The sequence below is a fragment of the Chenopodium quinoa genome, unplaced genomic scaffold, assembly GCF_001683475.1.
Source record: "Chenopodium quinoa cultivar QQ74 unplaced genomic scaffold, ASM168347v1, whole genome shotgun sequence".
Lineage (NCBI taxonomy): Eukaryota > Viridiplantae > Streptophyta > Magnoliopsida > Caryophyllales > Amaranthaceae > Chenopodium > Chenopodium quinoa.
This window is the reverse complement of record NW_018742393.1, coordinates 1,971,439-2,076,181: the sequence shown is the minus strand read 5'-3', so window position 1 is coordinate 2,076,181 and position 104,743 is coordinate 1,971,439. Positions and strand designations below refer to the sequence as shown.

At 37.5% G+C, this 104,743-nt stretch overlaps 10 protein-coding genes and 3 long non-coding RNA genes across 13 annotated transcripts; 8 read left to right on the top strand and 5 right to left on the bottom strand.

Annotated features, from left to right (window-relative positions):
* Positions 1–10,148: 10,148 nt before the first annotated feature.
* LOC110701941 lies at positions 10,149–21,059 on the bottom strand. The gene is made up of 3 exons (XM_021879561.1): positions 20,754–21,059; positions 10,503–10,726; positions 10,149–10,410 (listed from the first exon to the last, which is right to left on the bottom strand). The coding sequence occupies exons 1-3, from the start codon at positions 21,057–21,059 to the stop codon at positions 10,149–10,151; spliced, it is 792 nt and encodes a 263-aa protein (XP_021735253.1).
* A 4,342-nt stretch (positions 21,060–25,401) lies between these two features.
* Positions 25,402–26,500, bottom strand: LOC110701635. The gene is made up of 2 exons (XR_002507369.1): positions 26,241–26,500; positions 25,402–25,773 (listed from the first exon to the last, which is right to left on the bottom strand). It is a non-coding gene; the product is annotated as an uncharacterized LOC110701635 (long non-coding RNA).
* Positions 26,501–29,589: 3,089 nt separating this feature from the next.
* Positions 29,590–30,190, top strand: LOC110701629. Its single transcript, XR_002507366.1, has 3 exons — positions 29,590–29,627; positions 29,780–29,822; positions 29,917–30,190. It is a non-coding gene; the product is annotated as an uncharacterized LOC110701629 (long non-coding RNA).
* A 2,043-nt stretch (positions 30,191–32,233) lies between these two features.
* LOC110703591 (solute carrier family 25 member 44-like) lies at positions 32,234–38,443 on the bottom strand. Its single transcript, XM_021881375.1, has 6 exons — positions 37,969–38,443; positions 35,728–36,109; positions 35,040–35,236; positions 34,554–34,695; positions 32,885–33,038; positions 32,234–32,791 (listed from the first exon to the last, which is right to left on the bottom strand). Exons 1-6 carry the CDS (start codon positions 38,025–38,027, stop codon positions 32,766–32,768), a joined length of 960 nt encoding a protein of 319 aa, XP_021737067.1. The 5' UTR covers positions 38,028–38,443; the 3' UTR covers positions 32,234–32,765.
* Positions 38,444–39,040: 597 nt separating this feature from the next.
* Positions 39,041–40,581, top strand: LOC110701617 (COBRA-like protein 2). Its single transcript, XM_021879242.1, has 4 exons — positions 39,041–39,182; positions 39,353–39,429; positions 39,605–40,064; positions 40,158–40,581. The coding sequence occupies exons 1-4, from the start codon at positions 39,116–39,118 to the stop codon at positions 40,220–40,222; spliced, it is 669 nt and encodes a 222-aa protein (XP_021734934.1). The 5' UTR covers positions 39,041–39,115; the 3' UTR covers positions 40,223–40,581.
* A 9,539-nt stretch (positions 40,582–50,120) lies between these two features.
* LOC110701933 lies at positions 50,121–52,577 on the bottom strand. The gene has a single exon (XM_021879548.1). It carries the CDS (start codon positions 52,575–52,577, stop codon positions 50,121–50,123), a length of 2,457 nt encoding a protein of 818 aa, XP_021735240.1.
* Positions 52,578–55,911: 3,334 nt separating this feature from the next.
* On the top strand, positions 55,912–56,599 carry LOC110701608. The gene is made up of 2 exons (XR_002507362.1): positions 55,912–56,234; positions 56,318–56,599. It is a non-coding gene; the product is annotated as an uncharacterized LOC110701608 (long non-coding RNA).
* Positions 56,600–61,713: 5,114 nt separating this feature from the next.
* LOC110701928 (uncharacterized mitochondrial protein AtMg00820-like) lies at positions 61,714–62,220 on the top strand. The gene is made up of 2 exons (XM_021879539.1): positions 61,714–61,819; positions 61,892–62,220. The coding sequence occupies exons 1-2, from the start codon at positions 61,714–61,716 to the stop codon at positions 62,218–62,220; spliced, it is 435 nt and encodes a 144-aa protein (XP_021735231.1).
* Positions 62,221–64,789: 2,569 nt separating this feature from the next.
* LOC110703572 (COBRA-like protein 1) lies at positions 64,790–69,269 on the top strand. The gene is made up of 6 exons (XM_021881354.1): positions 64,790–65,410; positions 66,825–66,904; positions 67,287–67,743; positions 67,974–68,133; positions 68,219–68,505; positions 68,656–69,269. The coding sequence occupies exons 1-6, from the start codon at positions 65,341–65,343 to the stop codon at positions 68,946–68,948; spliced, it is 1,347 nt and encodes a 448-aa protein (XP_021737046.1). The 5' UTR covers positions 64,790–65,340; the 3' UTR covers positions 68,949–69,269.
* LOC110703581 (COBRA-like protein 4) lies at positions 69,254–73,199 on the bottom strand. Its single transcript, XM_021881365.1, has 6 exons — positions 72,362–73,199; positions 72,188–72,267; positions 71,309–71,765; positions 70,352–70,499; positions 69,834–70,111; positions 69,254–69,745 (listed from the first exon to the last, which is right to left on the bottom strand). The coding sequence occupies exons 1-6, from the start codon at positions 72,411–72,413 to the stop codon at positions 69,447–69,449; spliced, it is 1,314 nt and encodes a 437-aa protein (XP_021737057.1). The 5' UTR covers positions 72,414–73,199; the 3' UTR covers positions 69,254–69,446.
* Positions 73,200–75,080: 1,881 nt separating this feature from the next.
* On the top strand, positions 75,081–76,212 carry LOC110701600. The gene is made up of 3 exons (XM_021879232.1): positions 75,081–75,299; positions 75,734–75,822; positions 75,943–76,212. Exons 1-3 carry the CDS (start codon positions 75,276–75,278, stop codon positions 76,094–76,096), a joined length of 267 nt encoding a protein of 88 aa, XP_021734924.1. The 5' UTR covers positions 75,081–75,275; the 3' UTR covers positions 76,097–76,212.
* A 1,781-nt stretch (positions 76,213–77,993) lies between these two features.
* Positions 77,994–81,166, top strand: LOC110701588 (PI-PLC X domain-containing protein At5g67130-like). Its single transcript, XM_021879223.1, has 8 exons — positions 77,994–78,111; positions 78,211–78,342; positions 79,018–79,155; positions 79,274–79,372; positions 79,705–80,008; positions 80,212–80,435; positions 80,624–80,710; positions 80,869–81,166. Exons 1-8 carry the CDS (start codon positions 78,019–78,021, stop codon positions 80,875–80,877), a joined length of 1,086 nt encoding a protein of 361 aa, XP_021734915.1. The 5' UTR covers positions 77,994–78,018; the 3' UTR covers positions 80,878–81,166.
* A 19,036-nt stretch (positions 81,167–100,202) lies between these two features.
* LOC110703563 (cytochrome P450 85A-like) lies at positions 100,203–103,390 on the top strand. Its single transcript, XM_021881348.1, has 9 exons — positions 100,203–100,473; positions 100,728–101,049; positions 101,229–101,378; positions 101,499–101,744; positions 101,845–101,931; positions 102,022–102,100; positions 102,704–102,810; positions 102,917–103,041; positions 103,160–103,390. The coding sequence occupies exons 1-9, from the start codon at positions 100,283–100,285 to the stop codon at positions 103,245–103,247; spliced, it is 1,395 nt and encodes a 464-aa protein (XP_021737040.1). The 5' UTR covers positions 100,203–100,282; the 3' UTR covers positions 103,248–103,390.
* The last annotated feature ends 1,353 nt before the right edge of the window (positions 103,391–104,743 follow it).

The following is a 104,743-nucleotide window of genomic DNA, read 5'->3' as shown; positions in this document are numbered from 1 at the left end:
GATGCTGAACCATCAAAAGCTAAAGAAGCTCCGTCATCATCCTTTCCTTCCTTCCAGACTCTGCAATCTGGAGAAATGGGTTTCTCGGCCCCCCGAATTCCAATCCCAGATCACATCTGGGACCTCATATGGGGTCAGAACCGAGAAGGTGCTGCAGCCTACTTCGGCGATTTTGCTGGCATGTCCGAAGTAGATAGGGCAAGAATCTGGTCGCTGAAGGCCACTGTTGGGATGGGCGAATCCAGAAGATCAGTTCCTGACCCAGCCAGGTCTAACCAACTGCTGATGATGCAGGTGATTTTCCTTGCATTTATTTCCTCTAAAAATCAGCTCTATTTTTATTATTTTTTTTTTAACTTGTGCTCCTGTTTTCAGTTCGTGCACAATCAGACTCTCACTGTAGAGCTGATAGATACCCTACAAGATAGGATAGACGCTGCCGAGCACGACAAGAAGGTAGCCGAAGAGGAGTTAAAGCTTGCTAAGCTGAAGCAAGCAGCAGCTGAAGAGAAGCAGCAGAAGGGTGAGGAATACGAGAAAAAAGCTGCTGAAGCCCTCAAAACCTTCTGCGACGCTATGGAGAAGGAAGTTTTTCCCCCATTGATGGAAGGGGAAAAATTCCTCCAGGAGCACATGGGAGTGGACGTCCCCAAATTCAAGGCTGCCATTGAGAGCCGAATCCAGGAAGGGGCTGCTGCACAAGCTGAAGTGCAGCAACAGCTAGAAGCTCTTGAAGCCAGCAGAATGGCTGCTGAAGAGCTGCTCCAAGCCAAGGATGTCCAACTCTCAGAGGCTGCTGCTGCTGCTGAAGCTCAGAGAGCTAAGCTCCAAGAGGCTGAGGATCTGCTGATGGCCAAAAAAGAAGAAGTGGCCCAGGCTCAGACAGAGGCTTCCCAAGTTCAGCAGGAGCTGAATGAGTTGAAAGGTTCCTCCTCCAAGCTCGCCGATGAGCTGAAGAAATCCAAGGAAGACTTGGAGGAGACCCAGAAAAAGTTGGCTGATGCTGAGGCTCTACTCAAAGTCCGTGTCTATACCCAGGAAGAATATGAAATGGGTTTCAGAAACGGGTTCAGAGTATGCCGAAGAGTCTGCCTTCATGCTGAGCCGAAGCTGGACTGGTCCAAATGTGCTGAATGGGTCCAGAATCCCGAAGACCCTCATATGAAGTATGCAACTCCAGTCGAAGATGAAATTCTTAAGGCTGAGGAAGCCGAAGAAGAAGCTGAGAGAATGGAGTTGGAGGCTGAACAGAGGGAAAGGGAGGCTCGACAGAGTGCAAAGCCTGCTTCTTCTGCTGCTGGGATTGAGGCCACCATGGGACTCAACAATGCTGATCAGTCTGATCCTCGGGCTGAAGCATAGGAACTCGGGCAGTCGTCTTCAGAATCTTGCGGTTCATCATGCACTTAACTTTAGACTTGCTGCTTTCTGAATTTTTTTGCCTTGTTTTTTGCTTCAGCTTGCCTTGTCGTACAACAATTTATTTTTTTGCTTATGTACGTATTTCGGCAGCTGTTATTTTCCGCTTGTGGGCGGCTGCCGATACAGTTTAATTGAACTTGTAGCTCAATTTCTGAGCATAAATTATTAATTTGATGCTCTTTTCTTCAGTTGCTTTGTTTTTGATTGCTTTACTGTTTCTTCAATTCTGCTGAACATAAACTTGTACTAATAGTGCTTCTTGCCCCCCCAGAAATTGAAGTATGGCTTCAGCTGAATAAACAATTTCTTTATTTCTTCAAAATGGGTATTCGAAACACAGGGCCAACTGAAGGCAATGCTTCGGATAACACCTTTGGAGAACAAATCTTACTGAAGCTTGACTTCAGCTGAAAGACTAGAGTTCTTTAAAAAATGGATATTCGAAACACAGGGCCAACTGAAGGCAATGCTTTGGATAATAGCTTTCTGGGATACAGGGCTCAGTTAAGGCAATATCCCAGAATTGTCCATGGACTCATGTCTTTGGAGAACAAATCTTACTGAAGTTGGACTTCAGCTGAAAGACCAGTGTTCTTTAAAAGACGCATATCCGAAACACAGGGCCAACTGAAGGCAATGTTTCGGATAATGGCTTTCTGGGATACAAGGCTCAGTTAAGGCAATATCCCAGAATTGTCCATGGACTCATGTCTTTGGAGAACAAGTCTTACTGAAGTTGGACTTCAGCTGAAAGACCAGTGTTCTTTAAAAAGACGAGTTTTGTCAGCAATCTGAAACCCAGTTACCCGAAGGCGAAGGTTTCAGACGAGGCTGATTAAACAACTTTCAACTGTTGCTGTTATCCTTGATTTTCTGTCTATCTTTGAAAAATGGATACCCGAAACACAGGGCCAACTTAAGGCAATGTTTCGGATAATGGCTCTCTGGGATACAAGGCTCAGTTAAGGCAATATCCCAGAATTGTCCATGGACTCATGTCTTTGGAGAACAAGTCTTACTGAAGTTTGACTTCAGCTGAAAGACCAGTGTTCTTTAAAAAGACGAGTTTTGTCAGCAATCTGAAACCCAGTTACCTGAAGGCGAAGGTTTCAGACGAGGCTGAATAAAAAACCCTTAAAGAGTAGATAGAACGAAGAAAACTTTGAAAGGATAAAAAGTTGTAAACATTTATATAAATGGCGGCTCCAAGGCCTTTCATTAATTCAAAATGTACTTACAAAGATTGTTCTGCCCCGAAGGGTTTACACATGATATTTTTTTCAGTACATCAGCGTTCCAGTGATTTTTCAACTCAGTTCCATCCAACTGCCGAAGTCGGTATGTCCCTGGCTGAAGCTCATCATAGATTTCATAAGGTCCTTCCCATGCAGCTGAGAGTTTCCCATGGATTTGGCCTTTTTGAACTGCAGCAGCATTCCGAAGGACAAGGTCTCCAATTTTGAGAGGCCTTGCATGGACCCTTCGGTTATAAAATTTGCTGATTCTCTGCTTATAAGCGACCATTTTGTCTCGGGCTGAGTCTCTTACTTCGTCGAGGAAATCGAGAGATTCCCTCATCAGTCGCTCATTCTCAGCCGAGAAGTGGTGCACTCGAAGGCTCTCAGAGCCAATTTCCACTGGAAGGACGGCTTCGGCACCATACACCAGTTCAAAAGGTGAATGGCCCGTTGCCTCTTTTTCAGTTGTCCGAAGGGACCAAAGGGTTCCAGGGAGCTCCTCCATCCACTTGGACTTTTGATCTTCCACCCTCTTCTTGAGGGCATTTAAGATCTGTTTATTTGCAGCTTCGGCTTGTCCGTTACTTTGCGGGTGGCATACCGCTGAATATGCCAGTTTGATGCCGAACTGATCTGTATACCGCTTCAGCGGTAAGTTATCAAATTTCCTCCCATGATCGAAGACAAATACTCTCGAGATGCCAAAGCGAGTGATGATATTCTGCCAGATAAATTTTTTGACAGTTTGCTCTGTAATGTTCGAGGCTGCTTCGGCCTCGATCCATTTACTGAAGTAGTCAACTCCAACTATCAGCCATTTTTTTTGGTACACAGCCTCTGGAAATGGTCCCAGTATATCCAGTCCCCATTGGGCAAACGGGAGTGGATTAAGGATCGGCTGAAGATCCCTTGCTGGCTGATGGATAACTGGAGCGTATTTTTGACATTTTTCGCATTTCCGAACCAGCTCTTTAGCATCTGCGATCATGGTGGGCCAGTAATATCCAGCCCTCAATGCCTTGTGGGCTAAGGTTCTTCCCCCAATGTGGTTCCCACAGATGCCGAGGTGAATCTCCCGTAGGATATAATCTGCATCTGTTGGTCCCACGCATTTCAGCAATGGGGCTGAGAAGGACTTTTTCAGAAGTTCCCCCCTGAAGACAATGAACCTAGAGCTGGTTCTCTTCATATTGGAGGCCAAAGCTTTATCTTCGGGAGTTTCTCCCCGAAGCTTGAAAGCTAGGATGGGGTCCATCCAACTAGGCTCTGGGTCAGCGCAGCACACTTCAGGTGCTTCGTCGACACTTCTCTCTCGACGCACTTCTTCATATACAGATCTGTTCAGCTCGGTAAGAGATGAACTGGCAAGTTTGGAGAGTGCATCGGCTTGAGTATTCTGACCCCTTGGGATCAGCTGAACCTCAAAAGTTTTCAGCTCTGCAATGACTGACTTGATCTTGGCAAGATAAGCTATCATGGAGGGCTCTTTGGCCTCGTAGCTGCCGCTAATCTGATATGCAACTAGCTGAGAGTCTGTTTTCAGGCAGACATGATCGGCTTCCAGGGAGATGCACAATTCTAGGCCGGCGATTGCTGCCTCATATTCGGCTTCATTGTTCGAGGCCTTAAAAGAAAATTTTAGTGCATACTCAAAGGATTTGCCTTCGGGAGAAGTTATCACTACTCCTGCCCCCGAACCGTTTTCGGTGGAAGATCCATCTGTAAACACGGTCCAGACTTTCTTTTCACTGTCTAGCGCTTCTTGGTATGAGCATTCGGCCAAGAAATCCGCTAGAGCTTGAGCCTTAATGGCAGCCCTCGGACGGTAGCTGATGCTGAATTCGGTGAGCTCAAAAGTCCACTTGGCTAGCCTACCAGATTTTTCAACCTTGCCGAGAACTTTTTCCAACGGCTGATCAGTTAAGACCACTATCTGATGGCAATCAAAATAGGGCCTCAGCTTCTGAGCAGCTACTACTACCGCGAAAGCGACTTTCTCGAGTAGAGGGTAGCGAGTCTCGGCATCCGTCAGTGTATGACTGACAAAGTAGATCGGTTGCTGACTTTTACTTTCTTCCTTCAGCAGTACTGCGCTGATGGTGGCTGGGCTAACGGCCACATACAGGTACAAAGTTTCTCCTTCAGCTGGGCTAGCCAGCGTTGGGAGTTGAGCCAGATGCTCCCGAAGCTGCTTAAAGGCGTCTTTCTGCTCTTCCTCCCAAACGAGCTCTTTTGTTTTTGGGAGTTTCAGGGCTTTGAAGAAAGGTAACCCCTTATCCAAAGCTCTGGAAATGAACCTCGAGAGGGCTGCCATTCTTCCGGTGAGCCGCTGAACATCCCGCTTTGTTTTCGGCTCAGGAAGGTCGAGCGCCCTTTGACTTTGGAGGGATTGGCATCAATCCCCCTTTTGCTGACTATGAACCCAAGGAATTTCCCTGACTTCACGCCGAAGACACACTTCTTCGGATTCAGCTTCATTTGATGCTTTCTTAAGGTGGCGAAAGTTTCAGCCAGGTCCTTAACATAGTCCTCAGGTTTTTTTGCTTTTGACGATCGAATCGTCGACATAGACTTCCATGTTTCGACCCTTTTGATCGGCAAAAACTTGATCCACCAGCCTTTGATAGGTTGCCCCCGCATTTTTCAATCCGAAGGGCATCATTTTGTAATTGTACACCCCAGCGTTCGTGACGAATGCTGTCTTTGCCCGATCGTCGGGGTGCATGAAGATCTGATGATACCCCGAGAATGCGTCCATGAAACTAAGCAAGGCATGGCCACTTGTCGAATCGACTAGCTGATCGATCCTCGGCAAGGGATAGAAATCCTTCGGACAAGCCTTATTTAGGTCCGTGAAGTCAATGCACATCCTCCAGGTACCATTGGGCTTCTGAACCATCACCACATTTGCCAGCCATTCTGGATATTGGCAAGGTTCGATGAATCCTGCCTCCAGCAATTTTTTGACCTCGGCTGCGATGTCTCGGTTCTTATTAGCGGAGTAATTCCGCTTCTTTTGCTTAACTGGTCGACACGTTGGGTCAACATTAAGCTTATGGGAGATGAGGTCTGAACTTATCCCGGGCATATCAGCTGCCGAGAAAGCAACCACATCTCTGTTGTTCCGAAGGAGTTGAATAAGTTCACAACGGGTGTTCGGATCAAGGTCCATCCCGATTGTTACACATTTCTCAACATCTCCTTCGGCCAACTGAACTGTTTCAGTCTGTTGGTCCATATCCATTGCTGATGGACTGGACTCTTCAGAATCTGGCCTGCTGCCTATGTCAGCAGGTGTCCCAGTCTTTTTGTTCTTCGGCTGGCTCTCTGAATCTTTCGGTTCAGCTGAAGAGCTAGCCTTTTCCCTTTCGGGCCCTTTACCTCTGGATTCAGATCCTTGAGCCGAAGCACTTAGGCATTTCGGCTTTTTGGTGCTTGGCTCTCTTTCTTTTTCTTTCTCCCCCCCCATCCTTGTCGTCATCTGGGCGACTAGTGGATGGCTTGAGGTAGTTGCACCTTCGGGCGTCCTTTTGGTTGCCCTGTATCCTTTCGGGGAAGCCGGCGTCTGAGACGTAAATCATCAGCTGATGATAAGTTGAGACGACCCCTTGGATCTCATGAATTATGGGTCTCCCAAAAATCACGTTGTACACTGAAGGAGCGTCAATGACCAAAAATTCAATCATGACGTTCCTGGCTGCCTCATCGCAGCCGATGGTGACAGGAAGTGTCACCTTCCCATCTGGATAAGTTGAAGCCCCGTTGAACCTGGATACCGGGTAGGGTACCGGCGTATGGTGCTTGGGCTTCAGCTTGATTTGATTGTAGGCCTTTCAGAACAGAATGTTTGCTCCGCTGCCACCGTCAACAAGGACCTTACTGACGTCGTGGTTGGCCACCGTGGCGATGATCACCAACGGATCCTCGTGAGGGAACGTTATCCCCCGGCAGTCGGCGGCTGTGAACGTCATGTTCGGCACCGGCGACTGGGGAGATTGAATGTCAGCGTTGTTCACCTGGTGAGTCAAAGCTCTAAGGTGTCGCTTGTGCTCCCTCCGAGAGTATATTCCTCCCGAGATAACATTGATCGGAGGGAATTTCCCCTCCGGCTTTTTACTGTTTTTCCGGGGGAAGTCGAGGTCTTGCCGAGATTCCTTTGCTGACTTCTCGGATTCTTTTTTCTCGCGGTGATCCGCGATGTATTTTTTCAAGTATCCCTTCCGGACCATGTCCTCTATCTGGTCGTTCAATTGGATACACTCCTCAGTGTTGTGTCCCGAAGACTCGTGGAACTCGCACCACTGATTTTTATTTCTTCGCTGATACCACTCTGGGAGTGGTCTCGGCTTTTGGTAACTCTGCTCCTCCTTCGTCACGCCGTAAATTTTGGCGCGTGGAAGAGAGAGCGGGGTGTAGGATTCGTATCTGCCTGTGTATGAGGCAGATTTTTCCTTCTTTGGGTCGCTGGCCGAAGATTGCTCCGAGGCCTTTGACTTTCCCTTTGCCTTATGGCCTTGGCCTTCAGACAAGGGTATTTGTTTTTGTTTCCCTCCCCCAAATTGAGGTTGGGTTTTCGCTTTGTTCCATTCTTCGGCTCGGATGAACTTATCCGAGGCATTCAGAGCTTCCTCCAAGGTCTGCGGGGTATGCATGACCATGAAGTCTAGGAACTTTCCGGGCTGAAGGCCATTCTGCATCGCAAAAACGACTAGCCCCTGGTCTAGCTGAGAGACGCTGGATGACTCGTTACTGAAACGGGTCAGATAGTCTCGGAGGCTTTCGGTTTCCCCCTGTTGTAGACTCATGAGTTCTGCAGTAGTCTTCTCTCGGCGGTTTGCCGTGGAAAACTTGCTCCTAAATTTGGAGGACAGATCATCCCACCCTGTTATGGAGCCTTGCTTTACTCCCTTGGAGATCCACGCTTGCGCGACCCCCTTGAGAGTGGTTGGGAAATATTTGCACCAAGTCGCTTCGGATCTGGGGCAAAGATGCATATGAGTCTCATACGAGGCCACGTGATCCTTCTGATCCGAGGTCCCGTCATACGTGATGTGCGACGGTATTTTAACCGTGGGCACGCGCTCTTCCAGTATCCATTGCTCGAATGGTGAACTGGCGGGTAGCATAACGGCCTTGCCCTTGTTCCCGGCCGAAGGGACCGCGCTCCGCCCTCTTAGAGAGGTAGGAGTGGTTTTTGTCCCTGGCTGGGAAGTCTGGGCCTCGGCTGCAGGGAACGAGAGGCGACTGCGCACGCTCGGTTCCTTGCCGCCGAGTCGGTCGAGGACGCTTCGGCGAACAGTCTCAGGTTCTCGGTGAGTAGATTCTGGCCGAGAAACTGAGCTGCTGCTCTTATGCGTTTCTGGTCGGGAGGATGAGGATCCTCTTAAAAATTGAGGGTTCTTTTTCCTCTCTTTTTCATTTTTCCAGGTATCCTCTTCCCACTCTTCCAGTTCCCGGAAGGAAGGAAGCTTCCCACCATCATGGTCTAGCTTCCTCCGCTGATGCCGGGTATGCGGTGGAGTTCGATCACGAGGTGGAGGCATATTTTGTGCCCTCATCGCCTCCATGAGCACTGCCAGCGCTCTTGCCACCTCTTCCGAGCTGGGCCCCGTCAAAGGGGTCCTCGGCCGAGTTTGGGAATGAGGGCGCACAGTCGATGGTTGGCTTTGGGGCACTGAATGTGTCCTATGATCGGACTCACCCCTGCTAGACCGAGAGTGACTCGGCCTATAATGAGAGTCATGAATTACGGGAGAAAGGGAATCCTCCTTGTATGATCCTCCCCCCGAGCTGGCACCCTTGGGAGAGTTCCGGTCCGGCGAGGGTGACGGTGTAGGGGTTTTAGGCTTTTCGCCCGCTCCTTGACGGAGGCCTTTGCTCTTGCGGTTCTTAGCCATTGCTACTAAGATAATTGCAAGATAATCTTGGTTAGAAATTTGGCTTAAATTTTTTTTGAAAGTCTTCCCCACAGACGGCGCCAAATTGTTTCGGGTGAAAACAATGGGACCTTGCCGAAGGTCCGCTGAAACGGAGAAGACTAGATTCGGTCCAAGTTATGTTGGGCCGAAGGTTTCCTGCACAGTAAACACACGTAAACTAGCCTCGGAGGTGTTGCCGAGGAAGGCCCCTCCGATGCTAAAGTCAGTACAATGTGTAGAAAGAGAACACTATGCAAGAGAATTTGTTGCTTGAGGCTTTTCTTGAATATATCAGAATATATGAGAATATATGAGAATATATGAATGAATGTGTATGTGAATATTGATGGCTTTTATACCTCTTCATACATGGAGAAGTTGGGCCTTAGCCCAATTGGCTTGCTTTGAGGGCTGACCTTTGACTTTAGCACAATTGGAGAGTTGAACCTTGACCTTGGGCTTTTAATTGGATCATTTAATGCCTAGGCCCAATTGGACTAAATTGGACCCAAACAGTTGATAACTCCAAATTATGATGAAATTAAAATGTAATAGAATGCAAGTCCGTACGTAGTAGTATGTGATATAATTATGTTCAAATGTATGTCAATGGATTCTAGTTAGTTATTTTAATAAATTTATATATATATGTTTTTATTTTTATTTTTATTTATTTTTATTTTTTTGTGTTTAGAGAGCCACAAGAGCGAGTGATAAGAATCGATTCCAAGATCACCTAAAATCGAAAGGAGAGCTCTAACCGCTTGAGCTATCCCTCACACACACACACACACACACACACACACACACACACACACATATAGAGGAAGAGGCTCATGTGAGAATTACCTCCCCTATGTGAGAACAATTTATATGTGAGAATAGCTTACAACCATTGGATCAAATAAGATCCAACGCACCACATCTACCCTGGTCAAAGTAATAATACTATAGTAAATTTCAGATTGTATATCTTTACAACAATGTAAAAATTTAAAGTAAACTAACTGATTGTTTGTTGACCTAATACAACAATTTACAGCAGATACGACAAAATTTAATAAAAAATCATCAGAAACTTCAGCCTCTCTTGTTTGGTCTTGTATTCTTTTCACTAGACTGACATTTGAAGGACTTCCAGACCTTAATCCGAATTGGGCTCTACATTTCTGAATACACACAGTATAACACAGCACAAAACTTAAAGTGTATAACAACAAATTACAGTTTATAACAAATAAAATAAAAGTTTATAACAATAATACTGAAGTTTATAACATTAGTAGTACTCAGTCCTCAATACCTGAAAGAGAGCTTGATTTTCTGCATCTGCAGCTTTGGAGACATAAATCTTAGCTCCTCTGGCGGGAACTCCATAGACCAGATGTACATCCTTAGGCTTTATCTTTTTCCGCTCCTTGGAAGGAAATACTAATGATGATCTAGCAACGTCAAAGCTCTTTACCAAAAGTTTATAACAATCTATTATCTGTTTATAACAGTTTGTAACAATATATATATATATATATGTATATATATATATTTTTTATAACAATATGTATTTAGTTAATCACAACATGTTAATAGTTAATAAGAACTTTATTGAACTATAATACAAAGAGAATAAGTTTGGAACAATGTTTACCGAGGGAACTGTGCTGAAGAAAAATCTCTCTTTCTTTTCCTTTGAATGAGGGTTTTTTTTCCTGTTTACTTCATTGAGAATGTGTTCCCAAGTATCAATCATCTCGTTTACAATATGAGTGCCCTCCTTCAATGATGAAAATTCGTTTCTGGTGATATAGTTCAAGTCGTCATAAAATAACTCTTCCCTTCATATTCATCAACGTAAAGTAACATTAGTATGTTGTACACAAAAATAAGGCTAGAATTAAAGTTTAATTGTAAAGTTTGGAACACTTACGTTTTGTCTTCAAGCAACAAAGCATAATCAACAACTCTCCTTAATTCAACATCTGATAATGGTTTTTCATTCTGAACCATAAATGGAGATCTTTGGTTCAGTGGAAGGTTTTGGACTACTCTTCTCAGTCTCTTACGTTGAACTACTGTTCTCGGTCTCTTACGTTGAACTACTGTTCTCGGTCTCTTACGTTGAACTTTCTTTTGTTTCATACTGTAAAAAATCTTTAGAACATTAAAGTTTATAACATTATTGTAACAACAATATCAACGTTTGTAATAGTAATTTATAACAACAATTCACAAGTAAATAACAGCAATTCAAAAATTTATAACAGCAATTCACCAGTTTATAACAGCAATTCACAAGTTTATAACAACAATACAGTTTGTAACAACAATACAGTATATAACAACAATATTAAATTTGTAATAGTAATTTATAACAACAATTCACAAGTAAATAACAGGAATTTACCAGTTTATAATAACAATTCACAAGTTTATAACAACAATATTAAATTTGTAATAGTAATTTATAACAACAATTCACAAGTAAATAACAGCAATACAGAAATTTATAACAACAATTCACCAGTTTATAACAACAATTCACAAGTTTATAACAACAATACAATATATAACAACAATATTAAATTTGTAACAACAATTCAGAAGTTTATAACAACAATTCACAAGTTTATAACAACAATTCACATGTTTATAACAGCAATTCAAAAGTTTATGACAGCAATTCACAAGTTAGTAACAACAATATTAAAGTTTATAACAACAATTCACCAGTTTATAACAGCAATTCACCAGTTTATAACAACATTTCACAAGTTATTAAAGTTTGTAACAACAATACAGTATATAACAACAATATTAAATTTGTAACAACAATTTCAAAGTTTTTAACAGCAACTCAGAAATTTATAACAGCAATTCAGAAATTTATAACAGCAATTCACCAGTTTATAACAATAATTCACAAATTAAAAATTTTGGTTCCGCTTTTACTTTCTCTCTCCTCCTTCAATTTCATGCATTATTTTGGGTCTTCTGATTCCTCATTTCTTCTTCAAAATTTCGGCTACTTCTTCAAATCACAATGTAATTCCTTCCATTCTTCATCAAATTCGTTGTCATTGTTGTTTACAATCTATCAAGTGAGTAAATCGTTTTTAATTTCGCTTTATTAAATCATTTTTACCTCATTTGAGTTATTATTTTAGCTCTAAATCAGTGAATTTATATTTAAAATCAAGTTAATTTATTTGTTGTTTTTGAGCTATAATGTTATTTTTAGGTTCTAAATCGATGTTTAATTTTGTATTTTCGATGTTTTTGTAAATCAAATTGATTTTTCGATTTGAACTTTCTGAGTTTCGATTTAAATTTCAATTTGTGGCTTTGTTTGATTAAGTTTCACGATTTTTGTGTTTGTTTTCATTATTATTATGATCTTAAGAGGCAATGAGAAAATAAAGGTTTTGTGGAGGGGATATGAATTTCAATGTATTTTTTATAAGGTTTGTGTTCATGTTGAGCATAGAAAGAGAAGAGAAGATTAGCAGGCCTAGGTTTGGGTAATAATGTTCAAATTCAACTAAATTTCTTCATATAACATTCTTTGAGATTCATTTGTGTAATTTTAATAATTTGTGTAAATTAGGTTTTATGTGTGATTTTAACTTCATTTTATCATTTATTGTTGACAGTTGTTAGTGAGATTCCATGTGCAAGTAACTTTTAGATTACCATAGATATAAAAATAGCAACAATTCTTTGCTCATTTGTAAAATGAGAAAACACATTTCTGCTCATTTGTCAAATGAGCAAACATGAATCTGCTCATTTGTCAAATTAGCAAACACGAATATGCTCATTTGTCAAATGATCAAACACGTTTCTACTCATTTGTCAAATAATTTTTAGATGATCATAGTTTCAAAAAATAGCAACAATTCTTTGCACATCTACCAAGTGAGCAAAAATGAGCAAATAATTATTTACTCATTTGTCAAATGAGCAAATAATTTTTTTCTCATTTGTCAAATGAACAAATAATTTTTTGTTAATTTATCAAATGAGCAAATAATTTTTTTGCTCATTTATCAAATGAGCAAATAATTTTTTGCTTATTTCTCAAATGAGCAAACAATTATTTGTTCATTTGTCAAATGAGCAAACAATTATTTGTTCATTTGTCAAATGAGCAAACAATTATTTGTTCACTTGTCAAATGAGCAAATAATTTTTTGTCCATTTGACTATTTTCTGAGACTATTTTTTTTTGATGTCAAAGAGGAAGTTTCATGTAAAATTAAAGTTAATCTTTTTTTTTATTGATATTTACAACAAATCACAATTTATGGAAGCGCATAACAATTCTTATTCATTCTTTGCTTATTTGTCAAATGAACAAACAATACTTTAAGAAATATCAATTCAAAAATTTTAGATGAAATATGTCCCTGTGGGAAGGTTGGTATAAGAGGGATCATAAAAACAATTAGATTTTATTTCTTCTTCTTTGATGACTTCATCCCAAAGCTTATATACTAGCTAGGTATAGCTCTAATGGATGTTGCAGGGCCTTTTCTTGAGACTACCTTTGTTAGGGGTAAAATTACCCATGCCACGTGGCCCAATGGGGTGTTGACACGTGTCAGCCCCTAGAGAGGCCCAATGGGATCCACGCTACTGCTAACATGTGGCCCCGTAACCCTAATAGGGGAACTGATCTCCTTCCACTATAAATAGAGGAAAGTTCTCATTTATTGCGCATTCATGTACAATCATAAATACAAATACAACTACCGAGCAATATTAATTGCAGAATCTCCCGGAATTCGAGAGACAATTTACTTTCCGCATTCTTACTCACTCAGACGTATTCTAACTTGATCGTCGGAGCCGGAACTCCAACCAACCGGAGTCTCCGTGCTTTTGCGGGTACAGGTGGTCGGCTACTAGTTCTGGTGTTGTAACTCTCCCGCAGGACACATAAAAAAATACCGAAACATTTGGCGTCGTCTGTGGGGAGAGTACTTCCAGAATGGCATCCCATGAGTCTGTACTTCCTAACAACGAGAAACGTCCTTGGCCGAACTTGAGGTCAAGACGGACCAAGATAGTGGCGACGACCAAGAGGTCGAAGCCTATATGGCCCCAGACGGGTCATTCAGATCCAGACGTCCCCGTCCCAGGGAAATAAGGGAACGGGACCACGACAAAGCAGGCCCCAACCACCCAACCGGCCAGCCGGCTGGGCAACCCTAGACGGCTGAGGGTGCTGCCCCTGTAACCAGAGACGAACTCATGAAATTCATGAGTAGCTTCAAAGGGGAAATCAGGGACCTGATAAGCAAAAAGGCAGGCTCCCACAAGGGTCAGTCGACCAAAAAACCATCTCCTTCTGGGAAGAAACCTACTCCGTTAAGGAGGAATCCTTCTTCCTCTGGGAAGAAGCCGGTGAAAGACTGAGTTCCAATTCCGAATCCAAAACCACATGGACCGGATTGGCCCATGGTGGATCTCTCAAAATTTCGCATCCCCGAAGCAGGCTAGAGGAAGGCCATCCGGCAAGTACAGCCGGATGGGTAAAAAAAGACGTTCTCCGATGCCCGGATGTTCCTCCAGCAAAAGAGAAGTCAACAAATGTCTGAGTTGGCTTCAACGTCGACATTATCAGACAGTCTCCCTAATACCTCAATGAGGTGTTCGGAGACAAACCGAGAGAGTCAGTCGGGCGGCATGTCCGCACAAACTGGCCCTCAGATTATCCATCCGGCTCCGTATGTGCCCCAACAACCATACATGTCGTATGGATCTCCTTACATGCAGCCGACCCTCTTCGGAGGACCGATGGCACAAAATGTCCAGCCTATGGACTGGCAACTTCGATTGTTGAACCTTGGAGAACAGCCTTCGGCTTTCTCTAGGGAGATAACCGAAGCGGCTTACCCGGCCAAGGTTAAGAACGTGTTGGTTGGTGCCTACGACGGTACCGCCAACCCGGAAGACCACCTTATGGCATACACCAACCTCATGTATTTGCAGGGGTTGGATGACGCCGTTTGGTGTAGATGCTTTTCGGAAACGTTGAAGGGCATAGCCTAACGATGGTTTGGCAACCTGGCAGCTGGTTGCATCAACATCTTCAAGACACTGACATACTTGTTCATGTCTAACTTCTCTATGAACATCCCGGCTAAGAGGACTAGTCTCGATTTGGGGGCTATACAGCAAGGAGATAGAGAAGGATTGAGATCCTATATCAGGTGGTTTAATCTAATGAGAATTCAGATCGAGTGACTGTCTGACGAGGTTGCCTACACAGACTTCTTCAAGGGTCAGAAAGACGGGTCGACTTTCAAATTCGACCTAGTCAGAAAGAGGGTGGCAACCCTCCAAGAAGCTCTGATGGAAGCCGAAGCCTACATACAGGCAACGGAGCTATGTGCCATCAAGCAGCCGTCAGATCCTAAAAAATCTGAGAAAAAGGATAACCGGCCCGCTCAATCGGCTAAAAAAGAAGAGGGCAAGAAAAGAAAAGAAGTCTGGTTGGCTGACCGCCCTGTCTAGTCATCCCAGAAGAAGTACGAGTTCAACAAGGATTGCTCCTCCATCCTCATGGAGGTCAAAGACCGGTTGTCTATAGAGAAACCGGCTGCAATGAAAAGTCCTATTAAAAGCTGGGACAAGTCCAAGTTCTGCCATTTTCACAAGGACATAGGCCATGACACCAATGGTTTCTATAGCCTTAGGCAGCTGCTAGACAGCCAGGTTGATGAGGGGGCTTTGAAGACCTACCTTGTGAAGTCCAAGGGCAACCCCCGGGAAAATAATGGACAACCGTCCAAGAAGCCAGATAATCTTTCTATAAGCTCTGACACTGATGAGGAGCAAATCATGACTATAGCAGGCGGCTTCGCCGGAGGTGGTCCAACCATCCGGGGCACAAAAGACAACCTCTGGAAGTTGGAGGTCAACTTAGTGGATGAGGGCTGGACGTCAAAAGACACCTTCCCTGAGGTTATCATCTCTGAGAAAGACTAGGGCAAGGTCAGGCGGCCTCATGATGATCCCATAGTCATCGAGTGCAAAGTCACCAATCAGCGAGTAGGCCGGATCCTCATTAATACCGGGAGCTCGTATGACCTTATCAGCTGTAGGTGCTTGGTAAAGCTCAAATACAAACCTAGCAGCATGCACAAGGCCTCTCACCCCTTAGTCGGTTTTGGGGGAGGAGTAGTGCATCCGGTGGGAAGGATTGACCTACCCATCCGGCTCGGTGAGAAGGGGGAAGGACGACACATGGTCGTCAAATTGTTGGTGGTCGAAGAATTAACCGCCTACAACCTGATCCTGGGAACCCTCAACGAGTCCAAAGCAGTCATCATCCAGTCTCTCATGTTGCTGAAATTCGAGAGGGATGATGGGTCGGTAGGCTCCCTGAATGGGGACCAGAAGGCGGCGAGATAGTGTTATCTCTCAGACGTCAAACCCACTGTGGTTGCAGCCGGCCAAAGTGGGAGGTTTATCGATCTTAATGAATGTCAAGAAGCCGCGTTTGCTCCCAAAGAAGCCGGCAAAAAGAGAAAGACGGATCACTTGGTGGCCGTTAAAAAAGAAAAACATTAGCAATCACTGGTCGGGGAACGGTCAGATGATCTTCGTCCCCAGCCGGCTGGTGATAGCATTAATATCGTTCTGGAAGACAGCCGGCCAGAGCGAACTGTGAAGTTGGGGACGGTAGCTTTTGCAACGTTGGGTGCACACTTGCACTAGCTATTGAAAGAATTCAAAGACATCTTTGCCTTTGAAGTGGAAGAGATGCCAGGCGTAAGCCCGGATCTTGCTGTTCACAAACTTGTCGTGGACCCTAAAAAGAAGCCGGTTAGGCAGAAGAAAATAAATCACAGCGAGGAAAGGTCTCAGGCGGCTGCCGCCGAGGTCAAGAAGCTGATAGATGCTTGGTTCATTCGACAATGCTACTACCCGGATTGGGTAGCCAATGTCGTTCTGGTAAAGAAGCCGAATGGTACCTCGCAGATGTGAGTTGCCTACACAAATATGAACTAGGCATGTCCGAAGGATAGTTATCCACTTCCAAAGATCGACAGTCTGGTTGACTCTACAGCCGGTCATGATTTGATGAGCTTCATGGACGCCTATTCAGGCTTCCATCAAATACCCTTGTGGAAAAAAGATAAAGAAAAGACGACATTCGTCACTGATCAAGGGCTATTCTGTTATACGGTGATTGCGTTTGGGTTAAAGAATGCGCCTGCTACCTTCCAGCATATGATTAATACCGTCTTCATTAATCAAATTGGAAAGAACGTAGAGGCGTACATTGATGACATGATAGTCAAATCTAAGCAGCAGACGGATCACCTTGCTGACCTCCGAGAAACCTTCACCACCCTCAGGCGGCATAAGGACATGCTTAATCCCAAGAAGTGCATCTCGGATTTTTGATTGATAAAAGGGGAATAGAGGCTAATCCGAAAAAAGTACAGGTGGTTATCGACATGAAGTCACCCCGCATTGTCAAGGAAGTACAAAAATTAACTGGTTGCCTGGCGGCGTTGGGGAGATTCCTCAGCCGGTCAGGTGACAAATGCCTCTACTTCTTCTAAGAAATCAAAAAGAAGACAAGATTTTAATGGGGGGGGGGGGGAAATGCTAAGGAGGCATTCCGAAAGCTGAAAGAGCACCTTCACTCCTTACCTTGGCTGGTCAGTCCTTTAGCTGGGGAGGTTCTCTACATGTATTTGGCCGTCTCAGATCATGTCCTCAGTGTCGTTCTCTTAGTTGAAAGAGATGACAATCAGCTCCTAGTGTACTTCATTAGCCATGCGCTTAGAAATGCTGAACTACGGTACCCCTTGGTTGAAAAATTCGGCCTTGCCCTTTTTATGGCCATAAAGAAGTTGAAACCATACTTTTTGGCATATCCGGTTGTAGTCTACACAGACCAACCCCCTCAAGCACCCAATGACAACCCTAGAGTCATCCGGTAGAATACTCAAATGGGCTATTGAGATGCAAAACTTGGAAATAATCTTCGAACCGAGAAAAGCAGTGAAGGGTCAAGCGTTTGCTGACTTCATTGTTGAAATGACCAGGCTGGATCAGCCGAAAAACATTTGATCAGGTTTGGAAGGTATATGTAGACGGGAGCTCTACTATGAACGGTTGTGGTGCAGGCGTAATTCGCAAGTCTTCGGAAGGGGATACATATGAATATGCACTACGGTTCAAGTTTCAAGCCTCAAACAATGAGGCGGAGTATGAGGCCCTGCTAGCCGGAATTCGCATGTGTAAGGCAGCAGAGGCAAGGAAAGTTGATGCCTGTTCAGATTCTCAGTTGATCGTCAGCCAATACCATGGTGACTATGAGGCCACCCATCCGGCAATGATCAAATACCTTCAGGCGGTCAAAAATGAGGTCGGGACACTTGACGAATTTAACTTGAGTCAAGTGTCCACGTCAGAAAACAACCAGGCGGATGCTCTATCAAAATTGGCATCATCCGCCTCCTGTGATGCGCCTCGGTCTATCTCCTGGGAAGTCATGGAAAAGAGGAGCATTGAGAATGATCCCATTGGAGTTCTTGACCGAAGCTCAACCTGGATGGATGCCATCCGGGCTTATTTGGCAAACGGCATCCTACCGAATGCCCCTTCAGAAGCGGCTGCCTTGAAGAAGTGGGTCTCAAGTTTTGAGATCCATCGAGGAGAACTCTTCAGGAAGGGTTACCTCTAGCCATGGTTGAACTGTGTAACCCCAAAGAAGGGGAAAGAGGTGCTAGAGGATCTGCACGCGGGTTTTTATGCTTCACATATAGTCGGCAGAACTCTAGCAAAGAGGGCCAGGCGGCAGGGATACTTCTGGCCTACCCTTGAGGCAGACACCATGGAAATGGTGAAGAAGTGTGACAAGTGCCAAAGATTTGGCTGGCTCATACACCGCGTTCGGCTACTGACCTGACGGCTATTTACAACCCGGTTCCATTTGCAAAGTGGGGCATGGACATCTTAGGTCCCTACTACAGGCGAGCGGAGGTACATTCTGGTGGTTGTAGATTACTTCACCAAATGGGTAGAGGTAAAGGCAGTCAAAGGCATTAAGACAAAGGACGTTATCTCCTTCATTTGGAGAAACATCATCACCCGGTTTGGGGATCCTATGTCTATGGTTTTTGACAATGGCCCTCAGTTTGAGACGCCTACCCTCAAGAACTGGTTGGGAGATCAAGGGATCTCACATTGTTTCGCATCGGTCGGCCGTCCCCAAGCAAACGGTCAAGTTGAAGCTTTCAACAAAATGATCTCAGACGGTATAAAAAAGAAAACTGAAAGGGCTGGCGCCCTTTGGGCGGATGAGTTACCTCACGTCCTGTGGGCCATCAAAACAACTGAAAAAGGGGCAACTGGTGAAACCCCGTTCCTCATGACATACGGCACTGAGGCCGTCCTGCCTATTGAACTTCATGAGCCAACACTCCGCATCATGCTTTATGATGAAGAGGCAAATTGGGAGGCCATGCATTTGGCATTGGATTCACTCCCGGAGCGTAGGGGCAATGTCTCTTTGCGTCATGAAATATACTGCCCGAGAATGACTAGAGCCTACAACAAAAGAGTGCACAAACGACCTCTGAAAGTGGGGAACTTTGTGCTACGAAAAATGGAGGCAACCGGCAGGGCCAATGAGCAAAGGAAGCTAACTCCAAATTGGGAAGGTCCCTACCGGATTTTTGAAGAAGTTAGAGGCGACACCTATTGCCTGGAAACTCCAGACGGCAGACAGCTAGCCAGAACTTGGAATGTAGATAACTTGAAAAAATACTACTTATGAGATTTGTAATTTTTTGTAAATAAAGTATTAATGAAAAAGTGCTTTATTAATTTCTGTTCTGTACAAAGCCCCGTTTGTGTACTACACAACCGGGCAAATTTTGAGGCCAAAGGCCAGATTTTCGTAATTATTGTATATTGTAGTCTTGTTTGTGTAATGCACGACCGGACAAATTTTGAGGCCAAAGGCCAGATTTTATCTTAAACCAACCGCCTGCTTCAACATGAGCAGGCATCCGGCGACGCCTCTTTGGGTGAAATCGTCGAAGAGAACATCTCCCATTTGGGTGGTACATTGTTCTATCAAAACGTACAAGCGGCTAAAAACTAACTTTCCAGGTTAAAACTGTCGCTTGAATATGGAATTGAAATCGAGATACCTCATGTTGTTCCCAAGTGACATAGACGGTTCCCGGAATCTCGATCAGAGATACACGACTTTTACTCAAAAGCATCACAACCGGTCTCTCGCCAACCAGTTAAGAAGAAAGTGAAGGTTGAGATGCAGTCGCATGACGCTCCAAAGTAGCGCAAGCGGCCGCTCAAAGGCACTCAACCGGTTATTGACACAACCGCATGTTGCCCCAAAGTGGCACAATCGGTATTTATGGTCCTCACTCAAAGGTATTACAGCCGGCCAAAGGCCGCTTGTTTCCAATCGAGCGCTTAAGAATGATTACCCGAAGGGTAACAAACAATCAGATAAGCGATGGACATAAGCAAGTACCATCTGCTATCCCTACTTAGCCAATTCATCAACTCTCAAAATGGTTAAGGGACTGCCTGCTTATTCTCCGAATGCTCGTTTGGACAGCTACGTGCTTAGCGTAGGGTAGCTACCACGCACACAACCGTCCAGGGGAAAGGAAGCTCATACATCCGGGATATTGCATACAAACCAGAAATGCGAAAACTGAAGCTACAAAAAATTGAAGCAAAGCGGCAAAAATTGAAATTGAAACATTATAGAAATAAAGCCGACTCAGTCGGCAAATGTATAAATTGGCTTATAGCCAAAAGAAATTGTTAATAGGACCCATGTCCGGGAAAGAAAGAGATAAAAAAAGATACATTCAAATGCACGACACGCAGGCCGGAGAGTTAAATCAACAAAGCTTAGGATTGAGCCGAATCTCTGGCGGCGACTTCAGGAGCAGAAGGGGCAAGGGGTCTCTTCAGCCCGGACCTCTTCATTTTCAGCTCGGGCATCTTCCTCCCCGTCTGCACCCATATCCGCATGCATGGCCTCAATCTCTTTTCTGGCCCATACTTCATAAGGCTCCGGGGCCGGCTGGTTCGTTTCCTTGGCTTAAATGGCAAGATCTGCGTATTTGTAGGCTAGTTCCCAGACGACATATTCCGCATCCGAATGTACCTGGGACCAAGCCATTTGTATGCGGTTTTCACAGTCTTGCTCATTCTCCTCGATGAGCCGGCTTTGTTCAGCTTCCAAGGTGGCTTGGAAGTTCTGACTGGCGGAAGCTGTATCCTTCTTTAGGTGGCAGTTCTCAGTCAACAGCAAGGAGTTCTCCTTTTTGGTCGCCTCAAAGAGTTTGAGGGACCCCGCCGCCTTCTTCACTTCCTCTTCAACATTCTCTTTATCCGCCTGGAGGTTATGAATTTTTGTCCAGGCTTCATCGAGGGATTTTTGAAGCTTTTTGATGGAGTCTGCCTGTTGCATGATTATGCTTTTAGTTTCTAAGTCATGCACAATCATGGAATATTGAGCAACGTTATGGGCCTCAAACGCGTCTCGTCCTGCTTCCTGGTGTAGGCCCTCTTCAGCCCTTCCATGCGTAGCATGGACTGCAATAGCACAGCCGACGTTAGAAGGTCAAACAGTTTAATACCTTTGAAATATTCAGTTGGAGGAACATACCTCAGCCAGGCTGACCATGACCCGGTCAGCATTGAAGGTGTTGATCTCTGGGATCGCCTCCTTCTCTTCTTTTGGAATGGCCTTCAGCATGGCCCTGGCGTATTGTTGTACATCCGGCCAGCGAGGGGAGAGATCTGCACCAGAAAGAGACGGTGAGAAAGCTACATACGTCCCTTCTATTGACTGCTGGCTGCCAGAAGAGTCTTCTGGCTGGAGCTGGGAGTATGACTTGACCCGCATGGGCTTGCCAAGCAAAGGGGTTTTTCCCCCAACCGTCAGACGACTGGGAACCCCCTGAGAGGAGTTTTTTCCGGACTTGTTTGAAATGGCTCCCTCCTCTCCCGGCCGGGGCTGGATCAACCTGGTCAGAAAGCGAGGCGCCTTGCTCCCCTCCTAAGTCAAAAAGACAAGTATATTGGTTAGCCGGTATATACTTCAAAAAATACGTAAGAACTAGGGGGCAGACGCATGTACCTTGTTTTTTTGCTGCCTGGGCAACTTTTTTCTTCTCCACATTCCCCTTGCGGATTTCGGCGGCTGATTTTGCGGGCGTCTTGTGTGGAGGCAACATTGTTAAAGCGTTTACTGCAGAAAAGAAACCGTCTGATTAGACAAAGATAATAAAAATTTCAAAAGCATAAAATAGCTAAGGCGGTATAATAGGGCCAGGTGCTCATGCAACCTACATTTTTTAAACTAGGTGCTGGATAAGAACGCCTCATCTCGCAAGAACTCATGTTTGGGTACCCAATTCTTGGGCACGCTTATTAGTTCATCGGTTGAGAGGGCGGTTGTGGTGAGTTCAAAGAACCCCGTCCCTATTATCCTTTCATAGTCCTCATCCGGGACTCGGGGCATCTTACATTTTTGCCCAAGGAGCTCAGGCTTCCGGTTGTAAGTCCTGAACTCGCGGTTCTCCTCTTTGGTGGGAGCTGGAACCAGATAAAACTGGCTCTTCCAGTCTGACCACTTAGACGGTTTATCTAACGTCATCAAGTACTGGGGATAAGTGGTAAGAGTATACCAAGCTCTCCACCAGCCTGAGTTTGGCTTAAATAGTGCATGTGGGCGAAGGCCTCCCAGCCGGCGTTTAGGCCCTGCATCTCGCAGGCGGCAATATAGCACAAAATGTTAACCCAAGAATTGGGGGTTAACTGCCATATGCCTAGACCGTATCCTCTTAGGATGGCCTTAGTGGTATCATGAAGAGGGAAGCGGAGATCGGCTAGAAAGGTCGCCTCATAGCAGCCAAATTACCCGTTTGCATTGCACTGGTTATCTTCCCAGGCAATTTTTCCCATCTCAGGCGGTACTGAGGCCACATGAGGACAAAATTCCCTAAGTTCCTCTCCATGCTAGCCCGGTCCTTAGCTGAGACAGTGATGAGGAGAGGATCACCCCTATTATTCCAAGTGGGTCTCTCTTCCTCCTCGCTATCTACAACCGGTATAAGATAGCTACTGCTACTGCCTTCAGAGCCTGATGTAGAGGCGGTTTCTCCGCTACTCTCATCTCCAGAGGATTTTTTCTCTTCCTCAACTCCAGAGATAGAGGTGGCATCTTCACCGCCTCCATTATCGGACCCCAGGCCAGGATTCCATCACTGGGGGTGCTTGGGGTACCTCTTGGGGATTCCCTTGTCATCTCAGTCTGGTTTGTTTGAGGCGGCAGCTCTTCGGAGCTCTCTCCTCTATACTCCGGATCTACAACTATTTTTCTAGCACGAGCCATTGTGTCCTGCACAGAGACAGAGACGGTCGGATTAGAAGATGAACAAGGTGAATCCCAGTACCCAGAGGTGACTTCCCCAGTCTTAGACTCAGCCGTATCAGGGGACCGGCTGAGCTCTAAATCGTGGTGTGCCGGGTGTGTGGTTGGCGAGTCCATTTAATTTTAAAGCCAAAGAAAGAAAAAAGAGAAACACAAATGCATGAAAGAGCTGAAGGGGTAGAGACGGTACCTCAAAGTAAGCTGAAAGGTTAAAGAGAGTTGACCGGCTGATGAAGCAAGAGGAATTCAATGGATGGCTTGCTAGAGGTACAGGCGGTTGACCGACTGTATGTACCCTCTAAGAAGAGCAAGTGTTAGAGCACAAACGGTAAATCCGTGTGTGCCTTTGGAAATGATGGTGATTGCTTGCAAACCCCTCAAGTGGTGCTAACTGGCTATCTCAGACGAAAAACCGGATGAGTAGGGAGAAGACAGACGATTGTATAAGTAACGACAGCCGGGATCCGAGCTCTATTTTTCTCTGAAGAAAATTCTCTTAAAATTTGCAACAGTGTGGAATGAGAGGATGGGGGTTCCTATTTATAAGGAAACTCAAAAGGTGAACCATCGCCTCCTTTTTTCAAATTTGAATTAAAAAAAATAGAGGGAAGGAGACGAACCGTCACCTTCCCAGAGCTTGACACGTGTCACAGGTGCCACGTGGCAAGCCACGTCACACCTGTGAGGGGAAAATGTTTGGGGTAAAATTACCCATGCCACGTGGCCCAATATGGTGCTAACACGTGTCAGCCCCCCCCCCCCCATAGAGGCCCAATGGGATCCACTCTCCTGCTGACATGTGGCCCCGTAACCCTAATAGGGGAACTAATCTCCTTCTACTATAAATAGAGGAAAGTCCTCATTTATTGCACATTCATGTACAATTATAAATACAAATACAACTACCGAGCAATAATAATTGCAGAATCTCCCGGAATTCGAGAGATAATTCACTTTCCGTATTCTTACTCACTCAGACATACTCTAACTTGATCGTCGGAGGCGGAACACCAACCAACCGGAGTCTCCGTGCTTTTACAGGTACAAGTGGTCGGCTACCAGTTCTGGTGTGGTAACTCTCCCGCAGGACACATAAAAAAAAACCCCGAAACAACCTTGAATAAGAAATGTTTAAAATCTCATCAGATAATGAGACTAGTATTGCTTCTGCTTGGATCAAAGTTTATATCCAAGTATTTACTAGTTTAAATTGTAAGCTTATTAGCTCAATTGGTCTAGCACTGTGTTTCTACATTGCACTGAAGATGAGGTTCAAATCCTACATAGGCTACTAGTTTAAAACATGTATAATTGTACCCAATTGAATGAACATCATCACCCTTGTTACATAATAGGAAGTTAACACATTCATTTCATTTAAGTTATGATTACCCTTTTCTTAAAATGGGATTTTCTAGGATGCTTGCAAGAGAAATATCCCGAAGACATAGCTGAAGACAAGGCTACAGAGTTCTGTCTTTGTGGGGTGAATATCCCTAAGATCCTGAATAGCATTCATTCAAGGTGGTTCAGCTTAATGGTGAGCATCAAGTATGTGTTTAATGGTTCTGTCTTCTTGTTATACACAGTATATAGCTTCAGCATATATGAGGTGTGATTTTGGACTTCTCATCATGATTTATATTAGAACTATGTATCATCGTCTGCATAAAGCTTGCAATTCTGTCCCCCATAGGAGTTATAAATATGTCTTTTACATTTTTTTTAGTTGAGTTGGGTTTGGATTCTTTGTACCAAGTGGTTGTAGGATAGCTACAGTGCATGATAGCTACATTACATGATGGGGTATCATATATATTGAACAAATGAAAGGATTATAAGAGGCTTAGGGTTTGAACTCCGGGTTAGTATATGTTCACATATTTTAGGTCATATGGATTGAAATCTTCAAGTAATATTCCTTGATACTGAGTTGTTTGTCCTCTTTAAATTGTGACTCACACAATACAATATTGCTCATTGCACAAATGCGCAAAATAATATTGCTCATTTTAGCTAGTTGACACAAATAGGTTGCATATATTTGCGCATTTACTACACTAGGCACATTTTTGCTCATTTGTTTAAATGAGCATGTATATTTTTCTCATATGGTTGATGAGAAAATGTATATTGCTCATTATACAAATGAACAAAATAATATTGCTCATTGCATAAATAAGCAAAATAATTAATATTACTCATTTTGGCTAGTAGGTACACATGAACAAATTAATAAACCTATGTGGGATTCGAACCCACTTTTTTTGTGCATTTGCACAATGCTCTACCAATTGAGCTAGTAGGTTAGTTTTATGAGAAATATTTGTCAATAGTTATATCGCTAATTGTAAGGAAACAATTGAAAGCTTACTTACAGAAGATGAGCACAAAGAACTCAATTGCTATTCTCAATCAACCTCAGCTCATTAGATTGCTAAGTCCCCACACAAATTCTACATACTAGTTTCATGATCCTTGCTCGTTGGGCCACTCCTACATATCCTTACACTATACTACTCTTGACAACATCTTGCAAGCTAAGTATTCAGCTACCAGATAACAAGCATCACACAAATAATCAGATACGCATCATTCAATTACATTATAGGTTTCACTTGATAAAGTTAATTTTCAAAAGAAATTGTTAGGAAATACATTGATTTGAAAAGTAAATCATAGACCTAAAAAATTATGGTTATACAGGGCTTCACTGATTTTTGCTTTGTTCCACTCTTACATTGACCTAAAAATAATATGAAGTATATCATTAATTGAGCATCAACATAATTCTATCTTTACAGTTGAAGTTCAAAGAAATTTGAAAAAATCATTTATGAAAAAATAACAATTAATAAATGAAGAGTATAATAACTCAATTAGATTGTTGTTGACTTGTAATTTGAAGAACATCTGGATTTCAATCGATTCCACCAATAATATGTTATTCAGAGGTTTTAATTGTTTTCATTTTGTTTCCCCGTTGATTTTTATAATTTAATGGTTTGATAGAAATTGAAATCATGACTTGACAACGAAATAAATCTATAAATTCAATGAAAATTTGAAAATAATCAAAATTGAAGATGAATATGGAATTTGAGATGAGAGAGACTACTGATGGAAATTATGAACAATCAATTATGATTAATCTCAATCCAAAAACCAAATTAAGAGTAAGAAATTCGAAAACTACTGATGGAAATTATGTACCTGTGAACAAGAGGAGAGAGAAATTGTTAGCCTTTGAATTTTCTGACTAGACGCCATTGATGGACCTTCAAAGCTTGTGGAGAGATAGATAAGCTGGGTATTATTCAATCTTAGAGAGTGAAATATGTGTGGGCTTTTTTTGTGGAGGAGGGTTTATTTGATTAATCTCAGCTATTAGATCAACGGTAGTGATTTATTCTCATATAAGATTGTGTTCGCATATAAAGGCATGTTCTCACCGGATCCCAACCCTATATATATAAACTATATATATATAATGTTCGTTCAAAATCAATATTTTAGTAATTCTTTGATCTTAATTATAGGTATATGATTAATTATGGATGCATACCTTTTTTTTTTTTTTTTTGTTATGAAACTAAGACACTTTTCAAAAAAAAAAAAAAAAAAAAAAAAAAAACTAAAACTTGATACCATTATTAGCCTATGGCCACGCTTTGAACACAATCAAACCGGCATTCATTGAAACTAGCATAATTAACACAAAGGTAAGGTTTATTAGTCAATTAATCAATTACATAATACATTATACTAAAGACAAAACTTAGCAAGACACTTGACAACATAATATAAAAAGTTTTTCCCGCAAAAATTATTTACTAAAAAAAACTTATTGTTACAAAAAAATAAGGTTTGTAACTAAATTATAACTTTTACTTTATACAAAATTTAAAATAAATTTCCTTAAATATCAAATTGTCCATTATAACATGTACTTTGTATTTCATACTTTTTAATAATACGGAGTCTTTTCATAATATATTATATCAATTTTTTTTAAAAAAAAAGAAAAAAAATTATTGTCATTATAGTTACTCCGTATTAATTAACAACCATGCATTGCACGGGATTTAATCTAGTCAATGCCATGTGTTGCCAAACACATGTAATTATGCCATGTCATATCAGACCATTAATGATCACTATTATTTCCTCAAACAAAAATTTGTTAGCATTGATGTTTGAACTCATGACCTTACGTTCATTATAATACATTTAAGCTTTTAGCACCACTCTAATGACACATTTTATGTCAACAATGATTTATTAAATAGTGTCATATTCATAAATTTCGGAATTTAATAATATATATAGTTTTTATACACGTATATTTGACAACAATCTATAATAACAAAATTGATCTCATCTATTTCATTTGTTCATACATACAACCCTAAATTAAAGTAGATATTTAAAATATGTACGTAACCCAAAAATATGTTGCACTTTTTATTCTAATTTTTTTTCCACAAATATGTCAACTTAAATGAATTTCTTGTAACAATTGAAGAACGAAATAAACTAATAATTTTTAGGATACTCAATATTAGATAATGAATTTTGATGTTCAATTATGTTTGAAATAAATAAATAAATAGTACAAGTACTTTAATTTTATAAGAAAGATTATCTTAAAAATTAAATGTAACTAATCTTTATTTATAATTCACCTAATTTTACATAAAAATTTAGTTTAAATATATTTACCATGATCTGGGGCATTGGTCGGGTTAAAAACTAATTTATAGATAAAAAGCCCTTGAAGTGGTATGTGATTATTATTATTATTATTATTGGGAAATTCTCAACGGTGACCTCAAACTTTTGCTACGCACCAATGGTGACCCCCTTTATTTTGGATTATACGAAATGACCCTAATTCTTTTTTTCTCCTAATGATGACATTAGTGATGGTGTTTTAACATAAACATCATTAATAAAGTTAACCATGGTTAACTTTTCCCCCCCAAAAGTCAGATAACAGCTTATAAAAACCCTTTCTCCCCTAATTCCCCCAACTTCCTCCATTGTTGTCTTCTTCCTCGTCTCTTTTTACGCAGCCACCATAGGAAGAGCTCGAGCAATCAAGCTTCACTACAGCCACAATTCATTTAAGCGATTTCTGGATGTGCGTTTTTCTGATACACACTCCAATCCAGACAGGCCCTACTACAAATGCAGTACCTGTCACTTTTTTGCATGAGTTCCTGAAGAAAATATTGTGAGGATTGTTGATGAGGTCAATGATGAAGGTTATTTCGATGGCTTTGGCAAGAAGATGATGAAGATTGCAATTGGGATGTTTTTAATTTGGTTTTTCTGTACTTTAATTAAGTGAATGAATTTGTAAACCCTAGAATGATAATTTGGGAGAAATTATTAGTTGAAATTAGGGATTCATGTAAGGGGAATTGGGATGTTTGTACTTAGTCCTTAACAATCTAGCTAGTTGAATGATGTACTGATCATCCTTATATATTAAATAAAAATCAGAAGGTTGTTTAAATTCAAATTATTTTGTTTTGTTGCTCTGTTATTCTAGTGTATCAATGAACAATAAAACATGGCTGGACACAATATAAACATTAAAGAACATTGACAATACTTGATGATTAAAACTTAAGCACTTTTTCATAAGCCAAAATGATATCCCAAAAAACAAGTTTTTCCATAAGATAACCTGTTCCCCCAAATACCCAAAACAAAGTGATTAAATTACCTAAAAAAATCAGTTGCTAGTGCTATTTACTTATGCTAATTACAACCAACACAATCATCTATTGAGTCTGGGTTGAGAACCTAATTCCATTAAGCTTCCTCATTTTTGGAGCAGGCTGTGAATAAGACATGGGTTGCTTTTCCTTTATCCTTTGCAGAGGCAGCAGCAGCAGGTAGGTTTCCCTTAACCTTTGCAGAAGCAGAAGCAGCAGCAGGTGCTTTCCCTTTTCATTTTACAGAAGTAGAAGCAACATCATCTTGCTTCCTTTTAGCCTTTGTAGAGGTAGAAGCAACATCAACAGTGGCGGACCTAGGAATTTCCGACTGGTGAGTCACAATCGATAACCAAATATGTAAAAAAAAATTTGACAACATGACAAGCTTAGCTATCTAATAATTGACAAGATTAAAATATGTACAAGCATTAGCGTGTATTGACAATTTGACAGACATAATTGGCTATATCATTAGGGTGGGTCGACTATATCATAAGCAATCGTCCGAATTTCCAATCAAATCAGCACATATGCAAAACCCCATATAAATCTACCAAAGCCAATGGTGTATTGACAATTTGACAGACATAATTGACATCAATAAACATCCTAAATAAACACTTACTACAATTCACATGGTAAAAAAGGTTCAAATTTCATCAAAAACCCAACAACATTAACAAAAGGTTCAAAGTTTACCAAACAAAAAACAACAAAATCAACCAGAGAAAATAATTTTTTATTTTTATTTTTTTTAAAAAAAAACTTAGAAATTTTTTTTGGGCCCTGGTGAGTCATTTGACTCACCATGCACAAGGCCAGGTCCGCCAATGGCTAAGTGTTGTAGTCGCGTGGGTCAGCTTGTTGGAAGGTTTTCATCTTACCTTCCTTTTATGGACTTCTTGTTCAGCTGTACCAATATCTTTTTCTTAATTTTGGGATTGTAAATTATGCTTGGTGTTATAATTGCTGTATTACCTATTGCACTTTTGTTTAATATGTGAACTTTGTGAATCTATTCAGGGATGCGGCAGAAGTAGAAGCTGAGCAGAAGGTGCTTGAGGAGGTATAATAAGTAGCTAAGAATGTGGGATGAATAGATTGTAGTTGTTTTTTTTGGTTTGATATCTGATAGTTTGGAACTCTATGTCATAATGCAGGCTATAAAGAATGCTCGCAAGAGGGATAGGAGGACATTATTGCGATCTGTAAGTCATCAGCATTCTGTTTCTTTTGCTGTTTTGCCTATTATTTTTGCAGTCATTTTGTACTTTATACGGTAATAGTTAGGAAACTTGCCTATTTTGAACTCCCGCCTACCCCCTTCACTAACGTTTCTCCAGTGTATGGATGAGCCTAATGATATAAAAGCTAGCTTGACTGTATAATTTGAACTTGGCTGTCCTAGAACTTTTGTGATCGTCGATGGTGAGACTGGCGGTAAGTCGGTAACTGTGCCTGCCTATTACCCTGGGTAATTGCTACTGTAATTTACCATACTGCTCAACTATCTTATAAACCTCTAGCAACAAATTGACAAATGTAGCTGAGAACTGGCATCTGTTTGAGAAAAGATGGATTTAAGCAACAAGGAAAGCAAATGCTTAGAACTGTAATAACACTATAAACTTGTTGAGTATAGATTGAAACCCAAGCCCTTTATGTAACTCTTAGCAGCCTGGCCGTTACGGCATGAAACGATGGTGATACTGTGATTACTGTCATAGGTTGTGTTCTTTTCAGATGAATTTGACTTACTTGAACTTAATGTATTTGTGTTTGAATTTGTTGATTAAGTTGAGAGCACCCTGTTTAGAAACATAATCTTCATATTTTTGAATAATATTAGTGGAACTTATGCATTTAGCTTTTGACTTTGCTTGCTATCTACTTGTATAGTTGTATACCTTTATTGATTCCTATAAGATACGAATATATGGGGATGGGAGGTAGTAATATTACAAATAACATACAGGTATATTGCTATTATGACATTGGTTTTCAAGTTCCCTAATCCTGCCAAAAATCTATATATATTCACGGCTAAGTGCTTAAGACCTTGGTCAAAAAGGTTTTCTGGTAAACAATATGGGAGAACAATGTACTGTATCAAGTATTCAAGCTTATCCCATGTTATTAGTTTTTCAACCTTGTTTGGGGCGGCTACTGTCTATGCTGATTACTGATGGATGTTTTTACTTTATATTATTGTTACATCAGTGCTGGTGTTGCTCAATTTGTATGTTTCATTGAGTCATTAAATTTGCCAACTTATTGCAACAGATGAACAAGGATAAACCCAAAGGGCAAGACAAAACCCCAGCCGTTCAGGATGGGAAAGTTGAGGAATTGTTCTCTGCTGTATCACTAGATGAATATGCGGAATTTAGCAGAGATGACGAAGATAATGGTGATGGTGAATATGGTGAAGATGATGTCAAGATCTGTAACTAAGCCATTGGCTAGTGTATTTTTAATATCGAATCTGGAGTGGTTTTTCGCCATGTGAGAAATTTTGACAGTGTCACTGTTAATGATGGAACAATGAGTTATAGTCTTTCTTGCCATTCTTTTGCCTGACTAAACCATAGTCAAGCACACAACAGAGACATTGATGCCACATCTGGCTCTCTACCTGTGTTTGCCAAGTAAAAGCCAGAATGTTTAAGAAGTTCAGACATATCTGCTGTGACAAAAGAGCTTGACCGGTCTATACCCTCTCCCACTTCTCTCGAATTGACAGCATATAGTTCATGTACTTTATGAATGTACCTAATGTATCATATCAAAATGTCTTGTTCCTCTACTATTAGATGTTGCCGAACAAAAATTTAACCTTGCTACTCGTGTCCTGCTTAGCCTTGGGTATGTTGACGAGCCTCTTTTCCTCTACTCGCTGCCAAACGCAGATTGTATTGTGGATATTGCACTTATAATGCAATTGGAATTGATCAATAATCATGTTGATTTTTGTATCAAGATTTCTTTAACAGTTTGTTTGGATAAAGAAAGGGGAAAGAAAAGAAGAGGGGAGGAATGGTGAGTTTTTTTTCCAAATCTCTCCATTGTTGGAGGGATCATTTTCCTACAATTTAATCCCTCCAGTTCTCTCCCCTCCAATTCCCTTCCTCATTTGTTATCCAAATAAAAGATATCCCATCTCTCCATTTCCCTTCCTTCTTTTCCCTCTATTTCCTTCAATCCAAATACACCGTAACTGCCCCAAAAAGTCAAACGTGGTAAAACCTGCCGCTCACCCATGGCTTAATAAATTCGGGGATACAAGTAGTGATTTCAAGTTTTCAACCATGACAAAGGGGTATAGATTCATGGCATTCAGGTAGAAAAAAATTTCCTCCTCGCAAAACACAAACTCGATAATGCTGGCCCTCATCCTAAGTGTTTAGACTAGTATCTGTAGGCTGTAGCTGATTTACAATATTGCACAGACAGAGTCCAAAAAGAAAAAGAACAAAGTATGCTAAAATAACTTCACATTATTATCTGTAAGCATTCTGAAAGAAGGAATGAATATCACAGAAAAGCTACATCTTCCTTGTAACAGTTACTTTGAAGTTTAAAGAATTTTTCACTATCACCCTTGTGGGTGTAAGCTCATGACTTCTATGATTTGTGGTCATTAAGATATACAGAAAATAATGACTCCTTCCTGCAACTTTCTAATCTATGCGTACAAAAAACTTCACTGGTATTGTAAAACCATGCCTGGTAAACGGACATTCTCACTGGTTATGAGTAACAGGAACGTTCAGCTAAATACAACTTGCTAATTCAGTAAGTGTAACCAATCTTCATTGCGCGATTATCAAAGGCTGGATACTTAAGTCATGAAACCAAGTTGCAAAAAGTTTCTTGTAAATGTTGACGTAGTTGATAAAAGAATGGGCAATTAAAAAAAGCCAAGGGTGAGTAAAATCTTATAGCCACTTTGAGTAAGCTAAATCTTTCATAGCAATGAAATGGTCAGCAAATGTGCTGTCATGTGAATCTAGTCCTCCTTTGCACACAGCCGCTCTGCACAAAATTACAGGAATTGTGTTCAATTCTATTGGACAAATCAAAACTGTGACAACAAAGAAGGAACTGCTGTAAGAGAAGAATCCATACTCAGATATTCATAAGCCAGTATCATGGAGGTTCCCCAAGCGGACATGCTGAAAAATCTTGGACCTAGTCCTCTATAAAGACCTTTCCAACCATCATCTGCAATCAATTTCTTTACAACTTGAACAGCATTCTGTCTCTTATCTAGTCCCATTACCTGCAATGTGACAAATTTTCAGATGATCAGAATCGCAACATATACATATCCAAAAAGATTCCTGGGTAAATGAGTGGAAGCGAGCCAAGACTAGATGGGTGGATTACAATCCCCTTGCCAGTAAAGCATCCTCCTACTTCTCCCTTCCCTAATAATTTTCTAACAGCTATGTTGGAACTATTTTGATCTGCTCCTAGAGAACTCAATGAATAGACTCTTTTGAAAGCAAGGAACATGCCTTGCCCAATCACCCAACAAGCCAAGCACAGTTCACAAGGCATCACATACCGATACACCAAGGTCAACCATGGCAACAGACTGGATTGGCAAGGCAAGTTCCTATCAATAACCACTCAGCACCAAAGTGACCATGCCCATGAACTTGTAGTCATAGACTGAACCAGGACTCCAAGCAAAGTCATATGGAGCAATGCAAAATTAAGCCAACTTAAGGGGTGATGCAGCAGCAAGCCGACCTAAGTGGAGGCACAAGCATTAACAGTGGTCACTGCTTAAAGGCACACAAGTGGCATAAGTCCCCTCCCCTCTTTGAGGGATTACTACTCAATGAACCTAAAAATGTAAAGGGAGACTTTCCTCCATTTTCTACCAAAAGTTTCACCCATATTTAGACAAGATCTCCTACATTAATTACGTCATTTGCTAAACAATCAATCATGATTATGGGTATTATCTCCTATTTTACAAGCCACAGATGATATATCCCTTCTACTTCCAGATCATTGTCTAAGAAGAACTAAAATTTTCATTTGACACTAGTTGACTAGTAAGATGATCTAGGAAGCTTTCCCAAGAGTGGGTAATAGCAATCAAAACAAAATCATTTTTGCAAGGGATCAACATAATCTTAGTTCTCGAAAGTCAAGGTATTCAAAAGTCACCATTAGGAGGCTTCATTCAGAATTCAATAGGCTATGGTTAACTTACTCATTTTTCAATTGAGAAGAGATACCTCACAGGCATTAGTGATATACTTGCACCATAAATATATTGCCCCAGAAGACTACCAAGATTGAAGAAACCAAAGGGTCCTCTCACCATATCTTTCAAAGGTGGACAAGAGATTTTGTCCCATGTTCACCATACAAGGGACTTCTTCCACAATGTTCCATCACTTCCATGAATGCAACTCCAATACAATAAAAATTTTCTTAATTAATTAACACACTCCTATCAGCATATTTGTTGGAGATATTGTCTTTGTCCGAATTTAGTTCTTACACTGTTGGTTCATATTAAACAATAAAAAATGAAAAACTTTTCAGTACAAAGAGAATAATTGAAAAAATGAAGAAAGCAAAGATTGCTAATAGATATCCAATACCTTGGATATTCACATGACATTAAGCTAATTTCAATACCATCCCCTTAATTTCTATATCAAAATTTATAATAAGCATGAATTACCTACAATAGAGATATGCACACAAGCAGCAAACACATCTACTAAAACAACATAATAGCACTGAGATATAAAGCAGAATTTTCTTTTACCTGTAAACGAGTCTTAATGGTGTCTAGCGGAGTTGTGATGCAAGATGCCGTGGCACCAGCAACAACACCCCCAGCAGCTTGAATAGACACAATTTTCCCTAGACTAGGAACCTCTTGCTGCTCAGTTCCATCTCCTAGAAGGCTGAACATATACAAAGCATTTAAACCCCCAAAAAAAAAAAAAAAAAAAAAAAAAAAAAAAAAAAAAAAAAAAAGACAGAACTACAATGTTTTATGATCGGTACAATATATGACACATAACAATACTGACACTCTTACCTCCTTAAGAACACATCTTCATAATGACCACTTGAGAACAGCACAAATTAAACTAAGTGACTCCTCAGACCTCAGTTCTAAGACTTCTAACATATAGCAAAGTTTCACACTTTCACTATATTGATACAGCAACTGCAGTCTCAATAAAACACAAATTATCACTACGCCTTAATTCAGAATTAAACTCTATAGAGATTTATACCTTACCTCCAAAATAAACGTTGACTAGAGCCGTAACTGGCCCACCATACAGCACTGGAAGGGGCATATGTCATCACTGATAGACCAAACCCCCTATACAGTCCCCGAACACCATCTGATTTAACAACCTTGCGAACAACATCAAGGCCCCCATTATATGTTGCATAACCCGAATATCCTTGTACCATCAACTTCTGGCTAACCTAATTTTCAAAGATAGGAAGAAAAAACAAAGGGTCAAGGTGTATAGTCATTGTGAATCAGGTAAAAGTTAACAATTAAGTTTCTTTCAATAAAAGTGTTTATCAAATGAAAAAAGCAACAGAAGTTTGGCCACGAGAAGTCAATAAATAATGGCAACTTTCTATGAAAAGCACATAAGCATAGCCTTTCTAAATAACTGAGAACTGACAGGACAACAAAGAAGAGCATATTCATCAAAGCAAAAGATCACACAAGTAATTTTGGATTCTAAGTGACTAGGATGATAAGTAAGTTTGACTCCATAATGTCTGTCACAAAAGTAGATACTCACAAAGTAGACATGCCACAGTCAAAACACACAAACTTGTTGACAGAGACATCACAAAATTGACCTAATTATAGGTACTTGTTCAATTACAATGATACTATAATAGAACATACCCAAATTTATATTCAAGCTTAGTTTCAACTACTCAAAACAGATACATACCACGTCGACTGGAACAAACACAGCCTGTGCTGAAAGTGAACCAACCATGCCAGCAATACCATTTGCTATTGCTGCCTGTGATGGTTCAGACAATTTAAGTGGTTCAACCATCCGAAATGCCGCCACTTTAGTAGTCTCTAGAGCAGTAAGAAATATAATCCGGGCCGGAACTGCACCAGTGATGACAGTACCAAAACCTCTATACAAACCAGGTACACCATCAGCTTTCAATATGCCTTTGGCAACTGAAAATGCACTTTTCTCAGTAATATCCTTGGAAGCAACCTGTAGCCTAGTCTTAACAACAGAAACTGGATAAAGTGCCACTGTAATTCCCGTAAAAAGCCCAGCTCCAACAACATAGAATTTTGTCTTGTCAAGTCTGCAAAGAATTATAAAAAGCAAAATTTTAAAATACAACTGCTTAGACATTTAACAGGGTGAAGAAGAAAGCTACTGTAACTATTGTCCAAAAGGATAGATACATTCCAATACAATCAAATCAATGCAATAAATATCTTAGAAAGACATAAGAATCTTTCAAAATGACTTAATGTAATCAGACCAAATAATACTCAATATTTATATAATAAAGAATAAAAAACAAGGGTGAAGATCTTTTGTATAAGAGGCTTCAATAAAGTTGTAGGATTTCTAATCGTCGTCAAAATGCGGCTTGTTAAAAACATTCAGGAAAAGGTCAAGCAACATGATATGTATTAATGAAGAAGGTATCCTATTATGTACATCACTAGTAAAGGCCAGAGGTACTGTTTCTTTAGTTGAGGCAGCATAAATGAAGAATAATGTCTGAAAAAGTGAAAATATAGAAATGTGAAATTATGACACAAGTATTGAACTAGAATATCCTTTGAATCCTATTGGCCGATATTGCAGACATCATAAGAGGTTGTACAAGAGCACTATTCTAGTACTCTTACATACTTGTTTATAGGATTACACCAAGTGACTATGACTTCCCCAGTAAAGTCAAGTTCCGTGCTGATAAACTTGTACTGCGTATAAAATCCCAATATTCCAATGAACACCCTCACGACAAAAGATTTTTAAGGGAGTGGAGTGACGTACCATTGTAACTTGTTAAAACCATATTTAAACAAAGAGAGTACATCAAATTCAAGAAGCGCTCCCACTTTGAGGAATGTGTCCACGTAGCACAAATTAAATACCAACTCAAAGCCTAATAAAGCCTCCCAATCATTATAACAGTTACCAGACACTTTATGCTTTAAACATTATTTCAAAATCATCCAGGAGGAAACAACATGTGAGCTGAGATCAGTAATTTTAAAATGAAACAGGCAAATGAGATTAATCTTATTTTAGCAATGAAAGCAATCGATGGGTCGTGAAGCATTACTACATACGAAGTACTTATGGACTGAATATCAACCTTTCAAAAGTACAACCCTCCATTGCCAAAGGTCGGAACAGAGACAATGAATCATAATCATCAACTGTCTCCAAGAAGACCCATTAAAAAAAAAAAAAAAAAAAAAAAAAAAAACATGGTAAATCCAACAAAGTAGCAGCCGAAACTCCTTGGATAGTTGCACAATCAACTTCAGAATTACCAAACTAACATACACTATTCTATCCCATTTCAGCTACCATCTCTATTTCTTTTCTCATCCATCCTAAGATAATGATATCTTGTATGATTAATCGTATTTGTAAACTAATACGAAGTACAAATTTAGCTTATCAAGTAAACAAGAAAAACAGATATATCAGTTCATATAGTAGCCTCTGATTTTCTACTGATTAATTCTTTCAAGAAACTCATCCGAAACTCTAAAACAATAACATATCTCAATTTCTCGCCTCAGAGACGGGCAATGCTCCATTACACATAGATTTCCATGGTTTACTAAAACAGCATCTATCATCAAGAATTTGCCTAAATTTACCCAGATTAAGCTATAAAATACCAGATAACTTAAATGTTTAACAGTATAGTTACATATCCATGAAAAATTAAAGAACTAAAATATCTAAGATTCACCAAATATACAAAGGTTTGTCATCAAATGTTCAATTTCAGCAAAATTCTACTCCAAATACTTTTAATCAAGTGAGTGAAATTAATATAAGAAATTAAGGTTATAAATTATCCAGCAACATTAAAATTGCAAATTAAAAGCTCAAGAAATCTCGAGTTTATGAACATTAATTGAGGAAATTTGACATAATCAAGAAAATGATAAATGAAACACTTACTTATCCCAATTAATCTCTGTTTGTCCGAATGCCGGAGTTCGAGCACCAGACGAACCCATTTGAAGAGAGAGCAAAATTGAATTAAAGAACAAAAAAATCAAAGAACCCTAAAATCAGAAGATAAGCTGAAAAAAGGGGGAAATTAATCAAAATCTCAAATAAAATTGGGAATCTGAACCAATGAATGAGTTTGATTTGATGAAGTAAAGTGCAAACTTCCACCCAAATCAAAATTCAAGAAATGAAGAAAAATTGTTGTATTCTTTGCTCTTTTTATTTCTCTTATTTTTTTAAGAACAGTTTGTTTGTTCACGAGGAAATTATTGGGATTACTAAATTGAGGGAAAACGTGGTTTAGCACGTCAGAAAAACGTCCTCATTCCTAAAACTAGGCTGGGCATCACCATGCGTCCCCACGAGTCGATGGTGCATGATGGTCTAGCCGTCTTCGCCTAGTCTCAACCTAGTAATTTCGTGTCGTGCTGACGTTTGTTGGGGGTGTAAGGTTAGATGCATTTAAGAGGTTTTTTTGGTCACTTGATTATTTTCCTTGTTTAAAAGATTTTGAAATGGCAAAAAAAAAACATTACTTAATAAAAAGTTTTTACGTGTGCATATAAGAATTTTTAATTGTATATGACTAATTAGCATATGTCTCGTGTCCGGTCACCATAGCAATGAACTCGTTTTAGCTATATTATATGTCTAACTTTTTTGGTTTTGGAGGAATTAATGTGCCCGATTCTAGTCATTTTACTTTAACACTTGAAAAAAAAAAGTTGAGATGATTAGAAAAAACTTTTATCTAATGCCTTAGCAAGTCACTATTTATTTTCATAATAGATTCATAGTACTATACTGTACATATATGAAATTGGTCAAAGACATTAAGCTCAATAGCTGGTTGACTTCAAACTTTGAAATAAGAGTAGTTGCCTTAACACTCTTAACAGGAGAATAATCAACGCATATTGGCTGGTTGATCGTTGACTTCAAACTTGGAAAATAATACTCCACTTCGTATCATTTTTTTTGGACCTATTTAATACTCCGTAATATACTAATATCATTTGGTTCCTTCAACTTGCGCAATAATTAACACTCAATTGAAAGTGACACAAAAATAATTATCTATCAAATTCAGATCATGCCCATGTTCAGGTTTTTGAGTTTTCTTGTGTTCTTCCTCTATCTCTCAAACTTCATCACTACAGGTTAGCTCGCTCACTTTTACTTGCATTAGCATTAGCTCCTAAATTTGGAAATACTTGTTTTGTTTTTGCTATAATCAACATTTATTTTTCTGAATTGAATTGTCTAATATGGAAATTTTGAAGTGATTTTATATCTTGTATCGATCAAAATACTGATTGGTAATTTTTAGAAGCGGCTAATAATGGTTCAAATGGAAATATCACAATCAAGTGGGATGTTTTAAGCTGGACTCCTGATGGCTATGTTGTAAGTAATTCTTACCAAATGCTTTACTTAATACTTGTATTGTGCCATATATATCGTTGATTGATCGATGGGGTGGCGTTGCGTCCATCTGAACTTATATATATGTGACATTCACTATACTGTGGTCTGTGAGAGATTGATTTAAATCAAATAACCCTTTATTCTCTTGCTGTAGGGTGTCGTTACAATCTACAACTTCCAAACGAATCGTAGCATTCGAGCACCAGGATGGAGATTAGGGTGGACGTGGGCAAAACAGGAGATAATATGGGCTATGACAGGAGGTCGAGCAACATACCAAGGTGATTGCTCACATTTTAAAGGAAACATCCCACATAGTTGTGTAAAGAGCCCCACTATAGTAGACTTGATGCCTGGAACTCCTTACAACCAACAAATTGAAGATTGTTGTCGAGGAGGGGTGCTCTCTCCATGGTCCGGACATGATCAAGCTCGTTCGAAGAGTGCTTTCCAAATCTCAGTGGGACAAGAAGGCACTTCCGATCAAACTGTCAAATTGCCCAAAAATTTCACATTCAAGGCACCAGGAGATGGTTATAGCTGCGGACCTGCTAAGATAGTTAAGCCTACTCGGTTTATTACGGCGGATAAGAGGAGAGTTACTCGAGCTATAAGTAAGGCTTATTTGTCATGCACTAATCATTCTACTTTTCTTTCTTTTTTTGTTATTGAGGCTTATTATTTACATCTTTGTCAACAATTTACAGTGACTTGGAATGTTACGTGCGTATATTCTGGTGCCCGGAAATCTCCTGCACAAGTCGGGTTTTAGAGAAGATCAAGCACGACAACTAGCCCTGCTCCCTGGCCTCGTGGATGGATCGGAGTACATACTCTCCCTAATCATATCAGATTGCCACTAAGTTCAAATTATTTTTTTTGTTTTTTCCATTTTGAAAAATGTAATCAAAGATGTTATTCGTGCCAGATGTTGTGTATCTTAAATTCTTAATGCTAATATAAGCTTGTAATAATTGTGATGTGTGATGCTCCATTTCCTTTTATCTTATAAATTAAAGTTCACAGTTGGATGGTATGGCTTTTAATTTTAATAAAGCTCCATACCCTTTTTGAAATGTCATAGTCTAGTTTGGCTAAAGTTGTATGTTACTCTGTATTCAAGATATCCTGTCTGAGTTTAATTTGTTATCGTTGTAGAAACTTCTACTCATAGTAGCCATCATTGAAGAGAGCTTGAGTTATCCATCCATACTTTCAATGGACAATAGTACTTAACCGATCAAGTGATAGTAACTGGATTATCATTAGTTAAACCTAGCTAAATCCATTATTGCAAATTTACAAAAGCTTAGGGTTTGTTTGGCATCGCTGTGGTTTTCTATTTTTTGGTTTTTTGGTTTTCAAACTCATATGATATATGTCATATAATGAAATAGAAATTAGACAAACGTATTAAAATTATGATAATTATGAAAACTGACAACAGAAAAGTGGAAACACCTTTTTTTCTTGTTTCATGTTTTTGGTTTTTTATTTAAAAAAAAAATTGAAAACAAAAAATAATGTCAACCAAGCCCTTAATTATTGCCGAACAAGTCCTTAATTAGATCATGAACTGTTCTACAAAAAATAGCTAAACATACACGAGTAAATAGCATAACTCTTTTCGAAATTCAGATCAGAAACATCACCGAAGTCATTTGATTTCAACTATAGAGTAATAACATACACAATTCACATCAGTATGTACATCAGTACATCACACATGTCCCACATAGTAAACTAAACCTTGTTGCATTACACAACAATATTTCTCAAGATACAAAAAATCAAATCATTCTAATTATTAATTTAACAATACTAAGCTGACCTTGGGTAATATTAGTAATTATTTACAGCCAAGTTGCTGTGCATAAAGATATAGGAGTACAAGTATAATGTTAAAGTGGAGAAAGATTGGAGAAAACGGCTTAACCTTTTATATTGATATTAATCACATATATATACACAATACATAACTTGCCTAAAACTCCTAACAAGATAAACTTGACGAAGATACAATATTAACAAATATAACCAAACCGACTATAATACTCCCCCTCAAGTTGGAGCATGCAAATCACGAATGCCCAACTTGCGCAACAAAAAACCTAATTGTTGTCGTCCAAGAGCCTTGGTAAGAATATCTGCCAACTGATGATTAGTCAAAACATATGAAGTAGAAATATTACCATTCAACAACTTATCACGAACAAAATGACAATCTACCTCAATATGCTTCGTACGATCATGAAACACCAAATTCTTAGCTATATGCAGGGCCGACTGACTATCACAAAACAACTGCATAGATTTTGAATGATTAACACCAAGAGCTAACAACAACTGCTTCAACCATTTCAACTCACAAGTAGTGATTGCCATAGACCGGTATTCGGCTTTAACCGAGGATCGAGATACGGTGGGTTGTTTCTTAGTCTTCCAAGAAACAGGGGAACGACCTAAGAACACCAAAATAACCTGACAAGGAACGCCGAGTCAAAGGACACGCCGCCCAATCATTGTCACAAAGCGCCGTCAAGCGTAAATCCTTCATAGGTCGCAACAAGATGTCTTGTCCCGGACTACCCTTAAGGTAGCGTAAGACACGAATAGCCACATCCCAATGAGAAACCTGCAAATCACTCAAAAACTATGCCAAAACATGCACCGAATAACTCAACTCTGGTCGAGTGACCGACAAATATACCAATCGTCCAACCAACCGATGATACTGTTCCGGTTGAGCGAACGGCTCACCGGAAGCATGTGCAAGACAATGATTCTGCTCTATCGGAGTGTCAATGGTTTGCAACCCAACATACCTGTCTCAGTCAAAATATCCAAAGCGTATTTTCGTTGAGACAGAAAGATATCCTCCGGACTACGAGCAACCTCAATGCCTAAGAAATACTTAAGCACACTCAAATCCTTCATATATAAGCATTTGCACAAATAGGCCTTAAACCGAACAATAACATCATGAGAAGAGCCTGCAATAATCAAATCATCGACATAAACAAGAACATGCAAAGAGACACTGCCCTGTATGTAGCTAAACAAAGAGTAATCAGCATATGAGTTTTGAAACCCAAAACCTCATAGAGAGCACTAGACAACTTCGAAAACCACTGTCTCAGGGCTTGTTTCAAGCCGTATAAAGACTTTCGCAACCTGCAAACTTTTCTAGGTACCGGAGTACCGTACCCTGGAGGAAACTGCATATACACCTCTTCATCCAAATCACCATGAAGAAATGCATTATGAATATTCATCTGATGTAACTCCCAATTCAAAGATACAGCAACAACAAGAAAAAGACGTACCATACCCATCTTTGCAACAGGAGCAAACGTCTCATTATAATCAATACCGAAAACCTGTCGATTTCCATGACCAACCAAACGAGCCTAGTGTCGTTCCACCTTTGACTTGTCGATGTACTTGATTTTATACACCCAATCACTATCAATTGCTCGTTTTCCGGGAGGAAGATCCTCCACGGTCCATGTGCCATTGCGCTCTAGAGGATCAATCTCATCTTGCATCGCCTTACGCCAACCGACGTCTTTAACCGCCTCTTTAAACGTAGACAGTTTCTTTCCCTTAGTGATTGTCGCCAGAAAACACTTGTGTCTCATAGAAAAACGATAATATGCAACATGACAAGCTATAGGGAAAGGTTTACCTGAAGAACGAGATTGAGGAGGGACGACAATTGATGTAGCGGGGTCTATATTTTCTGTGATGACGGTATTAGTGACATAATGACTGTGCTATGAAGGAGGTCGTTTTTCACGATGACCACGACCCAAACTTTCCATCGAACTCCCCCTCGAACTAAGGGGGAAATTTGTATATCTTCCTCCACAATTTCCCGCTCACCAACCACACCGGAGCGAGAACTGTCGTTGCGTGGCTGTTCGGAGCTTACCGGAAGCTGCCCCGGTAGGTCAAGCCACCTGCGCCAGCTAAACCACCGTATGTTGCTGCTCGCAAGTGCTGCTAGCCGAGGGTGAGCATTGCTGAGCAGAGCAGTCCGCAACCTGGCTGCGGTTGGGAGCTGTCTCCCGCGGCCTGGCTGTGGAGTAACCTGATGGGGGGGGGCTGCTCTTGTTGCTGGGCAGTACGGTCCGCAGCCAGGCACCTGCTCTCGCGGCCTGGCTGCAGTGCGTGCTTACTCGGTCGTTGCACCCCCATTTGCACACTATTCGGCCTAAAATCACTATCATCATCATCCCACAAAGGGGGGTTGGCAAAATACCTTCCCATTGCAATCTTTGGTCATCCGGAAGTGATTACAAGGTAAGGAAATTGATCCTCAAAGAACCGAACATCCCGACTAACAAAAAAATCATGAGAATCTAAGTCATGGAGACGCCAACCTTTTTTGCCGTATGGATAGCCGACAAAAATACATTTCCGAGAACGGGAATCAAACTTGTCCTTGATACGCGGACGATTTGCAGCATAGCACAAACACCCAAAAATCCGAAGACTATCATATGAAGGTTTTTTCCCAAATAAGCATTTATGTGGCGTTTTTCCTTCAAGCACCGGAGTAGAAGTTCTATTAATCAAATAAACCCCAGTCATGACACACTCACCCCTAAAATACTTCGGTAACTTAGCCTGATACCATGTTAAAGTAAAGAAAGATTGGAGAAAACGGCTATTAATCACATGTATATACACAATACATAACTTGCCTAAAACTCCTAACAAGATAAACTTGAAAAAGATACAATATTATTGAGATATATATAGGAAATATTTGGGAGCATATTTGTTTTGGTGAATATTTAGTGTGCCTAGGATATATTTTGCCATAATTATCTTTAGCTTGCTAGCTGTACATGGTTTGGTGAGGCTTAGGAAACTAAGCATATTGTATTATACATATTCCACGGATGAATGAATGAAAGTGTTTCGGTCAGAAAACAATGGGCCTTTGGCTGGCCCTTTGGATATGTGGAGACGAGGCCCAATTCAAGTGACAACTGAATTGGGGATTTCCTGCACAGCAATGCAAACGTAAACTAGCCTCGGGGGGTGTGCCGAGGAAGGCCCCTCCGATGTCGAAGTCAGTATGGATGCAAAAGTATTAGAGAAAAGCTATGCAAGAGTATTTGTTGCTTGAGGCATTTAATGTGAATGAATGTAATTGTGTTGAAATGAAAGCTTTTATACCTTTATCTATTAATTAGATTGGGCTTGAACAGTCAAATGGGCTGCCATTTGACTGGGCCTTGCTATTGTTGACTTGGCAAATGTATTGAAGGGTTGAACCTTATTATTTGGGCTTTAACTATTTTCATTTGTGGACTGGGCCAAATTGTTAGTATTTTGGACCCCAAACAACTTGCCCCCCAGACCCGATTCGTGAGGATAACGGGTCAGGTTTCAGCAGCTGAAGGATTTGGAGGGAAATAAATGAAAATAATTTAAATATTTTTGATAATTCAATACGGTTAATATAACCGTTAATGGTGATTAATTAACCTTAATGACGGTTAACTAATGATAGTGGGGAAGTGGAGTGGATTTAGTGGGAAATTAAATCCAGGCAGTTTTGCAATTGGTTTGAGGAGAATTTGAAGAGTTTGCAACTGACATTAAGTGAGTGGGTTTTTGCGCCAAGTATATAATTTGCATTTCGCATAATTATTTCCGGCATTCCCAAATCAAACACTCTTTGCATTTTACTCTCACTTTTCCAGCGAACTCGCGCGAGCTATTCTTCTCTTTCACCAATTTCCGCCTTTTCCGAAGCTTTTCAGCAGAATTCGTTGCTCCGAACCACTAAATCAACGAATTCCGAGTCAGATAAGGTAATTTTCTCCGAATTTCATTCGGATTTTCTCTTTTTTTAAGCTTTTCCCCTTTTTCCTACTTTTTTCGCGTCGCCGTCGACCTAGAAATGGCCGACAACCCTGGTAAAAGGCCAATGGAGCCTGAAGATGAGGACATTGAGGAAGAGGTGCCGCAACTAATTCTAAAGAGGAACCGTCCTCTGCCTGTTATGCCGTTTTTGAGCGGCCGAAACCCTAACGCCCGGATTGAGGTTGGTTCATCCTCGAGCGGGGAAGGATTAAGGGTGATTCCGCTAAACAGTGCCCCTCCTAGAGAGCCAGCCGAAGCAAGTACTTCTGGCCAAAGGGGTCCTACCAGATCTCGACCCCTAACCCCTGAAGAGAGGGAATGGACCGATGAATACGAGAACGACGGTTTGCTGAAGACCGAGCCAGCCGAATGGTGGCTAGTAAATGATGCTCGGTACCATTTTGCCGAGCAGCTGGAGGTTTATTATGGCATAATGGAAGCCGATGGGTATTGGTGCCAAATGCCCACGGTACTAGAGAGAATCTATCGGCCAGCTGCAGTTCGGGCTGCGGTTCCCAGTGCACCCCTTTGTAATCAAAGTTCTGAATGGGTACAATATTTCATTGGCCCAGTTAACCCCTGTCAGCATCAAGAGGATCATGACCTATCTTTGGGTGTGCATCTTCTACGGGCTGCAGCCAAGCGTCCACTGCTTTCGGTGCATTCACAAGCTGTTGCCGAATACCCAGTCCAGCAGAATACATGGCCGAGGTTGGTGGCACATAGAAGATGAAAGGGGTTACCTGACCTGCTATCAGAACGACACCTCGGATAAACATTGGAGGGAGCAGTGGATCTGGGTGCGAGCTCCTTCGGATGAGGGCCACTTTAATTATTTCGGGGGGCCTCGCTATGTCCGGAAGCCAGACCCATCTATGTCGAGCATCGGCGATGATGATTTCACCGAGCTGGATCGCATGCAGATGGAGTTATTTGGCAGATCCATGAACCCTGGTGCAACAGGCCGAATGACAATTGTGCCTACCGTCTGGCTGCCCTGCTACCATTACATCTTCCAAGAGAAGATGTTACCCGTTGCTGGCCTCAGCCAAAGATACCAAGGTGGTAAGTGATTCGGCTGGGGCCGAGGCATTTATTTCCTGTCTTTTAAGTTTTCGTGATCCGAAGCCTTTTTGCTTGAAGCTAACGTTTTGCTCTAATATTTTTTCAGCTATCTGCGAAGAGACTTCTAGCATTGACTACGACCTTCTGGGGATCATCCAGACCAGAGTGTCGATCACCAACACTCCTCCCATCACAGCTGTGAAGGATCGGCCACTGACGTTGCAGCCGAGGAAGCTCGAGGTGGTCAGTGCCTTTGAGTATCTGGCGCAGAAGCCTTGGTATAAGAAGATCGACCCTTTCTTCCTACTCTCCGCTGAAGAGGAAGCTGCTGCTGTTGCTGCTGCTGCTGCTGAAGGAGGTGACTTACAGACACCGCCTCCTCCATCCAAGCCTATCAGAGAGGAAGATTCGGAGTCTGAAGATACCAAAGAGTTTTTCGGTCCTTCGGTTAGTCCTTTACTTATTGATTTTCTCGGTTTAGAACTTCAGCATTTTGATTGTTTGACTTGCAAAGTATTTTTCTGAATATGTTGATACGTAGCTTCAGCTTTTGAGCACGCATGTTACACGTAGCCTTCTTCGAATTCGCACATAGATTTTGCTAAGTGTAGTTCTTCAGATGCACCTCTGTCTGATATAGTTTTATTTTGCCAAAGCTGTTAAGTATGCGGCTTCAGCTGAAACATCTGTGTGCTTCTGCCTTGAGCCTGCTTGTTGTTTGTTATTGTCTTGTGTTGTTATTTGTTTGTTTTTTACTTCTATGATCTCTTGCTTGTCTTCTTGCCCCCTCTTTCTTCGCTTTTGCAGTCCGAAGAGGAAGAAGAGGTAGAGAAAGAAGAGCCTGCCCCCTCTGAACCTGTTGCCGAGGATATGGCTAGTGGAAGAAGAAGGCCTCTGGTTCGGCCTGGCCAATTTAGAGCACCAGAGCTTCCTGTAAAAAGGCCTCGGCTAGAAGAGGTACAGGAAGAGGCGGCTGAGGTTACTTCCCCCTCTCGGGAAGTTATCATGGAGGTGGTCGATGTGCCTGACCCCTCGCCTCCTCGTCACGTGCCTGAACCATTCTCAGAGGTTCAGCACGAGGTTGAAGTGTTGGGGATACAGGATGAGGATCCGAAGGTCGCGGAGAAAGAGGGCGAGCCGCAGCTGAATGACGCTACAATGTCCGCGCATACGAACATCCCTTCCAGTTCAGCTGCGACCTCCTTCCGCACTTTTCAGTCAGCTGAGATGGGGTTCGGCTCAGCGCCCTTGGTCCCTGTTCCTAGCCATGCCCGAGAAATTATTGAGGATAGGCGTGAGCCCTTTCCTATTTCGGCAATTTGGGCAATCTTTCGGCCATTGAAAGGGCTAAGGTCTGGATGCATGGCGCTGCTGCAGGAGCTGCTGAGTCCTTGGAAAGCGTGCCCCATCCTCTTATGGAGAACCAAAGGGTTCTGATGCAGGTACCCTACCTACACTTGCGTTTTTTTTTTTTTTTTTTTTTTTTTTTTTTTTTTTTTAGCCAAGTGTTGGACTTCGGCTAACTGTATAATCTGCTATTGTTGGGTTTTGCAGGCTGTGCACAATCATTTCCTTACTGTGGAAATGTTTGACGAGCTTCAGGGCAAAGCAGCCAAGGTCGAAGAGGCTGAGACTTTGGTTCGGCTAGCTGAGATGAAGCAGGCGAAGGCTGAGGACGATGTCTCAGCTGCTAAGCAGGAGATGCGGAGGATGGAAGAGAACTTCCGCACCTTCAGCCGAGGCCTGGAGCAGATAGTCTTTCCTTGGCTCGAAGAGGGCCAATCTCTTATGAAGGAGTTTGGAGCTAACACCCTCGCTGAGTTCCGGGCTCGGCTTGAGGCCAAGGCCAAGGAAGATGCTGATGCTCAACAACTTCTCATCTCTGCCCATGAGCAGCAGCTGGCCCAGGTTCGGGAAGAGGCTAAGAAGGAAAAAGATGATCTGCTAGCCGCGAACCAGAAGCTGAAGGATGATTTGGAAGCTCGAAAGGCCGAGCTGCTGGATGCCAAGGAGCTGCTCAAAACCAGGGTCTACACCGAAGCTGAATATGGTGAAGGTTTTGAGAATGGATGGAAGACTGCTCAGCGCTTGGCTCTGCATGCTGCTCCTGGCATGAACTGGGACCAGGTTGAGGCTTAGTCAATGGATGCTGACAACCCTCGGATCCACGAGGCTAGCCAGGCTGAGATTGACTTCCTAGTCCGCCAGGCTGAAGCTGAGGCTAAGGAGGCTGAAGAGGCTACCAAAGAGGCTGAAGCTACTGGTCCTGCCTCCTCTTCAGCTGGGGCTGGTCCATCTGGAGTTCCAGGGAATGCTGAAGCATAGGAACTCAGGCAGCCGTTCTGAGTCCTGCGGATCAACATGCGCTTAATTTGTAAACGCCGCATCAGCTTTTGCCTGTTCTTTTGTTTCAGCTTTCCTTTGTACAAACTTTTTATCTGTTTTTGTGCACTTTCGACAGCTGTGTTTTCCGCTATGTGGGCGGCTGCCGACTTTGAATTTCTGTAGCTTTAAACTTCTGAATTTGGTTTCTGTAACTCGTACTCAATGTTTGTGATTTTTCAGTTTCTGTGAGTAGATGAATAGAATTTCTAGTTATTTCCTCTTTTTCTGCCTGTTTTTCCAGCTTTGCATTTGACTGCCTGATTTTTCTGAATTTTTTCAAAATTTGGCTAAGTACAAAGCTTCGGCTAAGAGTTCTTCAGCTGATAACACTTTGACCGTTTTACTTGACTTTTCATGAAATTTTCTCAAGTGCCAAGGGCCTCAGATAGCAACCCAGCGCGTAGGCGCCTTCTGCTCCCCCAGAACCTTGAAGATGATGTCTTCTGGGTTCTGAGTGCTACTGAAGCTTTGTTATAGCTTGCACATATATGTTTATTCCTTGCGCTCCTGTCAATTCTAATTCATCCGAGGGAACGACTAATTAAGACATAATGCCAGGGCAGTGATCATCTAAAGTGCAAGGCGTAATTTATGAAATACTTCAGAGGTGTAATCACCACCCGGAATTGACTTGCCGACGCACAAGGCATTACTATGCAATGCTTCGGGCATTCAGTCAATTCCTATTTTCGGCTATATCCTAGATGAGCCTATGGCCTCTTTGCCGAGAGCAGTAAATCCATCCGAGGTACAGTGCATCATCATGCAATACCTCGAGGTTCTATTTACCACTCATATTGGCAGGTTCTCCGGCTTGCCGAAGCACAGTGCATCACAATGCAATGCTTCAGACAGCACCGGGTGTAAACCCTGAGTTTTTTCAAGAATCGGCAGGGACAGAAATAATGGAAGCAGAATAAAATTGTGAATAATTGTGGCTCGAACGCCTTTCATTAATCTGAAGGGAATATACTTACACAGGTTTTTCAAACATGAAATTTTCTAAGTACATCTGCGTTCCAGTGATTTTTCAACTCAGTTCCGTCTAACTGCCGAAGACGATAAGTACCTGGTTGGAGCTCATCATATATTTCATAAGGCCCTTCCCAGTTAGCTGAGAGCTTCCCATGGATGCGGCTTTTCTGAACAGCGGCAGCATTCCGAAGGACCAAGTCCCCAACTTTAAGGAGTCTTGACTGGACTCTTCGGTTGTAGAATTTACTAATTCTCTGTTTGTATGCCGCCATTCTATCCCTCGCCGAATCTTGGATCTCATCTAAGAAATCAAGGGATTCTTTCATGAGATGCTCATTTTCTTCGGCTGAGAACTGATTGACTCAGAGGCTTTCTGAGCCAATTTCCACTGGTAGAACGGCTTCGGACCCATACACCAATTCAAAAGGTGAATGCCCCGTGGCCTCTTTTTCGGTTGTCCGAAGTGACCATAGAGTTCCGGGAAGTTCCTCTATCCACTTGGAATTTTGATCTTCAACTCTCTTTTTGAGAGCGTTGAGTATTTGTTTATTTGCAGCTTCGGCCTGGCCATTACTCTGAGGATGGCAGACTGCTGAGTACGCCAGTTTTATGCCGAACTGGTCGGTGTACCGCCTCAGCGACAGATTGTCAAATTGTCTTCCGTGATCGAAGACGAGCACTTTTGGGATGCCGAAGCGCGTGATGATATTCTGCCAGATGAATTTCCTGACAGTTTGCTCAGTTATGTTTGAAGCTGCTTCGGCTTCTATCCATTTGTTGAAATAGTCTATTCCAACTATCAGCCATTTTTTCTGGTAGAGAGCCTCGGGGAATGGTCCTAAAATATCTAACCCCCATTGGGCAAAGGGGAGTGGATTCAGTATCGGCTGAAGGTCCCTTGAAGGCCTGTGAATAACGGGTGCAAATTTTTGACATTTTTCGCATTTCCGCACCAAGTCCTTAGCGTCTTGAATCATAGTTGGCCAATAGTATCCTGCCCGTAGTGCCTTATGGGCTAGGGTCCTCCCCCCAATGTGGTTTCCACAGATGCCAAAGTGGATCTCCCGAAGGATGTAATCCGCATCTGGGGGACCCACACATTTTAGCAGTGGGGCTGAAAAGGATTTTTTCAGCAGCTCCCCCTTGTAGACGATGAACCTTGAGGCTACCCTTTTCGTTTTTGCTGCCAAGTTCCTGTCCTCGGACAACGTTCCTTGCAGCTTGTAAGCCAAGATGGGGTCCATCCAGCTAGGCTCCACCTCAGCGCACTGAACCTCAACTTCTGGGTCGATGCTTCTGTTTCGGCGCACCTCCACATATACGGACCGATTCAGCTCTGTAAGAGTTGAACTTGCGAGTTTAGAGAGTGCATCGGCTTGAGCATTCTGACCCCTTGGGATCAGCTCGATCTCAAAAGTTCTCAGCTTCGCTATAACTGATTTGATCTTGGCAAGATAGGAGATCATGGAGGGTTCTTTGGCCTCATACTCGCCCCGAATCTGGTTAGCGACTAGATGAGAGTCTGTCTTCAGACAGATATGTTCGGCTTCGAGAGCTATGCACAATTCTAAGCCAGCAACTGCTGCTTCATATTCTGCTTCGTTGTTAGAAGCCTTAAATGAGAACTTGAGTGCATACTCGAAGTTTTTGCCCTCGGGAGAGGTGATTACCACCCTAGCTCCCGAGCCATTTACGGTGGCTGAGCCATCCGTGAATACAGTCCAAGTCCCCTTCCCTTCGTCGAGTGTTTCCTGATAGGAACATTCGGCTAGGAAGTCTGCTAGGGCCTGGGCTTTTATTGCTGCCCTCGGCTGGTAGCTTATGCTGAACTCGGTGAGCTCGAAGGCCCACTTTGTTAGTCTGCCTGATTTTTCCACCTTGCCGAGGACTTTCTCCGCCGGTTGATCTGTTAGGACCACAATCTGATGCGAATCAAAATAAGGTCTTAACTTCCGAGCTGCTACCACCACTGCATATGCGACTTTTTCGAGCAAAGGGTAGCGCGTTTCGGCGTCAGTCAAAGTATGACTGACGAAGTAGATCGGTTGCTGAACTTTTTCCTCTTCCTTCAGCAGCACCGCACTCACCGTAGTAGGGCTATCTGCTACGCATAAGTACAAGATTTCCCCTTCAGCTGGTCTTGCCAGCGTTGGAAGATTTGCCAAGTGCTCCCGGAGCTGCTTTGATTTCGAAAATTTAAGCGCCTTGAAGAAGGGCAGACCTTTGTCCGAGGCTTTTGAGATGAATCGGGACAAAGCGGTCATTCTCCCCGTAAGGCGCTGGATATCCCTTTTCGTCTTCGGCTCGGGAAGATCAAGAGCTGCTTGTACTTTGGCGAGATTGGCATCAATCCCCCTCTTGCTGACCATGAAACCTAAAAATTTTCCAGACCTCACGCCGAAGACACATTTCTTCGGATTCAGCTTCATCTGATTTTGTCTCAGGGTGGCGAACGTTTCAGCTAGGTCCGCAACATGATCTTTTGCTTCTTTGCTTTTGACGATGGAATCGTCAACATAGACCTCCATGTTGCGGCCTTTTTGTTCGGCAAACACTTGGTCCACCAACCTCTGATACGTAGCCCCGGCGTTCTTCAGGCCGAAGGGCATCATTTTGTAATTATACACCCCGGCGCTTGTAACAAATGCCGTTTTTGCTCTGTCATCGGGGTGCATGAAAATCTGATGGTACCCAGAAAATGCGTCCATGAAGCTGAGTAGAGCATGGCCACTTGTCGAGTCAACCAGCTGGTCAATTCTCGGCAAGGGATAGAAGTCCTTCGAATAGGCCCTATTCAGATCCGTGAAGTCAACGCACATTCTCTAGGAGCCATTAGCTTTCTGAACCATTACTACATTCGCCAGCCATTCAGGGTATTGGCAGGGCTCAATGAACCCTGCGTCTAGAAGTTTCTTGACTTTGGCTGCGACGTCCTGATTCTTCTGAGCGGAGTAGTACCGCTTCTTTTCCTTAATTGGCCGACATGTGGGGTCGACATTAAGCTTGTGCGAGATGAGGTTCGGATCAATTTCCGACATGTCAGCTGCTGAGAATGCGAACACATCTCTGTTGTCCCGAAGGAGTTGGATTAGTTCAACACGGAGGTTCGAATCCAACCCTTGTCCGATGTTGACACATTTTTCAGTATCCCCCTCGGTCAACTGGATTGATTCAGTTTGCTCGTCTGACTCCATTGCCTTGGAGCCAGATTCTTCAGGTTCGGGTCTGTTGTCAATCTCAGCAGGCCTTCCTTTCTTCGGCTGGCTTTCGTCTGAATCTTTCGGTTCTTCCGAAGAGCTTGCCTTTTTGGCCCCCAAAGATGCTTTCTTTTTTGGGGATCCCTGAGCTGAAGCACTTAGGCCCTTCGGCCTTTTGGTACCCCGCTCCTTTTCTATCTCTTTTTCCTCCTCATCATCCTTGTCGCTTCGGCGACTCTTGGATGGCTTGAGGGAGTTGCATTCCTGGGCCTCTCTTTGGCTGCCCAGTATTTTCTCGGAGCGTCCTTCGTCTGAGACATAAATCATTGACTGATGATATGTCGAGACCACTCCTTGAACATCATGGATGAGAGGTCTCCCCATGATGACGTTGTAAACTGACGGGGCGTCGATGACCAAGAATTCGGCCATGATGCTTCGTCTCGCCTGGTCTTGGTCGAGGCTGACGGGAAGAAGAATTTTCCCATCCGGATATGAAGAAGAGTCGTTGAATCCAGTGACCGGATAAGGGACCGGAGTCAAATGCTTGCTCTCCAACTTCAGCTGGTCGAATGCCTTTCGAAAAAGTATATTCGCCCCGCTACCACCGTCTACCAGTGTCCGATAGACGTTGTGGTTTGCGATGCTTGTCATGATAACCAATGGGTCATCATGGGGGTACACCACCCCTCTGCAGTCTTCGGATGTGAACGTCATGTTCGGCACCGGAGATTGCGGCTTCTGGAACTCGGCATGATGGATCTGATGGGTGAGACCCCTCAGATGGCGCTTAAGTGCGTTCCGAGATATGCCGCCGGAAATGGTCAGGATGTCATTGTGTCCCCCTTCGGGAGGCCTGTCCCTTTTCCGGTGATAGTCCAGCTCTTGCCGAGAATCTTTCTCGGTCTTCTTCTCTTCGCGGCGTTCCGCGACATATTTCTTTAGATATCCTTTTTGGACCAGCTCCTCTATCTGGTCCTTGAGCTGAAGGCAATCTTCGGTGCGATGTCCACGGGATTCGTGGAACTCACACCAAAGGTCCTTCCCCTTCTTTTGATGCCAAGAAGGAGGTGGCTTCGGCTTTTTGAATCTTCCCTCCTCCCTCGTCGCACTGAAAATTTTAGTACGTGGCAAGGTGAGAGGGGTTTAAGATTCAAATTTCCCTAGAAAGGGAGCCTTATCCTTCTTCGGCTCGGCGGTCAAGGGTGGTTCTGAGGCTTTTGCCTTCCCTTTCCTTGACGCTGGAACTTCGGCCTGCTGCCCTTTTGGCTTCACAAGCCCTGATTCGGATTGCAACTTTGCCTTGTTCCATTCCTCAGCTCGGATAAATTTATCCGAGGCGTCAAGGGCTTCTTCCAGGGTCTGCGGGGGATGCATGACCATGAAATCAAGAAATTTGCCAGCTTGCAAGCCATTCCGTAATGCAAATACGGCCAGGCTTTGGTCCAGACTTTTTATTCTGGACGACTCGTTGCTGAAGCGAGTCAAATAGTCTCGGAGACTTTCGTCCTCCGCTTGCTGCAGACCCATCAGCTCTGCAGTAGTTTTCTCTCGGCGGTTGGCCGTGGAAAACTTGCTCTTGAACTTATTGGCTAGATCGCTCCAGCCAGTTATTGAGCCTTCCTTCAGCCCTTTGGTGATCCATGATTGGGCCACACCTTTAAGGGTCGTTGGGAAGTACTTGCACCAGGTAGCTTTGGACCTGAGGTTAAGATACATATGCCCCTCATAGGAGGCAATGTGGTCCTTCGGATCCGAAGTACCGTCGTATGTAATGTGTGCCGGAATTTTAACCGTTGGCACATGTTCCTCCAGAATCCACCTTTGGATTGGGGAACTGGTTGGAACCATTACGGCCTTTCCCTTCTGCCGCACCGAAGGAACCCTGCTTCTCCCTCTCAGAGAGATGGATGCAGGGGGTGTCCCCTCGCGTGACTGAGAAGGATGATACCCTTCTGGGAAGGTGAGGCGACTATGCACCCCTCCTTTTCTACCTAGGCGTTCAAGGACGCTTCGGCGGGAAACATTGTGGTTGTCATGATGACCTTCGGAGGTCTGAGCTTTGGAACTTTTGGAGTGGCCGGAGCCTCTCCTCTGATTCTGCCCAGAACCACCTGGATGCCCAGCCCTTCGGCTACCTTCCCCTTTTGAGGATGGAGCCTTCTTTTCTCCCTCGGTTATACTCTTCCTCTTTCGATCATTTTATCTAGGAGGGGGAGAGGGCGGTTTTTTTACTGATGGGAAGCGTTCCCCTAAAGTATGCATGAATTCCATGCACACCGCCATGGCTTTCATGACCTCCTTGGTTGATGGTCCGGTAGGAGGAGTTGAGCGCATGCTCGGTGAGGGATCACGTTTATGAACCTCACTATCCCTCGGCGAGTCTCCATTTAGGTGATCCCGCTGGGAAGAAGACCCTTCATGTGAATTTTCTCCCCTTGGGGAGTTGGAAGCGGTCGGTTCAGGCGACGGTGAAGGTGTCCTACCGGCCCTCACCGTTATAATACCGGTCTTCCTAGCTTTCTTAGAGCTCTTTGCACTCTTAGTCATTTTGAGTATTGGCTAAGATTCAAATGAAATTTTTGGCTGACTTTTTGTAAGTATCCCCACAGACGGCGCCAAATTGTTTCGGTCAGAAAACAATGGGCCTTCGGCTGGCCCTTCGGATGTGTGGAGACGAGGCCCAATTCAAGTGACAACTGAATTGAGGATTTCCTGCACAGCAATGCAAACGTAAACTAGCCTCGGGGGGTGTGCCGAGGAAGGCCCCTCCGATGCCGAAGTCAGTATGGATGCAAAAGTATTAGAGAAAAGCTATGCAAGAGTATTTGTTGCTTGAGGCATTTAATGTGAATGAATGTAATTGTGTTGAAATGAAAGCTTTTATACCTTTGTCCATTGATTAGATTGGGCCTGATCAGTCAAATGGGCTGCCATTTGACTGGGCCTTGCTATTGTTGACTTGGCAAATACATTGGAGGGTTGAACCTTATGATTTGGGCTTTAACTATTTTCATTTGTGGACTGGGCCAAATTGTTAGCATTTTGAACCCCAAACAGAAAGTAAGTCAAAGTTTTATCACAACTTTACAAATATTAACAAATATAAGCAAACCGACTCTAATATATAACTCAACATATAAATCTCATCTCAAAATAAAGGCTCAAACTTTTTACAAAACATGGCATTAATCAGAGTCATCTACATTTGTAAAGGTTTGAAGTATCTTAGCATTTTCATTGTTCTGTTTTTCCATTCCTTATTATTTTCTCCTACAGGTCAGGCTCATTCTTCTTCCCTCCTAATTTTGGAATTACCTTTGCTGATATTTTTTCCACTAATTTTTTTTTTTTTTTTTCAGACCCTTTGGCTTTTTGTTGGCTGTACGTTCATTCTATACTTGATAGAAAGGATTGACTGTGCACTTGATGACTTCTTCTTGCCTAGTCATGCCCCAGATCAACTGGTGAAGGCGGCGATCGCGATTTAGCCGTTTAATCATCCGCTCAAATACTATGTATGCATCATCCGAGTCCATAAATGTTTACTCGGGTTTATTTTATTTTTTGTAGTTTTTTTTTTTTAATTTATGTATATGTAATGTAATCTCTCATATATGGGAAATAAACCACCTTAATTGCTATATTGTCTACTTGGAGAGGATGAGCAATTTACTTATGTAACTTCAAACTTTTTTGCGAAAATAGTTAGTCAAAACACTATCGATCACAACAAAATAATTGTTAAACACACCCTTACTAACTATTTGGATCATTCAAAATACTACGGAGTAGCTAAAAAAGCAAAAACCATTTCAAGATTATAAAAGCTATTGTCGGATAAGCTCTTAGATCGAAAAATGTTCAACAAATAGTTAAATCTGAGTTTAAATAGGATAACACTTTCCGAAATTCAAAAACACCCACGTTGTTTGACTTCAGACTTTGGAGTGATAACACAAGTCACATCCACATGGTAGTCAAACCCTGTTGCACTATATAAAAAAGTTTCTCAAGATACAGAAAATCAAGTCATTCTAGATATACAAACAAGTTGCTACGCATTAAGATTTAAGATATACTTGATTGGATTTATTTTTTTTTCTTTAATCTATAGTTGTTCCTTGACATATGTAATCTCCCATGAAAAATGGAGCAGCTTGCTATTATACGTTTTCTTGGAGAAGATGAGCAATTTGCTAATTTAATGTCTTGCTTTTTCAAGTAAATAGTTACTCGAAACACCAAGGGTCAATGCAAAAGCTATTGCTAAATACGTCCTTACTAACTCCAGACTTTGGATTAACTATACAATTCACATCACACATGTCCACATGTTAGTCAAACCATGTTGCATTATTAACAAATTTCTTATGATACAAAAAATAAAATCATTATACTTGTATACTAATAAGCTGACCCTGTATAACGACCGAGTTGCGCTGCTAAGCATTAAGATATACAAATATAGCATAAAAAAAAAAGACTGATCAACCTTCCGTAATTCTGTTTTTCATCTCAAAGGTACAAAACCTCTTGCAAAACATGGTATCGATCTGAGTCATGTACAATTGTACTTGTTCAAAATTTTGAAGTATCTCAGCATTTCCCTTGTTCTGTTTTTCTGTTTCTCAAATCCTGATCTTGCAGGTCTTATTCCTTCCTAATTTTGGAATTAACTCTGCTGATGCGAGTATTAATTAAATCAGTAGCTATATGTCATTTTTGGAAAATGAGCAATTTCCCACAGCGTTATGTGTGTTCCTTTTTCGGATAACCAGCTAGTCAAAGCACTAAAAAGTATTGCAAAAGTTAATGTTAAACACGTCCTTAGGCCCCATACTGAAATGAAGAGTTCGGAACGTAAAAGTAAGCTTCTCCGGTGCAAGTAAAAGTTGTATAATTATACAGACTTTTTGCAAACTTTTGTATCGGTCAGATTTATACCCCTACTAATAATAAGATATACAAGTATGAGGTTGTTCAGCTTTTTCCTGCTAGTTTTCTTTCTCAGTTCCTTAAACTTAGCCCTTGCAGGTGAGCTTATTAAATTTCTTCTCTATCTTTTTACTACTAGTTATTAATTGTACTGTTATTGTTGTATGATCTTTTTGCTTATTGTTTTGAAGGCATTTCATTTTCCACCCCTACTTACCTAGCTAGGCAAAACTTGCATAATGCATCAAATATTCAAATCTTGTTTACATACCCACATAGATACATTCACCGGTGTAACTTGGGCAAACTTTATCTTAAATTGAGCTACAGATGATCGAAATAAATCATTTTTTTTTTATCTTTATTGATTAAATTTTATGGGTTATTTTCAATTCAGAAGCAGGTGATCATTCAATTTCTAATGCGAATATTACTATCAAGTGGGATCTTGTCTAGGGATGTCAACGGGGTGGGGCGGATGTTGGATTTCTCATCCCCATCCCCGCCTAACATTCTCATCCCCATCCCCGTGGCGGGTCCAAAAGTCATCCTCATCCCCGTCCCAACGAGTACAATTCTAAAACCATCCTTGCTCCACCCCCCACTTGGATATACACCTTCACCTAATCCCCACCTAACCCCCCTCCCAAATACAACAATATTACGTAATATATTAATATAGATTACAATAAAAAATAAAAAAAAATAAAAAAAATAAAAAAAATAAAAATCATTGTTAATATTAAGTTTATTACAAATATTATATTTAGTTATTTACTACTTTATTTTACATAAATTTGTTTAATATAAAATAGTATTAAAGTATACAATTTTTTTTAAAAAAAATATATAGATGTGGGTACGAAATGGGGCGGGTGGGGCGGGGCAAGTACAACCTAAAATCAACCCCCGTCCCATCACCCATGGCGGGTATGGTTTTCATCCCCATCCTCGCCCCACCACCCACCAAATCGAGACCCATTCCCGCCCCACTGGGGCAGGGATGAGGCGGGTCTCCTACTTGACCCGCCCCACTGACATCCCTAATCTTGTCAATTGGACTCGCGATGGTTACATTGTAAGTTGTCCTTCAATTCGATAAACAATTAGTCAAAGACTAATATAATAAGCCTTATTAGAATAATTGGCAAACAGGCTGCGATTACAATCAACAACTACCAAAAACATCGTAGTATTCGAGCACCGGGGTGGCGATTGGGGTGGAAATGGGCAAGAAATGAGGTCATATGAAGTGCAGTAGGAGCTCAAGCAACAAACCAAGGAGATTGCTCGAAATTCAAAGGATACATCCCACATTGTTGTAATGAAAACCCTACTATTGTAGACTTAAACCCTGGAGCTCCCTTTTACCAACAAGTTGCAAATTGTTGTCGAGGAGGGGTGCTTGCTTCATGGTCTCCACAACATCCGTCATCTCGTTCGATAAGCGCCTTCCAACATAGCGTCGGACGAGCAGGCACTAGTGTTAGGACGGTTAAATTGCCTAAGAAGGTCACATTCAAGGCACCCGGAAGTCGTTACACCTGCGGACCTGCAAAGGTGGTTGCTCGTACCAAGTATTTCTCATGCTAAAAGTAAGTTTGTTACTCTACATATTTAGAATTACGAGTTTAAATTTATCTCTAAAAACTTTTAAATTGGGTTATAATGTCATACAAGTACTAAATATTGTTAATTCGATATAATACATATTTGTTGGATTGGTGACTTATTAATATTTTAATATTTTCACATTTGACAGTCACTTGGAAGGTTATATGCAAGTATGTTGGTGCTCGAAAATCTAAAACTAATGAGATATCGTATAATATATTTTTGTGAGGATATCTTTTGGCAAATATTATTTATTGTATTTTAGTTAACTTCCTAGGATTCTAGCATATCTTTTGATTCTATTGTTAGAAGGTGTAACTATTATATATTTGACATTACGATCGATGAGAAATTCAAGCCATTCAATTCTATTTTCTATCTAATTTATCATAGTATCAAGAGCAGGTTAATTTTTTTATTTTTCTCCTCAATAAATATCCATGCCCGACGATGATACATCACCACCGCCGCCACCAGAAAAACCCGACCATCAATCTCCATGTAGGGAGGCTTTGTCTGGCCTTATGGGTAATACAAGAGTTCCCCAAAATCGGCTAAATGGTAACTTTGATGATACTTGTTGGATTATCGATACCGGAGCTACTCACCATGTAACCGAAAATAAATCTTGGCTTTTTGACACTTACGCCATTGAATGTCTTGTTGGCTTGCCCAATGGTGCAAGTGTAGTCGCAACTTTGGCCAGCTCGGTTTACTTGTCCGATAAAATTACTATCTTTGGCGTTCTCTATGTCCCAAAATTGAATTGCAATTTAATTTCTGTTTCTCAACTCAGTGATCAATTAAGAGTTATTATACAATTTAACTCACATATGTGTGCCATATAGGACCCAATGAAGGAGCTGATTGGAACGAGACTTAGGCGCGACGGACTCTATTATCTTAGCAAACCGGATGTGGTGCAACGTGTGTCTGTGATCGAAGCGTCATCTGATTTGGATCTTTGGCATAGAAGAATGGGGCATCCTTCGGAAAAAGTAGTTAAGTTGCTTCCTCATATTAGCAATAATAAAAGTAGTTTAGCAAAAGGATGTGAAGTTTGTTTTCGTGCTCAATATCCTAGAGACAGATTTCGTCTAAGTGACAATAAAGCTTCTAGAATTTTTGAAAAAAATCATTGTAATTTATGGGGTCCATATCGACATGTTTCATCGTGTGGGGCTCGTTATTTTTTTACTATTGTTGATGATTATTCTCGAGCTGTTTAGATTTATTTGATGCTTGATAAAACTGAAGTTTTTCGGATGTTTATGGCGTTTGTTGCTATGGTTGATAGACAATTTAATCAAACAATTAAAATTGTGCAAAGTGATAATGGAACCGAATTTAATTGTTTGCATGATTACTTTGTTTCCACTGGAATTCTTTTTCAAACCTCGTGTGTTGGAACCCCTCAACAAAATGGGAGAGTAGAGAGAAAACACAAACACATTACTAATGTTGGGAGAGCCTTGAGATTTCAAGCACAACTACCAATTTTTTTTTTTTTGGGGGGGTGTGTTTTAGCTGCAGCTCATTTGATTAACCGAACTCCTACTCCTCTTCTTCAAAATAAAACACCGTTTGAAATTCACTTCAATAAACCTCCTTCTTTTAGTGTTATCTGTACTTTTGGTTGTTTGTGTTTCGCACACAATCAAAAGACGAGGGGGGATAAGTTTGCTAGTAGGAGTCGTAAATGTGTCTTTATGGGTATCCATTCGGTAAAAAGGGGTGGAAGCTATTAGATCTTGACACAAAGAAATTTTTTGTCTCTCGTGATGTGAAATTTGTGGAAGATGTGTTCCCTTTTTGTAGTCCGGAAGATGCTAATATTGATCCGAATCTTTGTGAGACGGGGGATAATGATCATGTTGATTTTGCGGATTTTATTGTGAGTGATGATGATTTGGTTGCTTATAATGCTGAAGTTGAGCATAATATAATTAATGGGGAAGGAAATGATGTGTCTTCACCACAAGTTGAGACGGAGATCGTACGACAGCAGTTCACGGCACAACAGCATGATGAGGCTGCTGCTATTGCCCAGCCGCAACCTGCCCCTGCCAGACAGACCGCACAACAGCATGATGAGGCTGCTACTACCAAGCTGCAACACACTGACCAGCTTGCAGTGCCACAACCACTTGTGTCCGAGCCCATATAGTCACACAATTCCAGCCATGGTTCGCCTAATAATGATGAGATGGGTCGTGGTTTCCGAGAAAAATATCCTTCAGTTTTACTTCGGGATTTTGTTACACACACGGTTGTTGCTAAGAGTCCGTCTCGTTCTTCCAATCAGACTTCAGGTACTCCGTATTCCCTAGCACATTATATAAATTGTAACACTTTCTCTGTGAATTATCAGAATTTTATTACAGCAATTGTTCGAAACAAGGATCCAACGTCTTTTAAAGAAGCTATGAAGTATGATGGGTGGCGCAAATCCATGAAAGAAGAAATTCGAGCTCTGGAAGACAATGACACATGGACCTTGGAATATCTTCCCCTGGGAAAGAAGGCTCTTAGGAGCCAATGGATCTACAAGACCAAGTTTTTGTCTAATAGGAATGTTGAGCGTCTCAAGTCTCGCTTGGTTGTGTTTGGTAATCATCAGAGAGTAGGCATTGATTATGATGAGACGTTTGCTCCGGTGGCCAAAATGACAACAGTCAAAACTGTTCTTGCCATAGCAGCTTCGAAAAATTAGGAACTCCATCAAATGGATGTTCACAATGCATTTCTACATGGTGACCTTGATGAGGAGGTATACATGAAGCTATCTCCCAGGTTTGAAAGTAAGGATCCCAACTTGGTTTGCAGATTACGCAAGTCTCTATATGGTTTGAAGCAAGCTCCCAGATGTTGGTTCACAAAGCTTGTCAAGGCTTTGAAACAGTATGGTTTCCTACAAGCCTACTCTGATTATTCATTATTTACATACACCTCAACTAACATTCAAATAAATGTCTTAGTATATGTCGATGATCTCATTATTTATGGGAATAATTCCGCTGCACTTACTATTTTTAAAGCCTATCTTAGTGATTGTTTCAAGATGAAGGACCTTAGTCCTTTGAAATATGGCATCGAGGTTGCTCGTAGCTCTGCAGGCTTATTTTTATGTCAAAGAATATATACTTTGGATAAGCAGGTTTATTGGGTGCAAAGCCAAGTGGGTTTCCGATGGAACAAAATCACAAGCTCGACCTAGCAAGTGGTGCGCCACTTTCGGATCCAGAACAGTATAGAAGGCTGGTTGGTCGTCTGATATACCTTGCGGTAACACGACCTGACTTAGCCTATTCAGTTCACATACTATCCCAGTTTATGTAAGAACCCCGTAGTGAACATTGGGAAGCGGCATTGAGAGTAGTGCGCTATTTAAAGGGCACTCCGGGACAGGGTATTCTTTTGAGCTCTGATTGTTACTTAAATCTGCAAGGTTGGTGTGACTCAGATTCGGCCGCCTGTCCTCTTACACGGAGGTCTTTTTCTGGGTGGCTAGTGTTTCTTGGCAAGTCACCTATTTCATGAAAAACTAAAAAGCAGCACACAATGTCAACATCATCGGCAGAAGCCGATTACAGGTCCATGGCGGCTATTACTTGTGAACTTAAATGGTTAAAAGCTCTACTGTGAGTCTAAGTGTTCAACATCCGAAGCCAATTAAATTATTTTGTGATAGTGAGTCGGCTCTACACATAGCTAAGAACCCGTTTTTCATGAACGAATGAAGCACATTGAAGTCGATTGTCACTTTGTTCGAGATGCAATTACTGAAGGCTTGATCTCTCCCTCTCATGTTCCAACCAACTCCCAGCTCGCAGATATCTTCACCAAGGCTCTCGGCAAATCTCAGTTTGATTATCTTCTTTCCAAGTTGGGCGTTTCCAATCCTCACGCTCCAACTTGGGGGGGGGGGGAGGGGTAATGAGATATCGTATAATATATTTTTGTGAGGATACTTTTGGCAATTATTATATATTGTATTTTAGTTAATTTCTTAGGATTCTAGTATATTTTTTGATTCTATTGTTAGGAGGTGTAACTATTATATATTTGACATTACGATCAGTGAGAAATTATATTCAAGCCATTCAATTCTATTTTCTATCTAATTTATCAAAAACACAATGAAAGTGTATTGGAGAAGAGCAAGCGAGTCCCATGGCCATATGTGTGTATGATGAAGTAGTTGTACACATACTCTTAAGAATCATTTTAAGCAATGGCATCAAATTAAAGTTGTACTTTGTATGTTACTAAGAGTATGTTGTTGTACAAGCCGAGCTTTAATTTTTAGTGTCACGTTTTTTGCTCCTCATAATTTCATAAACATGGCTATGTTGATTTCAGTGGTTTCTATTTATCCAATTTATGTTATGTGAAAACTATTTGTAAAATTCACTTTCAAGTCCTAAATGTTAGATTACACTAACATAAAAACCAAATCTTATTGATCAAAGTTATGTACTTAAAAACGTTTACTCCATATATCAAATTGTGTACACTTAACAATACTTGTAATATACTCCGTGTGCACCAACAAAATAATATACTCTGCAATTGAATGTTGCCACCAAAGGCACAAACCCAATTTGCCAAACGTCAAGCAAGAGATAATTTGACAACCAAATGCGGTCATGCAAGTCCAAAAAAAAAAAAAGTTTTTTTCCCTTAAAAATGACCTACCCAATGACGTGGATATCAGCCAACCACTAATTTGGACACAGATGAGCATATATATGAAAAATAAAAATAAAAACCCCAAAAAAAGGAAGAAAAATAGAAAATCAGGAAAGGGTGCGTTTGTTTAGTTTAAGAAAGAGTCAATATAAATATATAATCAATCCCACACGGATATACCATAACACAAGACAAGCTGGAAGTGCACTGTCTTCCACTAATTTAACAACTGGAGTAGTATTGCACTAATCTAGCAGCTTCTTCCTACACGACACTTACTATACAAAAACATAGTAACTCCCTTTACTTCCCTAGTTTACTTTCTTCTTAACTTATCGATTTATTATATTATTATTAAATTCTAAAGCAACACTTGCATGCTAAGCAAACCTTGTCCATCAATATAGTACATGTGGGTTTTGTGTCACTAATTCTCTCATCCATTTATGGAATTTTTCATGAATTAACGGGTTTTGGTGCAGGGAGAATACTCTGTAACATTTATGAGAAACTTTTAAGGATAGTTGTATTTGTGTCATGTGAATATGTATGACCGTTTGACATGTCAGTATGAAATTCCTCCTCAAACCAATTGATAGGTGTTTATTAATAAAATTTACGGAGTAATATATTTTGTATTAACTACTCCAACAATCTATATAAAAATTATCAACTTAATATGAAACAAAACTAGTAAAATATAAGACGTAGAATTGTAAAATAAAGCCACCCCTATTCACAAAAAGAAAAAACAACCAAAATCCAAAAGACATCCCACTAGAAGTCTAGAATCTATCATTAAACATACCATGGGCCATGCTCAAGTCATTATTAAAACTTCAAATAACAACACGCTCTCTTATTGTCATTTTCATTACCAAGGATGAGACACACATTCTAAAATTCAATGCTCAAACAAAAAAAAGTTCAACCAAGAATATTTATAATTTTATATAACTAGTAGTTCATAATTAGTGCAAATTCTTTCTTCTCATCCCACTATTTCTCAAATGATTTGGCACGTGAACTTCAGAAGCTACTGGAAGTCCAATTTTGAGCCTCCATAGTCCACACCACTCATTTTCTCTTTTCATAATTTCTCTCTCTTCTCTCAATTCAATTCCTGGTTATTTTCTGCAAAATGGGTTTCTTTTCATTTCGCAATTTGTGTTTTTTCATCTTCTTCTGTTGCTCTACCTCTACACTTACAGGTAAGCTTTCCTTCTCTCTCTTTTTTTTCCACTGATTTTGATTCTGGGTTTCTCAAGTTTGAGTCTTTAATGGTTATTTGCTGATCAATTTGAATGAATTCGATATTTTTATGACATTTGGTTTTACCCATTTTGTATGATCAAGAATTTCTAGCTCTAAAGTTTGTGACTTTAATGGTTATTTTTAATTTCATTTGTAATTATTATCTTTTTGCCTGAAATTCCCAAAAAAAAAAAAAATAATAATTATGAATGAACTTAAAGATTTTTAACGTTTGGGTTTTACCCATTTTGTTTGATCAAGAATTTGCAATTCTAAAGTTTGAGAATTTGATGACTATTTTTAATTTCATTTGCAATTTGTTTTTTTTTTTTCCTGAAATTCCCCAAAAAGTTATTTTAAAACTAAAATGGGAATGTTGTGTTGTTGATTTTTTGTTAGTATTATAAACATATACGAAGTACTCCGTAATCGTTTGTTTTATGTTGCTACTCTTTTTAATTAGTTGTTGCTGGAATTTACCCTGTTTATATCTTTTTAATTTGGTTGGTTTTGGGTCATGTAACGTTACAGTAGCTTCATGAAATTACGTCTTACAAAATAATTCTGTAAATTGGAAATGCTTTCCTAAATACTATATAAATATCAAGAAATACTGTCTGAAATGGATTGTATCAGAAAACTGAAATATTTGCCCTGATTATTATTGTTTTGTCTTTGCCCATTTGGTAATATCCTGTATAATTCCTCAACCATCATGACATTTTGTTTATAGTACTTTTATTTGCCACTTTGTCATTTACTCGTACATGAGTGAGCTTGTTATGATAATCAGATTATGTGTGCAAATGTGCAATATAGGTTCCAACTTAGGTTAGTGATTTGTGAATTTTGAAAATCTAAAAAATTTCCGGATTTACATGGATGACCATAGGAGGTAAAATCTTGGTTCATGTAGCCGTCCCATGGTCACAATCAGAGTGGGATCAAGGTTCTCATGTTGTTACTGTGAAAAAATTGCAACCATATGAGCACCTAGGTTGCACGGAAACAGGGAATCGGGGATTTTTAGTATGGTTTTTTAGTAAATGGGTGGTGTATATGAATAGAGTTGTGAAAAACATTTAAGGTACGGAGTACTTGAATTGCATTACAGGGAATCGGGGATTTTTAGTATGGTTTTTTAGTAAATGGGTGGTGTATATGAATAGAGTTGTGAAAAACATTGAAGGTACGGAGTACTTGAATTGCATTCTTTCCCTGTGGGAACTTTCATTGTTTTCTACTGAGAACTGTGAATATCATAAATGTCAGTAAGATGTGCTCTACATGTTCCTGTCACTAATTGCTTTTGTTTCGCAACAAGAGGATTTTAAGACGAAGCTTGATGAATTTGTTTTTGGTTATTTTCAGGAGCATACGATCCTCTCGATCCAAATGGGAACATTACCATCAAGTGGGATATCATAAATTGGACTCCTGATGGTTATGTTGTAAGTAATTCTTTCTTGATTGGGGCGTTGTATATTTGTGTACATTTAAGAAGCAAAGACATATGGTGCTGTCTTTTCTTCCAACACCGTGTCCTTGGTTTGAAGCGTGGAATCTTGAGCATATTGTCTATTTATCATACCTAGCAACAGGATCATTGTGTTGCTAATCCGGTGTCCATTTCTTATATGAAATGATAGCTTATGTACCTGATGTTTATTCATTTTCATGTTTCTTTGATACCTGTTTAGCACTGCCATGAACCAGATCCTAAAGATTATGTATGAAGTATTACATTTTGTCACTTAGTATAAGTCTTTCTGTTTTGTAAAATCTTTGGCAAATAGCTTCTTAACAGTCTTTCTCCTCTGATTGGATTCTTAGGCTGTGGTTACACTCTACAACTTCCAGAAGTACCGCCACATTCAAGCACCCGGGTGGCAACTTGGATGGACTTGGGCGAAAAAGGAGGTTATTTGGAATATGTTGGGAGGCCAAGCAACAGAGCAAGGGGACTGTTCAAAATTTAAGGGCAATATTCCACATTGCTGTAAGAAGGATCCAACCATTGTAGACTTGATGCCTGGGACTCCTTACAACCAGCAAGCTGCTAACTGCTGTAGGGGAGGAGTGCTGAGTTCATGGGTGCAAGATCCTCCAACTGCGATTAGTTCATTTCAGATTAGTGTGGGACAAGCAGGCACCACTAACAAAACAGTCAAAGTGCCAAAGAATTTCACCCTAAAGGCACCTGGACCTGGTTACACTTGTGGACCGGGAAAGATTGTTAAACCCAGCAAATTCAAATCCCAAGATGGGAGGAGATCCACTCAAGCTTTAAGTAAGTTAATTGGGACTTACAATTATAAATACTGCATATTGTGTCGTGTTTTCAGATATGCATCATATACGAAGAATAATTTTAAGTCCTATTGGTTTCACAATTTTGAAAAGAGATAAAAAATTGTCAACCAGAAGGATCCTTGATCAATGCCATTTATGATGATCTTTTATGTGCCATTTAATGTTATGGTTCAATTTACTGATTTCTTTGCTGAAACTGTGTTGCAGTGACATGGAATGTGACATGTATGTATTCTCAGTTCCTTTCCCAGAAAACTCCCACGTGCTGTGTATCTCTTTCATCCTTCTACAACGATACTATAATATCTTGCCCAACATGCAGCTGTGGCTGTCAGAACAATGCCTCCAACCCAGGAAGCTGCGTAGAGTAAGCTTTTTATTTGCTTTACAAACTCTTCTTGGTGCTTTCTCTAGTGAAAATATTAAAATTTGTCATTCTCTTTTTATGACAGACCGAACAACCCATATTTGGCTTCAGTTGTTTCTCCTGCACAATCGAACAAAAACAGTATCTTGCCACCTCTGGTTCAATGCACTAGCCATATGTGTCCAGTTCGGATTCACTGGCATGTCAAAACTAACTACAAAGAATATTGGCGAGTGAAAGTTACAATTACAAACTTTAACTATAGGATGAATTACTCAAACTGGAACTTGGTTGTGCAACATCCTAACTTTGACAATTTGACCGAAAGTTTCAGCTTCAGTTACCAACCACTAACTCCTTACTCGAGTATAAGTAAGTTTTTCTATCCTCCATAATAGTGAAATAAAATTGTGCTCATTATTTGCATGTTGAGGAATAGTAGTTGCTTTTCTGGTTTTTTCCATATCTTGATTAGTTTGGTTTCTCTCCAGAAATAATTGATTTGTTGTTATTGCTGTATAGATGATACTGCTATGCTATGGGGAATTAAGTTCTATAACGATTTTCTTATGCAAGCTGGTCCATTAGGCAATGTTCAGTCTGAATTACTCTTTCAAAAAGACAAGTCTACTTTTACTTTCGAAAAGGGTTGGGCTTTCCCTCGCAGGATCTACTTCAATGGTGACAATTGTGTCATGCCACCTCCTGATACCTACCCATGGTTGCCAAATGCCAGTCCTCGGCCATATATCTCTCTATTAACTACAACATTGACATTATTATCAACCCTGGCATTCTTATATACTCATGCTTAAGAGTCTTGACCTTTTTCTCGGAGCACGTAGATATAACATGGAAATTCGGAATGGATTTTTATTTCAATACTTGGCTTTGAAGACTGAGTGGGAGGCCTGTTGAAGATCAGCTGCACGATCACCCTTCAGGGGTGTAGTCTGCTTGCTATTTGTCTGATGATTAGGTTGGTGCATTCATTGCCAATTGGTTTTCATTCTTTTGTAATTCTCGGGTTTATTAATGTATTAATCATCCTTTTCTGTATATTTCTTGTATTACAAAAAACTTACAGTTGTTACAAAAATTGCCTACCACACAATGGAACTTAATTCTAACTTATACTTCCCATCATGTTATCATTGCTCAAAATTAGCATGTACCAGATGCTTTACATATTGCAGAATTCAGATCCTTGTTCAAAACGAGAAATGAATTTTCTATGCCTGATTTTCCAATACTACTCGTATTCTGGAAATATATTTCCCCATCTGATATTTTTATGTCAACTATTACAATGCTCAAAATTGAGAAAATATGCCACAGCTGAAGATTAGCAGGACAAATGACAAAATCATCGTGAAAACTGAGACTGATGGTTTAAGTCCTGAATTTGGCAAGAAAGGGTATGTATCAGGTGCAGGAAGCCTGCATTCATCTCCGTTGAAGTAAACTTTCCTAGGGAATGCCCATCCTTGCCTGAAGGTGAAAGTGTTCTCATCTTTCTGCATTAGGACTTCAGACTGTACATTACCTAATGGTCCGGCTTCCATCAGAAGATCGTTATAGAACTTTTGCCCGTAAAACATCCCAGTATCATCTGCGATAAATTTCAGATAACTGTCAAAGAAATTCAGAAGTATATGATTTGTGGTCTGAAGCTATCAGAACCATTGTCAGAAACTTACTTATCGATCCAAAGGGAACAAGAGGTTTATAGTTGAAGCTGAAGACTTCAGTAACCTTGTTCAGGTTAGGGTGCTGAGCAACAAGAGTCCATTGGCTGTAGTTTGTTCGATAATTGAAGTTGGTGATGCTAACCTTAACGCGCCAATAGTCTTTGTAGTTAACCTTAACATGCCAGTGCACCCGAACTGGGCACATGTGATGGGTGCAGTGAAGCAATGAGGAGCTTTCTTTCCTCCGCGAATTCACTTTTGTGGGACTCAGAATTTTTGAATCACTCCTGTAGTGAACAATTTTGAGTCAGAATTTAGAAAACACTAGTGGTAGTGGACTAGTGGAATAACAACTCGATTTAATCCAATCCAATCCAATCCAAAACAACTCAATCTGAATACATTATGTATGGTTATTATACTACAAGTTAAACCGGACTTAAACAGGATCGTATATTCGTATCACCTAAATTGATTCCAATTAGACGAACAGACTTTACGCAAAGTTTATTTTGAAAAATTCTTACTTGACACAATTTTTCTTATGTTCACATCCACAGGCGCAAGTAGGACATGGGGTGATAGTTTCATTGTAGAAAGTTGACATGGAGACGCAGCAAGATGGGTATTTCCTCGCCAGAAACTGTGAGTAGGTGCAGGTCACGTTCCATGTCACTGCATCAAACATTCAATTAAACAATTAATCTAGGTAAATTCATATTTCGTATTTGTTAACCTGTTATTTTCAGAATTAGATGTGACTAACCAAACTAACAATATTTATATTTAGTCCAAAAATATGACTTTCTAACTAATATTAGCAGATTAAAATAACAAATAAAAATAAAATAAAAACTTTTCTTTAATTATTATATCGAGCTTTCATTTTACTCCCTTCATTTCTGAAAATTCGATTAATTTTGCATTTGTACGGTCTCTAATGAACATTTTTTTTTCATAAATATTTTCGAGTATGTATAAGTATACATTATAAAAAGTTGATATATGGGAAATTTATAATACATAAGGAGCAATTAATAAGATCTCACTTGCTAATTTATTTCTATTGTACAACTCATAATAATTTGGTCAAAGTTATTTTATTTTGACCATATGAATATTAAACGGGGGTAGTAATCACAATTGAAACTAGTGTGAATGCAAAATTAGGCCGAAATTCCTAATTTGTATTTGTACCGGACACTTGAATCTTTGCTTGTGCATAGGATAAAATAAAACAGAGTATAGGCGTATAGGTAATTATCTCAGGTTAACGGTCAAGTATGCATGATCATGATGGTAATTTATAAAAGGATTAATGCTTACGCGTCTAATCATAAAAATAGGAAATGAGGAGGATCCAACCCAAAACTAACCATGCAAGCTTAAAATTAGTGATAATCTAATCATTATTCATTAATCAACTTACAAAGCAACACAAAAATAAACAAAAGTAAAAACCAAGAGATAAGAGTTAAACTTACTCAATGCCTGAGTTTTACGACGCCGATCCGTACTCAAGAAATTAGTAGAAGGAACAACCTTAGCAGGCCCACAAGTATAACCTGGGCCTGGGCCCAACATGGTAAAATTCTTGGGCAACTTAACAGTCTTATTAGTAGTACCAGCCTGCCCAACACTAATCTGAAACTGAGAAACTGACCCATCTTTGTCCTGGCCCCACGCATTAAGGACACCAGCCTTACAACAATTGGCAATCTGTTGATTGTAGGGTACCCCTGGTAAAAGGTCCACAACTGTTGGGGTTTTTTCACAACAATGAGGAATGTTCCCTTTGAATTTGGAACAGTCTCCTTGTTGGGTTGTTTGGGCTCCTACCATGGACCATATTACCTCTTTTTTGGCCCATGTCCAACCCAATTGCCACCCTGGATTGCCTATGTGGCGGTACATTTGGAAATTGTTTATTGTTACCGTTGCCTGCATTTTTTTCATGCAATATAATTTTTTTGGTTAGTATAAGTTTGAATTTTAAAAAACCTAGACTAGATTTTTTATTAATGAATCAAGTGAATTAATACTTATGGAAATAGGCAATCGTGTGTTTCGAACTTAAAGGTGGCTACATTCTAAAGTCGTAATATGACTAATAGTTATAGAGTATGCCTGCAATAGATGATAGATCTCGTATATTTGAAGAAAATAAACAACTAAAGACTATCCTTGAGAAATTGTGCATCTAAAATTTTGAAACCAAGAGAGTATATATCCTAAACAAAAAGTCATTTTATTTATCTAGTTGTTGATTTTTTTTTTTTTAAAAAAAAAACATACATTGATTAAAACATGATAATAATATAAACATTAGTATTTAAGTATAGTAATAAAATGATAATACTTACCACATAACCATCAGGGGTCCATGACATAACATCCCATTTGATTGTTATATTCCCATTTGGATCCAAGGGATCATATGCAGCTACATCCAAGAATAACACATAAATTTACTACTATTAGCCCAAAACACTATAATAAGTTAGAAAAAATGAATAAAATTTAAAACATAGACTAACCTGCATAAGACAGAAATGTCACAAGGCAAAATGCTATAATAAGACTCCTCATTTCTGTATATATATGCAGCTCTAAAAAACAATGGTCTTGTCAAAAATGTGATTTATATAGCTTCTTTGATCATCAATCGTTCTTGAATATATAACGATTTCGAGTTCCTCGACTCTTTGCCTAAGATCTAAAATTCTAAAACAAAAACTACTATACGAATGTAAACAAAATTTGATGATCGAAAATGTGGAATGTGTAACAGTAGTAGTAGTTTGTTTGTTTTTCTTTGTATCACTTTTAATGCAAGGTAAGCTTAAAGCTTTACTACCAACTGGTTGTTGAAGAAGGACTTTATATAATGTCCAAAAAATGTTAGGATTAATTTTGTGGTACACTCATCTTAATACTTAGATCTCGTGTCTTTTAAGCAAGGTTCTTCTTCATACATTCCTTTTAACGGTGAGAGTGGGATCTACTAACAAAAGACCAATTAAGCAAACCATGCAATATATATTAAGCTACTATAAAGCTAAGATTATTACCAGATTTTGGTGTTAATTAATCATATTTATGTTTGTAAGTTTGTTGTATGGTGGTTCATTGGTTCTTTTTTCTTGTGATAATGACTTGATGGTTCAACAAATGAGTTCGCGACACTGACTTAATAATTTTTTTTTTTTTAGAGCAAAGACTTAATAATATAATCATTATCTTAAGATTTTTTTTTCATGCTTGGGTGAAATGGCCTTACACTAACTTATGGGTATTGTGATGGAGGTGCTAAAATATTTTTGTTAAAATAGTAACTTCAGAAAATATTTACAAATTTAACAATAAATAATTTTGAGACAGTCACACACTATGTATATTGACACAAGGTAAGCCCGTAAGTATAGTATAATATATTACTGTGGTGGTGATAAAGCGTATAAGTGATAAGATAGTGTTGATTTTCTAGTAAGTCATATATTCAATTAGATAGCCATATACACCTACTAGCTAATTGGTCACATAAAAGCCTGTATTGACCTTAAATCAATAACCACAGAACTTGAAAATTAAGAGGCAAAATAGAGGATTTCAACACCCAAGTGGCCTTCTAGATTCTTAATGGGATTGTGAGAATCGTCTTGACCTCTAGCCTTTCGAAAAAGTTGAAATTTCTCATATACAATCAATTTTGGAAAAAAAAAAAATCTGTAACTAATTAAAGTGGATGTGTGGCATCTCCCACGATCATGATGTGTGGCATCTCCCACGATCATAAAAGATGGTTTAGAATCATAATAAGCCTATTAATAAGTCTCTAAATCCCCGAGAATGAGTTTAGTTCAACCACATAACCACTTCGGACCTACATTATTTTTTAATCAAGACTCTCAAGAGTTGCTACAAAAGATTCTAAATGCCCGCTAGACATCTCAAAATCCCATTACTAATGTGTCATATTGCTGTACATTTTTTTTTCAGGGTACTTATGCAGTTATGCAGTGTAAAAAGCTGAGTGTTTGAGTGTCAAAAACTCAACAATATAATACCCAACCTGTAGTGAGCTGAAACTTGGTTGCCTCTAGATGAATTTAGTAATTAAAGTCAGCAAAGCTAATAATGATAGAGATGTTATAACTAAAGTTACTTAGCTTGCTATATTTCCTATCATGAGATTTTTTTTTCCCCACGATATTGGAATTTTCACATTATATATAGTTTAGGAAAATGTAATGTGTCACCCTCCAAGCTAGATAATGATGTCTTAACCTTAGAGCTTTGTAGAGTTTTATTAACTTATTTAAGTGGATTTTAGCATGCATCTTAATATTTAACTTTTTTATATATGAAGTTCTAGGAAACCTAAAGATGAAAATTGATTGAGATTGAGAGAAACAAATATAATGCTTGATTGCCTAAAGCTTACTTTGAGGATAAGCGAGTGAAAACTTGGACATCGAGAAAGGCCATGTGTTTCAAAATATTGTCATGATAACATTTATTCCTCCTATACATATACTCGATCCTATGGGAATCATGTAGGTAAAGGTAAATTGTTATAGAATAAACTGGCGCCATTGTGGTACCTGTAATTGTTAAATACAAATATACTCATATTATTTTCATTTTAAAATTAAATAAGTTAATTGAGAACAAGGTTATAATAATGTTGTTGAATTTGTTTTGGACTTTGTACGTACTTACATTTTTCTATCATAGAATTAAATAAGTTAACTAAGATGTTAACTACGTAAGATTATAAATTAGAGGTCAATTTTCATTGTCAGCCTAATAATGGTGGATTAATGAGGATTTTTCCTGTTGGATTTCCGACTCTTTCAAGTAAGATGTCGGTCTATTTATTAGTTAAACTTCTCGGGGGGAAAAAAAATAGTCATAATTTGTTTGTATTAATTATTGGATTTTTATACTCGTATAGTTCTAGAAATGCTAATTTTTCGAATTTATTTTAGTCTCATTTTAGTCAATTTTGTAGATTAAAATAATAATATTTTAGTCAACGAGGTAGTAGTCAATTTTGTACATTTAATTATCCATATCATAGGAGAGGGCTGAGATGGAAGATATATGGGCTGAAGACTTGACCAAGAAGTAAATTCTAGGTTATTTTGGTCATTTGTTTGACCCCATATACAATACAAGAGGCTCAAGCACCTGGTTTTAAAAAAATTACGTAGACGCGCGTATTATTCTTTGAGATTTAATTACAGTTCATATATGATTTATTCAGCCCACAGAATTTAAAATGAAGTTTTCTGTGCACTATATATACATAATTCTACGCGTAATTTTTATACATAAATACACAAATAACTAATTGACTTATATCCCAAGTACTCTATACCAAAGAGGTAAAATCATTTAAAAGTTCGTCCTTCAAGCTCAATTTATTGTCAAAAAAAAAAACCCGAAATGGGACGTTGGATCAAGCCCGATGTAAGTTTATTTTTCCTCTTTTCGGTAAAGCGTCATTATAAGTAAATGATGAATGAGATTTAATCCATTAATTTTTTAAGTTAATCTATCGTATATAGTATATGTCGTATGATTTATTGATTCTATTTTGTGAGCGCCTTTAATTTGTTTTTTTATTAGCTCGATCCCTCCCTTCTAAATTAATTGCTATTTTATAAACTTTAGAGTGAGTATTTATATGTTTTTTATGTGTATTTTCAAAAGAAAAGAGTTATATTTTATGATTATAATTACGTGATTAAATATATTAATGGTCACGATTTTTCACAAAAACCATAAAAAGTCAAATACAGAGACAGAATGTGTATAAAATTTTAATCAGCAAAATATTTTCATTAACTATAAACAATTTCTGATTAGTACGTAATTACAACGTACTTTGTATAATTTTACAGGTATATCCACTAATAGCAGCAATGTCATATGTCACCGGTATGTGCATATTTCAGCTAACAAGGAATGTGCTACTAAACCCTGATGTCAGGTAATTAACAAAATAATCTAAATACACAGAATAATCCATTTAATAATTTAAATCTAATATTTTTCACCTTATTTTTTAAAAAAATTAGAAACATTGATTGGTTATTATTTCATATGATAGAATCAACAAAGCTCATAGAACAACAGCAGTGCTGGAAAACTACGAGGAAGGAGAGAAATATGCAGAGCATGGCTTTCGCAAGTTCTTAAGGACTCGTTCTCCCGAAGTTATGCCTACTATCAACCATTTTTTCTCCAACACCGGAAAAGAATAATTTCACTAGCTATATTGTTTTATTTGATTTTAATGTAGTACAAAGTATTTGAATAATAGTTTTAATTTGTTTCAAAGTTGTTAAACTATATATGAGATCATTATATTATTGAGTAGTAATTGTTTGGGTTTGGAACTTTGGATTATATTTGTATTAATAAAGTAGTATGGTTACAGAAATGCAAAGTTTGTTCTTATGAATCAATAATCAACCAAGTCTATACATCTCAGCAAATCTTGATAGTTAGGAAACTATATTATGTTTCATAAACCTTATAATATATAATATCAAAATTTTCTAATTAAATATATTATCTAGCAAATCAGATCATATCTAAATTGATCTGATATGGATATATACTATATCACAAATGATATTTTCCTAATCAAACCTAGCTAGCTAATATTGAAAAATCTGAAAACAAAATACTGTACAGTAATTTTCTTTTATTTTGTAATAATTGGAAGATGTTCAACGTTAAATAGTCCATTTTTTTTTGGATTACGACTGTTGTAAAGTTTAAAAATTGGCAATAGAGTGTCTTAAAAAAACTAATTGAGCTAAAGTGAGGAAGCCAATTAGCAAAAATTTCAAGCCTTCAAATAAGAAGCAAAATTTATGTAAAAGTCACCCCTTGTATATTTTGGTTGCGAAACAAGTGTACGTAAAATGTATGTAATGCACCTTTGTAAACAATCTCATGCTTTAATCAAATCGCAAAATAATTAGTCAGCAACACATTTATCTCTAGAATATTAAATTGATAAGCTAAAAGTACAATGTGAACTGTCAAATGAGATTGGATATACTTATCCTCATATTATAACAATCACTAATCACTAATCAGTTGGTGATAAAGTATAAACAATATGGTTTAACTAATTAAATAAAAGTGGACTAATCGAATCATGTATTTTTCCAAGTCAACTTCCACTTGTTGATCACCCTCTTTTCATTGTTGAGCTTATCTTAAATTTCCAGTACTTAGCAATATACCTACATACTAACATACGGAGTACTTTATAGTTGTTAAGCATAGACAACGGTGGACCGGTGGTCGGAAGCTCAATAATCTATAGAACTCCTTTCTTGTCTCTAAAATATTATCTTTATTGGATTAATGAAATTAACTTTTCAATCTTATAGTTGACATTATCTTCTTTATGTTGACATTGTCTTATCTTTCGCTCTTTTCCAATGTCTAGTGGAACAGCTCATCCCGTCAAGTTTTTATGTGCATATATATTACACTCAACCATATTTAATTTCTTTGCCTATACTATGTGTTTGTTCTCTGTACTCAACAATGGTATGATAACTTGGTAAATAAATGAATGGTGGGATTTGAGTTTGAGTTTGAGTTTGATAACCCAATAAAGGATTCTTGGCACCAAAACCCTGGTGATTGTAATCATCTTTTACATCTCTTGACAACCAAATAACCAATGCAACAACATTCTGAAATAGGCCAAAAATAATTATCGCTAGTATAAATTGGATACATACACTACTCGATTTTATTGACAATTTTAGGTAAGGCGAAAAGAACATACCCATAATCATAGACACAATAATTCAAAAATTCAAATTTTTGATTAAGCCCTAAAATTTATGCGTAATCTAAATTACTCTGTACAAATAAAATACTCATCAATGAAAAATAAAAATGGATGCATGGACAAAAAGGATTCCTGAAAATTTCAAAATTTGATTCATTTCCATGAAGAGCCAAAATTCAACCACCACACCCCATTATACTGCCATAAATGCCGTATTCTCGTTATACTTTTTTGTAGTATTAAGCTTATGTAAATCAAAAAAGGATAAAAACAATATGTTCATTGTACCATATCACTACTTTTATGCTTCATTACTTATATAATTCACCAATTCTATTTTCACCTTTTTATTAATCAAACATTATGTCTCTTAATAAATTTCTTCCGTACATTTTCCTACTCTGTCTTCAGTCTTCTTTTCTGCTGTCATTTTCTTGCTCCAATGGTGAATGCAAGGTTTGTTTTCAATTCTTTATCTTATCAAATTACTCTTTTATTAAACTTTAATCAGAAGATATCATTACAATTCGTGATTAATGATTTTTTTTTTAGTAGAATTCACAGGATTTAATGGAAGTTGATTTCTGTGGGAAATGTGAAGAAGGGTTCCGGTGCTTCGATTGTATAGCAGGATTTAAAGGGCTGAGCTGCTTTAGAAGTACCACCACCGATCAATTCAAACTCCTGGTATTACAAAATCTTAATCTCAATTTTAATTTGTTTAATATGCGCGGTTAGAAAGTGATGGACTAATTTAATTAATTCACATGATTATAATGTTGTACTTCTTAATTCAAATTTTATTTGTGGTGTAACATATTCACTTATACAGTTATACGTTTAATTCTAATTTTACATGTTTGCACGAATTCACCAATATACACACTACGGCTGGTTCAATTTACAGTACTTCCGCAAAATTAATACTCTGTAGTCTGTATTAGATTTATCGGTATGGTATATATGATGAAATGGGTGATATATGCTTGTAATTAGCTAATCGAGTTGAATATGAAAAAAATTAGAATTGCTGCAGAATTGAATCTATCCCATCCTTACAGGTTTAATGCGTGACGTAGTTAAGTCTTTGTCGAATGAAGTTTCGTCAAGTACTTTAATGTATCAACTGTATCGTCTGTATTTGTAGTCACATGATAAGTTTGAGTTTGAAGAATGAATAAATTGGCCTACTTTTTCATGGATGTATCTATTTGGGGATCGTCGAATGATGATCAACTCTACTTCGTACTTTGTAATCACTAATTTGTATATAGATAAAGTAATAGCTACGTAGTATTTTATGTTTTTATCGGTAACTCTTCGACCAATCAATAGTTTCCACTTTGTTTTCGTCGAATGTAGAACAATTCTCTACCTTTCAACAAATACGCATTCTTGACAACACATAACGCTTTTGCTATTGGTGGAGAACAATCTCATACCAAAGTTCCTCGAATCACCTTTTCAAATCAAGAAGATAGCATCACTCAACAGCTACAAGTAAGAGTTTGTTTACTTATTGTTTTCGCTTAAATGTCTTTTGTGCAATTGTAACGTTACGTTTATTTTGCTCAACTCGACTACTAATTAACATTATTTCATTTCTAATTATGTGTAGAATGGAGTTCGAGCCTTGATGCTTGATACATCTGACTTCAATGGAGATGTATGGTTGTGCCATTCGTTTGGAGGAAAATGCTATGATTATACTGCTTTTGTAAGTTAATTTCATCCAAATTCAAATATTTTTTTAGTAGCATTAACATTTACATAATGATGTAAAATGCCAAAATCAACAATATCTCAACACGTGGTCTTAATTCATCATGATTAAGGATATGACATGATGTATCTGCCTATAAGGCTATAAGTAGTTTCACACCTACGTACTAGTGGCATATGCATAAGTTGGTGTATGGTCGTATGGATGTTTCAATCTGATCATAAACCATTATTATTATAAATTCGAATTGATCCTGTAATTTTAGCACTACATAATTCAATTCATTTTAAGAATCAAGGTTTGTTAAGTCTAAATACATCTATCAGGAACCAGCAATTGATACTTTGAAAGAGATTGAATCTTTCTTATCTTCCAACCCAACAGAGATTGTGACCTTGATATTGGAGGACTATGTTAAGGCACCCAAGGGGTTAACCAACGTATTTACAAAGGCGGGGTTAATAAAGTACTGGTTTCCTACTTCAAGGATGCCAAAACAAGGCCAAGATTGGCCATTAGTTAGTGACATGGTAGCGAAAAACCAAAGGCTACTTGTGTTTACTTCTATGAAATCTAAGGAAGCTAGTGAAGGCATCGCGTATCAATGGAATTATATGGTCGAAAATCAATGTAAACAGCCTCTCTTCTCTTTTTTTTTTGGTAAATCGTATTATTGTTTAACTTGATTTTTATTAAGTAAAACTGATTTTTAGTTCTTCTTTTTTTTCCTGATTGAATATGAATTTAGCTGACTAAAACTGTTATAAAATGTCCTAAACAAAAAAAATAAAATAAAGGGTTGTTTTAATGTGTGGTTAAAATTTTTATTGCAGATGGAGACGGTGGAATGAAAGCAGGAAATTGCACAAACAGGGCAGAATCATCAGCTCTTGATGTTACAACCAAGTCTCTTGTTCTAGTTAACTTTTTTAGGTCTGTGCCCTTGAGGGACCTTTCTTGTGTTGACAATTCCGCGAATTTGATCAAAATGCTTCATACATGCCATGATGTTGCTGGAAAGAGATGGGCTAATTTCGTTGCTGTTGATTATTACAAGGTACATACGCCCCTAAATTTGTTGTATAATGTACTTTACTCACTGAAGTTAGTTATAAGTCACGTATTGCACAGAGACTAACAACCTATATAGTGCTAAGGACAGTACTCCTGTATTTGGCATGTAACATACTACAACGCGTACTGGATTAGATGATGCTAATGAATACTACGTATATGTTTTTGCAGAGAAGTGAGGGAGGGGGTGCTTTTGATGCCCTAGACATGTTAAATGGAGAGCTGCTTTGTGGGTCTGATAATGTACATGCTTGTAAGGTAAGCAAAAACATAACACAACATGATTATACGAAGTATATATTACATGAACATACTATATTCTAAGAGAAAATTCCTGTTTGGAAAAAAGTATTCAATAATAATTGATAGAGAATTAGAATTTCGTGGTTTTAATGGTGCTATATTGCTTATTGCAGCATGGATAATTACACTCTGGATTCTACAATTGTATGCGATAAAGCTTCATATCATTTGCTAGGCTGCTATGTGATCTCATCTTTGACAGTCTCTTCAACAAATTCTTACATTGTAACAAACACAAATTGTGTTATGTAAGCATCAATTGTCATTGGCATCATCAAGCTATTAAAATGTCAACTGTTATTTCACTATTTGATTAAGGGGTATAATAGAAATTTTTTCATTGCCCAAAAAAAAAAAAGGGTTAAATTGTTGGGTTTAGAACATAATGCATTGCAATTCCGGTAGACTTGAGGCCAAATAACTGGGCCTGATATAAGAGGTCAGATATTGGGCCAAACAATTTAGTGGGCTTGAAAGAAAAAATAACACTGAGGGATCCAAGCCCAAAAACCCAACTCATTTTTTGCCAACATTCCTAATTTTAAAATTTGGAGGTCAATGGCTCAGTGCAACCCTTTATCATTCTTATCACTTTTTAGAGGAAACAATTAGAGAACGTTATTCTTAATTATAACCTTATATCAGAAAATCAAAAAAATTCACGTTTCATGTTTTTTAATTATCGAAATTACTTAAGTAAGGCTATAATAGCAAGACATTTCATGCTCGTTTTATAACTAATGGTGAGTTGGTTTACAAATTACAGATTTGACATATTGCTTGATACGAGTAGATGTTATTTTTTATTTTTTGAGCTAACAAATTAAATGCCCCAAAATCACTATTAGCATAGCTAATGGATCATCATCCATGTGATCTCAAAAGATGCATTAGTGGTTTCCATTTTCCACCTAGTATTATGATATTAACAAAGCCTATTTATAGGGAGAATATTGCATATTATGGTTTGATCAGTCAAATTGACCCCATTTAGAGGGGAAAACAGTGTGAAAATGAGAATTATAAAGATGATACAACATTAAAATTACTAATAGGTGTTTAACACAATAATTATGCTAGGATTACTACCATATACTAGGGCTGCAAACAATTAATATTAACATGTTTCAATTAGAAACAAGCATAGGAGTAACATACTGTATATCGTGGTTTATGGGACCCTACTATATATTTCTCATATTGTATAGTATATGGTTTTGAGTCCATGTATATAGTATATGCAGTCAAACAATGCATCGATTTATGTGATTTGAACAAACTTATAGTCAAATTTGTAATTACATAGAAGTGTATCTTTCTATATAAAACAAGTCATTGTTTTTCTACTGTGTCATAAAATGGTGGAGCATGTGAGAAGAAGACCTAACACATGTCAGGACTAGGAATTTATTGAGAATTTTTGTATCCATCAATCCACGTACATGTGTGATCCCTATGAATATTTTTTTCTTATGTTACTTTGAATTATCTAGATCATAATCACTTTTTCCTAAACTTAAATAGTTATTCTAATTCGATTTTGTTGATTAATAACAAGTGCTAATCGGTTTTGATTGATAACCATACATACAAGCTAAGACTATATATGTCTTCGTACGTCTATAGATGTAATAAGTTGACTTTTACTAAGTACATAATAAACTTAACTTGTTAAAAAACGGAGGAAATTAATATATCTCATTGGTAATAATTTGATTATTGTCATTTATTATGATTTAAAGATCAAATCACTGTGCTAGGACTTAAAAGGTTGTGGGGAGCAATATAAAGAGTTATTATTGCTTTTACTGATTTTCACATATTACAGTAAATTTACAGAAATAAAAGATGAAAAGAGAAAAACTTATCAAGAACTTTTAACCTAAAACCCACAAAATTAAAGCAACCTAACACCATTACCCCTTGATAAATAACTAAATAAATAAAAATCTTACACCATTAGCCAATGAAAATTGATGACATAGCATAAGTTTGGAAAAGTGTTAGCACCTAGATTATTAGTAGTTAGTAGCTTACTAAATCAAGGTGGACTTTCCTTCCTTGTTGAACTAAAGCTAAGCTACTTATATTAATAAATTAGTACACTAATACATAATACGGACCAATAAAATGTTAATAAATATGGTTAAAGGATCTAAGAATATAGTTAATAATAAGTTAGAATACTTTTACATAGTAACACATGGCTGCAGGATATTGCATTGCATTTCATTGGTATAATGGGCTTCACGTTATTGGAAGATGCAATTTAGAATTAGTATTATAAAGTAATTAGTATTATAAATTAAGATAAAGCGTCCAATCATTGTTAATCTCAACCTCTCATAGGTCAATTAGTGATCTCATTAACAGCTTTTTATGAAATAATTAGCTTTATTAATTAGATTAATGGATTCTCTGTTACAGGAAACAAGTAGGAAGAAGCATGGCTAATGTGTCATTTGTGTATGTCTTTTTACACTTAATTATGTGTTGACATGTAGAGAGATTTGTGAGATAATATATATTTAGGTTAAGCTAATTAAGGTTAGTGGATATGACTGTGTCAACTTTTTCAATGGGAAAGAAAATAGTACTGTAATGTACTAAAGAGCTAATTATCACATGGAAGTTCAGTAAATTAGGTATTAGATTTAGAGGCCTAGTCATACACTTATACCCTAAGTTAATGAGGAGAACTATTTTGTAATAATTAAAAGGGAGGTAGCTTAGCTTGGAGTAAAGTTTGCAAATGAGTCGAGCTAGTTGAGTCGATTTGTCAATTATATAAAAATGTTGTGCTTATATCCAGTCATATCGTTAATTTTAATGAACTTGGATCAAGATTTATGTGTTTAATTGTACTCGCATGTATAAACTAATTTTAATTGATCTTGTAACCTTAAAGATATCATATATATTATTGAAATATAGCAATGTTGCTTCGGGGTATGTAAATACATACATAAATTTGAATTTATAATATGTTTATGAACGGAATTTAAAACTTTGATCATATTAGCTAACTTATCTTTTCATGTTAAACGAGCTAGTTATATCACTTATATGCACTAAATTAGAAGTAGTATAATACTCCTTTGACTATATATATATGATAGGCCGAAAACTCATGGCCACTGTACCTTTGACTATAAGGGAGCTTCACCCTTCAGGTAATCTTTAATATAATCGATTTGATCATATAATAAATTATAAATTATTCCATTAAAATCGTCGGCTACATTATCATATTAAACATAGCTTAATTACATTCTTAATTAATTAATTACAATTAAATGATAGTGGAAAGCTTCTACCAACATACACAATTACACATTCAACTCACTGAATTATGTGGGCATTATTAGGTGTAAAAATAAAAATTCGGTGAGCTAATCAGTATTCAAAATTATAAAATTGAAATCTTTTGGGATACCTATAAAATCAGGATTGATTATTACCATCATTTAAACAGATTCTAAAAATATTATGTAGGTCCAAATATAGTTAATAATAAATAAAAGGTAAGAATTGAGAAAATAAGAATTGGACAAAACTCTGAGCATGCAGTGACAGGATAGCTAAGGAGGACCATTAAAGATGAAATGTACATGCATCTGTAATCTTGTTCGATGAAACCAGCAAAAAAGGATTAATGAAAAGCTGTTGTTATGTAGGACGATAAGAGACCAAGTTCCAAGAGTCTAGTTCTCATCCAATTTCATTAGACGACTAAAGCCCAGTTGTTCTCTTGAGATTGACTTGTTCGGTTAAGCGTTAATAAATTGTGATAATGGTATCGAAGTTAGAGTGTAATTTTATTATAAGAGTCTTATATTAATGTCTATGACAGTACCATTATATACCATAATATAGGTGTATAGCATATATAACTAGCATAGGTGGTTAGATGTTTGTCTAACCACAATTTTTTTTTAAGGAAATTTCAATTGAACATCTTCACTAAGGGAAATTTCACCTTTCATGCACGTTTGCTAATAGGGCATTAATGAGCTGAGCCGTGACAAAGTTTAAGTTTACCTTGCTTAGCTCATGACAACTTGTATTCTACAATCTTGAGCCAACTCCTGAGCTTTTCACACTTGAAAATTTCAAGTTCAACTTACCTTACTTTCATCATTACGTTTTGCATTAATGTTTCCTTAGAGTTTTGCACCAATACGATTTAAATCTTTATCATTCATTTCAAATTTGAGTTCATAATTTGTATAATAAAATCGACTGCAATATGTTTCGAGCGTGTCCACAAGCACAAGCTTGTACTGTTGTGCTTGAATAGTTAAACCCCTGGTTGTTATAGTTAAGTATATAAGTAAATTATTCATGACATAGATTTGACAACAAAAAAAAATAAAAAAAAATAAAAAAATTACTAGACTAGCTACTCATTAATTCACTCTACATGCATTTTATTTGTCTAGTAAATGTTGATAGGTACAATAATGAAATGTTATTGCATTAAGAATTAAGATTTATTCTGTTCCAAAATTAACTTCATACATAATGTACAAGTTTGCTACATGCTCTTAAAAATTATGGGCCGCCAAAATAGTCGATCATTGAAGAAAAGCATGTACAATAAACATTTATGTATTTATTTATTTATTTATTTACAGTTTTTATCTTTTTTTTTTTTCTGTGAAAAAACATTTATCACATTAACAAACAAAGATATAGAATCAACATCATATACAGTTATATAGACAATAAATCATCTGTAAAGGTATGTAAGATGATGAACACGCCCAACTTTAGTGGATTTTTGGATGAAATTATTTAAATTATAATATTAAATCAAATACAATGTATGACAGTATGAGAAGAGATAACTGGTCCACTTGTTTATTCTCTTGAAAACTCACTCGTAAATTGTTATACACTGTCTCTCTTTCTTTCATTTGAAATCTATTATGGAGTACACATACACTCTCTAATCTAAAATACAATGTTAAACAAACCAAATTGTTATATACCTTAGCAATACACTCTCTCAAACTTTAATTTCAGAAGATTATATATACCTTAGCAATATTGTTATAGGATATGCATGCAAGATTTCATTATTGTAAATTAATAGTCACATATATTACATGAGCGTAACTTTAAAATGTTTAAAAAATTATCATTCTTTCATCATGTTAGTTTTAGATTTATATGTTGTAGTGGAAACAAATCAGTGCATAGTTTATTAATGGTACTATGGTAGTGTTTTTAGAAGGCGTCTTTCTATTCTTAAGCTGATTTTTTGCTTATAGTTTTGTCATATTATAATTGATGGAGACAAACAAACTTCGTAGTAAATTGAATCACGTAATAATTAACACATCCTTATATATGATATGATACTAATGTACTATAAAAAAATTTTAATGATTCAGTTCGAGTTATATTTTGACATATATGAAAATTAATATGTTGCATGTATTGAGAAACAAAGAAATGTTTATGATGTAGTATGTAACGTAAAAGATATAGTACATAAAACTACATCTTGCTGTCTTTTAAAATTTAAATAGTATAATAATTGGAGACCATTTGGTTTGTTTAACATTGTATTTTAGATTAGAGAGAGTGTATGTGTACTCCATAATAGATTTCAAATGAAAGAAAGAGAGACAGTGTATAAATTGGCCATAGTCCATAGAACCATAATTATAATGTGTAATGTTTACAAAAAAAAAAAAAAAAAAAATACAAAGTAATACTCCGTATATAATATGAAACATACAGACTAAAATAGAAAGTGAGTAGAACTGCAAAGAACACGATGGAGTATTAATGTACTATTAATTCTTGTTAGTTGTCGTTGTTCAGGGTATTAAAGCAGAGTAGCAGCCCTACGTGCGTGGGAATGAAAGCAATTTGTTAGAGAATAGAATATATACATACGTGACAAGGAATGAAAGCAACTTGAGCTTCATTTCGGACAAATTAGCTAGGCAATCTAAATAACATCAAGGGGATAATCTAAGTATTTGTTTAAATTATTATGATAATTCCTCACTAATTGACGAATAACTATAAAAATCTTGGTAATAATGTTAACGAAAATCAATTTTGTACCACCTCAAAAAAGTATTGATATTAGCCATGTTAGAATGTTAGATTCATTCTTAATTTTCTCTTAAAAAAACATTCTCATGAATCTCGATCTACTTATTTTCTCACTTCAAATTTTTTACTACTACTATTGTAGTTTAATTACACAGTTAGTGACGATATGATATCTAATTTGTGAATGTATCCAAAAGTAAGAAATTATTGTTACACGTTACATTATGCATATATGTACACATGTGAGTTATTTCATGCTAAGGAAAAAGAAAAACAAATTACCATTGTATATATACGCAATTCAAGGGAGTTTTTCATTCAATGTCAATACATTATTTAAGATGATAAAATACTTAATTCGCTTGGATGTACATAAAAATTTTCCAAATATTTAATCTTAGTGTCTATCTATAATTAATCTAATTATACTTTTAGTTGCACTTTAAAAGAAATTTTTAATTTATAACCAACAAGGCAACAACAATATAATTATTGCACAATTGAATTGAAGTGAAGTGTACTAGACTAAAACCAACTAATCATGCCTCTAGTTTCAAGCTTATGAGCAAACATGAAGGTTATAATTGATTGGATAAGCATGTGCTTTAATAAATACTAACTAAAATGATTTATCAATTAACCGACACATTTGAGAGACTTAGGAAATATCACAATATGTAATTATACATAATATTGTTCCATCAATCAACTAATAATTAGGGTTATAATCATGCAAAAAGATTAATCATAACATTGTAAGTAGAATGTCACTATCTCACATTTATAAAGGGGTAAGTAAAGACATTAAATTTGATAAGTTAGCTATTAATTAGGGTGTAGTTAATGGAGGGTTCATAACATACATGTTCATAGTAAAAGAGACAGACAACAAAGCCGCAGGAGCTAGCATAGTAGCTTGTAGGTTACGGTCCATGCACGAATTTAAGATGTCTATCAATGAGGAATTAAATATTATAGTTGACATTTTATTCCTTGTTACATCCCATGAATGAATAGTTAATTGCACATTTGAACCTTTTCACATAGGTCAGTATTAATCTTATGGGAAACAACAAAATTTGAAAAAATAAAACATAAAATTTGCTATTGTGTAACACAAACTATTCCATACTTTATAACATGAACATATATAATAAAATTGATAATAGAACAATGGATTGAAATCTTCATATTTGTAATTAGCTTCCATCTCCCGCATAAAGGTTATAAGTTTGATTGTTGTTATCACAATAAAAAAAATAAAAAATAAAAAGTAAAATTTGAAGAAGGTTCTGACGTACATAACTTATCTGACAACCTTATTATCATGTACTCGCACCTAATATTGCGCTAACAAACATATAAACAATAATCGCCCAATAAATAACATTCATGAGAATGAAACCCTACAATAAATCGAAAGGAGGAGAACCCATGCATAGGTGAAAAACACATTGAAGCCAACATAATGTAGGCTAGGTAGCTGCCTTAGCTTGACAAAGATCAAAGGCGAAAACTATGTTGTTTGAAACCACAAGACTAATTAAACCACCAAAAGGCAAAAAGGACCACAAAAATAAAAAATTTGGCAAATTTCAACTATCCATTTGAGTGTAACCCAAAAGGACAGTTGGAAAAATGTTATCACCCCCACGAGGAGATAACATGCAAATGGGCAAGTTTCCATTTGTTGTTAACTGAAATAACAAGTTTGTATAGCCCCACTAATGGGTTCCAATTTATCCCTTTTTTCACCATGTAATATATATATATATATGCCCCAATCACATGGTTTTGGTACGTTTTTTCTTTACGTTATTTATAATAACGTACATGTATAAGTTTTTTATGTCGCTAACTATTTACCTGATTAAAGTTGCTGATTTAAGATTATAAAGGAGAAGCTTTAATAAATTATATTATGCAAAATAAGTAAGCATAAGGAATGGCAAAATAACAAGGATAAGCAATATAATCAAAATAATAAAGCTAGTTTAATTTATAAATGCACAACAAATTGACTGTAATGGGGACCTTAACACATGGGGAAGTTGTATAGTGGAACCAAAAACAAGGCTAGGAATCTTATGCGATATGCTGGTTGGAAGCGCACACTTATGGTAAGGCTGTTTGTTGATAATTAAATCCCTCAATATATTGCATGCTTTCTTTTCTTTTTGATTAAATTGCATTTTCTATGCTAAAATCTATTCTATATCCAATCATACATCATTAGGGTTATGTAAGAAAGCTTTAATTAATAATTTGTGAAAAAAAAAAGGTAGAGGTAGTTAAAGCATGAGAAAGGGAATATCTCTTGATGTTGAAGTTATCGTTTGGGAGAGTTTATTTATGTGGTTTGGGAGAGTTGTAGCCTTCTAGGAGTCTAGGATATTAATTTGTACCCCATAACTTAGGTACGTAGCTAATATAAGCTAGGGGTGCCAAACATGTTTTTGGAATTGAATTATTTTTGTTCGGATTGAATTAAGATAATGTGTACATCATATGGTTCAGATCGGGTATGTTGAAATTATGAGTTATGTCATATCTATTACATATTACTAAAGACAAATAAGAGGGACACTTGACAACGTCATATTAAAAAAAATTCCCTCCAAAACTATTTGCTTACAAAAAAAGTATTCTTACCATAATAAAGAATTGTATTTAAATAATGACATTTGTTTTACCTATTAAAACTTTTTAAAATATTAAATTGTTCATTATAACAATTATACTTTGTTATATACTTCATACTTAAATAATTGGTGCGTCGAGTCTATATATTTTTACACCATTTTTATAATTTGGTTTTCATTATAATTAATTATTTAACAACCGTGCATCTATTGCATGGGATTTAACCTAGTTAAGACTATTATTGTATGTCAATTCTTTTTTATGGTGAGATAATGATGTTAAGGCAACTCTAAGCTGGGACAATTTTATTCGAGTCTTCTAATGTTAGATCAAGGTCATGTTGTTCATTCAGATTACGTCAAATTTACCCTTCATCAATTCATTCAGATATAACTAACCATAACTTATTATATTCGACTATATATGAATTATTGTCAAACTATACTATTTCAAATTGAAAATACTAGGAAATATTCTATTATATATTTCGTCAGTCAAAAAGACAATTAATATAATACTTGTATATTATAATTAAAATTAACAAAAAAAGAGATTATATTGAGCGCATAATATGCAATATGAGTACTGTTGGAATAAAGGAAGGAATCCAAAATAGCCTGACTCGGGCGTTCAATTCGACCAGGCGAGCAGCGCCCGACCAGGCGCGAGATGGGTCGTAGTTCCTGAGTTCTGTTGCCCGATCGGGCGAGCTTCGCCCGACCGGGCGCGAGAGGACGCATGGAAAATGAAGGTGTGTTCGCCCGACCGGGCGCGAGAGCAGCCAATCTTTTGGTTGGATGCTGCCCGATCGGGGCGGATCGCGGGTTCGGCTGTTGATTTGCCTAGCTTCCTTGGATTCTTTTCTTCTTCAATCACTTGTAACCCCTCACTTAAGAGGTGTTTTTATGATGATTAAAATACATGTTTTATTTCTTATTATTTCTACCTTTTCACTTCCTCTTGATCTTCCATCTTCCCTTGTTTTTCTATATATTTGTGATAGATTTTTTGATGTGATATACAAGAAGAAACTCATTCGCAAGCAGCCAAAACACATTAAGCCAAATACAATTCTAATTCTCTTTGGGCATAAGTTTGCGTAGGTTCCACCTCTCATTCTAAAGTGTCTTAGCATGAGAGTGGTGTGTAACCTTAGGGGACGATCCGGCGAATACAATTGAGCACCCCAGTTGCGCCGGAATTCGTTTTCAAAGGCGGTGATTATTCACGCCACACCGAATTTCCTTCTTTTATTTTTGTTTTGTTGCTTTTGTTTTAGACACCAATTTTACAACAAGTACAAATAAGTTCAAACTACGTTTGTACGTACAACTTGTCATATAATTTTTCGAAATTCTCATATACAAATAAAATCTACAAGTTATAATATATCATGTTGTGTCAATGCCATATTGGGCCCTAGTATACTTTATACCCATTATACTGGCCCGTTTGAGTGTCATCTCAACCAAAAACTAGGAAAGTATAAGCTAAGTGACTTCATAGTTCATACAGTCAAACCAAAATCAACTACTCCCGTAGGAAAAAAAAATGAACAAGGGAGATGATGAATAATCATGCAAATCCATGACGAGTTGACGACTATGAAGATAATATTTATAGTAGGGGAACAAAAACGAAAGCAAAGAACAAAATCCAACAAATACGAAGAACAAATATTTATATTTCTCTTCATTAAAATCTAAAGAACAAGTAGTGAGCGAGTACGAGTATATAATAAGAGTACTATAATAATAAAATTAAAAAAAAAAAAACGGAGTATATACTTGTATAATATTGTGAGTCACATAAGAACAAGCACACGAAGATTCTTACAAAAATGCTCCTTCACTATTTATCTGCTCTTTCACGCCCACACGTGCACTCCATCTTTTATGTGAAAGGAGCCAAATTTCTCACCCACCCCTTTTTTGTATTCATTTTTTATTTAGATATAAATATTATTAATTATTTACATACGAGTATTTTTTTATTAGTATATTTTTTTTTTCTTTTTGAAAACTTTATTGAATAAATTTGTGTCGAGCCCAGTAACGTCAGTAGATGAATAATGCAAAGTGACGAAATTTTATCACCCAAAATATGAAAATTCTTTAATAAAAATGGAAAAAAGGCCCCCACTTTTTAATCTAGGAAAGCGTGAACTGTTACCCTTACTTGGCTCAGATCACCGTCAAAGTATTAACTAAATCAGAATCTATATATATATTAATATATGGTTATGGTGTAGTACACTAGTACTAGTCTACTTCTTCTATTGAGCTTTGAGTCACTCCACATTATTTGCATGAAATGATTTTGGGTATTACGGAGTAGCATTGTTTATTTATCATGAAAGGATTCTCAATATTGAGCTAGAAGATGGTGTAACTTGTTTTGAGGGTGGAGGGGAACTTTTTTTGCTTTTCGAATTAACCAAACTTATTATCGAGATTGAGACACACTGGTAGTTTATTATGGTTCAAACTTAATTTTTATGATCCTGAGAGACATCTTTCACATGCACCTCAATTTTGGAATTTTTTTTTCGAAACTAAACAAAAATAGTGTATTACTTATATACCTTTCAAATTTAGAAAAATTTCAACTTTTTGTATTCAGACAAAAAAAAAAGGAAACAGCTACTCCCTTGGATCTTAAGAGATCATAGGAAGCCACTTCGATGTTTAAAACCATTTACTTTACCTCTAAACTATCTGTTTAGATAATTACTGGCATGTCTCCCTTTATTAATGCATTTTTATTTTAAGGCTTTATGTTACCAACTAATGGACTTATAAGATTTTAAACAACCTTTTATGAACCCGATATCCCCCCCCCTCCCACAATTATTGAGTTTTTTACATCTGGTGTCGAAAGTCCCTGAATTCAAGTATTATAGTCTTTATTCGGACACCAAAAGGTAAGGCATCGAGGTACTTCCCATGGTTCACGAGGGACTTTGGGAATCATATTTGGTAACCTAAAGTCCTAAACCATGTAAATTTAGCATTGGCACATTACTCTGCACTTCTCATAATCAAGTCGTCTACATTGGGTGTGTCTTGCGTTCCTTGGCTCTTGCTTATGCCTTGCCTCTTCACAAATCTCCTTTAAAAGGTCAAGGTGCTACCCTCTATGGTCATATATGTATATAGCTGTACGTATTTTAAGAATGGGTGTTTTGAGTGTCCATGCCTTGCACATGCCTGGCTTTGGTTTATGCTTAGGCCCTTGGCCCTTGTTACTATGAATAATGCAAATAAGCAATTCAACTTGTTAGGGACGACCTAATTTACTACCTTCATTTCATTATTTTTAACAAATCAGCATGAAAAGACAATAACAATCGACACATTTCTTATATTATACAAAGTTCAAAAAGCACACATTCAATGAAAATTATTACTCTATTAAATTACACATTTCACATCAGTCAATTACACAAATAATTTATAAATGCATAAAGGACTTGATTGGAAGATTTTTCGGAATTGATCCATCTAGAGCTAAATAAAAATATAATCATGCACAAGAATGAAAGAGATAGGGGATAAGGGAGAGGTATTTGAAATTGATACAAATTAAAAATGGTGAGCCCCTTAACACAATAGCTATAGCTCACCTCACAATGGGAAACGAGTCGTTTTTTTTGTGGGCCCAATTTTGAGGAACAAAAGCCAGTGGGACAGTGAAGCCACTAGCTTACAAAACACAGACACTCGTGCAAATGGATGGATTTTTAGATGTACATCACCCTAAACTTTCCAACTGATTATTGTTTATCATACATGTACACTATTGTTAAAATCCAAATCAATTTGAAAACTTAGTGGAAAAACATTGTATTATTTGTGTCACCAACCCTCTTGAATTATTTCCTTGTTAAGTCCCTTCCCATACAAACCCACGTATAATTTTTTTATTTTTTTTTAAATGTATGGGATAGAACGAACAACAGATTTATTTATTGATCTGACATGTAACATTACTATTACAATCAGTATGTATTAATCCGACTATATACAGCCTTTTTCATAAGAAAGTTGAATTAGTTTTTATTTTCTTTTAATTTTTTTTTTATTTTTGAATTAGTATTTATTTTCTTTTAAATATCACCATAAAAGAGATAATTTTTTTACTGTACCATTCATGAGTATTAATCATGTTATTTAAATACAGAGTAATATCACAAGTGTACTATATATGATGTTTTGTCTTTTTAATACGTATTAAAGGTTAGTTATATATTTGTCCGAAACTCCTAACCACTCTACACTTGCATAGTTGCATGCATCCTCTAATATTGAAGGGTATTCCGTGCAATTGGTGTTTCTTTTGTATCCATAAGTTTGCTTTATGGTTACTCACAACCGTAATCATTGAGTAATTGAGATCTTATGTCCCTATCTATTTGTCCAACCCTCCTCCCTTCCCCTTTCTCTTTCGATGATGAAGGGGCATTCATCGTCTCATTATAATGAATGTTACTTCATTTGAATGTAGGCATCTCGTCCTTTACTTACTAAATAAAGTGAATATGTTAAGTCATTATTTATACCTCAATCTATGACAATGAAAAGAACTATTTTTTTCTACACAAAATGTAATCTTCATTATTGACATTGCAACACCTATACAAGACTTTAGACACATATTTAAGGTACTCATTGGGTATTGAATTGTATTAATACTCAATACAAGTACAATGTAAATTTAACTTATTAACCGAGTCTAATTACAAATCAAAAGCTTAAATTTCAAAAAAATTAAAAATAAGTATGGTTGTCATTATTTTTTATTTTTAAAAAATGACAACATGAAAGGTAAATTATGAATTAAGTTTTCAAATATTAAATTTTACATTTAATTGAAAAAAAAATATGTTCGCATGAACGCAAGTATACATACATACATATTTATTAAATTTCTTGTGTGTATATTAAATGTACATTACAAGTTTAACTATAACTTTATTCAACAATATATGATAAAAAAAAATAATCAAAATTTATAAGATTGAAAGCCAAATTGCCGACTTTACAAAAGTCAATAGCTAGATTAGGACTTGACCTTACAATGGAGGTGTACGGATTAATTTTGAGGAGAAGAGATGAAGTTGTCCAATATAATTACAACCACTTGTTTCCTTATCATCAAATCATCAATATACTTCAATTTTGATATTATGAATGAAAAAAGAAATAAAATTCCGTATAACGTTATTTTGCTCGATCTCATACAATTACAAACCAATAGAACAATAATTAAAGTAATAAATTGTATAAGAGTAGTACAATTTTAAGATAATTAGTTGATAAAATTTTGACAAAAAACTGCATGCTTTGTGTGTCCAATCTCTTTCCACGGATCTCTATACGGATCCTCCCTTTTCTTTTGGTCACTATCCCAATATAAACTTTTGTGCCACACCATGACAAACTCATTCCTCTCACCTGATGTTACTTGCTTCTCACCCATACACTATTTTTTTTTTCCTATTTAAAATGATAATTATTAATTAATGATTAATATTTTTCTATTTGAAATCATTATATTCAATTCATGCATTTAAATTTCTTGTGATGAAAAAGTATGTCGTGCAACTACAACAGCTATTATAAAACAATATTCACATATTTGATATTTGTAATATATACTACAATATAGTACTTCGTATAATCGTATATGTTACGAAGTATCCAATAAATTTTTTATAGGTTATTACGTAGTCATACTCAACCTAACATTATAATTGAAACAAATTAATGGTTAGAGTGATATAAATTTGACCATCATCCATGAGTAACTAAAGTCAATTTGGATCATTGGTATATATATAAAGAGAAGCATTATAGACAAAACAGATTTAATTTTTAAAAATTTTGTGTTTTTGTTTTTTCATATATATATATATATATATATATATATATATATATATATATATATATATATATATATATATATATATATATATATATATATATAAGATGATATATATATATAGCATGACGATTGTTGTCAAACTGATAATCAGAATATTCAAATATAGCATGACGATTGTTGTCCGTACAATGAACTTTCACTGGTATTGTTTAACTTGGAGTTTTGCTTTTTTGTTTTTTATTTTTATTTTTTTATGCATAGTAATATGGAGTTGCTATTTTCCTTCGTCACTTGTCTCATTTTTGCTCCAGTCTACTATATTTTCGCCGAATTATAATAAGCTTCTACGAGTATATAAATAAATTAAGTCTGTACTCATATAAGATGAATTTTTCCTTATTCTCTGACATAATATACGTTACTCATGCAGTCATGCATAAACTACGACCAACATTTTCTTTTTTATACGTCATTCTAATTACTTGTAATAAAAGTGTCTAATATGATTATGATTGAAAATCGTTTTACTGACTGCTTCAGATTATACATTAGGAAATCTAATCAGGTGGGATATGGTGGTTAGACTTGGTGGCCTTCATTATTTTGTTTCTTGTTTGCCGACGTTTTTGTAAAGCAAGGGTACCAATCTACCATATATAGTGTATTAAATATGCTACTTCGTGAGAGTGGGGGATAACTCAAGTGGTACGATATAGCCAAAATACTGATTAAATTACTCACCTGTACTACATGTGATAAACTATGCCGAATGAAATAAGCTTGTAGACGTATATGCACACTATATGTCGTATGTCGTGTACACAAAGAAATCTATACGGTTCCCTGGACAAAATGTTAGATACTTATATTGCACGGTCGTTTGATACTTGGATCTACTGACTTCATCTGAATCTTAGAGGATAGAATAATAATCTAGTACTCTTTAACTCAAATATCTTGGTTTTTCTTCGTCGTCAATTATTAAAACCGAAAGATCTATCTATAATATTATGCATGTTCATAATTATCGAGAAATGGGAAAAAAAGTAATATATATATATATATATATATATATATATATATATATATATATATATATATATATATGGAATAATCAACCAAGGACCAAGCCAAAACTTATGGAAACCAATTGGGGCACGTTTCCCACTTCTAGCATGTAGTCGTATTTGCAGTTCACTTTGATGCTCAATCATTGAATTTAAGAAAATCGGTCAAATATTTATTTTTATCATTTAGTAGTATAAGTATATAATATATTAACACTAAATCATTTTTAAATTTATCATATATATTAACAACAAATTGTAAAGGGTATTTGTGGCAATTGAAAACTCCACCCATGCATGCATGTATGTCAATCCAATGCTTATTAATGCGTAATTTTCTTAATAAAATTTGATGATGTGATTAGCATATAATTTATGTTATTATATACAAATGGCCTCATAGTTGAATGACAAGTTTAGTTGTCTTATGTGAATCAATGAGATCCCACACAAATTTCTCTAATAATTTGTCATTTGATTGTCAATCTTCCATATAAAACACCCCTCTTTTTCGGATTAGTTTGTCTTTAATTGTCAAACTTATACAGATTTCATATTGACAAAATTTGACAATCAGTGTTGCAGTGTTCGTAATCAATTATTGGTTGTTAGCTTGTTTCCTTAACTTGTTTTTTTTTTTTCCTTCAGCTAATTGGTAGTAATACTGTACTATTTAAGTCCTTTATTGCTTCAGGATAAGATATACTTTCTCCGTTGTTTTTTATTGCAACATGAGGGATTTCACGCTTGTCAATGCATTACTTTGGCTGTTGGATAAATCACAAAAGATGGTCAAAGAAGATTTAGTGAATAGTATAAAAGTCTTTATGGTGCAATAAAAAAAACAGTGGAAGTAACAAATAATTTTTTTCAGTGTTTAGAAAGCCACAATGGACAAGGGTGAGAATCGATCCTATGATCTCTTGAAACTGGAAGGAAAACTCTAACCACTTGAGCTATCCCTCACTCTCAAGAAGTAACTAATATTGATTGTTTACAAAGGTTATGTTTGACAATAAATCAATAATTGATTAAGAAAAAAATAATACTAATAAGGTGCTAAATTTGATCTGATATCTCTCTCTTTCCTTACTCACCCATTTATTAGTCAACCCACTACACTAATTCGTCCCAACCCAACCATTAATCAATCCCAAATAGTGTATGCGAACAACCAACTTAAGGCAAATCAGGAGACACAGAATAGTATTAGGTCATATTAGAAAATTTCAAACCAGATTACATCAAACTAATTTAATAAATTTAGACTAATACAACTTATCAATACTTAGATTTTAAAAACTCTAACCGGGAAAGACACATGTCTCCATCCTATAACACTTCTCTATCTTCTTTTATAACCCAAGTGTCACATGTCTTCTTACATTATTAGTTTTTAATTGCACTATTTTTCTTTAATTCTTTCATTAAACTTATACTTCATCTTTCATACACACTTCAACTTCATCTTCATCTCCCCTCTTCAATTCAACCTTTACCTTTTTTCTCTTTAATTTTAGCCCCTCCACCTTCTTTATCTAAGCCCTCGTTTACAATTAAAGTTTCAAAATTTAATTTATCTTATCAGATTTTAGGTTATACATTATAATCGTAACCTTAATGACTTATTGATATTTTTCTCACTCATCTCTCAACGCAATTTTCTATGAATAATATGTGCATTACACGGACCAACATGCTAATTTTATATTATGTGAATTCCTATAATATACGACTAATACGAGTAACTTTGACAGTATTATTGTAGAGCCTGTGATTTTCAGACCCTTATTTCACTCGTCTTTCTAATTGGGAATGATGACCATGTGCATGTGACTTTCTTCTCTTCCTTTGCCCCTTTCACCTCACAAGTTCAATAGTAAACCAGTAGTAACTACATTACGCCTTTTATTGGCCCTGTTTTCCTTTTTTCCAATTTCACATTTCTTCTTTAAAAAAAAAAAAAAAAACTTATTTTAATATAATATAGGTAATTAAACTATTATAAAAATAAAAGGGGAAATACTCAAAATTTACAAATCAGCCCAAAATAAATAAATAATACGAAGTAATTCATAATTAACATTTAAAAAACACAAATTCTTATGTGTGGCTGACCGCACAGTGTGACTGGTCATTATAAGGGTTACCTCGTTAGTGTTATAGAGGTTACTTAGTCAGTGTTACAGGGGTTATTTCAATAGTATTATGAGTTGCTAAGTCATTGTTATTAGGATTATGCAGTCATCATTATAAAGTTACTCAGTTACAGAGTAGTGTTGTAGGGACTACTTTGTTCTACAACCGGCCACATGACGTGACCAGCCATATAAATGACGTGCTATTAAAAAGGAGAGAGAAAAAAAAAAACAGCCCATTGATTAAAGAAAGTGAAATCTGTAAAATGTAATTAATTAATAGTATTGTAATCAACTGTCAACATCCTCCCCATATCTCAATCTCTTTCTGTGTGTTTCCATCCACACGTGTGCACTATTACACATAACAACAAAAGTTTTTACAGATGAGCAAACTCTTGAAAGACTTGAAGAGTTGTCATTTTATTATTCCTTATTCCTTTTTATATTTTTTTTTTTATTGATTTAGGTTCCTTCAACATAAAAATTTGTTACTACTACGTACCAAGTTAATTGTTGTTAATGGTGGTTTAGCTAACGAGATTTATGGACAGTAAAACAATTTATGCATGAGCTCAATGTATTATAAGTGCTATAAAACTTGATAGAAATGTCAGATCTTTGAATAATTATAGCATGGAATTTTTTTTTACTTTGAATATTTCAGATAATTTACAGTTTTCCTTCATTGCCTCTCTTTGCCTATATTATCTTCTCTTCTATTCAATCGTTCTTGCTTTATGAAAATTTTTCATGTTACTTTCAATTTAACCTCTTCACTCACTACTAATCGATACTCATATTGTAACAACATATTTTATTTATCTCCGTGTCAAAAGCAACTCATAGTTTTCATGGGGTGACAGATATTTGAGATTCTGTTTTACTAAAAAGAAACAAATCATAGTTTTCTTAGGGTGGCAAATATTTGGGATTTTATTTTACTAAAATGAAACAAATCAATTTAGATTACTTGTAATCCTATATCTCCATGATATTATAATCCTATATCTCCATGATATTTTTCCAACTAAAAATTACCAGGATATGTTTCCAGCTAAAAATGATCACGACTATTATGTCAACCAATTCAGTTTAAAAGTAATCCTTTCACATATTTAACTAACACAGAGTGTAAGATATATACGTAATATCAACTTACATTGTTTTCGAATCAATTCTCTATTACACATAGCATAAATAGTAATTTACTTTATAAATTATAATGGTTTAGAAATCTATCCTATACTATCTCTCTCAATTCATTATTATCAAAATATAGTTTTTCTTTTTCCTTTTTTTTTTAATAAAAATTCAACTTAAAGATTTAATATCAAAGTAGATTGCTATCTATCTATGATAAACCTATACAATATTCCCCTCCCAATGACAAAATATAGGATACAAAACATTTATTAAAATAGGAAACACTACTAACTAGGAAAAACAACCTCATGGTAATACTATATAGGATAGTGCCCATCCATAGCTAAGGTGGGTGCATGATTTTGGCCCTATATGACCCCCTCATCACCCCCTTAAAAGGCCTATATATACACCTTCTTTCACCTCACCCTCCTTAGTTCTTAAAGCCAACTCTCCATTTCTCTCTCTAAACCATCTTTCTCTCCTCTCTCACTTTTTTTTTTCTCTCCTCATTTGAGCAACAAAGGGAGTTTCTTAGAGAGAGAAAGAGAAGTAGAAAAAAATCATCAAAAATGGCTTTTTTTATTGTAGTTTTTGCTGTGATTTTCAGCTTGTTTTGCTTCTCATCTGCTTTGTTAAGATGGAATGAACTTAGATATAGGAAGAAAGGTTTGCCTCCTGGTACAATGGGTTGGCCTATCTTTGGTGAAACTACTGAGTTCCTTAAACAAGGCCCTAACTTCATTAAAAACCAAAGATCAAGGTTTGTTCCTCTTCTTAAAACAGAGTCCTCTGTTTTCCCCTGTTTTTCATTAAAAATATCCCCTGTTTTCCCACCTCCCTGCCTTCTCTAAAAGTTCTTCGTGTTTTGACGGTAATTGTCTTACGGTTAAAGTCAAGACAGGAAGAACTTTGAAAGACTGAGATTTTTTTTTTAAAGGGTGACTACTAGTATTATTTGACCAAGATTATATCTTTATTAATTCTATATTTTACTTGTTTTTTTTTTTTTTTTAGATATGGGAATTTCTTCAAGTCCCACATATTAGGGTGCCCAACAATAGTGTCAATGGATCCAGAGTTAAACAGGTACATACTAATGAATGAATCAAAAGGGTTAGTACCAGGGTACCCACAGTCAATGTTAGACATTCTTGGAAAATGTAACATTGCTGCTGTTCACGGCTCCACTCACAAGTACATGAGAGGTGCCCTTCTTTCTTTGGTCAGCCCCACTATGATTAGAGATCATATTCTTCCCAAAGTTGATCACTTCATGAGATCCCATCTTAGTAATTGGCAAGATCATGTCATTGACATCCAAGAAAAGACTAAGGAGGTCAGTTCTTCTTCTATCCCCCTCCTTTACTTTTTCTTTTCTTCACTCATTATGTCTCCTGAACTCGACATCGTGAATGTGTTAGTTATTACACACGAGGTTGAAATGAAGTGTCCGAGTAACATAACAGTCGATTGACATTATTTTTCTAATAGTTGCATGTGTTTATTTGTGTTCAGATGGCTTTCTTATCTTCCTTAAAGCAAATTGCTGGGATTGAATCAAGCTCAACTGCTCAAGAATTTATGTCTGAATTCTTCAAGCTTGTTGTAGGGACTTTGTCTCTTCCTATTGACCTCCCCGGCACCAACTATCGTAGGGGTTTTCAGGTCATTTCACCACAATAAATCTTGTAACAAAATAAATTATTATTGGTTTATTTTTATAATAAATGTTTTTTAAAAAAAACAGAATGATTGATTATGTTTTACCTTTTTGTGTTATTACAGGCAAGGAAGGTGATAGTGAATATATTGACACAACTTATTAAAGAAAGAAGAGCAACAGAAAGAACAGAAGTTGATATACTTAATTGTCTCTTAAAAGAAGAGGAAAATAAGTATAAATTAAGTGATGAAGAGATCATTGATCTCATCATTACTCTTGCATATTCTGGTTATGAAACTGTCTCCACTACTTCAATGATGGCTGTCAAGTACCTTCATGATCATCCCCATGTTCTAGAAGAGTTAAGAGTAAGCTAAGCTTACTTCTTTTCGGAATCAGTTGTCACATTGTCGTAACCTCTTGCTGTTGTCATTCAAAATCCTAACAATTTATGTGTCATTTTTGTAGAAAGAGCATTTGGCAATCAGAGCAAAAAAGAAGCCAGAGGACCCAATTACTTGGGAAGATTACAAGGCTATGAAATTCACTAGAGCTGTAAGAACAATACCAACCATACTTTACTACATTAATTTTTGTTTAATTTGTTTTTAGCATATGATCTAATTTATCTATTTTCTTTAACAGGTGATATTTGAGACATCAAGATTAGCAACAATTGTTAATGGAGTATTGAGAAAAACAACAAAAGATATGGAAATAAATGGTGGGTTTATTTGACATAAAACCATATTATAATTTTTTTTAATGCATAAATATGTGATTAGCCCATGTTACTAGTCATTTAATTATGGACTGCCTTTTTGGTGGGTTGATCTGCTCAAGGTGGCTAAGAAGTTAGAATTAAGTTACACTTTTTTACAACTTTGGAAATATAAAATGTAAAAGACCATACTTATTGAACTTTTGGGTTAATTAAATCCTTTTTTTTAGTGGGCCCTATTATATTTTGATCCACATGGTCTGCCTATAATTCTGACCCATTTAGGCCCATAGCTTTTGGTGCACATTGCATAATTCTATTAGGAGATCTTCATATATAATCATTTAAGGATAACTTTTATTTTGATCCTATTTGCTTAAAGTCAACATGCTATGTTATGTTACATGCACTTATATTTCACTCTCAAAAAAGTTGTGTATAAAAAGTATGATGGCTCTAAGACTTTTAAAACCGACGTGCACATGTACATGAGTTTTAATCATCGATTTTGGAGATTGAAACTTACCTTAGGTTTTACTCTGTATACGTGCTTAATTGCTAAGTACTCGTATTAATTACTCACGTAATTTTATTACAAAATATCAGGTTTCGTGATCCCGGAAGGATGGAGAATTTATGTATATACAAGAGAAGTAAATTATGATCCATACTTGTACCCCGATCCAATGTCATTTAATCCATGGAGATGGATGGTAAGCGAATGAATTCATTAATCAATTCAACCTACTATTAGCAACTAATTTATTTGATAATTAATGTACATTATTATTCACATTTTTCTCTAACATAATATTTCAGGATAGGAGCTTGGAGTCACAGAATTACTTTCTAATATTTGGAGGTGGGACAAGGCAATGCCCTGGCAAGGAATTAGGAATTGCTGAAATTTCTACATTCCTTCATTATTTTGTAACTAGATACAGGTAAAAATATTGATAAATCAACATAAACCTTATATTAATTGCTACTATATGTTAAATGGAAAAAAAAATGTAATGAAAAAACTAACTAATTTGTTCAATATTTGCTGTAATTCTGCAGATGGGAAGAAGTTGAGGGTAATAAGCTTGTCAAGTTCCCAAGAGTGGAAGCACCAAATGGATTACGGATTCGAGTTTCGAGTTATTAGAGGGAAAATTGAATTAGACTCCATTGTAGTGTACAGAATTAGCACAGGCAGATGAGATTAGGGATTTTTTGTACAATAATTCCCTAACATCTAACACATTTGTAGAATTTATAATGAAATATAACATTCATTTTATGAGGTGCCCTGATTGTTTCTCGTGTTCTTTTAATTTAACTTGTAATTTTTCTAAAAAATTTTGTAATACATGGGAATATTAACTTGTTGATCGAGAATTATATGTCTATTGTCTACTAAAATTATCGTCCTAAGTTAATATGACTAATCTTAATCGATTTGTCATAGAAAAAATGTTCATTCTTGTGAATATAATCGATTATACACTGCTCAAATAGAATCAGATCAGTTGAATGTTACATCATCCGAACATGTTGAACTTAATTGCCAAATTAGAACCTTCTATTCATTGTCTTACCACCAAACAATTAAAAAAATAGGGTCTAAAAGAAGCTTAAAAAATTAAAATGTACGTTACTTGGATTCTTTATTTTATCTTTAGTACCGTTAAATTGAAACTATTCTCTAAATTACTACAGAGCCAAATCATATGAAAATTTCACAAAGTAATTGTGTTTCACATTTGGACACACACCCATGTCACATAAGTGACATAACTAATACCAACAAATAAGCATGCAAAAAAGCTAAAAAGATTTAATGAATGAACTAATGTATCAAGAATCTCAATGTCAATCTTCAACACTCATCTATAACATAAAGATGTTATGATTTCATTCAACAATAACATTCCCATCACAAATGATACTCAATATTAGAATAATGATGAAAGTGCATATATTTCAATAATTTGGGTGTCCAATATAAAAAATAAAAATAAAAACCCTTCCAATTTTTATTTTTTATTTTTTTTGAAAAAAAAGAAGAAAAAAAAAAGTAGTTCTTGATGCTAATGATGTAGAAGTAAGAATGATTGGTTGTATAATCTCATGGGGACCTTGGTACAGTCTGGAAATTGGACCCAGAAGCAAATGCAACCTTACAGTCTGGTCTTAGCTTAAAGCCTTATTGTCCATATTCTCTATGTGTGCTTCCCAAAGTGAATCTCATCCTTTGCCAATTTTTTTGATCATCATTTGCACTAATTTTATTAATTATCTTACCTTATTATATAATTTTTATATTTATCTAAATATTTTGTAGGCTGGAAAGTTATGTCCACAAATGAAAGGTTATCAAATTTATAACAACATTAAATTATAAAGAAAGAGCACAATTAAATTAAAGGAATGAAGCATAACCCATCTTGTTATAAGAAAGTGCAACAAAATTAGTGTGATTTTTTTAATTTTCATATTCCTTAAAAGCACACGAATAGGTTTGTTGAATTTGAGCTTCTTTAAAAGCAAGGTATTATGTATTATCATGCACCATGATTTAGATAATGATGTTGCAAGTTGTTTGATCATTTTGTGTCTCCTTTACCTTACAATATTATGATTACATCAATCTTAAAGAAT

What these genes read in the sequence shown, in the direction of transcription:
- LOC110701600 (XM_021879232.1), top strand. Translation starts at nt 75,276, where the DNA reads ATGGGACGTTGGATCAAGCCCGAT. An exon ending in GACGTTGGATCAAGCCCGAT is followed by an intron (nt 75,300 to 75,733) that starts GTAAGTTTATTT and finishes ATAATTTTACAG; the next exon opens with GTATATCCACTAATAGCAGC. An exon ending in CTACTAAACCCTGATGTCAG is followed by an intron (nt 75,823 to 75,942) that starts GTAATTAACAAA and finishes TTCATATGATAG; the next exon opens with AATCAACAAAGCTCATAGAA.
- LOC110703563 (XM_021881348.1), top strand. Translation starts at nt 100,283, where the DNA reads ATGGCTTTTTTTATTGTAGTTTTTGCTGTGATTTTCAGCTTGTTTTGC. An exon ending in TTAATCCATGGAGATGGATG is followed by an intron (nt 102,811 to 102,916) that starts GTAAGCGAATGA and finishes ATAATATTTCAG; the next exon opens with GATAGGAGCTTGGAGTCACA. An exon ending in TATTTTGTAACTAGATACAG is followed by an intron (nt 103,042 to 103,159) that starts GTAAAAATATTG and finishes GTAATTCTGCAG; the next exon opens with ATGGGAAGAAGTTGAGGGTA.
- LOC110703572 (XM_021881354.1), top strand. Translation starts at nt 65,341, where the DNA reads ATGGGTTTCTTTTCATTTCGCAATTTGTGTTTTTTCATCTTCTTCTGT. An exon ending in GGACTCCTGATGGTTATGTT is followed by an intron (nt 66,905 to 67,286) that starts GTAAGTAATTCT and finishes TTGGATTCTTAG; the next exon opens with GCTGTGGTTACACTCTACAA. An exon ending in AACCCAGGAAGCTGCGTAGA is followed by an intron (nt 68,134 to 68,218) that starts GTAAGCTTTTTA and finishes TTTTTATGACAG; the next exon opens with ACCGAACAACCCATATTTGG.
- LOC110703581 (XM_021881365.1), bottom strand. Translation starts at nt 72,413, where the DNA reads ATGAGGAGTCTTATTATAGCATTTTGCCTTGTGACATTTCTGTCTTAT. An exon ending in GACATTTCTGTCTTATGCAG is followed by an intron (nt 72,268 to 72,361) that starts GTTAGTCTATGT and finishes TCTTGGATGTAG; the next exon opens with CTGCATATGATCCCTTGGAT. An exon ending in TCGTAAAACTCAGGCATTGA is followed by an intron (nt 70,500 to 71,308) that starts GTAAGTTTAACT and finishes TGTTTGATGCAG; the next exon opens with TGACATGGAACGTGACCTGC.
- LOC110701617 (XM_021879242.1), top strand. Translation starts at nt 39,116, where the DNA reads ATGCCCATGTTCAGGTTTTTGAGTTTTCTTGTGTTCTTCCTCTATCTC. An exon ending in CTCAAACTTCATCACTACAG is followed by an intron (nt 39,183 to 39,352) that starts GTTAGCTCGCTC and finishes GGTAATTTTTAG; the next exon opens with AAGCGGCTAATAATGGTTCA. An exon ending in GAGAGTTACTCGAGCTATAA is followed by an intron (nt 40,065 to 40,157) that starts GTAAGGCTTATT and finishes AACAATTTACAG; the next exon opens with TGACTTGGAATGTTACGTGC.
- LOC110703591 (XM_021881375.1), bottom strand. Translation starts at nt 38,027, where the DNA reads ATGGGTTCGTCTGGTGCTCGAACTCCGGCATTCGGACAAACAGAGATT. An exon ending in TGTTTGTTCCAGTCGACGTG is followed by an intron (nt 35,237 to 35,727) that starts GTATGTATCTGT and finishes TTTGAAAATTAG; the next exon opens with GTTAGCCAGAAGTTGATGGT. An exon ending in CCATTAAGACTCGTTTACAG is followed by an intron (nt 33,039 to 34,553) that starts GTAAAAGAAAAT and finishes GTCACATTGCAG; the next exon opens with GTAATGGGACTAGATAAGAG.
- LOC110701933 (XM_021879548.1), bottom strand. Translation starts at nt 52,577, where the DNA reads ATGTGCGTTGACTTCACGGATCTGAATAGGGCCTATTCGAAGGACTTC.
- LOC110701928 (XM_021879539.1), top strand. Translation starts at nt 61,714, where the DNA reads ATGGGTCGTGGTTTCCGAGAAAAATATCCTTCAGTTTTACTTCGGGAT. An exon ending in TTCTTCCAATCAGACTTCAG is followed by an intron (nt 61,820 to 61,891) that starts GTACTCCGTATT and finishes ATTTTATTACAG; the next exon opens with CAATTGTTCGAAACAAGGAT.
- LOC110701941 (XM_021879561.1), bottom strand. Translation starts at nt 21,059, where the DNA reads ATGCAACAGGCAGACTCCATCAAAAAGCTTCAAAAATCCCTCGATGAA. An exon ending in TACAAATGGCTTGGTCCCAG is followed by an intron (nt 10,727 to 20,753) that starts GTACATTCGGAT and finishes AATGTTCTAAAG; the next exon opens with ATTTTTTACAGTATGAAACA. An exon ending in TTGTTGCTTGAAGACAAAAC is followed by an intron (nt 10,411 to 10,502) that starts GTAAGTGTTCCA and finishes ATGAATATGAAG; the next exon opens with GGAAGAGTTATTTTATGACG.
- LOC110701588 (XM_021879223.1), top strand. Translation starts at nt 78,019, where the DNA reads ATGTCTCTTAATAAATTTCTTCCGTACATTTTCCTACTCTGTCTTCAG. An exon ending in GCTATGATTATACTGCTTTT is followed by an intron (nt 79,373 to 79,704) that starts GTAAGTTAATTT and finishes TACATCTATCAG; the next exon opens with GAACCAGCAATTGATACTTT. An exon ending in TTATATGGTCGAAAATCAAT is followed by an intron (nt 80,009 to 80,211) that starts GTAAACAGCCTC and finishes TTTTTATTGCAG; the next exon opens with ATGGAGACGGTGGAATGAAA.